This window comes from Pistacia vera, unplaced genomic scaffold (genome assembly GCF_008641045.1).
Source record: "Pistacia vera cultivar Batoury unplaced genomic scaffold, PisVer_v2 Contig265, whole genome shotgun sequence".
In the NCBI taxonomy this organism is placed as follows: Eukaryota; Viridiplantae; Streptophyta; class Magnoliopsida; order Sapindales; family Anacardiaceae; genus Pistacia; species Pistacia vera.
In genome coordinates this window covers 1,509,363-1,653,541 of record NW_022196074.1, presented here as the reverse complement: position 1 = coordinate 1,653,541, position 144,179 = coordinate 1,509,363, and the positions used below count along the sequence as shown (strand labels likewise).

Here is a 144,179-nt window from a genome sequence, read left to right as displayed (position 1 = left end):
AGTTGAATTAAAATGTTTTCAATCAAAATATTTCGAATGTATGCGTATATTGCAAGAGACTAAAAATCTATTTCGATCATAGTTTTATGGTTTTGTCTGTTTCATTTTTCACTATCCTATCTTATCAAATCCTACCCAAAAAAACATATTTGTTTCAATATTATCAAATTCCAATCATATTCTATTCAACTCAAAATATTTTTTTTTACCTCATAGGTTTGTTAATTTAACTAAACACCCCTAACAATAAAAGTTTATAAATTAACAAAAACACCCACCCACTCACATATTCCCGATAGCCGGCCACCACTACCAGAAGATGGCCAGAATCTACCGAAATGGCACATGACTGCTAGATGTGACGGTCGTGTATCGATCTACCATTTTCTGGCCAAATCCATGATCAGTGCACGACTAGCCAGATCCAGCTGGTCGTGCACCATTCTGGCAACTTTCGGCCACCCTCTAGCAGTGGTAGCTGACTGTTGACATTTAATGGGTGGATGGAGGTATTTTTGTTAATTTTTAATGTTTTATTATAGGGGGTGTTTAGCTAAATTAACAAATCTAGATGATTAAAAAGCAATCGAAATATTTTCAAAAAATGTTTTCCAAAAATTTAACAAACACATTTTCAAATTCAAATCCTATTTTCATAATAACAAGTCAACTCAAGTTTTTCAAAAATACTACATAAATACTCTACCAAATACAGGCTATAATATTTCGACATGGTATTATATTAGAAGTTAAAGATGCTTCATTTCAATGCTAACGTTTGTAATACTTAGTTTAATTCCTCACAAAAGAATATGATGCTAGATTTAATCTTCAATCTTTGAGTGCATAGCTCAAAAAGATGCTAGCTAGCTAGCTCGACCTTCAATATTTGAGTGCATAGCTCAAAACAAGAAATGGCAATTGGAATTTAAAGCAACATGCACCGTCAATATTTCAGCCTGGAAATCGACTGATAAAGACTATAGATTTTGCATTTCCTGGACTTTTTGAAGTCTTGTCGACCATGAAATTGGTAAGACCGCATCCACCTTATTATGTGGACAGAAATCTTAACGTGTGAAATTGAATTTCATCAATTCTAACATGATATTTCTCATAACCTCAACCTCATTAAATGGCACAATACTCATCTCTCATTAGATGGTGTCGATACGGTTTATTGGTGCTTGTTTAAAACTAAAATAAATGAAAATTCAATCAAGCTTTTTCCCATCGAGAATTATAAAATTTTGTTTTCCAAATATTTACAGGAATCCTGTTCATTCTTAACGGTTTACTTCCGACATATTGTCATGGTCAAGAAATTGAAAACACTTTTGCCAACGCATAATGTAAAACTTAAAAATTTTAAACTCGTATACAATCACCCATTAAAATTTTCATATATTTTATTAACGGAGAAGGGTTTATCTCGTTGGCTTTGACCGAGATTGAGGTGGATAGACATTGAAGGAGAAAAAGAGAGTGACGTATTTGCATACGATCGAAGCATTTGAGTCCTTTACATAATTATTTTATTTGTATTAAACAAATAAAGTTGGATGCATAACTTATATTGGACGGTTTAGTGGTGACAAAACAATACCTTTCTTATACTTATAATTTAATTAAGAGTAAATGACATATTCCTACCCTAGGTTTGACAAAATCTCAAGTTGGTATCTCTAGTTACATTTATTCTAGAAGTGCTTGTGGTCGTCGAAAAGCACCGCAATGAAGTTGGAAATGGTTTGCGATGAATGAAAAAAATCCAAATTAGCACAATGATACACAATAATAACCATAGCAAAGTAAAAGAAGACAATGAACCTTGAGCGTGGTGGTCGACGTTGTCTGGAGATTAGGTCAATTTCGATGTTGTGGTTGCTGTTTTCATCAAAGAAGAGGAATGAGAATTGTTAGGGTTTCGCAAAATTGGTAAGTTATAGGTGTAGTTCTTTCAAACTTGATGGGCATTTTTGTTCTAAAATATTGTTAAATAAAGTTACAAATGTTTTATTCTGCTAAAATGACATATTTCTTATTAGGCAGATATTTAAAGACAAGTGACTGATATGTAATGACAAATTTGGAACAAAAATAAGATACACCCTGTAATTTTAGAATACCAACCCTAGACTAGGTTATCTGATTACCCCAAAGTTAACCCACAGTGTTCACTATTGGTAAATAAACATTACCGTCATCTTTTTTAACCTTCAAACCAAACGTGGGAATTTCTGGAAAAAAAGATAGATAACAGCAACTATCCCCATATAGCCCTAACCAACCACACCCTTATAGATTCGTTAACATCAGAGTGGGTGGCCTTTTCCGACGAAGGTGGTGTTTTCCGACGAATTTATCTGCTGTTGAAAAGAAACATGATAAAAGGGACCTATATCGTTTTGTAGGGTGGTAAATTTGTTGATAGAATGTGGACAGGTTGTAGGATGATGAGCATGTGGGAAGGAGAGAAGAAGATCACTATTGACTTTTAATTGTTTAGTTCCTTAAGATTTCGTCATTAATGACGATGTTTGGACCCACAGGAGGGCACTAATGCTAGTTTAATGATCTTAATACAGCAATTAATTTCTTGATTATATGTTGATTGTGATCTTCATCAAGGTTTATAAACATTATCATGCATGTTAACTACAATGAGTTGAACTAGTTACGCATGTGTTTAATTGATGGTTTAACATAATCCACAAATTATAGATTAATTCATATTAAATCATAATGTCGTGTATACAAGACTAATTGAACTCAACTTTACGCCTTATAGTTTAGATTTTATCATTCCATTTGAGGTAGGGGAGTCTTATCTATTTAATTATAAACGAAAAACAAGTCAAATAATAATTAAAAAGTGTTACGAAGGTAAGTTCTATCTAAGCTTAGTTTATCAGGATATTAGAGCCACGCTTATTTGGGACGATGATGGATTTAGACCCAATCCCTGTACGCCACGGTCAAATCCAAAAATTTCTGTTAGATTGAGTCAAAATAAAAACTAATTACATATTCATGTTTTTGTCTATTAATATTTCTGTTAGGGTGTGTCAAAATCTAGAAATTATACATATTAATATTTTTTTAAGAAAATTTGAGGGTGGGTTACACCATCTGCCCCTTCTGCATGCTAAACGTAAGAGCGGATATTAGAAGTTGAATTTATATCATATCGTCATGTTAGTAGACTGTTATGATGTATATATATGGTTAGACTATCTCCTCCCCTTGAGTTAACATTTAAGACTGAATTATATCTAAGCTCATTTATAAAAAAGTTTTAATTTAGAGATGAAAATTATGTCACTAAGATTTTGAAACTCTTTCTTTGGTGCTGACATCTTTCCTTACCTCATTTCAGAAACGTGGCCAACTAATTAACAATTAATTAATATTGTTTGATTAACAAGCTAACCCACTTCATGTGATGTTACTTAATTAACTAGTATACACATATTATATTAATATATTTCTTGTTGTTACTTTCATCCCTGTTGTATAGAATTTAGTGTATTACTTTCTCTGTTGTATAGAATTTAGTGTTTGTGGGTAATAACTATTTATATATAATGGAAATTTACTACTAAGGAATTGACATTGATGATAGAAACGTGCAATTTTGCTATGGAAATTGTGCAAGCTGATCTAACCAGAAAAAAATGCCCACATGATAAAAGCAGAGTGCAGTTAATATGTATTAAGTATAATTTATCTTCTGACTTTTCATTTATCAGCCCATCAGTGTTGAATTCAGATATAAATTTGGTTGTTGGAAATAATATTTGTAATAACCAAGAAACTCCAATTGCCTACCTTTCAAATTAGCCATATGGTACAATGCATCTATAAGTTTTTTTTTTTTTTTTTTTCTTTCTAAAACAGGTTGTTTACGCTAGTTTACATATATCTCAACTAATATTTGTATATGATTAGCATAGTCTCCCATCATCATGATCACTCGTTTAAATCTTAGGAGCTAGGAAGATTCGAACATGAGATCGTGCGTCTTAACTACACATCCTAACACTCGTCTTATCACTTGAGCTACTTAAAGGTGGTTCTATATGCTTTTGTACATATCAAAAAATAAAATCTAGTACCTACTGAACTAATGTCAATCTAATGATAAAAAAATGTTAAATATTGGTATATATATACGCTTTAATTGGTTAAATACATATGCATATGTGAGTTTAAAATATTTTCAATCAAAATGTTTTGAATGTACGCGCATATTGCAAGAGACTAAAAATCTATTTTGATCATAGTTATATGGTTTTGTCTGTTTCATTTTTCACAATCCTATCTTATCCAATCTTACCCAAAAAAACATATTTATTTCAATATTCTCAAATTCCAATCATATTCTATTCAACTCAAAATATTTAGATTTTTTAACCCCATAGGTTTGTTAATTTAACTAAACAGCCCTAACAATAAAAGTTTATAAATTGACAAAAACACCCACCCACCCACATATTTCCGGTAGCCGGCCACCACCACTGGAAGATGGCCGGAATCTACCGAAATGGCACATGACTGCTAGATGTGGCGGTCGTGTATTGATCTACCATTTTTTGGCCAAATCCATGATCAGTGCATGACTAGCCAGATCCAGTCGGTCGTGCACCATTCTGGCCACTTTCGACCACCCTCCAGCAGTGGTGGCTGGCTGTTGACATTTAATGGGTGGATGTGGGTGTTTTTGTTAATTTTTAATGTTTTATTATAAGGGGTGTTTAGCTAAATTAACAAATATAGATGATTAAAAAGTAATCTAAATATTTTCAGAAAATGTTTTCCAAAAACTTAACAAACGCATTTTCAAATTCAAATCCTATTTTCATAATAACAACTCAACTCAAGTTTTTCAAAAATACTACATAAATACTCTACCAAATACAGGCTATAATATTTCGACATGGTATTATATTAGAAGTTAAAGATGCTTCATTTCAATGCTAACGTTTGTAATACGTAGTTTAATTCCTCACAAAAGAATATGATGCTAGATTTAATCTTCAATCTTTGAGTGCATAGCTCAAAAAGATGCTAGCTAGCTAGCTCGACCTTCAATATTTGAGTGCATAGCTCAAAACAAGAAATGGCAATTGGAATTTAAAGCAACATGCACCGTCAATATTTCAGCCTGGAAATCGACTGATAAAGACTATAGATTTTGCATTTCCTGGACTTTTTGAAGTCTTGTCGACCATGAAATTGGTAAGATCACATCCACCTTATTATGTGGACAGAAATCTTAACGTGTGAAATTGAATTTCATCAATTCTAACATGATATTTCTCATAACCTCAACCTCATTAAATGGCACAATACTCATCTCTCATTAGATGGTGTCGATACGGTTTATTGGTGCTTGTTTAAAACTAAAATAAATGAAAATTCAATCAAGCTTTTTCCCATCGAGAATTATAAAATTTTGTTTTCCAAATATTTACAGGAATCCTGTTCATTCTTAACGGTTTACTTCCGACATATTGTCATGGTCAAGAAATTGAAAACACTTTTGCCAACGCATAATGTAAAACTTAAAAATTTTAAACTCGTATACAATCACCCATTAAAATTTTCATATATTTTATTAACGGAGAAGGGTTTATCTCGTTGGCTTTGACCGAGATTGAGGTGGAGAGACATTGAAGGAGAAAAAGAGAGTGACGTATTTGCATACGATCGAAGCATTTGAGTCCTTTACATAATTATTTTATTTGTATTAAACTAATAAAGTTGGATGCATAACTTATATTGGACGGTTTAGTAGTGACAAAACAATAACTTTCTTATACTTATCATTTAATTAAGAGTAAACGACATATTTCCACCCAAGGTTTGACAAAATCCCAAGTTGGTACTTCTAGTTACATTTATTTTAGATTCTCACTCTTAAAGTGATGAAAAAGTGTTTGATGTAACAGTAAATGGGTAAATTTGTCATTTTGCATGGACGAAGTACGTTAGCAGATCACCGTCTTTAACAGTCCTTTGACGCACATTAGCAGATAGTGTCCCTGATTTTTTTGCCCTTTTTCCGACGATTCTTCCACCCAAAATCACCATTGTCACCACCATTTGAACCACTATCCTCCCCTCTACAAAACCTTACCCTTCATAACTCTTCATCACTCGCTGATAGCTGGCCACGACAGCCGCGACATGCAACTGGTTTTTATTGATTTTTGGCCATTTTGAACGGCGACAACCCCAACCACCAGCACCATTTGACTCCTCACATCCTCCCCTACAAAACCCCTGACCTTCCTAGCCATGACAGCTCATCGTTTGTTGTCCACCACTTCACCAAAAAATGGCCGATGAACACGAACTCTCGACTTGCGAACTGAGACTAAACGGTTGCTGGAGACATAGGGGTTTTATAGAGTTGGAGACGCTGGTTGCAGTGGTGGTGTCCAATTGGATTTTTGCCGCCGGAATCTACCAGAATCTGGCAAAGAACAGAGAACCCCTAAGCCTAACAGCGCCGACAATTGGAGGGGCCAATGAATTGGAAACTAGAGGGGTTTTGTACGAAAAACTATGGGGAAGGTGATGGAGGTGACCAAGGGGTTCAACGCTATCGGAAATAGCCCAGATCGGGCAAAAATCGAGAAGGTGTGCAGTAACTGAGGGTGTTAATGAGATAATTTGAAAATAAAATGGGAAGTTATAACTATGCTAATTTAGGGGTTAAAACGTAATTTATTAATTTACGGTTAAGGGCATTATGATAATTACATCCCCTAAACCCTAAAATTCGCTAACAATGTTATTTTAAAAGTGGGAATTTGGAATAAATATAATTTGGGATACCAACTCGGGATTTCGCCAAACCTCGGTTGGGAATATGTCGTTTACTCTTTAATTAATTTAACAAGTTCCAATGCAACTAACCATCCCACCCCAATAATTAAGACAATCGTATTAAATTAATTACTTAATCTATAGTTAATAAGAAGTGAGTTTATATACCATAATACCCTCCTCCCTCACGTTTGAGGTGTTGTTGGCTTTGATAGTATAATAAACGGGCTTGGTAGAACTCACTCAGGTAATTTAATGAAGAAGGGAGTTCAACCAAGTTTATATACCATAACAACATACCAAATTAGTGACGTGAGATAAATACAACTTTTAAACGATTTTAATCGGATAATAAACATGTCCTAGATATAGATCTATAATTGAGTTTTCTTATTCAAGACAAATTAAGAAAAGAAAAGAATGTTCAATATCCAATTTGGTGATATTTTAATTGGAATTGATGGTTGATAACTTTAATTAAATTAATTATTTGATGCTTAGAATAATTGTCAACCAATTTTTGGTTAAACAGGAGCTAACCTGGCACCGTTCTACAGAAACATATAAATTAATTAATTAATTAATTGATCTGCATGAAATTCAACAGCTAAGTTTGTGAATTTTATATACTAAATCTATCATTTCGGCCATTTCTTTAGCTAGATTGCGTAAGGAGTGGAAGTGACTGATGACTAGTAGGAGATTTAACAAACTAATAATATATTTATGTGTATTGTGTAATAAATAGCTAGATTCTGAAAACAACATAATTATAATTTATTTATCATATGATTTTTACTTTTTTTATGATTTTTATTTTTATTTTGTAATAAGGTATTCATATCAATTTACGTGCATCTTAACTAATCGTCGAGGGAGACTGATGCAACATAACTCATTGTCCATTTATCTTATCTTCAATTCATCCTAACCATCTAAACTATCCAAGATAAGTTATCATACAAATTATTTATTAATTTATTTTGTTATGTTTCTATAAATAAATAAATTGGCATCTTTTATTTATTTATTTTTATTTTAATATCATTATATATCGTTTGTCTTACTTGGAGTTTAACATTTTTTTTTTTAATTTTTTTATCACGAACAACTTCTATGAAGATACCTCTAGAACTATATAAACGCACGCCATGACGTTGAACGAAATGATATGGTATCATGAAGTATTATAATAGTTACTCAATTAATAAGAGTACTTTAATAGAAATGAATTATAAATATGAAGATGTTTCTGGTAAGAATTGTGTCCTGATTTTATAGAATCTGAATCATATTAATTTGCATCGATGGGCTCACCAATTTATATGATCATGATCATATATATTTTTTTTTTTTATAATTTATTCATAAAATTTACAAAAAAGAGTGTAACTAAAGACCCAAGTTGGCCATTGGCATAGCTTAGTGGGCAATTAACCTTCAAAAACAATTATTAACTGATTGACATATATATCGAAGCAACATTTTTGTTTTTTTGTTTTTGTTTTTGGGTTTAAAGCAACTGAATAAAAGTGTAATGCTGTATGTAGAAGATTCAGCCAACAGGAGTCTAGATTATAAATTTGATGCCAACACACTTCTGATATATTATTTTATTCGAAATTCTGTATTTGCAGCTATTAACTTCATCACTGATACATCAATAATTGAATATCTTGAAGATTATTGATCGAATCACAGAAATGACATATGTACATATATGCCAATGGTTTTTTTAATTTATTAGTGGGGTAAGTAGAAAAAGTTTAAAGCAATGTTAATGGGGGAAAGTTTCACAGTAGTGTAATGAAAAAAGTTAACAAATACATGCACTTTGAACACCTTTTCTTATTGATATGGACAAAATAAAAAAGGAATAAATCGATCCTTCAAGCATGATTAACGTGCTTACAAGATTTTTATTTTTATTTATTTATTTTTTACCAAGGTATCTGGGTAAGCTTATGTATATACACCTCCACTAATCTTCAGAGAGATTAATATAGCAATCCATCGCCATGGTCTTTCACTTAAGATGTGGAATCAAACTTGAGAGTCTGAGACCATGTATCTATCCACATTATCTCTAATTCATCTTAACCATCTAGACTACTAACGAATAAGTTTGTGTGCTTATAAGATGCTAAGTCTTATAATCGATTTGTTGCTTTTAAAATGAGTAGACAAGCACATCTCTAGCTATGACACAATATGCACTTTAAAATGTTTTGTACTTCAATGATCTTGTATGGAAATATGATCAGTAAACTCTATATGATAACAGTAGAAAAAAGCAGCTGTGGATGGAGTCCATTTTCCTCTCCCGAGAGAGAGAATGAGAATTTTTTAACGGTTGATAAACACAGTCCTACAAGAAAATTGCGTTACTCTCACGGGATTTCTACCCACTATGGTACATTCTCATTTAAGTAGTGCCTACAAAAACGTCACATTAGATCCTTCACATTAGTTGGAGGAGGCCATTATTCTGGTGGTATAAAAATCGAAGTTAATCGTCAGAATACGGCACATACACTAGGAGCTTATGATGTTTAATTTAATGTATAATATGCTTGAAATATGACTTCAATATTGATCATATAAGAAAATCATTACTGGATTGATTAGCTTCTCTTCTATTCTCGATAATGGAGGTTTCAATTAATGATGAGTGGTTCTGGTTCCCCAGAGAGTTACCAATTATAGTTGGCAATGGCCAGGAACCCCAATATATTGTGCTTTAAAGTGGTTGAAATTCTTATCAATGGTGACAAAATACCAACAAAAGATCTAATATATGATATATATATATATATAGCAAAGAAATTTAATGTCCTTTGCTGTTGTTTTACTTTTACCTATATTATACAATATTTTTATTATTTATTAATTGATCATGACAAAGAATGTGTGCTCCAATATTTTCTTCCTTGTACTCATCATCAATGTTCTTGATGGAATTTATTCCATCCAGTAGAGAATCCATTACATGGTGGGTCATGCTATGATAAGATCAAATTGTACAAGAGTAGCTAATAATATAAAGCAAAAATATTTGTATATCGTCCGTTTCTCTAGCATACCACGGTCAGATGATATTGATAAACTGTATACTGGTTTATAAATACATATATGTGTGAATGAGAGCAACTATTAGTGACATTATTGATTGTGGTGGTGGTGGTTGTGTGGTGATCTTTAAATCAGAGAAACTGCTGATTTCTGCAAATGGGAAAAAGATTCTGATAAAAAGATAGGGCGGCTGAGAGAGCTGCTTTTGCCGATTGGATAAGCAATGGTGGACCTGTAGATATGGCTAAATCTAGTATTGTTCCTTTCTTTAGGTAGCATGAAGGGGCACTATAGCTAAAAGCACTATAACTGATTCATATTGAAGCTGCAGCAGCACAGCAGGCAGCTGTAGACCCTTCACTCATCTCAATAACAAGAGAAAGAAAGAAGAGATATAATATGTTATGAAGAATGAAGTTGTAAATTTTACTTGAAGTGCTGAAATTGGTCCAAAAAAAATTCGGCATAAATGCTTACTGCAAATTCATCAGTCATATTAAACAACTTGATCAAAGAGATAAGAATCTCTACTACTCTTTATCTTTGATCATGCATCATCAAACTTTAAAATTGAAGATACAATTAGGCCCACCGTTATAAGTGATTAATGGTGATTATTAGACTAATATAATACTGAACTCTCATCTACTAGCTTAAACTTTTAGATGGGATGACAATTTAACATAATATCAAAGTCAGAAGTTTAAAGTTCGAATTCCTACATTCAAGTTTCATATGAAGGGACGTTTTCATCTTCTAGTTTAAGTTTTAGGTGAGATGACAACTTAACAATAAAATCAAAACAAAATTGCAACAAAACAAAATTGCAACAGAGTTTTGCTTCAATCTCCGTAGCTATGTCCATTGTAGCAAAAGAATCTAGAGTAGTAAACAATAAAAAATTATATCATTTCCTGCACTAATTTTTGTGTTCATAGTGGATCAACTTGACTAAAAAGATGCTATAAATTAATTTTGAATTCATTATCTGTTAATTATTCACCTTTTTGTTTCAACTGTTTATATATACATTTATATAATTAGATATGAATCAATCAACAAATATTCTTCAACAGTGAAAGTTATACTCTACCTAATTGTTAGATATATGAAAGATAGATATTTCAATATTCAGAACCTCTGAAGATATTTTTTCTTCTTTTGTTGGGTTTCTTTGTGGATCTTGAATTAGACCTTAATGGTGTTACTTTCAGCATGAAAATGACTTATTAGATCTATAAAATCAACAGAGAAGTGGCCTATGGGGGTCCAAAAAGTTGACAACTATAATAAGAACAGTATTGTGGCAACTTATATTGGCGAACAAAAAACAAAAATACTCCTGTTACTTTCATCATCTTTCAATCACATCACCTTCTGCATCAAAAATTATATCCCACTAATTCTCAGTGTGGGAATTCCATGATTTTGTTTGATGCTCCACATAAGTATAAAGTAGATTCAAAATACATATATTTATATACGTGTAAATATGTATTAATCCATTTAATCTCCAAGTTCGATGGCTATCCAAGTTGGGCAAATCCAAAGCTACCATTGAGTGGGCAATGTCGGGTCACCTGGTGGATAAATTTCAGAGACTTGTCAAGTCAGAAAAAAACCTTAATAAAAGAGATCGACCCCAGCTTATAACATGAAATTTTTTGATGAATTTCTTGAAGATTTGACTTGCTAACTTGTACATATTCATGCCCATTTAACTAAATATGACCCTTAAGATGCTCTTGGCCGTCCAAGGTTTAATCTAGATATGAAATTTGTGCAAGCTTTTGAAAGCTAAGTTTCATAATGAGCTTGCTGAAAGCTCGATTTGTATTGTCTGCTAGTTATTAATGGGAGAGTGATAAGGACACAACTTAATTTCGTTGTTTCTTTTCAAGCATGCGGGCGTGTCTACTTAGTGTTAAAGCCATAGAAATGTTGGAAACCTAAAAGCCAGCAAGCTACTGTTACATCCACCAATCTCATCTCTCTCTTTCAGTGCTGAATATGCAACAATTATAAGTACCATTTATTCATAGCATGATTTATAATGTCTAGAGCAATCTTGACGGGGCAGAAGAATTCTAACTCCTTGTGGATGTTGCGATGTTCAAGGCTCTACCATAAAATAGCAACACAAGTACTCAATCTTTCTTCTACCTAGTAGCTAGCTAGATTCTTTAGAATATCTCATATGATTTGGTTGAACTCATTAGATAATATTTTTTTTCTTGAAAACTTTAGATATGCAACTATATATAGATAGAGTAATGCTACTTCCACAATCTATTCTCACAAACTTTCTCTTATAACCTCGACGTGACAGTTCACAATTGATTAATCGCAATTTATAAGGTGAGATCCATTACGAACTGACCAATTGCGAGCTACTACGTTAGGGTTATGAAAGAAAGATTGTGAGAAAATATTATAAATATAGCATTTTTTCCCATATATATTTATTATTACTACTATATATACGAGTCATGTGCTTAGAGATTTAAACCAAGTATATAATAGTAAACATGTATTGCAAGTTATAATTTAATGTTGAATTTTGTATGATTTTAAAAAGGAGAATAAAATTTACCCAATAAAAATAAAATAAGAAAACGTTTATTCTACGAAAACCTACTGGGCCGACAGAAACGTGGCGTTGTTGATCAGTTGAGATTCGGATCATCAAAGTGTTTTTTTTTTTTTTTTTTTTACTTTTTTTGTTTTTCATATTTGAAATTCTTAATTTAGAAACCTTCTACTTTTAGAAAATTAATGTAAGAAGTCTAATTTAATCATACACTCAATGGCAAAAACTAATGGTCAAATGGAATATTAGTCAAACCTATAATAAAATGTTAAGGTTCATATTATTATATGAATATAGAGTAAACAGCATGTACCCACCCAAAGTTTAGCAAATCTACAGTTTCTACCCATGGTTTAATAAATTCCACGTTCCACCCTTAAATAAACATTATTAGTGATTTTTTTGGTATAAAGAGTGTTATTACCAAACTACCATTGGACATATAAATTGATAATTTACTTTCTAACCCCCAAAATTAGTAGAATTTAATAACCATATTACTTTCAAATTTATTTCAATAACACCCTCCTCTTCAACCCTAATTGAAATCTGACGATTGCACCATGTGACCCTAGATCCGCCGCAATCTGCCATTCTTCACCACCATCTCCGCCCCAGAACCATCAAATTAGCAACCACAACCACCCAAACAACCCAAACAAGCGGCAATCGCGCAACCAATATAGTAGTTGCGAGAGTTCCTTGGAGTGAAGAAACCTAGTTCAAATATTCCACCTGCAGAGATTAACGTCTGGTTTCCTGAAAGAGTCAGGCTTGGTGAGATTGTGAGAAACGGATTTCGAAAAATAGAAACGAGAGAAGCAACAAAAACACAGAAAACCATGTTTTCTTAATTATAATAACCATTTCTTTGCAAATTTGTAGCAGCCAGCTAAATTGGCTTCAATTGTTTGTGTATAATATTATACTCTTTCCAATTGAAGTATGACTTTTCAAAAAAAAAAAAAAAAAAAAAAAAAAAAAAAATCCCCAAAATTATCAAGCAATGTCTTAACGTCTCCCATACCCAATATAAATTCCAATAATGTTTGACTAAATGAAGCGTCTCGTCGCTGCAGCGCTGGAAACCACAGATCTGGAGCGCGGGCGCGCGCACCCGGGTGTGGGCGACGATTGGTGGGGGTGGGGTGTGAGAGAGGTCTGGCCGACAGCGGCGCCCCCATTCAACCAGTCAAAGAGAGATTAGCGTTTATTATTTTGATGAAAAGACTTAAATAGCCTTTAACAATTATATAAACGGTTTTCTCTTTTAAGGTGGGATCTGAAATTATGAAAATGGGTGGACACGGATTCGGTAACCTTGGGGGGTACATTGGTTTACTTATTATTAATGTGGGGGGCCCACTTTTATTAGGGAAAGGGGGCCAAGATTGAAAAACAAAGTGGGCTCGGGCCTAATTCTCTATATGGGCCCAGTTATTATTAAGACACCTCTGGTCAGTGGCTCTACATTGTAAAAGAAAAAAAAAAAAAACATTTTTCACGCAATTTCTCAATATTTTTGCTCTAGTTTCTCAACTTAAGCAATGGTTTTGCTATGCATCTATGGCTTCTTATCATGATGTTGAGAAAGATAGTGAGAGATTGAAATGAAGGGTTACCCTTAACAACCACTCCGTAAGAGGAACGCTGCAGTAATCGTCTGTGTTCATATCACAAGAGTAATCATCTATATATTTTTTGAATTACCAAGTTCATTAGTTTAGGAGTGCCCGTGACCTAAGGATTATACGGTTGGTTCAAGTGGGTCGATACTCAATTATCCAAAAAAAAAAAAAAAAAAAAAAAAAGCAAGTATAAGGTGAAAATTGTTGCTAATTCTCAAATTATTGAGACAAAATAAGAAAAATGCATCAATATTTGATATATATATATATAATATATTTAGAGAGAGAGGAGAGAGAGAGAGAAGAGAGAGAGAGAGAGAGAGGAGAGAGAGAGAGAGAGAGAGAGAGAGAGAGGAGAGAGAGAGAGAGAGAAGGGACACAGGATCGTGCACACAAAGAGGAGATAGCAGAGATTAAATAAAACTTAAATAAACTTAAAATAACTTAAAAAACATTAATTTAAATATCTTACAACTTAAGAAGCAACGGCGGCAGAGCCCGACATATATCATATTAAGAAGTGAGATTAACACTTAACTAGGTAACGGCGGCAGTGCCGCACTGGAACCAGATTAAGTGATGAACAAAAATTTAAAGAAACAAAGAACACAAATAAAAAATTAAATAAACATTAAAATCAAACATGATGAATGATTATTAAAAGAACTAGAACTTGAAAGATTAAAAGAGATAATCAAAGAACTTGGAAGATTAAACATTGAATGATTATTGAAAGAAATTTAACTTACAATGAAAGCTTTCTTTTTGGAGAGCTTTTGGGAAGTTACATCAAAAGAAAGTGAAAGAGAAAGTTTAGAATTGGCTTGGCAAAAGCTTGGTTCACATTACACGAATTTTCTAATTATAAAAACCTATTTCACTATAGCATCACATGAATACTATTGAGTGAATATTTTAATAAATTTTTTTTTTTTTTTAAGAGCAATAAATGTTCTTTTGCAGGGAATCTCTGACTCTTCAATATTATGCCAAATATTCTTTGAAGCGTTGTCGGTTTTTTGGCCAGTCTTCTTTTTGAGAGAAGCGGTAATTTCGAACTGTTTGGAATAAGTTAGATGATTCCATAATAGTCATCTTCATTGCTCTGGGCGAGGTTGAACGAGGCACAAGAGCTTGGTAAGATTCTTCTCTGTCTTCTTCTTCTGCTTCTTTCTTCATCTTGGAGTTGTGAAAGAATAGTCTTGAGGTGATCTTGAGTTCTTGTTTTGTCTTGGCTCCTGCTACGGATACTGATGCCACAATCTTTTCTGTAAAAAAATGGCAATTTCAGGGGTAATTGCCTGAGTTTGATGAGATGAACTTGAGAGACAAAGTTGAATTTTTCTTTGGGACACGTGGGATGCATCAAATTTATCCACCACTTGACTTTAAATTTCTGGATCAAATTAGGGAGATTGCTAATATTTTGGATGATTTCAATTCCCATTGTAAAATCCACGAGAGGTGGAACTTGTTGAGAAATAAAGTGATGGAGGGAAGTTTGAATCTGCTTCGGAAACTTTAAACTTGAGTTTGAACTCATTGAAACCTTCATGGACAGGTGGGGGTAGGATTTCGGGAATTAATCCAAAATGATCCCACCATTGGGAAAACCAATTGGGAAATTTGAATAAAGTGTTTCTTTGAAGTAAATCATCCAGAGTGCCTGTGATGACTATTTTGGAGAAAGAATGATCTGTTCCAGGCGCTTTGATAGTCCCAGTAATTATATCCAGAGGGGCCAAAATTTTGGAAAAATTTTCTGAATTGGTTGGGTTGGATCCCCAATCAGAAGGACTAAGGATTTTCATAATATGGAAAGATTGAATGAGTGATAAATCCCGGTTGGTTTTTATCCTCATAGTGTTTAAACTCACAAGAGTCAGAATCAACAAGAAGAAATTCATAAAATTTTTGAGTTTTCCTTAAATCTTCAGGGATAAAATGAAAGTTTTTTGGAAAAATTTGTTGAACTAATTGTTTAGGGTTTTCAAAATCATAACCTTCTTTGAAAATAAAAAGATTAGTTGCAATTCATTTTTGAATATATTTTTGTCCTGGTTTAAGGGCTTCATATATATATATATATATATATATATATGTATTCTCATGGGTTATAATCTTTGGAATCTTTGAGTGGATTAAATTTATTTACTCCTATAAGAGTCGACAAATGTTTCTATTTTTAACTTAAAATTTTGACAGAAAATAATCAAAATCCAACCCATTAAACCGAGTACATAGTTCAACCTTGGTGAATACACTAGGATTTTTCTTTTTTTTTGGTAATTAAACTTTTATAAACCAAAAAAGAAGAGCTTCTCAAGAGGCTACAAACAACCTGCTACTGGACAGGCCTAGAAACAGGAAGCGAAACAGACTAAAGATTATGTATCATATACACAAAAATGCGCAACTATATATATAGTTTAATAAATATATGTGTGATCAAGTGTTATGATTTCTCGTAAATAATGTAGTAGATCCCCATTACATGGTATATAGATTCTCTCGTTCGGAAGTGGTATCAATTTGGCTGGTGCTTAATGAAAATTTATGGAATCAATCAATTTGGCTATTGGATATGCATAATCAATCAATTTATCCAGTAATTACCTATTACCTTTTCATCTCTCTTTAAGACTTTTCTACTAAGTTTCATTTTGAAGACTCAAAAGTATAAATAAGTTAAGTCGATGAGAATAATAATTCATGGTAGTCTTCGTTCAATCCTTCTTCACTGAATATACTACTGTTCCATTCTTAAACTAATTAAAGATGAAAGTTTTCTCAAAGAAATTAACTAAAACGGATGTTGATAACAGACTTTGTATCAAATCCGAGAGTCTGGTATTTTTCCCTCCTTTTGAAGAAGGAGATCAGCCTGCTCAAGTTCTTAGGGTTGAGGATGAAGAAAGAGGGGAGTGGCGTTTTTACCTGACCATCCGTCGGGGAAGGTATAGAAAGCCTGTTCTCTCGGCAGTTGATTGGCTTCGATTTGTTAGGAGTAAGCAGCTTTAAAGTGGCTTCAAAGTGCAGCTTTTCAAGGAAGAAGATGAAGCTACAGGTGAAGTTAAGTATAAGATTAAACTGGAGAAACCCGTTTTACTATTTGAAATTTTTCTCATGCGCCTTACCTCAGTACCTCTTAAGGTTAAATGAAACTTTAATTATATATAAATACTCAAATATTATATTGCTCATGCCATCATAACTCAATAAAGGCAGCACAGTTTCAGCAGCTACTAAAGGAAAATATTGAAGTTTGAGATATTATTGGGAGATTATTCAACAATGTACTGAACTGAAAGGGCCGAGAATGAGCAGATAATTGAGAAGATGAAGCAGAAGCCTGGCCTCGTGAGAAGAGGTGAACAAGAAGCGACATATGAGCTTCCTTCAAACTTGCTCTCCAACAACCAAAATATAGCGAGAAGAGCGCAATGACAAGGGCAGAAGGTAGGCACCGAAAACTCGACTATATAAGCCTTGATGCTATTGTCAATTCAATTGTTTAATTAAACAAAGTTCACCATGTGCTAATTACTACTAATTTCGAGATTAGAGAACTTACGTGTAGTTGGTTTCCAATAGAGAAGAATGCAGCAAAGGGTTCATTTTACACAGTTTTTAGATTTAGTTGGGGTTGTTGCCATAACCTGAAAGCTTAATCTTTATGTTTTGTTTACTAATCTACTCTCCGTCGTATTCTTTCTTTGTGGCTCCACTTGGTTACATTGACCAGACCAATGAAACCTATGGCTGAGAATTATCTTCCAGGCTGGTTGGTTTTGTCCAATGAAACCTATGGCTGAGAATTGCAAAATTGACACTTCACCCTTATCTACAGGGATTAATTGTCCTCCAGTTGACTTCATTGACTTATAAGTCTTCCTCTCCCCTCGACTTCCAGGCTTGGGCATAATGGCATTTCATTTGTTTATTTCAATTCCACCTCCATATCACTCTTCTTTGGCTTCATCTTCGATCTCACTGATGATTTGTTTAGTCCTTCTCATGCATTCTTTTGAGGTCAGCTGCTGACTCCTCATTTCTAATATGTTCTTTTGCTTATTTATTTATTTATTTTTCCAATTTTATGCAAGGTATAAGCATGTTATTAGTATTATCTAGCTTGGTTTTTTGGATTTTATAAAAATATACATATGATGCATGCATGGTTAACTTATTTGGTATGGTTTCCTTTGTTTCTATGAAATGGTTAACATATATGTAAAATTTAACTAAGCTTGCGTATTTTTTGTTGTCAGAAAATGTTTTTCTTGTTTTTAAAATTGAAAAAAAAAAAAAAAAAACAAAAAAAAGGGACAAAACAAGTCTATTTGGGTACATATTGAGAATTTACCTGTGTAAGACCTAAATCCCTTACAAAGGATAGGTGCAACCAGTGTTCTGAAACTCGACCTGGGGTGTGACCCAGCCAAGGGGTCGGGTTGATCAAAATATTGGTGATCCAATAAGTTTGAAATCTTGCAAACACACCCTTGCTAAATACCAATCAGTCCCTACAGGTTTAAAATCTAGCAAACACACCCCTATGATCTGATCACATAGTTAGGGTTTTGATTTTTTCGAAAAAATTCCGGTTGATTTCAACCGCCAAAATTCAATTTGACACCACCACCTGAATCATCGACCTCCACTGTACAAAACTCTTCTAACGTCGGTACTTAATAGCTCCCCATTCACCGGTCGTGACTCGTGTATCCCGCCATGATTGGGTTGATTTTTTTGGCTAAATTCTGGTTGATTCCAACATCCAAAGTTTAATCTAACACCATACTCCTTGAACCACCGACCTCTACACTACAAAACCCCTCTAACCCCGACACTTGGTAGCCCTTTGTTTGTTGGTGGTCAGGTTAGAGATTTTGGGAACAATTTAAAGTGGTAACCTGACCCGCAGAAGGCCTCGAGTCCTAGTCTGACTTGTTAAACCGAGTGGGCCGGACCGGGTTTTAGAACCTTGGGTGCAACTTCTAAAATATTGGAATAAGTTCATTAACTATATCTAGAAATTGTTTTGATTACAAAATCATGTTTTTATCAAATTCATTTTGTTAACGGAAGTAGAAAACACTTTAATTTTTATAAGTAGAAATACCAGAGTTTGTTTAATTAATTTCTTATAGTAGTTGCATCTTAATTCCCAACCAATTAATATATAATTCCTCGCATATTTATAGACATTCGCATCGGATTTCAGGGCAGACAGGCAATTAATTGCACCATCATTTAAATGGGTGAATGATTTTTTACAACTCCAAAGTTATGGATTAAGAGCTCACTGAATATTCAATAAGGTGCGAAGGTTTTCATTAATTATATGCATATGACCCTAAAAGAATTTAATTAATTATGAACATTTTCATTGTCTGATATTTTATTGCATAAGCTACTTCTTATAGTTACTAACTTTAACTTAATTCCTTACGAGCAATATATTTTGTTATAAACTTAATCAAGAAGTAGGACTATAATGTTGTATTCATTTCCGCATTTGGTGGATTTGCATAATCATCCCTAGACTTTTATAAGAAAAGTAGAATTAAATATGATTAATGTCAAATATACATAAACATTTTGTGTATACCCATTTATTTAGTGATCATCACTATTCTAAAACCCGGCTTGACCCAGCCAATTTAACCAGTCAAGCTGGGACCTGGGGCCTTCTCCGAGCTAGGTTATTGCTTTCAACTATTCCCAAAATCCCTAACTTGACCGCCAACGAACGAGAGGCTACAATTGTTAGTGTTAGAGAGGTTTTATAGAGTAGAGGTCAATTGTTCAAGGGATGGTGTCTGATTGAATTTTGGACGTTAGAATCAGTCAGAATTTGGTCGAAAAAGTAAACGCAATCGTGGCGGTATACACGAATCACAATCGGCGGGTAGGGGGCTACCAAGTGTCACGGCTAGAGGAGTTTTGTAGAGTGGAGGCCGATGGTTCAGGTGGTGATGTCTGATTGAATTTTTATCGTCGGAATCAGCTAGATTAGTCGAAAAAATCAAAACCCTAACTATGCGATCATAGCATAGGGGTGTGTTTGTTGGATTTCAAACCTACAGGGACTTATGTATATTTATCAGACGAGTGTTTGCAAGATTTCAAACATGTTGGATCACCGGTTTAACCGGTCAGACCAGTCAACTCGAGACCCGACCCTTTGACTTGGTGACACCCCGAGTCGGATTTTAGAACACTAGTGATCACTATAATGTTAATAAGGTATTTACTGTGCCCAAATTTAGTAACATAATTTTGTTTGGCGTGACCTATATGTGGTTATGGTTTCGACTGATAATGAGAAAGTATAAATTTTTTTTATCCTAAAAGGGAGTCTTTAGTCCTTACTGTCACCATTTTGTATATCATTTGGTCCATTAAATCATTTGCAATGTTGGAATCAAAGGGTAAAGAGTAGTCATCTCTCTCTCACACACACTCACAACAACCACTCCACCACCAATTCCAATATCTATTCCAATGGTAGTAGCAAGAAGAATGATTTCAATTTTGCTTATATGGATACATATACGAACTTACTTTGGTTTTTTATACACACATATTTGAGAATGATTTGTTTGATCATAGTTTTGTTTTATAATTCTAGCATATAAGTCATGATCATCAACATAAGCTGTAATTCCACATTCTCTGAGATTGGAAGAAAGATTTCAACGAAGCTTTTAATACATAAGCTGTGGAGTATCTATTTGAGAATTTTACATCAACAGTACAGCTTAAATTACTATCTTACTCAATTAGTAGTGCCATAAATGAACAAATTCATAGGCTTTGGTCATTCATGGATGAGTTTTGATTATCTTTGTTTTAAGATTTATGCTTTCAATCTTTGTTTCGACCATTTTATATGTGGTGGTGATTGGAGAAGTATCCCCTATCTTTTCTTTTGGTGCGTTGTCTTATGCATATTCATTTAACCTATGATATGTGTTTGTGATTAGAGAATGCAGTGAGTTCAAATAATAATAATAAAAACACGTGCATATTTATTCTTTAGATAAATAGTATATTTTAAACACATGGTATAGGGTTGGTAGCAAACTCTTTATTTATTATATGATCGTCACTTAAACTTACCAGTCATTGCTTAATACAAGCATAGCCTTTAAAATGAAATTATTTTTAAATGCAAAATATTTGGTTGGTACCATGACTTTATTTATTTATTATATTAAAAAGACATTTATGATATTCTTGTAAAATCAACACTTAATAATTTTGAGGAAACGTTAATTAAGCTAGAGCTGCCCTTCTTTTTGTTTTCAGAAAATGTTTTCTCTTATCTCCGAAATTAAAAACAAAATTAGAGAAAAGGGATATATCTTTTTTAGAAATACCAGAGTTTACTTAATTCTAGAATGACATTGTAATTCCCAGATGACATCTAAAAAGTATCTATGTATATAACTCCTCAATAAGCTATGAAGAAGAACTATCTCTTGTAACATGTATCCTCAAGAAACAGGACAAAGACCAAGATCATATAAAGTAAAGCTCTTATTCAATTAGCTGATCATCCATAGTTTCTTTGATCTTGCTTCTTTCATGCTAAGTATTCTAGGTTTGCCTCAACTATGTCATTTTTCTTAACCAAGATTTCGTGTGATTAGAGGTGTACTTCAGATGGTTAGATTATATTGTAAGTAATACTTCTAATTTTGCACGTCACAAAGTTCCTTGATTGGTGTTATGAAAGCAATTGTCTTTTGAGTAGAGTTGTTGATATGAGGAGCTTGAGTTAGTGAGAGATTCGCCATTTGAACAAGATGGTTTTGATACAAAGTTAAAAATGTATGAGTAGGCATTGCTTCTTCTATGGTTATATATAATATTTGGTGTCGTTACCTATACTATTTTCACTTTATTATTTAAGATATACACTGTTTTAATCCGATTGATTTATCTCAGTTCAACACTTACACTGAATAACATACTTTTGACCAATTCAATAAAAATAGGAAATTAACAAATATTCTATGTGTAATCTTGAATAGACTAACTTATAACTATCATCACAATGTTGAAAATGAAACGTTAAACTCAGTAGCAGATTCAAAAATTTCTTTTAGGGTGGATCAAAATATATAAATTATATATATTAATATTAAAAAAAAATTGGAGGACCCACCCAAAAGTGGCTGGATCCGCCACTGGTGAAACTGGCAAGTCCACGTATTTAGTTTAGTTCTATAATGCTTTCATTTGACAGGCTCCCTGCATTCTCTTTCACCTGGCAAGTAATAGTAATGTAGTTTTTTAGAATCTTTAGCAAGAGTAATCCTATATTTACATTACTCTTTTACATAATTTTTATTACATTATAACATGGTATATGTCATAATCACACAAGTTTTTAATTATTTTAAATTTTTAATATTATAATAGAATTTATGTGGTTATAGTATTTACCACATTTATAAAATGATTTAAAAAAAAGGTGTAAGTGTATCATTACTCTTTTAACAATTAGTGAATTTGCAACGTGATGTGGGCCTCTTTTTCAGCTATTTATGAAACCTTGATCCTCTACTCTTTGCATCATAAATTGCTATATTCTCCACTTTCTCTCGAACACACCACACTATCTTCCGATTAGCCGGCAATGGAAACGAAAATATTTTCAAAAAAGCTAACACAGACCGATGTTAGAAAGAGACTTTCGGTGAGAACCCGGAGTCTCCGCTTTTTCCCTCCTTTTGAAGATGGCCAGAATGCTCAGGATCTCATGGTAGAGGATGACCAAGGGAAACCCTGGCCCTTTCGCCTGGTTCTTCGTAGTAGGGGACTGTATAAAAAGCCTGTTCTTACTGCAGGCTGGCGTAAATTTGTTACTAAAAAGGAACTTAAAATTGGTTTCAAGGTTAAGTTTTTTCGCGAAACCAATGAGGTTACAGGAGAGGTCAAGTACAAGGTTAAAGTACTGAAACCTTATGTTATATTTAAAGCTGTTTTTGGTTATGTTTCCCACTGCCCTGCCGGTTAAAAGGAAAATGTTTTACTTGAACGCGAAGAATCTAATCTGCTTATGTTGATGATTTTGCTTCATGACTATCTGGTTTCTTAAATGTTGCCCATGTTGTTTGAGTCTGTTAAGTCGTGCATTATAAAATGTTGTACTATTTTGTTTTTTTATATGATCCTGTCACTTTAATTTACCAACATGCTGTAAATTCTTTATCATCGTACTGTTATGAAGAATATATAGGCTCTTATCAGTGCATGGATAGTACGGGAATTCACCGGATGCTTTCTCTGGATTGCCAGGGACCCCAGGAACAAAGCATATTCAATAATTAAGCTAATATGCTCACAGCTTCTTGTCCGTCAGCTGTGCTGATTTTCTTGGGTTTTATCAAAAGGGTCAATAACTGATCAGTCCCAAGTTCAGGTTTTTGTACTAGAATATCTTCCTTTGTTTTTCTAAGAAAATTCTATCATATGTTTTTTGTTTTATTAATTTTTCCATTAAATATATCAGTTGTTTTGTCTTCTGGTTTCTTATGCGATGGCTTTGTGTTAAATTTAGCTTCTCTCTTGAAATCTTCATATAATCAGTTTAATGATCTTCTCAAGTCATCCGATTTTCTCAAATGCATCAAAATCTTTTCTTTTTTCTCTCTTGTTTATATGGTTGTGATTAGGTTATGGTAAAAATTTATGTTTGCTTTGATTGGAAACTTGTATTGTACCAACACTCAGCTTACAAGAATTAGGGTTCTGATAATTAGTTCTTTCTGGTCAATTTATATTTATTATCTTCCATGATGACATTAGAGTTGCTTAATTTCTGCTGTAAAATTGTGAATTTATAGTTAAATTCATTTATCAAATTTCATATAATTCTAATGAGATAAAGATTAAACCACTGTTTTTAAACACGAATCGGGCCTTGACTTGGCCAAGAGATCGGTTCTTGGGTCGGCTGGACTTGTCGGTCAGACCGGTGATGTCAACATATCCAACCAATTTGAAACTTAATAGACGTACCCCTGAAAAATTATGTATAATTTTTAACAGGTTTGAAATCCAGTAAACACACCCTTGTGATCTAGCCAAGAAAACTTAGTTGCTACAACTGCAATCCACCCTCGATCAGCCCAAGACCAAAAAAACCACCACCATACCCCCATAAAAACCCTAATCCACCACAAAACATAAGAACCGACTTGCCAGAAAGAAAATTAACTCTCCAAAACATCATGTGCTTATTGAGGATTTAACCATTCCAAGTAATTTGGATCCACAATCTCGAGAATTTTAAGAGAGAATGGTAGGAATAATGTGAGTGGATTTTGATCATTCAATTATTTTCGCTATCTTTAATCAAGCGTGCATATTTTTCCCGAATCCCCTTACAAGTTACAACCTCACTCCCTTCTTTAGATCTTCACGTTGAATTAAGACACAAACATAATATCTATGAAATTTGAGATTTAAGTACTCTTACTGCATAATGTTTAGCTTTATGGATTTTTTTGAAGCATTAAAAAGCTTTTAATTAATGAACCTTTTTATTTCTCTAATATAGGAATTCAACTTGTATTCAAGCTTTCACGTGGGTTATGGCCTACCCACAGCATATATATAAATTTATTAGGGTTATTTTCTAACACCTTCCATGAGGTTTCAGGAAATATTCATAACACCCCACAGGAATGAGAAATAGGCAGCAGCCTCCCCTCATCATTGTCAACTAACAGTAAAATATATCTGATCAGGGGTAAGATCGAGAATTCACATATTTGAAACCCACATGATATTGTCCCATAGGTTCTAAATCATAAAATTTTGCTATGAGTGTGCGATAGGGGTGGGCTATGGTGGGATTGGGCTGCAATACGGATGAGAAATAGAGGAGGAACAAAAGGTACGATGAGCCGTGATGTGGGTGGCCGAGTGGGTTCAATAGTGGTGAAGGGATGTGCTATGGGGGTCCGGTTGAGCGGTAGGGATGGAAGGCACGGTGGGTGGAGAGTGATGGTGGCTATTTCATTTTTTTTTTTTTTTAAATTTTATTATTTCCTAATGGTTTTAACTGTTCATTTAAGGGCAAAACACTAATTTCATAATTTTAGTTGAATTTTACTGTTAACTAACAGTGATGAGGGGAGATTCCTGCTATTTTTGGAAAGGTGGGGGCAGGTTGGCAATTTCTCATGATCTAACTAATGAAATCCTTCTTAAATCTGATTGGAATATTTCATTTCAACGTCATTGCAATAGTGGTCCCTTTCGATTTGGCAGTATGCAAAAGACGATTAGAAACTTGTTGCCAGAGCCATGCAAAATCTATAGTTCGGCAGCATAAACACGGTTCTTCTACTTTGCACATGGCTTGTTAAAAGCAATGTACTTGGAATTGATATCCTCCATTTGAAACTCCACAGTAGCACCATATTCAACTGAAAGTCTCCTTCTAGTATAAGTTTTTTCGTTATAAAATGTGCATCAATGTCAATATGTTTTATGTGAGTATGAAATTGATACAATTTGATGATGACAATGAAAAATGTTAAATAATAAATAGTTTTCGTAACGGATTTTTGATTTAATAATGAAAGCATATATAGGTTTTGTTATCACCTATCAATACAAACAGGGCATAGAATGGTAGAGGTTAAGTGTCGAGTATCAAAGTGTTAGAGAGATAGAAGTGAAGGGAGAACGGGATAAAAATTGGATTTCTCTTAAGGATTGAGTGTGTGAGTTGAGAGTGTGGGTGTGCAAGGTTTTAGGGTTTGGGTTATTGAGTTTAGACTTAAGCCATAGCTCATTTTTGTTTTGTCGAACCACAATAAATTAGTGTGATTGTATTATTATTTTCTCTCTTATATTGTATTGGTTTCGCCTTAACTCAGTAGTTGTATGTGTCAAAGCTTTGCATTTAGCTTATGAAAACAGTATAAAAACGATAAATGACCAAATGGAATATGTGAAATTAGGAAGGTTGTGTGTATATTTATAGTCAATATATGTTATTTGAAATTGGAAAGAAAACTTTGTAGATCGCTTTCTCTTTCCATATCTTATTGGTCATTTCTTGATGTTGCAATAACATTGATCACCATGTACATGTATCTGTCATTGTTCAAGCCAGCATATAGATCCCGCTGGCCCGCCACCCAGACCAGTATGATTATATATATTGGGAAAGATACGAAGAATTTTGGAGGTCTCTTTATAGATTCTGTCATGTTTACTTGTCGACAATAAACATAGGGACCGGATGTGATGCACTAAAGAAGAAAGAAACACAAAAAATATTTCCTGCCTTTAGGTTAATTTGTTTACTTTATATCTAAACAGAATGTGATGTTACATTCTCGATAGAGGTGTTCAAAAAAATACAAAAACCGAACCGAAAAAACCGGTTAACCGAAAAAACGGTTCGGTTACGGTTCGAAAAATTAAAAAAACCGAATATTCGGTTCGGTTACCGGTTTGGGAGAAATTAGAAACGGTTAACCGAAAATCGGTTTTTCAAATATATATATATATATATATATATATAACCTAAACTAAAATAAATCCCTAATTCACTCAATCTAAAATCCCAACCCAATTTTTTTTTCTTAGTTCCCAATGTATTGTCTATATTTACAATTTAATTTAGGACAAAAAAAAAAAAAAAGTTTTATTAAAAAAAAAAGGGAAAACCGGTTAACCGCTTTTTTTAAAATGGTTAACCGAAAAATCGGTTTTCCCTAAAACCGGTTCGGTTTCGGTTTGAGAATTTTCCTGAACCGAAAATCCGGTTCGATTTAGACCGGTTAACCGCTTTTGAACACCCCTAATTCTCGATTCCAAAAGGGTAGGTAAATATCCTTCCATGGCATAACCGAAACATGAAATAATATATTAATACTCCAAAATTATCAGCTTTAATGAACCTTTTCAATTTCAACTTTACTTGTTTTCTCGATTCTCCATTTGAACATCCGTGATTTAAGTGAGGAGTTATGGCAATGGGTTGCTATACTTGTCTCCTTCAAAGATTAATCGAAGTATTCGTAAGCTGGCTCGAATAACTTGGTAATCCAAAAAAAAAAAAAAAAAAACTTCACTTGTTTTCTATTAATAATTATAATATTGAAGCTTTTATCTACCAAATAACAGTAAGAAATTGATATAGATACCACATAATAGAAGCATAAATGATCGGTATCAATGCTACTATTTCAATAAATAAGAAGAAAAGAAGACTTTCTCTTGGAATGTGAATGATTGCGTACAACTCTCCAAGATTTACCTAATGAATAATGCCACAGTTACCGATGGGTGTGCACCGAATTTGTACACCGAATAACGTGACAAAATCATGACCGTTAATTTATTATCAGTTAATTTAATCAACGGTCAGGATTTTGTTACGTCATTCGATGCACAAATTCAATGTAAACTTTTCGATAACTCTATCATTTTCCTTTACCTAATAGTCAGTCCCTAACATTTCAAAATAACACAAACAACTCTATTGGATAAAAAATTACTTTTAAATATTAGGGTATGAAACTTCAATCAAAATTAGTAATAAAGTATGAGACCGAATATTATAAAAAAAAAATATATATATATGGTTTCATTCCATTAAAACAAAACACCACTTGGTTTGATTGATTTTGTCTCCTACTTTATTAGTTCCAATTGATTTAAATTTAATTTTGATAAACGCAAATATAAAACTTTAAAGTGAAAGTACGGCAGAAGAAAAAGTTTTTTTTTTTTAATTACAATTATATCAACACTTAAACTTTAAGATTGAGACTAAAGACAAAAATAGCGGTGCTAAAAATTACTTCCCTAGTGACATAGCGAGTTAGTGTGATAAACAAGGCTAGCATACAGTTACACATTTAAAACTGATAATATAAGTCTCAATTCAGAAAGTTAAACCGCAAAATCTGAAGTAAAAATTAAATAATTTATTGAATAACATCCAAAACAAAAAATAAGTTTATATAAGGTGACAACCAACCTTAGTAAGACTCTTAATAACAAAAGAAAATAAAACTAAATTAATTAAAACCAGAAATAAAATAGGAAAAAACGCGTAAAACACTAAAATAGCACCGAAACACACCAAAATGGTGGATTTTAACCTCAAAAATGACCTCCAATTGCTATAGATAGTTCTATGTCGACGGGTTCAAAATAAGCTTTTCAACAGTATCTTATGGGCCTCATAACTCTTCTCGAATTAAAATGTATGACTGTTTAAATGGAGGATGCACATTTAGGACTTTGGTTTGACTTTCAACCCCTTCCATAAATTCTGCTAGATGTTTCACGTTACCTTGATAGTCTCTCATGCCAACTACATTTAGCCCGTTAGCCCATAAGGTCTTCTCATAGTTGAATGGCCCATTAATAGCCCATAAGGTAGCTGAATGTCCATTAGCACGAGGAATAACAAGTTGGAATTTGCCGTTGAATGCTACCTAATAAAGGTGGCATAAAATTTTGAAATGTGGAAAATTACTATCCTAAACTTGTAATATAAAATTGTCAACAAAAATAAATTTATACTTAATAATAAAAAAATAAATCAACCTAATAATGTTATATGTACTTAGAATAATTGACTTTTTTTTTTTAATTTCTTTTTATATGTATCTAACAAAAATAAATTTTTTTTTTTCAAATTTTTTTTGGTTGGGGACGGCCTCGGCAGCAAGCCTGCTGCTTTCCTCTCGGGCTTTAACCAATCATATCTTGTCATATAATATTGTATAAAAATGATGTATGTGTAGTATTATTCTATCACTAAAGAAACCTCCATCGAATTACTAGTCCCATGGTGAAGGCTATGGTTATAGTTGAGACAGTTTGTACAATGAAAGCCATGCAATTGCCCATCAAAGCTCTCACCTACAAACAATTAAAAAATTATTCTGAACTTTGCCGTGCATTAATTATAGAACTGAAACATAAAGCGTAAATCCTAGTCTTCTCTTTCATCTCCTCATGGTTTTTTCGAGAAAAAAACTGCTATCATATACCCTACGGTGAGGGCATAAACTGGTTGCACTGCACCAAGCAGGATCGCACTTAAACACCCCAAGCTTGCTTGCTTCCATTCAGGTAGATTCAAAGCTGACAATTTTCGAAAGGATAGAACTTGCAACTTGTTATTGTAATCTTCTACATTGCTTTCTCTTTGATCAGCTTCATGATCACCTTTGTCTTGGATTTATGTCAAAGCTTGATGAAGAAGATGGGCTATGCATGGTTGAAGGATTTGACATTAATCATCATGATGTCTTGTGTTGTTTGTCCTTTTTCATGAGTTTGTTGAAGACGAACAAGTGAAGTGTACGTAGATACCATTTTCATCTTCCATTTTGGACGACGGCGATCAGCGTTTGCACTGCGGATGGTGGAGAGACAGTGAGTGATGATGATGGTGCGTCCAACGGAGTTAAAACTTTAACTTATTAGCAATACCACATTGTTTGGGAATAAAAAATGGAGAAGAGCTACGCCTATATAAAGGAAGCCAAGCATAATGTGTCATAATTTGGCTTGACTTCCTTTATAAAGGATTAAACCCTTCTTGATTTCATTTCCAATTAAGGGTTTAATCTTATATAAAGGAGGTCAAGTCATGTTGTAATACATTATTAAAAGTGAAAACATTTTTATTACCTAATTTAAAGTTTTGTGTGCATTTTCCTTTATTTTGGGTTGGATATTCATGGTATTGTTCAAAATTTTGTGATATTTATACAAGTAACAATACCAAACCTGTTAATTTTGGTATTCATTAATTTCGGCCGTTTGTTTATGGTTAAAGTTGTTATTAATTATTATTCAATAGCTAGTGTTAATGGTTGTGTTCAGCCACATGACAGAGTCTAATGCACTTGTTGCCTCATCTAAGAGAAGGATTCTTGGTGCTTTTGATTGTCCGAGCAATTGTGATTCTTTGTTTTTGTCCTCCTGACATCCTCTCTCCCCAACCCTTTTATATTATTTCCGTTTGTTAAAAAAAATAAAATTCTCTTAATTAGTAAAAATTTGATTAAGTTGCATTTGAAAAATCTAACTCAAAGCTTAATTATTATATTATTTGTACACAAAATTATATTTCTATGAAAAGTTTTTATATGTATACTTGTTATGAGAAGTTAATTCACTCGAATAATAAATTGACCAAAATAAGTCATTTAATAATATTAGCTATTAATCCATTTTGTATTCTGAAGAAGTCTTAAATGTAGGCTAGGTGTAGAGTTGTAGTCGCCCCGATCCGAGTATTGGTTGGCTTGAGCTCAGCTCGTTGAGTTAACTGCACGGTTCAAACTCAGCCCAAGCTCGACACGAGCTGAGCTCGAGTAGCTCTCGGCTACAGCCCTAGCTAGGCGACAAACAGAGCAAACCTAGGTATCATATTGTTGAGGCAATTGGCAGATGAAATTCAAGCTTTGGCTGCTTAAACAACCTCCTCCATTGTGGCATCTTCGTTGTCAAAAATATTGCTCTCCATAATTGATGTTGCAAATAATGCAGGCTCTTGGCTCACCAACCCCATTTGTGAACTTAGCCACTTGAGTGGTAACTTATCAGTAGCAACTCCAACTGGGTCATAAAACCTTTGTAATAGTGAAATTACTGTGGATTTCCCTGAGTCACTACCTCCCAGTAAGGCCATCGTCTTTCCTGCTGGCGTTTTTATGCTGAAATCTTTCAATATTATGCTTTCAGGCCTTGATGGGTGTGCAAATTCCACATGCCTAAACTCAACTTCTTCTAAAACATTCTCCAGGATTTGGCCTTACCGTGTTTTCTGAATCAATCTTGGAGACTCTTTCTATCACCTCTATTATTCTTTCTCCTGCAGCCATTGCTTGTGAAAACTACTTCAGGTTGGATATACCTGCTCCTAATGACCTGATAAAGAAGATAAACATTAATTATTTGAATTAAATACTCACAATTTTAAGTCAAAAGCAATGCTTACAGGCCACCAATGGCAACAGACGCAGTTACGGCGTAACCGATTCCTGCTTGAGCACCATGATACATGATCGTTTTACTGCCGTAGTAACACATCAAAGACTAAAGAGCAAAAACAATGCTGTTGCTGGTTGCTGCCGACGGCCAAGCCTTTAGCCGGGCCTTGCTTTAACCCCACATTGCTGCCCCTTCCAGGTTGGAGAATAAACAGTTTGTTGAACCAAGTGATATTCAGCTGGAGACTCTCGTAGTGGTAGAAGAAGTAAGTTCTAGTCATGGGAAGCCGAGCAGCTGCTAATAAGCTGATGAATGCGTGTGGTTAAGTCAACCACTTTTGTCAAATGCAGGAATTTTTGCAGCTTAAATTCAGGATTATTAAATCTCAGACTTTTGTTTTGTTAGAAATGTGTGGAGCTGGTTTATTGATGAAAATCACTGCTGGTTAGGTGTAACAGCGATGTAAAAACTTTGTATTATTAATCTAGTCAATGAATTTCAAAATTTATCATTCTGAAATAATCTTAGTCATGAATTTCAAATTTATCATTCTGAAAATTTTCTCTGCATTTTCCTTCCTTTTCATTTTCTTTGTACTCTTCAGCTTAAAATCCAACCACAGTTCTTATCGAAGAGATTGCCTGTTCCACATTGTACCAGCCTTGTTGTATTCTTCTCTCATCTTCATTGCTAAGCTCATCAGAGTTCTCCCATAAATTTTACCATCGTTGTAGCTTGCCTTTTACCTATTCTTGTCCGCATATGTCCTCTAAAACTTCCCAGGAGGCAGGGATAAAAAAAGATAAACAAATAAAATTATAATACCATTTACTTTTCAATGATTTTCACTAAAAAACTAGAGATGGCAATTGTAACCAGAATTCCGAGTATTGGGCTCTGTTTACGAGGATGGGTATGAGCCTGGATATGGTTTTGGATCCGTCCTTGGTTATGGTCAGGCCAGGCTTAGTTTTTATCATTTAAAAAAAATTTTATTTTATTTGATTATGATTTTGAAATGAATTTATAATAACAATCAATTACATTTTAATTACCCCAATATCTCTTGTACATCATATTATTTATGCACACAAAAATAAATGATTAAAGTTAAAGATACGATTAATTAAATTAATATGAATGATAAACAAAGATATATAAAAGATTACTTATGAGAGTAAAATTATAAAAATTATATAGGTCGGACTCAGAATCACAAAAACCGTCAAGACAGGCTTTGGCATTACCGATATCCCCGTAACATGGTTGGGCCCAGGCCCAGTCATGGGGTCAGGCCAAGACCTAGGCCGAAGTGTACCCAGTCTCAGTCTGGCCCATTGCCCTTCTATTGACAAAAATTGATTCACTGAATTCGCTAATGGACCCCGTTAGACTTTTTATTAGAAAACAAAACATAATTTATTAGAAGGTTATATTAAACCTTTTGAATGTTATGGTTGAACAAATCTAAGTTTGAAGTTGATGCACTGCCAATATTGTTCATCAATTTACTAGTTAAAACAACACCAAGGTGCAGCGAAGCCATCACCAACGGCCCTCCGATGAATCCCAAAGCCATTAATTAACAACGTATCCACACCGTCTGCATGCATTAAATGGATCTTATAACCCTCTTTCTTTTCATCATCATATCTCCACCTCTTTCACTACTCAATTTCACACAAAATCAAACCAAGAAGGTCACACAGGTCAATGATATTTGTATTGAAGTTTGGTGACAACCATGTGCTAAGGATTGAACACCATTGTTGACATAAACAATTGTTGTTCCTTCATTTCATCGTTAATATCTCACAGGTTTATGAATACTGTCTACTACACGATGATAACATGCTTGTTAATTAGTTCAAATAAGTTGATTTAATCAGTGCGAATGGAAATGATTTAGATAGAAAAGCAAGCCCACCACCGTCATAACTCTATATAAAGTTAAAGAAAATATCATCTCAAAAATATACAGGGTGACATTTCTTCTTAAAACTTTTACAAACTTTCTTTCATGATCTGGACGTAACAGTTTGTGATTGGTCAGTTTACAAATTATCAAGCGGGATCCATTTACGAGCTGACCATTCGATAATTACCACGTCATGATTGTGATGAAAGTTTATAAAAATAGATTGTGGACGTTAGGGTGTTCAGTTCCGGTACCTGTATTTTTGAAGGAACCGGAATCAGAATCGGAATCAGAACCGAAGGTTCCGGTTCCTAGGTACCCAGAACTGGAACATGTAACAACGTTTCGGTTCCGGTTCCGTTTCTGGGTACCCAGTAAATTTACATGACCCCCCAAAAGTTTTTAAAATGGCCAAAAAAATTTAAAAACTTACAAATACCCCCCCACCTGGAACTTGTTAACAAAAATAAAATTACAAATTTAATTCAAAATTACAAACTCCATTACTTATAAAGATAGATTCTCTAAAGTCAAACCAACTTACTTTAAATGTTATAATATAAATATAAATGTATTCACATTACTTTTCTACAAAAACTTTATTAACCTCCTACTCTTTTTATATTATTCTCGGTTCCTGATTCTGTTCCTAACTATAAGAACCAGAGACGGAACCGCAGTAATGATTCTAAAATTTGGAACTGGAACCTACCCTTGACGACTGGTTCTGGGTAGAAACCGAAACCAAATCCTGGGTACTCGCTAGTTTCGTTTCAATCGGTTCTTTTAAACCCCTAATAGACGTAGTATTACTCTATCTTCAATTATAAAGAGGACCAGGATCTACGAAAATATTCTTTTTCATTTTCTCTTTGTTGTAAAGCAAGCCTTATATCGTATAAAGCTCAAGAAATGCCAACCCCCCACCGTTATTATGTAGAGTTAAAGAAAATTTTGTCACTTGTATCAATCCCTTAATACATTCAGATAAGCTTTTCCGATTATTACAAATATAAAATCGAGACTAAAATCTTCTTACTGAGTAAACCCAAAAGGAAACAAAATTTAAATTTGATTGATCGTTGAATGAGTATTAGTATCTGGTCTCCTTTGGAGGTTAACTAAGGAGTATAAGCTCCTGTGGATCCTTTGGCCAACAAAGAATGATGGTTTCCTTTCTCGATGACCTGCCCTTTGTCTAATACAGCAATGAGATCACATTTTGTATAGTACTTAATCTATGTGCTACCATTACAGTGGTTCTTCCAATCATCATGTGCTCAAGCGCATCTTGCACTACTTTCTCTGATTGACTATCGAGCGCACTAGTTGCTTCATCTAATAGTAATACTAGCTTTTTTCAGTATTGCTCGAGCTAGCGCAGTACGTTGCTTTTGACCTCCTGATAATTTGTACTCCTCTTTCCCCACACCGTGTGTCATATCCGTCATTCAATCCAGCTATGAAATCATGAGCATTGGCGGCCTTAGCTGCCTCAATATCTCAAACTCATCTATGTTGTCATCTACACCAATAATGTTTTCCCTAATTGTACCAGCAAATAATGTAGGCTCTTGACTAACAAGTGCAATGTGCCTTCTCAATGATTTAAGATTGTATGATCTAATACCCCGCCATCAATTTTTACTATACCCTTTGAAGGATCATAAAAACGTTCGATTAAACTAATAATCGTTGATTTCCCAGACCCACTTTGCCCTACCAATGCAATTGATTTTCCAGCTTCAATGTTGATAGAAAAGCCTTTGAAAATCATCACATCAGGTCTAGCAGGATTGCAAATGTACATCTTGAAGTTCTATATGACCTGTTATTTTTTCAGCCTTGTAGCCTTCAGAATCATCAGGCTGAATTCTTGTATACCGCTCCAATATAGCGAAGACTAACCTTACAGCATCTGAGCCTCTGGCAAGATCTGTGGTGATGCTTCCAGCAGTAGCTATAGATAGCCACTGCTCAGTAGGATCATGAAGGTCTGCAAAAGACCCTCGGAGTGATGTGGCCCTCTTTCAGGAGTTTGCCACCGTACCAAAAATCCAAAGCCAAGTGCAAGATGTTGGCTTTGTGAGAGGCAAGGCCTATTCCAGAATACCGTGACTGTTTGACACTCTCCTTCTTGGTCCTTCCTGGGCCTTTCCTAGCATCTTCAGGATTTTATCTTGAGAGGAGAAGGCTGTGATAGTTCTCAAGTTGGAAACAGCCTCGCCAGCAAGCTTGCTGCTCTCTTCTTGCGCTTTTATGGCCTTCTTTGACATATTTTTAAGTAGAACCTTCCTAGTATAAAAGCATACTATGATGAGGCTGGACTGCTATCATCACCAAAGCAAGCCTCCATGCAATGACTAAACCCATGTGAAAGCTATTACTACAGCCGATACAGTTTGTACAATGAGAGACATGCGATCACCACTAAAGATCTCCCCTGCAACGAGGTTCAAATTTTACATTAAATCTCCTAACATATGAAATACAATTGGGAACTGTAATTATTACGTACCACATTTGCATCTTTGGCTAGTCGGGAACAAATAGCACCACTGGATTTTCATCTTGATCAAACCATCCCACTTCAAAAGTGAGTATCTTTGAAACATTCTCTCTCTGACCTCTTGGTTAAGTGTTCACCCATATAAAAATTGTAATTGTTGGCTTAAATCAACAACAAAGAGAACACTGCTAACCCAATCAAACTCAAAGCATAAATCTTCGTTTTCTCCTTAATCTCATCGTGATCCTTCAAGAAAAACACCGATACCATAGACCCTATGGTAAATGAAACCACAGGTTGCACCGCACCGACAGATTGCACTTAAACACCCCAAGCTTGCCTGCTTCCATTCAGGTAGATTCAAAGCTAACATTCTTCTAAATGATGGCGCAGGCAACTTGTTCTTGTAATCTTCTCTATTGCCTTTTCTTTTTTCATCATCATCTTCTCTTCTAAGGTTAACATCCAAGATGATCTGGAAGATGAGCCATTCATGGAAGAATTGAATTTGTCATCATCATCTCTTCTTGGGTGTTGTTTGCTTTTTTTCAGTTTGTTGTAGACGAACAAGGGAAGTATAAGACCGTTTTCGTCTTGCAAAAGCTCGTCATGTGACCTGTTTCCATACAGGCCGTTTCGCATGACGGCAATCATGTCGGCGTAGCGGATGGTAGAGAGACGGTGAGCTATGATGATAGTGGTACGTCCACAGAGGCGTTGTCTAAGGCTTCTTGGACCATACGCTCAGATTCAGAGTCGAGGGCACTTGTTGCCTCATCCAAAAGAAGGATTCTAGGTGCTTTGATTATTGCTCGTGCAATAGCAATTCTTTGTTTTTGCCCACCAGACATTTGAACTCCTCGCTCTCCCACCTGTTCATATGATGATAACTTAAGCACAAGAGCTCAACATTTTTTACTTTTATTCAACTATTTTGCATATCAAGATTCGAAATGTACTACTAATTTTAAAGTCTTAGATGGTGGCTAATTCATTAACGGGCGACAATCAAACTAACCTGAGTTTCATATTGCTGAGGCAACTGAGAGATGAAATTATGAGCATTTGAAGCTTTGGCAGCTTCAATACCTCTTCCATTGTGGCATCTTCTTTGCCAAAAAGTATGTTTTCTTAATTGTTGTTGCAAATAGTGCAGGCTCTTGCTCACCAACCCATTTTTGACCTGAACCATTTCAGTTGTATTATAAATAACAACTCCATCAAGAAGAATTTCACCTCCAAGTGGTTCATAAAACCTTTGTATAGTGAAATTACTGTGGATTTCCCTGAGCCACTGCCTCCCACTAAGGCACTGTCTTTCCTGCTGGAACTTTTATGTTGATCTTTGAAGATTTTGCTTTCAGCCTTGACGGGTATGCAAATTCTACGTGTCTAAACTCAACTTCACCTGAAACATTCCCAGAACTTGACCTTCCATGTTTGTCCGAATCAATCTTGGGAATTCTTTTTATTACCTCCATTATACGTTCTCCTGCGGACATTGCTTCTGATATGGACTTTAAGTGAGATAACCAGGTCCCAACGCCCTGATCACAACAAAACATTTTTTTCATATATAATAGATATATATGTATTTTTTTTAATTGTATTTTGTATTTCTGTTAAGTCAATAGGTATCCTTACCGGCCACCAACGGCAATGGCGGAGGCCACAGCATAGACGTTTCCTCCCTTAGCACCATGGTACAGACCATTCTACTGCCGTAATAAGCTACGAAAGACCAAATAGCTAAACGATGTTGTTGCTTCCAACAGCCCAGCCTTTAGCCAGCCTTGCTTTACCCCAAAATTGACTAAGCTTTCAAGGGCCGAAGGAACTCGTTGATGGTTTTGGTTTCACCAACAAATGAATAAACAGTTCTTATAGAAGAGATTGCCTGTTCCGCAATTGTCCCAGCCTTGTTGTACTCTTCTGCCACTTCCTTGCTAAATTCATCACAACTCTTCCACAAATCATTCCGGAATTACCAGAAGCAGAGCAGTGGGAATATACAATGGTTAACCTCCATGACATCAAGAAGCTACCACATAGCTTCCGATAAATGTTGCAGCATTGACCAAAATTTTGGAAGCTGTCACAGATTCAGAGAGTTATTCGTCACATATTTCAAATAGTTCTTTCATACATTAAGTATGAGATTGATGATGAAAACCTTTTCACTTATAACATCTTGAATGACAAGAGTATCATTAGAGACGCTAGTGTGACTGCTGCAGTGCTGGTGACATGCAAATCGAAGTATTCAACATCTTGCCTTAATACTGCTTTCAATATTTAGCTCTCATTCTTGTGGCTTGCCTTTCACCTGTTCTGTCCAACAATATCCCTCTACCATTTCCCAAAAGTTAATTAATGTATGGAAACTACCATCATCTATGAAAGAAAAAAAGCATGTATTGATAAATTAAAGAAATAAATGTAAATTTTGGAACCCACCTAGAAACCAGCAAGCCATCTCCCACAAGCTATGTACAACAGATACACTGAATTCTGCCACCACAATATGAAAATCCAGTTAGTGTTTTATGTTTGCAGGTCCCAAAGAATAAATAAAGAAATTACTAAACATAAGTATGTGAAACCTTGTTAAATTATGGATGAACAACTCATTGTTATCAGTTGATGCAGTGCCAAATTGTTCATAACTTCACCCATTATAAACACCACTAAAGGTCCGGTGAAGCCATCACAAACAGCTCCGATGAATCCCAGAGCCATCAACAGCATATCCACACCGTCTGCATGCTTGAAAATGGACAGTACAGACCCCTTCTTCCTCTTCACCTCGCTGCTTTCTCTTCTCTCTCCCTTTTCACACAAAATAAACCAAAACAACAAGTCTTCTGCTATGGCTTACAAAATGATATTACAGTTCAGCATGCATATGGGCTGGTCAAAGATTCAGGGGTCTGTGTGATTTTATATTAATTGAGCGTGTTCCCCTTTCAAGGAGAGCTCAATGATTGTTTAATTAGTTTCTTCTAATTTAACCACCCACGTTGATCACCTTCGGATATTCTTGATTATAGAACGTGAATTTGTGATTCCCGAATCCTCATGGTTCATTAATATATCATTTCTGGATTAAATTAATTAATATAAGGAAAACATCTCAATTAGTGCTTGATACTTTTGTCTAATCCTCCCTTAAATTACTCATTTCTGGTTAGCCATCCACTAAAAAATATATAATTGACAATAATTAATGTAAGTAATCAACACCATTGCTTTTCCTTAACACTAAAGCAAGCCTCCATGCAATGACTAAGCCCAAAGCGAAAGCCATGGATACAGCCGACACAGTTTGTACAAGGAGAGACATACTATCACCCACTAAAGATCTCCCCTGCAACGAATCAAATAAATTTCCATATTCAGTGTTAAATTAATCTTACGACTCTTATAACATATTTAGTTTTAGAACTTTAAATTGGTACGTACCACATTTGCATCTTTTGCTGGTCGGGAGCAAATAGCACCACTAGATGTTTCATCTTTATCAAACCATCCAACTCCAAAAGTGAGTATTTTTGAAAGCATCCTCTCTGTGATCCTCTTGGTTAAGCGTTCACCCATCTAAGCAAAATTGTAATGTTGGCATAAATTAACCAATGAATTGAACACTTAACCCAATCAAACACGAAAGCATAAAGCTTCGTCTTCTCTTTAATCTCATCGTGATCTTTTACGAAAAAACATTTACCGTGGACCCAATGATAAAGGAATAAACAGGTTGCACAGCACCAGACAATATTGCACTTAAACACCCCAAGCTTGCTTGCTTCCATTCTGGTAGATTCAACACGAACAATCTTCTAAACGATGGCGCCGGCAACTTGATCTTGTAATCATCTACCTTGCTCTTTCTTTGATCATCATCATCTCTTCTGAGGTTTAAATCCAAGATTGATTTGAAAAGATGAGTCATTCATGGATGGAGAAGTAAGGTTTATCAACACAGTCTCTTCTGGGGTTGTTAGCTCTTTTTCAGTTTGTTGAAGAAGGTAGTCCATAGCTTCATAGCCTTATTCACCCGTTCCTTGGTCGAGCACATCTCTTCACATGAATATTGAACAAGTTTATACAAATCTTCATGAATGCTGAGGTCAGAGTATCCATATTCCTGGTGTGGAATTACAGGTTGCTGGTGTCCAGGAGCAATAGCAAAAAGAACATTGTCCTCTGCCAGTTTATTCTCTTTCAACTCCTTAATTTCAGCCACCAAAGCTGCAGATTAAATAAGGACTTTGAGAAAAAGAGCAAAGTGGAACAATACATAGAAGCAACGCTAGGAATCCTCTACAAGCTATATTTCAGACACTTAAGACTCCATCAAAGCGAACTCTTAAGTTTTATAGAACCATTCTTCAATGCTTCTATCAGTCAGAAAATGCTACAATCAATAAATATCATAGAAACACTACAGACAGAAACTTTAAAATATAACAGAAAATTTATTTTTATATAAAGTATCTGAGAGTGGACACTCTATAAAATTCAAGCTGAAATTATAGCTTCTAATTAAGTATATACACACAAAAGCTCTTTTAAATCAACAGTCACTTATCTTATAATAGTTAACCAGGGAAAAAGCAAACATGAGTGTAAGAACCAGGGACTACTATCAACATTTCTTGCTCTGAAATCTTAAAAGATATAATCTCATATAAATGCAATGAATAGAAGGAATAATACTTCCAGCACAATTGTCACATAACCTCATGCAGTGTGACATTATCCTCTAAGCATTCAATGTAAGTTGCAAACAAAGCTGATCAAACATAGATGCTTGCCTCATCATATTTATTGTTGAAAATGTTGACAAGCAAGATGACAAAAATGAAGCAACATAACATAACCAAGGGGAGTGAATATTGTCAACAGTATTGGATCCATGACAGGGATTTTCAAAAAAAAGCAACTTTGAACAGTTTATGGTTGTGAGACCAGGAAGAAGAAAGGCAGAGAGTAATTCTATCACAAATTAGTAATAATCACATAATTTTCTGGTTGCTCAAATTGAGAGTTTTCACACAAAAGCGATGCATAGAAACATAATAATACTTCCATGCTGTGAAATATTTTTGAACCACACAATGTGAAACTTTACATCAGAAAATTCACTCAACAGTATAAGCAAATACTTAAGTAAGCACATAATACCAACAAAGAACCTTTAACTTGCTATAAAATTCAACTTACATTTTGTGCTCAAGTTCTTTGAATCTTGTTGCTTGAAGTTGAAACTGCGATGATCAAGCGATTTGTAATGATTTTCAGCATATATTTCAGCCCAAACCTTGTTAAAATCTGAACGACACCGAGTCCATTCATCTTGCTTCTGCTTCAGACGAGTTAAGATAACTGGTAGTGCAAGAGCTGGATTTTTGTTTATACTGGTCTCCTTTGGAGGTTAACTAGGAGTAGTAACTCCTGTGGATCCTTGCCCAACAGAATGATGGTTTCCTTTCTCGATGACCTGCCCTTTGTCTAATACAGCAATGAGATCACATTTGTATATTACTTAATCTATGTGCTACCATTACAGTGGTTCTTCCAATCATCATGTCTCAAGCGCATCTTGCACTACTTTCTCTGATTGACTATCGAGCGCACTAGTTGCTTCATCTAATAGTAATACTGTAGCTTTTTTCAGTATTGCTCGAGCTAGCGCAGTACGTTGCTTTTGACCTCCTGATATTGTACTCCTCTTTCCCCACACCGTGTGTCATATCCGTCATTCAATCCAGCTATGAATCATGAGCATTGGCGGCCTTAGCTGCCTCAATTATCTCAAACTCATCTATGTTGTCATCTCCACCATAAATAATGTTTTCCCTAATTTGTACCAGCAATAATGTAGGCTCTTGACTACAAGTGCAATGTGCCTTCTCAATGATTTAAGATTGTAGATCTAATATCCCAGCCATCAATTTTTACTATACCCTTTGAAGAGATCATAAAAACGTTCGATTAAACTAATAATCGTTGATTTCCCAGACCCACTTTGCCCTACCAATGCAATTGATTTTCCAGCTTCAATGTTGATAGAAAGCCTTTGAAAATCATCACATCAGGTCTAGCAGGATATGCAAAATGTACTCTTGAAGTTCTTATGACCTGTTATTTTTTCAGCCTTGTAGCCTTCAGAACATCAGCTAATTCTTGTATACCGCTCCAATATAGCGAAGACTAACCTTACAGCATCTGAGCCTCTGGCAGATCTGTGGTGATGCTTCCAGCAGAGCTATGAGATAGCCACTGCTCAGTAGGATCTGAAGGTCTGCAAAAAGCCCTCGGAAGTGATGTAGCCCTCTTTCAGGAGTTTGCCACCGTACCAAAAATCCAAAGCCCAAGTGCAAGATGTTAGGCTTTGTGAGAAGGCAAGCCTATTCCAGAATACCGTGACGTTTTACACTCTCCATTCTTGTCCTTCCTGGGCCTTTCCTAGCATCTTCAGGATTTTATCTTGAGAGGAGAAGGCTGTGATAGTTCTCAAGTTGGAAACAGCCTCGCCAGCACTTCTGCTCTCTTCTTGCGCTTTTATGGCCTTCTTTGACATATTTTTAAGTAGAACCTTCCTAGTATAAGCATACTATGATGAGGGGCTGGACTGCTATCATCACCAAACAACCTCCATGCAATGACTAAACCCATAGTGAAAGCTATTACTACAGCCGATACAGTTTGTACAATGAGAGACATGCGATCACCCACTAAGATCTCCCCTGCAACGAGGTTCAATTTTACATTAAATCTTCCTAAACATATGAAATATCAATTGGGAACTGTAAATTATTACGTACACATTTGCATCTTTGGCTAGTCGGGAACAATACACCACTGGAATTTTCATCTTATCAAACCATCCCACTTCAAAGTGAGTATCTTTGAAAACTTCTCTCTCTGATCCTCTTGGTTAAGTGTTCACCCATTAAGAAAAATTGTAATTGTTGTTAAATCAACAACAAAGAGAACACTGCAACCCAATCAAACTCAAAGCATAAATCTTCGTTTTCTCTCTTAATCTCATCGTGATCCTTCAAGAAAACACACCGATACCATAGACCCTATGGTAAATGAAACCACAGGTTGCACCGCCCCGACAAGATTGCACTTAAACACCCCAAGCTTGCCTGCTTCCATTCAGGTAATTCAAAGCTAACAATCTTCAAATGATGGCGCAGGCAACTTGTTCTTGTAATCTTCTCTATTGCCTTTTCTTTTTTCATCACATCTTCTCTTCTAAGTTAACATCCAAGTATTCTGAAGATGAGCCATTCATGGGATAAGAATTGAGATTTTGTCATCATCATTCTTCTTGGTTGTTGTTTGCTTTTTTTCAGTTTGTGTAGACGAACAAGGGATATAAACCGTTTTCGTCTTGCAAAAGCTCGTCATGTGAACCTGTTTCCATGACATGGCCGTTTCGCATGACGGCAATCATGTCGGCGTAGCGGATGGTAGAGAGACGTGAGCTATGATGATAGTGTACGTCCAACAAGGCGTTGTCTAAGGCTTCTTGGACCATACGCTCAGATTCAAGTCGAGGGCACTTGTTGCCTCATCCAAAAGAAGGATTCTAGTTCTTTGATTATTGCTCGTGCAATAGCAATTCTTTGTTTTTGCCCACCAGACATTTGAACTCCTCGCTCTCCCACCTGTTCTATGATGATAACTTAAGCACAAGAGCTCAACATTTTTTACTTTTATTCAACTATTTTGCATATCAAGATTCAAGAAATGTACTACTAATTTTAAAGTCTTAGATGGGGGCTAATTCATTAAGCGGGCGACAATCAACTAACCGTGATTTCATATTGCTGAGGCAACTGAGAGATGAAATTATAGCATTTGAAGCTTTGGCAGCTTCAATAACCTCTTCCATTGTGGCATCTTCTTTGCCAAAAAGTATGTTTTCTTTATTGTTGTTGCAAATAGTGCAGGCTCTGCTCACCAAACCCATTTTTGACCTAAACCATTTCAGTTATTTTATAAATAACACTCCATCAAGAAGAATTTCACCTCCAGTGGGTCATAAAACCTTTGTAATAGTGAAATTACTGTGATTTCCCTGAGCCACTGCCTCCCACTAGGCCACTGTCTTTCCTCTGGAACTTTTATGTTAAGATCTTTGAAGATTAGCTTTCAGGCCTTGACGGGTACAATTCTACGTGTCTAAACTCAACTTCACCTGAAACATTCTCCAGACTTGACCTTCCATGTTTCCGAATCAATCTTGGGAATTCTTTTTTATACCTCCATATACGTTCTCCTGCGGCATTGCTTCTGATATGACTTTAAGTGAGATAAACCAGGTCCCAACGCCCTGATCAACAACAAAAACTTTTTTTTCTATATATAATAGATATATATGATATTTTTTTTAATGTATTTTGTATTTCTGTTAAGTCAATAGGTAATCCTTACGGCCACCAACGGCAATGGCGGAGGCCACAGCATAGACGTTCCTCCCTTAGCACCAGGGTACAGCCATTCTACTGCCGTAATAAGCTACAAGACCAATAGCATAAACGTGTTGTTGCTTCCAACAGCCCAGCCTTAGCCAGCCTTGCTTTACCCCAAAATTGACTAAGCTTTCAAGGGCCGAAGAGAACTCGTTGATGGTTTTGGTTTCACCAACAATGAATAAACAGTTCTATAGAAGAGATTGCCTGTTCCGCAATTGTCCCAGCCTTGTGTACTCTTCTGCCATCTCCTTGCTAAATTCATCACAACTCTTCCACAAATTCCGGAATTACCAGAACAGAGCAGTGGGAATATAACAATGGTAACCTCCATGACATCGAAGTCTACCCCATAGCTTCCGATAAATGTTGCGGCTTGACCAAAAAGTTTGGAAGCTGTCCAGATTCAGAGAGTTAATTCGTCACAATTTCAAATAGTTCTTTCATACATTAAGTATGAGATTGATGATGAAAACCTTTCACTTATAACATCTTGAAGACAAGATTATCATTAGAGACGCTAGTGTGACTGCTGCAGTGCTGGTGACATGCAAATCGAAGTATTCAACTCTTGCCTAATACTGCTTTCAAATATTTAGCTCTCATTCTTGTGGCTTGCCTTTCACCTGTTCTTGTCCAACAATATCCCTCTACCATTTCCAAAAGTTAATTAATGTATGGAAACTCCCTCAATCTATGAAAGAAAACAAAGCATGTATTGATAAATTAAAGAAATAAATGATAAAAATTTTGGAACCCCCTAGGAAACCAGCAAGCCATCTCCCACAACGTATGTACAACAGATACACTGAATTCTGCCCCCCACATATGAAAATCCAGTTAGTGTTTTATGTTTGGCATCCCAAAGAAAAAAGAATAAAGAAATTACTAAACTATATGATGAAACCTTGTTATATTATGGATGAACAACTCATTGTATCAGTTGATGACTGCCAAATTGTTCACTTCACCCATTATAAACACCACTAAAGGTCCTTGAAGCCATCACAAACAGCTCCGATGAATCCCAGAGCCATCAACGCATATCCACCCGTCTGCATGCTTGAAATGGACAGTACAGACCCCTTCTTCCTCTTCACCCGCTGCTGCTTTCTCTTTCTCCTCCATTTTCACACAAAATTAACCAAACAACAAGCTTCTGCTATGGCTTACAAAATGATATTACAGTTCAGCATGCATATGGGCTGGTCAAAGATTCAGGGGTCTGTGTGATTTTATATTAATTGAGCGTGTTCCACTTTCAAGGAAGCTCAAGATTGTTTAATTAGTTTCTTCTAATTTAACCACCCACGTTGATCACCTTCGGATATCTTGATTATAGAACGTGAATTTGTGATTCCCGAACCCTCATGGATTCATTATATATCAATTTCTGGATTAAATTAATTATATTAAGGAAAACAATCTCAATTGATCGAAGAGATTGCCTGTTCCACAATTGTACCAGCCTTGTTGTATTCTTCTCTCATCTTCATTGCTAAGCTCATCAGAGTTCTCCCATAAATTTTACCATCGTTGTAGCTTGCCTTTTACCTATTCTTGTCCAGCAATATGCCTCTAAAACTTCCCAGGAAGGCAGGGAATAAAAAAAGATAAACAAATAAAATTAATAATATCCATTTACTTTTCAATGATTTTCACTAAAAAACTAGAGATGGCAATTGTAACCAGAATTCCGAGTATTGGGCATCTGTTTACGAGGATGGGTATGAGCCTGGATATGGTTTTAGGATCCGTCCTTGGTTATGGGTCAGGCCAGGCTTGAGTTTTTATCATTTAAAAAAAAAATTTTATTTTATTTGATTATGATTTTGAAATGAATTTATAATAACAATCAATTACGATTTTAATTAAACCCAATATCTCTTGTACATCATATTAATTTATGCACACAAAAATATAATGATTAAAGTTAAAGATACGATTAATTAAATTAATATGAATGATAAACAAAGATATATAAAAGATTACTTATGAGAGTAAAAATTATAAAAATTAATATAGGTCGAGACTCAGAATCACAAAAAGCCCGTCAAGACAGGCTTTGGCATTACCTGATATCCCCGTAACATGGTTGGGCCCAGGCCCAGTCATGGGGGTCAGGCCAAGACCTAGGCCGAAGTGTACCCAGTCTCAGTCTGGCCCATTGCCACTTCTATTGACAAAAATTGATTCACTGAATTCGCTAATGGAACCCGAGTTAGACTTTTTATTAGAAAACAGAAACATAATTTATTAGAAGGTTATATTAAACCTTTTGAATGTTATGGGTGAACAAATCTAAGTTTGAAGTTGATGCACTGCCAATATTGTTCATCAATTTACTAGTTAAAAACAACACCAAAGGTGCAGCGAAGCCATCACCAACGGCCGGCTCCGATGAATCCCAAAGCCATTAATTAACAACGTATCCACACCGTCTGCATGCATTAAAATGGATCTTATAACCCCTCTTCTTTTTCATCATCATATCTCCACCTCTTTCACTACTCAATTTCACACAAAATCAAAAACCAAGAAGGTCACACAGGTCAATGATATTTGTATTGAAGTTTGGTGACAACCATGTGCTAAGGATTGAACACCATTGTTGACATAAACTAATTGTTAGTTCCTTCTGATTTCATCGTTAATATCTCACAGGTTTATGAGATACTGTCTACTACACGATGATAACATTCTTGTTAATTAGTTCATATAAGTTGATTTAATCAGTGCGAATGGAAATGATTTAGATAGAAAAGCAAGCCCACCACCGTCATAACTCTATATAAAGTTAAAGAAAATATCATCTCAAAAATACTAGGGTGACAATTTCTTCTTATAAACTTTTACAAACTTTCTTTCATGATCTGGACGTAACAGTTTGTGATTGGTCAGTTTACAAATTATCAAGCGGGATCCATTTACGAGCTGACCATTCGATAATTACCACGTCATGATTGTGATAGAAAGTTTATAAAAATAGATTGTGGACGTTAGGGGTGTTCAGTTCCGGGTATCCTGTATTTTTTGAAGGAACTGGAATCGACGGTTCCTTGAAATTTGGAACCAGAACCAGAACCGACGGTACCGGTTCCTAGGTACCCAGAACTGGAACATGTAACAACGGTTCCGGTTCCGGTTCCGGTTCTGGGTACCCAGTAAAATTACATGACCCCCCAAAAGTTTTTAAAATGGCCAAAAAAATTTAAAAACTTACAAATACCCCCCCACCTGGAACTTGTTAACAAAAATAAAATTACAAATTATAAATTCAAAATTACAAACTCCATTACTTTATAAAGATAGATTCTCTAAAGTCAAACCAACTTACTTTAAATGTTATAAAATATAAATATAAATGTATTCACATTACTTTTTCTACAAAAACTTTTATTAACCTCCTACTCTTTTTATATTAGTCTCGGTTCCTGATTCTGATTCCTAACTATAAGAACCAGAGACGGAACCGCATAGTAATGATTCTAAAAATTTGGAACTGGAACCTACCCGTTGACGACTGGTTCTGGGTAGAAACCGAAACCAAATCCTGGGTACTCGCTAGTTTCGTTTCAATCGGTTCTTTTAAACATCCCTAATAGACGTAGTATTACTCTATCTTCAATTATATAAAGAGGACCAGGATCTACGAAAATATTCTTTTTCATTTTCTCTTTGTTGTAAAGCAAGCCTTATATCGTATAAAGCTCAAGAAATGCCAACCCACCACCGTTATTTATGTAGAGTTAAAGAAAATTTTGTCACTTGTATCAATCCCTTAATACATTCAGATGAAGCTTTTCCGATTATTACAAATATAAAATCGAGACTAAAATCTTCTTACTGAGTAAACCCAAAAAGGAAACAAAAATTTAAATTTGATTGATCGTTGAATGAGTATTAGTATCTGGTCTCCTTTGGAGGTTAACTAAGGAGTAGTAAGCTCCTGTGGATCCTTTGGCCAACAAAGAATGATGGTTTCCTTTCTCGATGACCTGCCCTTTGTCTAATACAGCAATGAGATCACAATTTTGTATAGTACTTAATCTATGTGCTACCATTACAGTGGTTCTTCCAATCATCATGTGCTCAAGCGCATCTTGCACTACTTTCTCTGATTGACTATCGAGCGCACTAGTTGCTTCATCTAATAGTAATACTGTAGCTTTTTTCAGTATTGCTCGAGCTAGCGCAGTACGTTGCTTTTGACCTCCTGATAATTGTACTCCTCTTTCCCCACACCGTGTGTCATATCCGTCATTCAATCCAGCTATGAAATCATGAGCATTGGCGGCCTTAGCTGCCTCAATTATCTCAAACTCATCTATGTTGTCATCTACACCATAAATAATGTTTTCCCTAATTGTACCAGCAAATAATGTAGGCTCTTGACTAACAAGTGCAATGTGCCTTCTCAATGATTTAAGATTGTATGATCTAATATCCCAGCCATCAATTTTTACTATACCCTTTGAAGGATCATAAAAACGTTCGATTAAACTAATAATCGTTGATTTCCCAGACCCACTTTGCCCTACCAATGCAATTGATTTTCCAGCTTCAATGTTGATAGAAAAGCCTTTGAAAATCATCACATCAGGTCTAGCAGGATATGCAAAATGTACATCTTGAAGTTCTATATGACCTGTTATTTTTTCAGCCTTGTAGCCTTCAGAATCATCAGGCTGAATTCTTGTATACCGCTCCAATATAGCGAAGACTAACCTTACAGCATCTGAGCCTCTGGCAAGATCTGTGGTGATGCTTCCAGCAGTAGCTATGAGATAGCCACTGCTCAGTAGGATCATGAAGGTCTGCAAAAAGCCCTCGGAAGTGATGTAGCCCTCTTTCAGGAGTTTGCCACCGTACCAAAAATCCAAAGCCCAAGTGCAAGATGTTAGGCTTTGTGAGAAGGCAAGGCCTATTCCAGAATACCGTGACTGTTTGACACTCTCCATTCTTGGTCCTTCCTGGGCCTTTCCTAGCATCTTCAGGATTTTTTCTTGAGAGGAGAAGGCTGTGATTGTTCTCAAGTTGGAAACAGCCTCGCCAGCAAGCTTGCTGCTCTCTTCTTGCGCTTTTATGGCCTTCTTTGACATATTTTTAAGTAGAACCTTCCTAGTATAAAAGCATACTATGATGAGGGGCTGGACTGCTATCATCACCAAAGCAAGCCTCCATGCAATGACTAAACCCATAGTGAAAGCTACGGCTACAGCCGATACAGTTTGTACAATGAGAGACATGCGATCACCCACTAAAGATCTCCCCTGCAACGAGGTTCAAATTTTACATTAAATCTTCCTAATCATATGAAATATCAATTGGGAACTGTAAATTATTACTTACCACATTTGCATCTTTGGCTAGTCGGGAACAAATAGCACCACTGGAATTTTCATCTTGATCAAACCATCCCACTTCAAAAGTGAGTATCTTTGAAAACATTCTCTCTCTGATCCTCTTGGTTAAGTGTTCACCCATATAAGAAAAATTGTAATGTTGGCTTAAATCAACAAACAAAGAGAACACTGCTAACCCAATCAAACTCAAAGCATAAATCTTCGTTTTCTCCTTAATCTCATTGTGATCCTTCAAGAAAAACACCAATACCATAGACCCTATGGTAAATGAAACCACAGGTTGCACCGCACCGGACAAGATTGCACTTAAACACCCCAAGCTTGCCTGCTTCCATTCAGGTAGATTCAAAGCTAACAATCTTCTAAATGATGGCACAGGCACCTTGTTCTTGTAATCTTCTCGATTGCCTTTTCTTTTTTCATCATCATCTTCTCTTCTAATGTTAACATCCAAGCTTGATGTGGAAGATGAGCCATTCATGGGTGAAGAATTGAGATTTGTCATCATCATCTATTCTTGGGTTTTTGTTTGTTCTTTTTCAGTTTGTTGTAGACGAACAAGGGACGTATAAAGACCGTTTTCATCTTGCAAAAGCTCGTCATGTGAACCTGTTTCCATGACATGGCCGTCTTGCATGATGGCAATCATGTCGGCGTAGCGGATGGTGGAGAGACGGTGAGCTATGATGATAGTGGTGCGTCCAACAGAGGCGTTGTCTAAGGCTTCTTGGACCACACGCTCAGATTCAGAGTCGAGGGCACTTGTTGCCTCATCCAAAAGAAGGATTCTAGGTGCTTTGATTATTGCTCGTGCAATAGCAATTCTTTGTTTTTGCCCACCAGACATTTGAACTCCTCTCTCTCCCACCTGTTCATATGATGATAACTTAAGCACAAGAGCTCAACATTTTTTACTTTTATTCAACTATTTTGCATATCAAGATTCAAGAAATGCACTATTAATTTTAAAGTCTTAGATGGTGGGCTAATTCATTAAGTGGGCGACAATCAAAACTAACCTGAGTTTCATATTGCCGAGGCAACTGAGAGATGAAATTATGAGCATTTGAAGCTTTGTCAGCTTCAATAACCTCTTCCATTGTGGCATCTTCTTTGCCAAAAAGTATGTTTTCTTTAATTGTTGTTGCAAATAGTGCAGGCTCTTGGCTCACCAAACCCATTTTTGACCTGAAACATTTCAGTTGTATTTTATGAATAACAACTCCATCAAGAAGAATTTCACCTCCAAGTGGGTCATAAAACCTTTGTAATAGTGAAATTACTGTGGATTTCCCTGAGCCACTGCCTCCCACTAAGGCCACTGTCTTTCCTGCTGGAACTTTTATGTTAAGATCTTTGAAGATTATGCTTTCAGGCCTTGACGGGTATGCAAATTCTACGTGTCTAAACTCAACTTCACCTGAAACATTCTCCAGAACTTGACCTTCCATGTTGTCCGAATCAATCTTGGGAATTCTTTTTATTACCTCCATTATACGTTCTCCTGCGGACATTGCTTCTGATATGGACTTTAAGTGAGATAAACCAGGTCCCAACGCCCTGATCAACAACAAAAATATTTTTTTCATACATCTATATATATATATATATATGTGTGTGTGTGTGTGTGTGTGATGTTTTTTCAATTGTATTTTTGTATTTTCTGTTAAGTCAAAAGGTAATACTTACCAGCCACCAACGACAATGGCAGAGGCCACAGCATAGACGGTTCCTCCCTTAGCACCATGGTACATGACCATTCTACTGCTGTAATAAGCTATGGAAGACCAAATAGCATAAACGATGTTGTTGCTTCCAACAGCCCAGCCTTTAGCCAAGCCTGCTTTACCCACAAATTGACAAAGCTTTCAAGGGCCGAAGAGAACTCGTTGATGGTTTTGGTTTCACCAACAAATGAATAAACAGTTGTTATAGAAGAGATTGCCTGTTCCGCAACTGTCCCAGCCTTGTTGTACTCTTCTGCCATCTTCCTTGCTAAATTCATCACAGCTCTTCCACAAATCATTCCAGGAATTACCAGAAGCAGAGCAGTGGGAAATATAACAATGGTTAACCTCCACGACATCAAGAATCCTACTACATAGCTTCCGATAAATGTTGCAGCATTGGCCAAAAACTTTGGGAGCTGTCACAGATTCAGAGAGTTAATTTGTCACATATTTCAAATAGTTCTTTCATACATTAAGTATGAGATTGATGATGAAAACCTTTTCACTTATAACATCTTGAATGACAAGAGTATCATTAGAGACGCTAGTGATGACTGCTGCAGTGCTGGTGACATGCAAATCGAAGTATTCAACATCTTGCCTTAATACTGCTTTTCAAATATTTAGCTCTCGTTCTTGTGGCTTTCCTTTCACCTGTTCTTGTCCAACAATATCCCTCTACCATTTCCCAAAAGTTAATTAACGTATGGAAACTACCATCAATCTATGAAAGAAAAACAAAGTATGTATTGATAAATTAAAGAAATAAATGATAAAAATTTTGGAACCCACCTAGGAAACCAGCAAGCCATCCCCCACAAGCTATGTACAACATATACACTGAATTCTGCCACCACAATATGAAAATCCAGTTAGTGTTTTATGTTTCCAGGTCCCAAAGAAATAAAGAAATAAAGAAATTACTAAACAATAAGTATGATGAAACCTTGTTAATGTCATGGATGAACAACTCTTTGTTATCAGTTGACGCAGTGCCAAAATTGTTCATAACTTCACCCATCACAAACACCACTAAAGGTCCAGTGAAGCCATCACAAACAGCTCTGATGAATCCCAGAGACATCAACAACATATCCACACCGTCTGCATGCATGAAAATGGACAGTACAGACCCGTTCTTCCTCTTCACCTCGCTGCTTTCTCTTTCTCCTCCCATTTTCACACAAAATTAAACCAAAACAAACAGGTCTTCTGCTATGGCTTACAAAATGATTTTACAGTTCAGCATGCATATGGACTGGTCAAAGATTCAGAGGTCTGTGTGATTTTACATTAATTGAACATGTTCCACTTTCAAGGAGAGCTCAATGATTGTTTAATTAGTTTCTTCTAATTTAACCACCCACGTTGATCACCTTCGGATATTCTTGATTATAGAACGTGAATTTGTGATTCCCGAATCCTCATGGATTCATTAATATATCAATTTCTGGATTAAATTAATTAATATTAAGGAAAATAATCTCTATTATTGCTTGATACTTTTGTCTAATCCTCCCTTAAATTACTCATTTCTGGTTAGCCATCCACTAAAAAAATATATAATTGACAATAATTAATGTAAGTAATCAACACCATGTGCTTTTCCTTAACACCAAAGCAAGCCTCCATGCAACGACTAATCCCAAAGCGAAAGCCATGGATAGAGCCAACACACTTAGTACAAGGAGAGACATACTATCACCCACTAAAGATCTCCCCTGCAACGAATCAAATAAATTTCCATGTTCAGTGTTAAATTAATCTTACTACTCTTATAACATATTTAGTTTTAAAACTTTAAATTAGTACGTACCACATTTGCATCTTTTGCTAGTCAGGAGCAAATAGCACCACTAGATGTTTCATCTTTATCAAACCATCCAACTTCAAAAGTATCTTTGAAAGCATCCTCTCTCTGATCCTCTTGGTTAAGCGTTCACCCATGTAAGCAAAATTGTAATGTTGGCATAAATTAACCTATGAAGTGAACACTACTAACCCAATCAAACACAAAGCATAAAACTTTGTCGTTTTCTCTTTAATCTCATCAGTGATCTTTTAAGAAAAAAACATTTACCGTAGACCCAATGATACAGGAATAAACAGGTTGCACAGCACCAGACAAAACTGCACTTAAACATCTCAAGCTTGCTTGCTTCCATTCTGGTAGATTCAAAGTGAACAATCTTTTAAACGATGGTGCCGGCAACTTGATCTTGGAATCATCTACCTTACTCTTTCTTTGATGATCATCATCATCATTATCTCTTCTGGGGTTTAAATCCAAGCTTGATTTGAAAGATGAGTCATTCATGGATGGAGAAGTAAGGTTTATCAACACAGTCTCTTCTGGGGTTGTTAGCTCTTTTTCAGTTTGTTGAAGAAGGTAGTCCATAGCTTCATAGCCTTATTCACCCGTTCCTTGGTCGAGCACATCTCTTCACATGAATATTGAACAAGTTTATACAAATCTTCATGAATGCTGAGGTCAGAGTATCCATGTTCCTGGTGTGGAATTACAGGTTGCTGGTATCCAGCAGCAATAGCAAAAAGAACATTGTCCTCTGCCAGTTTATTCTCTTTCAACTCCTTAATTTCAGCCACCAAAGCTGCAGATTAAATAAGGACTTTGAGAAAAAGAGAAAGTGGAAACAATACATAGAAGCAACTCTAGGAATCCTCTATAAGCTACATTTCAGATACTTAAGACTCCATCAAAGTGAGCTCTAAGTTTTATAGAACCATTCTTCAATGCTTCTATCAGTCAGAAAATGTTACAATCAATAAATATCGTAGAAACAATAAAGACAGAAACTTTAAAATATAACAGAAAAATTATTTTTATAATTCAAGCTGAAATTATAGCTTCTAATTAAGTATATACACACAAAAGCTCTTTTAAATCAACTGTCACTTATCTTATAATAGTTAACCAGGGAAAAAGTAAATATGAGTGCAAGAACCAGACACTACTATCAACATTTCTTGCTCTGAAATCTTAAAAGATATAATCCCATATAAATGCAATGAATAGAAGCAATAATACTTCCAGCACAATTGTCACATAACCTCATGCAGTGTGACATCATCCTCTAAGCATTCAATGTAAGTCGTAAACAAAGCTGATCAAACATAGATGCTTGCCTCATCATATTTATTGTTGAAAATGTTGACAAGCAAGATGACAAAAATGAAGCAACATAACATAAACCAAGGGGAGTGAATATTGTCAACAGTATTGGATCCATGACAGGGATTTTAAAAAAAAAAAGCAACTTTGAACAGCTTATGGTTATGAGACCAGGAAGAAGAAAGGCAGAGAGTAATTCTATCACATATTAGCAATAATCACATAATTATCTGGTTGCTCAAATTGAGGTCCTCACATTTTCAACCAACTTTTTCTCACGACCCTGTTATTAGCTTACGCTTGTCAAACTCACACTTTACTAAATGAGACATATTTTACAAGATTGACCAAATCGCTAATTACCATATCATGATGATAGAAAGTTTTATGAGAAGAGATTGTAAACGTAATATTTCTCCTAACTTTAATATTAAAAAGGACCAGGATCCTGAAATATTCATTTTCATTTTCTTCTTTGGTTGATAAGCAGCCTCATATCGTATAAAAGTTAAAAGCCAACCCCCCACCGTCGTAAAATTTTAAGATAATCGTTAAGCTAAATAGCATTATTGGTTGTTGAGAATTTTTTAAAATCTTTTAAAAATTTTGGTCACATGTCGTTTGAATTTTTCTTGCTAATACCCCACTCACACGCCACAATAAAACAAAACAAGAAAGTTGCCTGTAAGTGGTATTATGATGCGCTGTCGTGTGTTTTTATTACCAAAAATGAGGGTGACTACTGTTAAACACATAATAAAACAAAACAAAGTAACAGAGGCGTGCGTTGGAATTCATTCTCCCGCACATGGTTTCTTCCCGGCAAAAGAAACTACTGTGCAGCTAAAGACCTTTGAACACTGGAGAAGAGATCTGACGATGAAATTGTTTAATTTTGTGTTTCTTGTGTGTAAACTGAACGGCTGTGATAAGTAATATCACAATGGATTACCACTTGTAGCCATAAAAAGGAATTACTCAATAAAATCATAAGTTAAAGAACATTAGAAGCTTTGTTTGCAATATCTCTATCCCTCCATGGGCTTACTCTCACCCAAACGCTTATTTGAGTTAGAGGGATTATCCACTCTTATAAATATTGACTTTAACATACCTAGCTGTATAAGATCTTCAACACTCGCCCTTTCTTACGGTCAAGCCCATATGGTCTAACTTGCCTATAAATGGAGGTAGTTTGGTACTCATTTCCAATCATTTAGCCTCAAATGGGATTGGCTTTGATACCACTTGTTGAAGTTGGGCCAACTCCTCACTCAAAAGATCTATTGATGGAAGGATTACCACTCTTATAACTCATTGGCTTGAGCGTGCCTAGTCGATATGAGATCTCCAACACATATACTCATTGAGTATATGCAAAAATTATTGATCACCTATTCTATAATTAATTCAATTTGATGAATACTGTCTACTACACACATTCTAGCAGCATATTGATCATTTCAGATAAGTTGATTTAATTAGTGGCAATGGAAATGATTTAGATAGTAAAGCAAGCCCTCCACCGTTGTAATTCTATATAAGTTGAAGAAAATATTATCTTCGGAAAAAATATTATCGTTTATAATCTATTCTCACCAACCTTTTTTCTACAACTCTATTGTATCAGTTCGCGATTGGTTCCTACAAATTACTAAGCGAGACTTATTTATGAGTTGATCAATCGCTATTGTTCATTATAATTGTATAGGAATTTATGAGAGAGATCGTAGATGTAATATCCTTTTATCTTCAATTATATAAGAGAGCAGGATCTCGAAAATATTCTTTTTTTTCTCTTTGTTGTAAGCAAGCCTTATATCGTATAAAGTTCAAGAAATGCCACCCCACCACGTTATTTATGTAAGTTAAAGAAAATTTTGTCACTGTATCAATCCCTTAATACTTCAGATAGCTTTCGATTATTACATAAATCGAGACTAAATCTTCTTACTGAGTAAACCCAAAAGGAAACAAAATTTAAATTTGATTATCGTTGAATGAGTATTAGTATCTGGTCTCCTTTGGAGGTTACTAAGGAGTAGTAACTCTGTGGATCCTTTGGCCAACAAAGATGTGGTCCCTTTCTCGATGACCTGCCCTTTGTCTAATACAGCATGAGATCACAATTTTGTATAGTACTTAATCTATGTGCACCATACAGTGGTTCTTCCAATCATCATGTGCTCAAGCGCATCTTGCACTACTTTCTCTGATTGACTATCGAGCGCACTAGTTGCTTCATCAATAGTAATACTGTCTTTTTTCAGTATTGCTCGAGCTAGCGCATACGTTGCTTTTGACCTCCTGTAATTGTACTCCTCTTCCCCACACCGGTTCATATCCGTCATTCAATCCAGCTATGAAATCTGAGCATTGGCGGCCTTAGCGCCTCAATTATCTCAAACTCATCTATGTTGTCATCTACACCATAATAATGTTTTCCCTAATTACCAGCAAATATGTGGCTCTTGACTAACAGCCATATGCCTTCTCAATGATTTAAGATTGTATGATCTATATCCCGGCCATCAATTTTTACTATACCCTTTGAAGGATCATAAAAACGTTCGATTAAACTATAATCGTTGATTTCCCAGACCCACTTTGCCCTACCAATGCTTGATTTCCCAGCTTCATTGTTGATAGAAAAGCCTTTGAAAATCATCACATCAGGTCTAGCAGGATATGCAAAATGTACATCTTGAAGTTCTATATGACCTGTTATTTTTTCAGCCTTGTAGCCTCAGAATCATCGCGGATTCTTGTATACCGCTCCAATATAGCAAGACTAACCTTACAGCATCTGAGCCTCTGGCAAGATCTGTGGTATGCTTCCAGCAGTGAGCTATGAGATAGCCACTGCTCATAGGATCATGAAGGTCTGCAAAAACCCTCGGAATGATGTCCCCTCTTTCAGGAGTTTGCCACCGTACCAAAATCCAAAGCCCAAGTGCAGATGTTAGGCTTTGTGAGAAGGCGGCCTATTCCAGAATACCGGACTGTTTGACACTCTCCATTCTTGGTCCTTCCTGGGCCTTTCCTAGCATCTTCAGGATTTTTATCTTGAGAGGAGAAGGCTGTGATGGTTCTCAAGTTGGAAACAGCCTCGCCAGCAAGCTTGCTGCTCTCTTCTTGCGCTTTTATGGCCTTCTTTGACATATTTTTAAGTAGAACCTTCCTAGTATAAAACGTAACTATGATGAGGGCTGGACTGCTATCATCACCAAAGCAAGCCTCCATGCATGATACTAAACCATAGTGAAAGCTACTACAGCCGATACAGTTTGTACAATGAGAGACATGCGATCACCCACTAAAGATCTCCCCTGCAACGAGGTTCAAATTTTACATAAATCTTCCTAAACATATGAAATACAATTGGAACTGTAAATTTTACTACCACATTTGCATCTTTGGCTAGTCGGGAACATAGCACCACTGGAATTTCATCTTGATCAAACATCCCACTTCAAAAGTGAGTATCTTTGAAAACATTCTCTCTCTGATCCTCTTGGTTAAGTGTTCACCCATATAAGAAAAATTGTAATGTTGGCTTAAATCAACAAACAAGAGAACACTGCAACCCAATCAAACTCAAAGCATAAATCTTCGTTTTCTCCTTAATCTCATCGTGATCCTTCAAGAAAAACACCGATCCATAGACCCTATGGTAATGAAACCACAGGTTGCACCGCACCGGACAAAGTGCACTTAAACACCCCAAGCTTGCCTGCTTCCATTCAGGTAGATTCAAAGCTAACAATCTCTCAAATGATGGCGCAGGCAACTTTTGTAATCTTCTCTATTGCCTTTTCTTTTTTCATCATCTCTCTCTTCTAGTTAACATCCAATAGTGATGGAAGATGAGCCATTCAGGTGAAGAATTGAGATTTGTCACATCATCTTTCTTGGGTTGTGTTGTTTTTTTTTTCAGTTTGTTGTAGACGAACAAGGGAGTATAAAGACCGTTTTCTCTTGCAAAGCTCGTCATGTGAACCTTTTTCCATGACATGCCGTTTCGCATAGGCAATCATGTCGGCGTAGCGGATGTGGAGAGACGGTGACTATGATGATAGTGTGTTCCAACAGACGTTGTCTAAGGCTTCTTGGACCAACCTCAGATTCAGAGTCGAGGGCACTTGTTGCCTCATCCAAAAGAAGGATTCTAGGTGCTTTGTTTATTGCTCGTGCAATAGCAATTCTTTGTTTTTGCCCACCAGACATTTGAACTCCTCCTCTCCCACCTGTTCATAGATGATACTTAAGCACAAGGCTCAACATTTTTTACTTTTATTCAACTATTTTGCATATCAAGTTCAAGAAATGACTACTAATTTTAAAGTCTTAGATGGTGGCTAATTCATTAGGGGCGACAATCAAACTAACCTGAGTTTCATATTGCGAGGCACAACTGAGAGATGAATTATGAGCATTTGAAGCTTTGCAGCTTCAATAACTCCTCCATTGTGGCATCTTCTTTGCCAAAAAGTATGTTTTCTTTAATTGTTGTTGCAAATAGTGCAGGCTCTTGGCTCACCAAACCCATTTTTGACCTGAACATTTCAGTTGTATTTTATAATAACAACTCCATCAAGAAGAATTTCACCTCCAAGTGGGTCATAAAACCTTTGTAATAGTGAAATTACTGTGATTTCCCGAGCCACTGCCTCCCACTAAGGCCACTGTCTTTCCTGCTGGAACTTTTATGTTAAGATCTTTGAATAGTAGCTTCAGGCCTTGACGGGTATGCAAATTCTACTTGTCTAAACTCAACTTCACCTGAAACATTCTCCAGAACTTGACCTTCCATGTTGTCCGAATCAACTTGGATTCTTTTTATTACCTCCATTATACGTTCCCCTGCGACATTGCTTCTGATATGGACTTTAAGTGAGATAACCAGGTCCCAACGCCCTGATCAACAAAAAAAAAAAAACAAGAATTTTTTATATATTTTTTTTAATTGTATTTTTGTATTTTCGTTAAGTCAAAAGGTAATCTTACCGGCCACCAACGGCATGGCGGAGGCCACAGCATAGACGGTTCCTCCTACAGCACATGGTACATGACCATTTACGCGCCGTAATAAGCTACAAAAGACCAAATAGCATAAACGATGTTGTTGCTTCCAACAGCCCAGCCTTTAGCCAACCTTGCTTTACCCCAAAATTGACAAGCTTTCAAGGGCCGAGAGAACTCGTTGATGGTTTTGGTTTCACCAACAAATGATAAACAGTTCTTATAGAAGAGTTGCCTGTTCCGCAATGTTCCAGCCTTGTTGTACTCTTCTGCCATCTTCCTTGCTAAATTCATCACACTCTTCCACAAATCATTCCAGGATTACCAGAAGCAGAGCATGGGAAATATAACAATGGTTAACCTCCATGACATCAAGATCTACCACATAGCTCCGATAAATGTTGCAGCATTGACCAAAAAGTTTGGAAGCTGTCACAGATTCAGAGAGTTAATTCGTCACATATTTCAAATAGTTCTTTCATACATTAAGTATGAGATTGATGATGAAACCTTTTCACTTATAACATCTTGAATACAAGAGTATCATTAGAGACGCTAGTGATGACTGCTGCAGTGCTGGTGACATGCAATCGAAGTATTCCACCTCTGCCTTAATACTGCTTTCAAATATTTAGCTCTCTTTCTTGTGGCTTGCCTTTCACCTGTTCTTGTCCAACAATACCCTCTACCATTTCCAAAAGTTATTATGTATGGAAACTACCATCAATCTATGAAGAAAACAAGCAGGTATTGATAAATTAAAGAAATAAATGATAAAAATTTTGGAACCCACCTAGGAAACCCACAGCCATCCCCCCAAGCTATGTACAACAGATACACTGAATTCTGCCACCACAATATAAAAATCCAGTTAGGTTTTATGTTTGCAGGTCCCAAAGAATAAAGAAATTACTAACAATAAGTATGATGAACCTTTTAATATTATGGATTATCCAACGTCATATTTTTATTGATAGTTCTAAAAACAAAAAAAGTAAGTCCGAAATATAAAATTGGACAAAAGGGAAAACCTAATTAAGTAGAGTGGTGTTATTTTAGCCTCGTTAATTCTCTGTGTAGACCCCATTTTAAATAAAATTGATTTTGAAAAAGTAATTTTTAAAATTATTATAATTTATTCCAAGCTTATCCAGTCTACCTTAACCTTCCTTTTCTAAAACTCTATCTTCATCTAGCATGCATTTTGTTGATATGAAAATTCGCACCAACCAGAGTGATCCGATTGACCCTGACAAAATTGAAACGGATGTGTGCGTGATTTAATGAAAATGAACAATTGAACAATTAAAGAGAAAATACAAGTAATGACAAGAGGCAATATTTAAAATGATTCGGCAAGTTTAAATCTTAAGCTTATGGCCACTATTTCTCTTATTGAATGAGAATTACAAATGATGAATCTTTTCCTAGAATAATTGCCCAACCCCTATCAAAACCAGTTGCAATTGGTTATATAGCACCCATTTATATGATAGAGTTGAGGTAAGATTCAAATACGTAAAATTAGGAAGTTGCATGATCTTCGACTACCTTAGTTAGAATCTAAATCAATTTGAATAGTTTCCTTCCAAATTGAGCAAATCTAAATATCTTCACTCCTAATCAGGGGCGGATTCAGCCCTTTGAGGGTAGGCCCAGATTTGAAAAAAAAATTATTAATATACAAGCCATAAAAAATTGTTAATTAACATATATACCTAGACCCACCTTCAGATTAAAAAAAAAAAAATAAGAATTATTATACATACTGTATATCTAGGTCTACAAAAAAACTTATTATATATATATATATTCTAAGCCCACATCATATTAAAAGTTTAAAACTCTCTTCAGTGTTTTTCTACACAGCTTTACCTATTTTTTTATGATTTTATCCCCAAATTCTTTACTCTCTTTTTCTTTTTCTCATGTTATTCGCTCTTAAAATTTTTGAAGACTGAAATTATTAAATTTTCATTACTCAAGGTGTCATAATTAGCTCCATTTTCTATTTTATCGATTTTATGTATATGCATTGTTCATTTCAATTTAGTTTATTTAAGGATTAAATCATTTTTTTTTCTTTTTGAGGTTTTTTATTCTAATTTGAGAGAAAAATATATTAATCTTGTGAGTTTATTTTGTATTTTCTGTCTAAGAATGGATCTGCTTTCTCAAATTAAAACCTTAACTATATTTTAAAGGACGTTATTCTCTACCCTTCACTTTTCTACATTTTAAACGTCACCGTTCAGTTGTTCAAAATTATTAAAGAAATTTGAGTTATTATCTATGTTTATACTAAAAAAATTTCCCATTTTTTATTAATTCATATTAAAAGTCAACGTAACGTTGACTTGATTTAAGTTTTAGTTGACTTTAGCTTAATTAAGCTAAGTTTGATCAATGCTATGAAAATTTATATTGTAATATTTGAAAGCCAAAAATAAAAATATTAAAAGAAGGTTTTGTTCAATGTTTACTCAACACTTTTACTCAAAATTTTGCTTCTCATAGATTTATTCAAGTAAGAAAATATTGTGTTATTATATATTCTTTTTTCTTAGGTTCTTAATATTGTATTATTTTTTTAATTAAGGTTTAGTGATTTTTTAATATTTTCATTAATTATTTAGCAAATAATGGCGGAGCCGCGGAGGCCCCCACTTGACAAAAATCTTAGATCCACCATTGCTCATAATAGGAAGTTATTCTCTCCGGATTTCCGGCACAACACTTTATCTTCCTATTGACATAGGAAATGTGTATTGCCATCGCTATTAACTGCAACTTCTTCAACACGACAAAGATCTTGGTGGGTTAAAGCTTCAATTTTTCGTTATTTTTTTAAACTCCAAAGCTTGAACGGTGGGTGTCATTGTTGAACTAATTTTCTCACATAGGTTTAGGATAGGTTTATTATATATTCAGCTTTGCCTGCTTTAAAGAATATGATCCACAAAGTTTTTTGACCCACTTTAAGTGAGATTCCCATGTGCTTTGGTAAAATGCTTAGGCGCTGAAAGATGAACCTCAATAAAATGTGGACTTAGGTTCATTATTTAGATTTTCGTTGCTCAAAAACAATTAATGCAGGAAACATCATTCCAAATGTAGATGAAATATGAGATTGACAACTTTTGGTTTATTAATCTGGATAGGGTATTTGTAAGAATTTTTAAACATCGTTTTGTTGTTGATGTCATCAGGTCGAACCGGTCCGACCTCCTGAACCGTGACCCAATCGCCTGAATGGGTCACTTCCTGGTTCAGGTTTCAGAACATTGCTGTCTACTACACAATGATAGCATGCATGTTAATTAGTTTAGATAAGTTGATTTAATTAGTGCGAATGGGAATGATTTAGATAGAAAAGCAAGCCCTCCACTGTCATAATTCTATATAAAGTTAAAGAAAAGATTATCTTCAAAAAAAATACAATCGTTTACAATCTCTTTTCACCAACTTTTTCTCACGACCCTGTCGTATTAGCTTACGATTGGTCAACTCACAATTTACTAAATGAGACATATTTACAAGCTGACCAATCGCTAATTACCATATCATGATTGTGATAGAAAGTTTATGAGAAGAGATTGTAAACGTAATATTTCTCTAACTTTAATTATATAAAAAGGACCAGGATCTCTGAAAATATTCATTTTCATTTTCTCTTTGTTGTAAAGCAAGCCTCATATCGTATAAAGTTCAAGAAAAGCCAACCCACCACCGTCGTAAAATTTTAAGATAATCGTTAAAGCTAATAGCATTATTGGTGTTGAAAATTTATTTAAAATCTTTTAAAAATTATTGGTCACATGTCGTTTGAATTTTTCTTGCTAATTAGCCCCACACTCACCGCCATCAATAAAACAAAACAAAAGAAAAGTTGCCTGTAAGTGGTACTAATGATGCGCTGTCGTTTTTTATTACCAAGAAATGAGGGTGACTACTGTTAAACACAATAAAACAAAACAAAAGATAACAGAGGCGTGCGTTGGAATTCAATTCTCCCGCACATGGTTGTCTTCCCGGCAAAAGAAACTACTGTGCAAGCTAAAGACTCTTTGAACACTGGAGAAGAGATCTGACGAATGAAATTGTTTAATTTTGTGTTTCTTTGTGTAGAAATGAACGGCTGGGATAAGTAATCACATGGATTACCACTTGTAGCCATAAAAAGGAATTACTCTAATAAAATCAGTAAGTTAAAGAAACATTGAAGAAGCTTTGTTTGCAAATACTCTATCCCTGCCATGGGCTTACTCCTCACCCAAAAGGCTTTATTGAGTGAGAGGATTATCCACTCTTATAAACATATTGACTTGAACATACCTAGTTGATATAAGATCTTCAACACTCGCCCTTACGGTCAAGCCCATATGGTCTACTTGCCTATAAATGGAGGTAGTTTGGTAGCTCATTCAATCATTTAGCTCAAATGGGATTGGCTTTGATACCACTTGTTGAAGTTGGGCCTAACTCCTCACTCAAAAGATCTTATTGAGTGGAAGGATTATCCACTCTTATAAACTCATTGGCTTGAGCGTGCCTAGTCGATATGAGATCTCCAACACCATATACATCAATTGAGTATATGCAAAAATATATTGATCACCTATTCTATATAAAGTTAATCAATTTATGAGATACTGTCTACTACACGATTATAGCATGCATATTGATCAGTTCAGATAAGTTGATTTAATTAGTGCGAATGGAAATGATTTAGATAGAAAAGCAAGCCCTCCACCGTTGTAATTCTATATAAAGTTGAAGAAAATATTATCTTCGGAAAAAATATTATCGTTTATAATCTATTCTCACCAACTTTTTCTTACAACTCTATTGTATCAGTTCGCGATTGGTTAACTAACAAATTACTAAGCGAGACTTATTTATGAGTTGATCAATCGCTAATTGTTACATTATAATTGTGATAGGAAATTTATGAGAAGAGATCGTAGATGTAATATTCCTTTTATCTTCAATTATATAAAGAGGACCAGGATCTCTGAAAATATTCATTTTTAATTTTCTCTTTGTTGTAAAGCAAGCCTTATATCGTATAAAGTTCAAGAAAAGCCAACCCACCACAGTTATTTATGTAAAGTTAAAGAAAATTTTGTCACTTGTATCAATCCCTTAATACATTCAGATGAAGCTTTTCCGATTATTACAAATATAAAATCGAGACTGAAATCTTCTTACTGAATAAACCCAAAAAGGAAACAAAAATTTAAATTTGATTTATCGTTGAATGAGTATTAGTATCTGTTCTCCTTTGGAGGTTAACTAACGAGTAGTAAGCTCCTGTGGATCCTTTGGCCAACAAAGAATGGTGGTTCCCTTTCTCGATGACCTGCCCTTTGTCTAATACAGCAATGAGATCACAATTTTGTATAGTACTTAATCTATGTGCTACCACTACAGTGGTTCTTCCAATCATCATGTGCTCAAGCGCATCTTGCACTACTTTCTCCGATTGACTATCGAGCGCACTAGTTGCTTCATCTAATAGTAATACTGTAGCTTTTTTCAGTATTGCTCGAGCTAGCGCAATACGTTGCTTTTGACCTCCTGATAATTGTACTCCTCTTTCCCCACACCAGGTATCATATCCGTCATTCAATCCAGCTATGAAATCGTGAGCATTGGCGGCCTTAGCTGCCTCAATTATCTCAAACTCATCTATGTTGTCATCTACACCATAAATAATGTTTTCCCTAATAGTACCAGCAAATAATGTAGGCTCTTGACTAACAAGTGCAATATGCCTTCTCAATGATTTAAGATTGTATGATCTAATATCCCGGCCATCAATTTTTACTATACCCTTTGAAGGATCATAAAAACGTTCGATTAAACTAATAATCGTTGATTTCCCAGACCCACTTTGCCCTACCAATGCCATTGATTTCCCAGCTTCAATGTTGATAGAAAAGCCTTTGAAAATCATCACATCAGGTCTAGCAGGATATGCAAAATGTACATCTTGAAGTTCTATATGACCTGTTATTTTTTCAGCCTTGTAGCCTACAGAATCATCAGGCTGAATTCTTGTATAACGCTCCAATATAGATAAGACTAACCTTACAGCATCTGAGCCTCTGGCAAGATCTGTGGTGATGCTTCCAGCAGTAGCTATGAGATAGCCACTGCTCAATAGGATCATGAAGGTCTGCAAAAAGCCCTCGGAAGTGATGTAGCCCTCTTTCAGGAGTTTGCCACCGTACCAAAAATCCAAAGCCCAAGTGCAAGATGTTAGGCTTTGTGAGAAGGCAAGGCCTATTCCAGAATACCGTGACTGTTTGACACTCTCCATTCTTGGTCCTTCCTGGGCCTTTCCTAGCATCTTCAGGATTTTTTCTTGAGAGGAGAAGGCTGTGATAGTTCTCAAGTTGGAAACAGCCTCGCCAGCAAGCTTGCTGCTCTCTTCTTGCGCTTTTATGGCCTTCTTTGACATATTTTTAAGTAGAACCTTCCTAGTATAAAAGCATACTATGATGAGGGGCTGGACTGCTATCATCACCAAAGCAAGCCTCCATGCAATGACTAAACCCATAGTGAAAGCTATTACTACAGCCGATACAGTTTGTACAATGAGAGACATGCGATCACCCACTAAAGATCTCCCCTGCAACGAGGTTCAAATTTTACATTAAATCTTCCTAAACATATGAAATATCAATTGGGAACTGTAAATTATTACGTACCACATTTGCATCTTTGGCTAGTCGGGAACAAATAGCACCACTGGAATTTTCATCTTGATCAAACCATCCCACTTCAAAAGTGAGTATCTTTGAAAACATTCTCTCTCTGATCCTCTTGGTTAAGTGTTCACCCATATAAGAAAAATTGTAATGTTGGCTTAAATCAACAAACAAAGAGAACACTGCTAACCCAATCAAACTCAAAGCATAAATCTTCGTTTTCTCCTTAATCTCATTGTGATCCTTCAAGAAAAACACCAATACCATAGACCCTATGGTAAATGAAACCACAGGTTGCACCGCACCGGACAAGATTGCACTTAAACACCCCAAGCTTGCCTGCTTCCATTCAGGTAGATTCAAAGCTAACAATCTTCTAAATGATGGCACAGGCACCTTGTTCTTGTAATCTTCTCGATTGCCTTTTCTTTTTTCATCATCATCTTCTCTTCTAATGTTAACATCCAAGCTTGATGTGGAAGATGAGCCATTCATGGGTGAAGAATTGAGATTTGTCATCATCATCTATTCTTGGGTTTTTGTTTGTTCTTTTTCAGTTTGTTGTAGACGAACAAGGGACGTATAAAGACCGTTTTCATCTTGCAAAAGCTCGTCATGTGAACCTGTTTCCATGACATGGCCGTCTTGCATGATGGCAATCATGTCGGCGTAGCGGATGGTGGAGAGACGGTGAGCTATGATGATAGTGGTGCGTCCAACAGAGGCGTTGTCTAAGGCTTCTTGGACCACACGCTCAGATTCAGAGTCGAGGGCACTTGTTGCCTCATCCAAAAGAAGGATTCTAGGTGCTTTGATTATTGCTCGTGCAATAGCAATTCTTTGTTTTTGCCCACCAGACATTTGAACTCCTCTCTCTCCCACCTGTTCATATGATGATAACTTAAGCACAAGAGCTCAACATTTTTTACTTTTATTCAACTATTTTGCATATCAAGATTCAAGAAATGTACTATTAATTTTAAAGTCTTAGATGGTGGGCTAATTCATTAAGTGGGCGACAATCAAAACTAACCTTAGTTTCATATTGCTGAGGCAACTGAGAGATGAAATTATGAGCATTTGAAGCTTTGTCAGCTTCAATAACCTCTTCCATTGTGGCATCTTCTTTGCCAAAAAGTATGTTTTCTTTAATTGTTGTTGTAAATAGTGCAGGCTCTTGGCTCACCAAACCCATTTTTGACCTGAATCATTTCAGTTGTATTTTATTAATAACAACTCCATCAAGAAGAATTTCACCTCTAAGTGGGTCATAAAACCTTTGTAATAGTGAAATTACTGTGGATTTCCCTGAGCCACTGCCTCCCACTAAGGCTACTGTCTTTCCTGCTGGAACTTTTATGTTAAGATCTTTGAAGATTATGCTTTCAGGCCTTGACGGGTATGCAAATTCTACGTGTCTAAACTCAACTTCACCTGAAACATTCTCCAGAACTTGACCTTCCATGTTGTCCGAATCAATCTTGGGAATTCTTTTTATTACCTCCATTATACGTTCTCCTGCGGACATTGCTTCTGATATGGACTTTAAGTGAGATAAACCAGGTCCCAACGCCCTGATCAACAACAAAAATATTTTTTTCATACATCTATATATATATATATATATGTGTGTGTGTGTGTGTGTGTGATGTTTTTTCAATTGTATTTTTGTATTTTCTGTTAAGTCAAAAGGTAATACTTACCAGCCACCAACGACAATGGCAGAGGCCACAGCATAGACGGTTCCTCCCTTAGCACCATGGTACATGACCATTCTACTGCTGTAATAAGCTATGGAAGACCAAATAGCATAAACGATGTTGTTGCTTCCAACAGCCCAGCCTTTAGCCAAGCCTGCTTTACCCACAAATTGACAAAGCTTTCAAGGGCCGAAGAGAACTCGTTGATGGTTTTGGTTTCACCAACAAATGAATAAACAGTTGTTATAGAAGAGATTGCCTGTTCCGCAATTGTCCCAGCCTTGTTGTACTCTTCTGCCATCTTCCTTGCTAAATTCATCACAGCTCTTCCACAAATCATTCCAGGAATTACCAGAAGCAGAGCAGTGGGAAATATAACAATGGTTAACCTCCATGACATCAAGAATGCTACCACATAGCTTCCGATAAATGTTGCAGCATTGACCAAAAAGTTTGGAAGCTGTCACAGATTCAGAGAGTTAATTCGTCACATATTTCAAATAGTTCTTTCATACATTAAGTATGAGATTGATGATGAAAACCTTTTCACTTATAACATCTTGAATGACAAGAGTATCATTAGAGACGCTAGTGATGACTGCTGCAGTGCTGGTGACATGCAAATCGAAGTATTCAACATCTTGCCTTAATACTGCTTTTCAAATATTTAGCTCTCGTTCTTGTGGCTTTCCTTTCACCTGTTCTTGTCCAACAATATCCCTCTACCATTTCCCAAAAGTTAATTAACGTATGGAAACTACCATCAATCTATGAAAGAAAAACAAAGTATGTATTGATAAATTAAAGAAATAAATGATAAAAATTTTGGAACCCACCTAGGAAACCAGCAAGCCATCCCCCACAAGCTATGTACAACATATACACTGAATTCTGCCACCACAATATGAAAATCCAGTTAGTGTTTTATGTTTGCAGGTCCCAAAGAAATAAAGAAATAAAGAAATTACTAAACAATAAGTATGATGAAACCTTGTTAATGTTATGGATGAACAACTCATTGTTATCAGTTGATGCAGTGCCAAAATTGTTCATAACTTCACCCATTACAAACACCACTAAAGGTCCAGTGAAGCCATCACAAACAGCTCCGATGAATCCCAGAGCCATCAACAACATATCCACACCGTCTGCATGCTTGAAAATGGACAGTACAGACCCCTTCTTCCTCTTCACCTCGCTGCTTTCTCTTTCTCCTCCCATTTTCACACAAAATTAAACCAAAACAAACAAGTCTTCTGCTATGGCTTACAAAATGATATTACAGTTCAGCATGCATATGGACTGGTCAAAGATTCAGAGGTCTGTGTGATTTTACATTAATTGAACATGTTCCACTTCCAAGGAGAGCTCAATGATTGTTTAATTAGTTTCTTCTAATTTAACCACCCACGTTGATCACCTTCGGATATTCTTGATTATAGAACGTGAATTTGTGATTCCCGAATCCTCATGGATTCATTAATATATCAATTTCTGGATTAAATTAGTTAATATTAAGGAAAATAATCTCTATTACTGCTTGATACTTTTGTCTAATCCTCCCTTAAATTACTCATTTCTGGTTAGCCATCCACTAAAAAAATATATAATTGACAATAATTAATGTAAGTAATCAACACCATGTGCTTTTCCTTAACACTAAAGCAAGCCTCCATGCAAGGACTAATCCCAAAGCGAAAGCCATGGATACAGCGGACACAGTTAGTACAAGGAGAGACATACTATTACCCATTAAAGATCTCCCCTGCAACAAATCAAATAAATTTCCATATTCAGTGTTAAATTAATCTTACTACTCTTATAACATATTTAGTTTTAAAACTTTAAATTAGTACGTACCACATTTGCATCTTTTGCTAGTCGGGAGCAAATAGCCCCACCAGATGTTTCATCTTTATCAAACCATCCAACTTCAAAAGTGAGTATCTTTGAAAGCATCCTCTCTCTGATCCTCTTGGTTAAGCGTTCACCCATGTAAGCAAAATTCTAATGTTGGCATAAATTAACCAATGAAGTGAACACTGCTAACCCAATCAAACACCAAGCATAAAGCTTTGTCGTTTTCTCTTTAATCTGATCAGTGATCTTTTAAGAAAGAAACATTTACCGTAGACCCAATGATAAAGGAATAAAAAGGTTGCACAGCACCGAAGAAGATTGCACTTAAACACCCCAAGCTTGCTTGCTTCCGTTCTGGTACATTCAACGCGAACAATCTTCTAAATGATGGCATTGGCAACTTGATCTTGTAGTCATCTACCTTGCTCTTTCTTTGATCATCATCATCATCATCTCTTCTGGGGTTTAAATCCAAGCTTGATTTGAAAGATGAGCCATTCATGGATAAAGAAGTAAGGTTTATCAACACAGTCTCTTCTGGGGTTGTTAGCTTAGCTCTTTTTCAGTTTGTTGAAGAAGGTAGTCCATAGCTTCATTGCCTTATTCACCCGTTCCTTGGTCAAGCACATCTCTTCACATGAATATGAATATTGAACAAGTTTATATAAATCTTCATGAATGCTGAGGTCAGAGTATCCATATGTGTCCAGCAGCAATAGCAAAAAGAACATTTTCCTCTGCCAGTTTATTCTCTTTCAACTCCTTAATTTCAGCCACCAAAGCTGCAAAATAAATAAGGACTTTGAGAAAAAGAGCAAAGTGGAAACAATACGTAGAAGCAACTCTAGGCATCCTCTGTAAACTATATTTCAGACACTTAAGACTCCATTAAAGCCAGCTCTAAATGTTATAGAACCATTCTTCAATGCTTCTCAGTCAGAAACTGTTACATGTCAATAAATATTGCATAAACACTACAGACAGAAACTTAAAACATAACAGAAAATTTATTTTTATAAAAAGCATCTGAAGTGGACACTATAAAATTCAAGCTGAAATTATAGCTTCTAATTAAGTATATACACACAAAAACTCTTTTGAATCAATTGTCACTTATCTTATAATAGTTAACCAGGGAAAAGGCAAATATGAGTGTCAGAACCAGAGACCACTATCAACATTTCTTGCTCTGAAATCTTAATAGATATAACCCCATATAAATGCAATGACTAGAAGCAACAATACTTCCAGCACAATTGTCACATAACCTCATGCAGTGTGACATTATCCTCTAAACATACAATGTAAGTCGCAAACAAAGCTGATCAAACATAGATGTTTGCCTCATCATAATTAAATGTCACCATTGTTGAAAATGTTGACAAGCAAGCTGACAAAAATGAAGCAACATACCATAACCAAGGGAAGTGAATATTGTCAACAGTATAGGATCCATGACAGAGATTTTCAAAAAAAGCAACTTTGAACAGTTTATGGTTATGAAACCAGGAAGAAGAAAGGCACAGAGTAATTCTATCACAAATTAGCAATAATCACATCATTATCTGGTTGCTCAAATTGAGAGTTTTCACACAAAAGCGATGCATGGCAGCATAATAATATTTCCATGCTCTGAAATATTTTTGAACCGCACAATGTGAAGCATTACATCAGAAAATTCACTCAACAGTATAAGCAAATATTTGAATAAGCACATAATACCAAAAAGAACCTTTAACTTGGCTATAAAATTCAACCTACATTTTGTGCTCAAGTTCTTTGAATCTTGTTGCTTTAAGTAGAAACTGCGATGATCAAGTGATTTGTAACGGTTTTCAGCATATATTTCAGCCCAAACTTCGTTAAAATCTGAACGACACCGAGTCCATTCATCTTGCTACTGCTTCAGACGAGTTAAACTTTGGTAGTGCAAGAGCTGGATTTTTGCGCAATATGCCCATCATATCAAGACCATGATCACCATACAAACGCTCAACACACCTTAAATTTAGAGCTGCAATACCGCAGAAATCAGGGAGAGATTAAGAAAAGAAAATCAATCTTAGGCAAAGGGAAATAAATTGTAATTCCGAAATCAGATATATTACAAACCATTAAAGTAATCCTTTATATGGAAGGGGGCCTCCAGATTGATTTTATTTTCATTGATGAGAGTCAAAAATTCTTCTGCACGCTTAGCAGTTGAGCTCACAGATTCTAACAGCATGTCCAGCTCAAATCTCAAATCATAATAAAAATGTCAAATCACTTACTAAAATGGGAAAAATCATATCCAATTCCATTCTTGACCAAGAAATTTTTTATAGATCCAATCCCAAAAGAATTGAATAATAAAATAGATAATCACGCTGTATAAAGTACATTAAGCACATAATATACAAAATCTTCTAGTTAAAATCCCCTTTTCAACTCAATCATCTGAAACAGTTGAATGTCAAGCAAAGAGATATCAAAAAAAAAGAAAGAAAGCCAGAATCATGCTGATCAAATAAGTTCAATCAAACTATAGGATGAAACTTGAAAAAGTGGCGTGAATACAATCCCAAACCCAAAGAGGAATACATTCTACCAACGAATAATCTAGAATCATTTGCAAATCTAAATCGGCTAATTGTTTCCGAGCAGCTGCTCCGAAAGAAATTTGTCGGTTCCAAAATATATCGAAAGCATGACTCAAAAACCGTGTCTAATAATAGGACCAAATACATAGAACAAGGCTTTTGTGAGTTGAACATAATTCCAGCCCACAAAAGAAAATGGGCCTTCAAAGTGCTTTAAGGCCCCAATACAGTAGTAAGCACATAACTACATTAGGATACATTACTTCAAAACACTGCTATATCAATACATGTTGACTACTTAGTATCACAGTCATTTAGAAACAACAACTTTACAAGACAGAATATTAGTTTGATGTATTTTATAAAACCGATATTCAATTCACCATCGGAGTTGATGAGGAGTACTGGTTTCTCTGGAACATGTATGAACTTCACAATAAAACCAATTGGCAATGTGAATGCTCCCAATGCATTACAAGTTAACCATTGCCTCCAATTCAATCTCTCTTTAGAAGCAAACTTGTTTAGGATCTCCACTTTCAGAAACTGAACAAGTATAGCTACTCCCATTAGTCCAAGGTACAATTTGTTCTTGTGAATGCCTCTGAAAACATTCGTTTTCTCCAACTTCCTTGCATTGAAGAAACTGAAAACCTGGCAAAGAAAAAAAGTATTGAACACCATTGTACCATTCACTTCAGGACTCACTTTGAATATGGATTCGCCCACAAATTGTAAGATCAATAAGACTGCTATCTGATATAGGGCTTGATATAGAAGATTCCTCCACATAATGTTTGTTATAATGGGTTCAGTATGACCTTGAGGAGGGTTCTTCATTAGCTCATCAGTTGGTCTTTCAGTAGCCAGAGCCAAAGCTACAAGTGTATCCAAGATGATGTTCACCCATACCAATTGAACTGCTGTTAGAGGAATCTTATTACCAGGAACAAAGCCTGCAACAACATTGATCACTAGAGCGGCAATATTAAAGGTGAGTTGAAATTGGATAAACGTTTTGATGTTATTATTAAAACATCGTCCCCACTTTAGAGTAGTAGCCACTGTAGTGAATTTATCATCTAATATGACGATGTCTGAGCTTTCTTTAGCAATTTCGCAGCCCTGAATACCCATCCAAAGTCCTATATCAGCTTTTTTTAGTGCAGGGGCATCGTTGTTGTCTTCTCCAGTGACTACAACCACATGGCCTTTCTCTTTCAAACACTTTACCATTAAAAGTTTGTCGAAGGGAGAAGACCTTGCCATTACCCGGATCTTATCAACCTTTTCCATTCTGTCTTCCGGTGTATAGTTACGAAATTGTTTGCCTTCTACCACCTCCTCATCATTTTTCGCTTGGGCCTTGTACTGTAGTATTCCACATTCTCTGGCTATAGCTTTTGCTGTGAAAACATTGTCCCCTGTGATCATTTTGATGCCCAGTCCTGCTGATTTGCAAATTTCCACATCTGTCTTTTCACCTGGTCGACATGGATCCTTTAGGGTAACTATTCCCAGCAAGGTTAAGTCATCTTCTCTCAGTGTTTGATGGGTGTTTCCATCTTCATTGTACTGCATTTCTTCTTTAAATATTTTTTTATGAGCAAAAGCTATGCATCTAAGGCCTTTAGCTGCCATGCTGTCGATCATATTTTCTGTTTTTTGCCTTTCATCTTCATCTATGGTCTTTGTTACCCCATTATTCTCATAATATTGTGAACACATAGCTAGGATCATCTCAGCAGCTCCTTTCCAGTGTACATGAATTGTGTTATCATCTGTTTTCCTAATTGAAACCCCACTGCGTTTTTTATCAGAGTTGAAGGTTTCAACCTGGAGAATGGTGTACTTTTGCTTCACTTTTTCCATGTTCATACCCAATTCTTGGGTAGCCCACGAAAGAATTGCTTTCTCTGTTGGACTGCCAGAAAATTCAGGTACAGATCCTGAAACAGGTTTGTAAACACCACCAGTTGTGTTCAAGCCAACTGCTTGGTAGAATAGTTCACGAACATTTGAGGCAACCATATCACGAGAATCTTTCTTAATGGATTCTTGGCCAAGCCAAAACTCAGTCACTTTCATTTGTTTTAATGTCAAAATGCCTGTTTTTTCAGTACAAACAACTGTGGCTGAGCTCATTTTTTCGTAACCCGAAAGTTTCTTTACCATTGCTTGATCAGCCATCATTCTCTTCATGGAATAAGCAAGTGTGAGAGTTACTGCCACTGGTAAGCCTGATAGAATTGCCGCTACCAGAGTGGCAACCGTGGCCGTAAGAATGTGTGCAACAGATTTGAAAATAGCATCTAAATCTGTTTTACTACCATTATACTCCTTATTTCCATTCTTATCTTTTGTTTTCCCAGTGAAGTAGTTAAAAAGTAGATATGCAAGAACCAGGAAAGCCAATGAGAATCCTAATTTTTCAATGGAGCAAATTAGTTTGTCAAGCCGAGCTTGTAATTGAGTTTTTTCATTGGATTGATCATCTGCTATCGAACTCATCATTCGACCCCATGTAGTGTTCATTCCGACAGACACCACGAGCATCTGACCATAGCCATCTACTACTTTTGTGCCAGATAACAGAAAAGGATTATGGTTGGAGTTGACTTCGACAAAGTCATTCTCTCCTGTCATGCTTGACTCGTCGACCTCCAAACGATACCCTTTCAAAAACAGCCCATCAGCTGGAATCTGATCACCAGTTCTCAGGAGCACAACATCTCCAACTACAAGGTCAAATAAGGAGACTTGTTGGTGCCGAGCATCTCTAACAACTTCAACTTTGATATTGATACTCAACTCTTTGCGTTCGTTACTTTGAGTTTCCTCTATCAAGTTGCTGACCGCAGAGAGAGCAACCATCAAAAGGACAGCAACAATAATACTTACACCTTCATACCAACCTTCTTCCACCCCATGTTGTTTAATTCCAAAAGCAAGAGCCAGGGCTGCCCATACTAGGAGAATAAATATGGCGGTGTTTTTAAAAGCACCAATCAGGAAATAGCGAAAGCCTTTTGGAGGTGGCTTATGGTAAGAGTTAGTACCAAAAATTTGAGACCTCCTAGTAATATCATCCTTGCTGCCGCCGATTCCATTGTCGGAACTTACTCCTAGAGCGGTGGCCACACCTTCAACTCCGCCAAGAACATGCAGATGCTTCAAGTCTTTGTTCTCCAACATTCTTAGTGTTGTTTTATAAACAAAGGGATCAAAGGAGTTGAGCACAACCTGGTTTTGAGAAACGGTAGGTTGAATCTCAAGGACAGGGTAACGAGGAGGACTTTTCTCCGATTCTTGTCGACTTTTGGATATGAGAGAAAGCATCATCCGGGTAGAATAGATTGTCAAATAGGCCTTGCGCCATCGCCTTTGAGCTCTGGTAAGCGTGGTGGTGGGGATATCAGACAGTAGTGTGCCTCCATCAGACATGGTGTCTTGCTGATGAGGAAGCTGGAAATTAATTTCTATCTGTTGATGCAAAATGAACCACTTGAATCCAACGCACAGCTCAAAGTTCACTTGTGAATTTGCTGGTCGTTTGCAATGATGCTCCGATTTTTAACTGTCATTCAGTAGTTATCAGCGCAACTTCCTTGAATGTTCTATAATTGCCTTGAGTCACGGAACTGAATTTCCAATTCCAATTCAATAATTTTTTATTTTCGAACTCTCAAACAATGCCTTACTTTTTTGAGCTTTCACCTACTCCTTCGCAATGATAACTGAAGTTTTTTGGTTTTTTTGGCATACTCTAATTACGTATCAAAAATACAAGATATAAATATCATTTGTGTTACAATAACGATTCTAATAATATTCATCATCCATATAATTGATGGAGAGGCATGCATGTTGGTAAGTCTTATAGTATTCACTCTTTTTATCTTAACATAATTTTAATTAGACAAACTTGCTTTAGAAATAAATTGGTTGTTGTATAATCACTCCATGAAATGAGATTAATCGCACCACTAAAAAATTTTAAAATTTCACAAACTTTATGTACTTTCTCCCAATCATCTTCTTGGGGACAATAATGATAACTTAGATCCCTTTCTTTCAATCTTGGAAAAACATGTTTGAACTTAATTGTCGTTGCCAACATTTCGTATGTTAAATTCCACCATGTTTTACAATGAAGAATAAACTTTCAAAATGGCAATCAAAGCTGTTGAATAATCTTTGGAAAAACCTTAAGTTGACTCTTTGAGGCATTGATATATGACACTTTATCATAGATGTCGTCAATGATATGTCTGATTTGATAAAGACAATCTTGAACAACCAGGTTCAAGATGTGTGTACAACATCTCGCATGAAACAATTTGCCCCTACAAATGAGCTTCCCCGTAACTTGGAAATTTTCCCTGAGGACTTTAATTGCAACATCATTGCTTGTAGCATAGTCCATTGAGATCGTGTGGACCGTACTTTCAATTTTCCAATCAATCAGGCACTTGTAAATGGCATCAGAAATGTCGACACTGTTACGAGGAGGAGGAAAATGAACAAAATTGAGGACTTGTCTATTCAACTTCCAATTATCATTGATCCAATGCCCAATCAACATTATATACTCCATCTTCTGATTGCCTGATTTCCATAGATTTGTGGTCGAATTGATCTTTCTAACACTCTTCAACAGTGTCTTCAACTTCTGCTTCTCATTTTCGTATACCTTCACACAATCATTTTTGCAGGTATTACATGAAATCAAACTCCATTAAGGAATCACATACTTCATCATGTTGTTCAATCCCTCTTCCTCCACAACTGTAAATGGATGCTCATACATAAGCACACAATGGGCAATAAGTTCCCTCATTTTTAGCATATTGAACTAGCCTCTTAGAGTAGGTAAGATAGTAGATGCAGCTTCATAACTAGTAGTGGGAAAGTTATTTCTCACCTCTTTTGTAGATTTCGTGGACTAAAGCACTAAAAATTGAAGAGGTGGTTTCATGGCTAAATTCGATCGGTGTTAGCTTGAAAGTCTGCAGCGTGAAGCACTCATGAATGTTGTCAATCGATTGGCATTAACGTCTGCGGTGTCTTCGACGGCAAGAAGAACAGAAAAATGTGGCGAGATTTTACGATTGAGGGATTTATAGATTTCACGATTGAGGGATTTATAGATTTCACGATTTAAGGTAAGTGTATTTCAATTTGGGAAGTTTGATTTGGGGGTTTAACTTCCTGTTTTACAACTAATTACATTGGGGGGTTAAATATAGTTTTTACAAATTTTTAAAATTGAAGATAACACTTCAGTCCCCCAAAGTTTATAAAACTCACAAAAGTAACCTTACTTATGCAAGCCACCTCAGGCTCGCGAGCCTATCGAGTTGGGCCTCCTCTTAATCGAACTCGACTCCTTTTAATAGTGAGCTAGAGCTGAGGTGACTCGATTAAGTTCAAGCCGAGCCATAAAACGAGCTTCAGATAAGCTGGGTTGAGCCAGCTCATGAACTAATTGGCTCGTCTGACAACCCTATCTCCAACTTTACACATATGGTAGGCCCAATCAGTTAAAAGGAAGGAAGAATGGCATTTTCCCACCCCAGGTTAGGCCTAAAGATACTTTCCCACTTGAAAGTTTCAAAAAGACACTTTCTCACTCATAATTAAGATCTGTTAGTAAAATTGGCTAACTAACATGGTATAAATAGTGTGAAGACGAAAATACCTTCCCTTTTCTTCTTCTTTCTCCTTCTCTCTTTTTCTCTTCCTTCTCTTTCTCTCCCCCTTCCTTTCTCGAAGACCCTATCTAGCCAAACTTTACCACTCCAATTCTTGAATGGTACATTGCCCATTCTTTTAAGTACTTGCCCATGTTGTACACCGTCGTAGATGTACACGAAAGCGACTTCTTCTCTAAGGCATCCACTGCCTTGCGCCAGGGTGTGTCGTACTCCACGAAAGGCACGATACAATTCTCATTCATGATATCTATGGAGACTTTGATTGGCTTATTGGAAGTAAAAGCCATTAAGTCCTATCCAACACACCTAAAGACCTCTTATGACAAGTTGGCTAAGGAGTTTTAACGGCAATGTTAGCGTCATTATCACAAATACGCACCTTAACTCTAAAGGAGGTTTGTTGAATCCTTGACATTTGTTCACACCTTCAATGAACAAAGCAACGTTGTTCTCTATGAAAAGCACCTCGTACACGTAGAAGTTGGTTCTCATGAGCTCCTTGGCGGAAGCTTCTTTATTAGAGATTCTTCTTCTTTCTCTAGATATTTCGTCAAAATTGGTTGAAAGAACGGCCATTGACGGCAAAATCTTTTTGGCATATTTCATTTAAACAGTGTGAGATTCATAAACGCAAAACCCCCAAAAATCTAGCCTTAGAATTTTCTTTGGTTGAAAAAAAAAAAAAAAATACAAACTGTCCACCATCCAAAAACTTAGACGATGTCTCCAGCGAGATGATTGCAAGAACCTCCCAATTCGGAAAAAAAACCGAAGTAGACTTTAATTAATCAAAATCTTGAATTGAGGACTTTAATTTCTCTCTTCATGCCAGATCGGGCCACCAAAGTTTAGGCATATAGGGTATTGGAGAAGGGAAGGGGCAGAAAAGAGAAGGAAGAGAAAAAGAAAGAAGAAGAAGAAATAAGAAAGGTTAAGAAAAAGAAAAGAGAGGTGGCGAAGAGGAAAGAAGAAGAGAGAGAGTGTATTTTCATCTTTACACTATTTATACCATGTCAGTTAACGAATTTTACTAACAAATCCTAACAATGAGTGAGAAAGTGTTGTTTTGAAACTTTTCTAGTGAGAAAGTGTCTTTAGGCCAAACTTTCGAGGGGAAAATTTCATTCTCTATTAAAAGAAATATGTGGGCTCATCTAGGGCTGCTCAAAATCGAGTGCCCGAACCGGTTCGGTTTTTTTTTAACCGAAATGGAAATTCGATTCAAGCTATAAGCTGAACCGAATTCAAATTGGTTTGTAGCTTATCTGGTTTTGAACCAAACCGAATTTGTAGTTCGGTTCGATTCAAGCAAGTACCCGATTTTGAACCAAATTTGAAATCCCAAAATTACAATTCTACCCTTACTGTAGAATTAAAGATAAAGCACCTCCATTATCTCTTTTTCTTCACCACCCTTTTCCCTCGCTGTTACCTCCCACGTCCACCCTGATCTCCCCCACCCCACCCTCACCATTTTGGTCACCCCTCATATATTCACCTCACCTTATTCCAACCCCATTGTTTACATCCATCACCATCCTAACCGATTTGTGCCTCACCATTTTGATTGTTGTTGGTTGTCTAGATTTTGGAGATCTTTAGGTTTTCTGGTTTAATTTTGCTTGGGTTTCGGAGATATGTGTAGAAGAGAAGTGAAGAGGTAGCTAGATTTAAGAGATTTTTTATTAGAATGGTTGGGTTGTTTTCAATTTTAATTTTAGGCAAAAAAAAAAATTGAATAATATAGAATAAATTTTGGGAAATTTAACTTTATTGGGAATACTACCGAGAGTGAACCAAAACGGACCCTTTTATCTCCTATTGACATAGGAAATGTGTATTGCCATCGCTATTAACGCAACTCTTTCAACACGACAAAGATTCTGGTGGGTTACAGGGGTGTTCAAAAGAACCGTTGGAACCGGAACCGGCGGGTACCCTGAGTTTGGTTCCGGTTCCTACTCAGAACCAGTCGTCAATGGGTAGGTTCGGTTCCAAATTTTTGGAACGTTACTGTGCGGTTCCGGTTCCTATAGTTTGGAACCAGAACCAGAACCAGGAACCAGAACCGAGACTAATATAAAATAAAATTAAAGATAAGGGGGGTAATAAAAACTTTGTAGAAAAAGTAATGTGAATACATTTATATTTTATTTCATAACATTAAAGTAAGTTTGTTTGCCTTTTGAGAATCTACCTTTATAAAGTAATGGAGTTAGTAATTTTGAATTTATAATTTGTAATTTATTTTTGTTAACAAGTGCCAGATGGGGGGTATTTGTAAGTTTTTAAGGGTTTTTTTTGCCATTTTAAAAACTTTTGAGGGTCATGTAATTTTACAGGATACCCAGAACTGGAATCGGAATCGTTGTTACAGTTCTGGTTCTGGGTACCTAGGAATCGGAATGTCGGTTCTTGTTCTGGTTCCAAATTTTAGGAATCGTCGGTTCCGATTCCTTCAAAAAATGTAGGGTACTTGGAAACGAAACCCTATGGGTTACACGCTTCGATTTTTGTTATTTTTTAAACTCTAGAGCTTGAAAGGTGGGCGTCATTGTTGAACTAATTTTCCACATAGGGTTTAGGATAGGTGGTTTAGGATAGGTTTATTATATATTCAGCTTTGACTGCTTTAAAGATTATGATCCACAAAGTTTTTGACCCACTTTAACTGAGATTCCCATCTGCTTTGGTAAAATGCTTAGGCGCTGAAAGATGAATCTCAATAAAATCATAAAATGTGGATTATATAAGGGGAACCACCACCGTCATAATATATTCTTTTTCATTCTCTCTTTGTTGTAAAGCAAGCCTTATATCGTGTAAAGCTCAAGAAAAGCCAACCCACCACCGTCATAATATATTTATGTAAAGTTAAAGAAATTTTTGTCAGTTGTATCAATCCATTAATACATCCACTAACAAAAGCTATAGGTTAAGATGAAGATGAAGCTTTTCCGATGATAACATGCAGTTAATTAGTTCAGATAAGTTGATTTAATCAGTGCGAATGGAAATGATTTAGATAGAAAAGCAAGCCCCCATCCTCATAACTCTATATAAAGTTAAGAAAAGATTATCTTCAACAAAAATAATACGTTTATAACCTCTTTTTACAAACTTTCTCTTATGATTCCGACTCTTTTTACAAACTTCTTTATGATTCCGAATCTTTTTACCAACTTTCCTTATGACCGACGTATAGTTGTGATTAGTCAATTCGCAAATTATCAAACAAAATCTATATACGAGTGATCAATTGTTAACTGCCATGTCAGGATTATGAGAAAAAAATTTGCGAGAAAAATTTGTGGACGTAATTTACTTTATCTTCAATTATATAAGGAGGACCAGAATCTCTGAAAATATTCTTTTTCATTTTCTCTTCGCTGTAAAGCAAGCCTTATATCGTATGAAGTTCAAGAAAAGCCCCCCACCACCGTCATAAGTATTTATTTAAAGTTAAAGAAAATTTTGTCAGTTGTATCAATCCATTAATACATCCACTAAACAAAAGCTTTATAAGGTTAAAGATGAAGATGAAGCTTTTCCGATATTACAAACATAAAATCAAGACTGAAATCTTCTTACTGAGTAAACCCAAAAAGGAAACAAAAATTTAATTTGATTGTCGTGAATGAGTATTAGTATTGGTCTCCTTTGGAGGTTAACTAACGCGTGGTAAGCCTGTGGATCCTTTGGCCAACAAAGAATGATGGTTCCCTTTCTCGATGACCTGCCCTTTGTCTAATACAGCAATGAGATCACAATTTTGTATAGTACTTAATCTATGTGCTACCACTACAGTGGTTCTTCCAATCATCATGTGCTCAAGCGCATCTTGCACTAGTTTCTCTGATTGACTATCGAGCGCACTAGTTGCTTCATCTAATAGTAATACTGTAGCTTTTTCAGTATTGCTCGAGCTAGCGCAATACGGTGCTTTTGACCCCTGATAATTGTAATCCTCTTTCCCCACACAGGTGTCATATCCGGCGTTCAATCCAGCTAGAAATCGTGAGCATTGGCGGCCTTAGCTGCCTCAATTATCTCAAACTCATCCATGTTGTCATCTACACCATAAATAATGTTTTCCCTAATAGTACCAGCAAATAATGTAGGCTCTTGACTAACGAGTGCAATCTGCCTTCTCAATGATTTAAGATTGTATGTCTAATCCCGGCCATCAATTTTTACTATACCCTTTGAAGGATCATAAAAACGTTCGATTAAACTAATAATCGTTGATTTCCCAGACCCACTTTGCCCTACCAATGCCATTGATTTCCCAGCTTCAATGTTGATAGAAAAGCCTTTGAAAATCATCACATCAGGTCTAGCAGGATATGCAAAATGTACATCTTGAAGTTCTATATGACTGTTATTTTTTCAGCCTTGTAGCCTTCAGAATCATCAGGCTGAATTCTTGTATACCGCTCCAATATAGCGAAGACTAACCTTACAGCATCTGAGCCTCTGGCAAGATCTGTGGAGATGCTTCCAGCAGTAGCTATGAGATAGCCACTGGTCAGAAGGATCATGAAGGTCTGCAAAAAGCCCTCGGAAGTGATGTAGCCCTCTTTCGGAGTCTGCCACCATACCAAAAATCCAAAGCCCAAGTGCAAGATGTTAGGCTTTGTGAGAAGGCAAGGCCTTTTCCAGAATACCATGACTGTTCGACAGTCTCCATTCTTGGCTTCCTGGGCCTTTCCTAGCATCTTCAGGATTTTGTCTTGAGAGGAGAAGGCGTGATAGTTCTCAAGTTGGAAACAGCCTCACCAGCAAGCTTGCTGCTCTCTTCTTGCGCTTTAATGGCCTTCTTTGACATATTTTTAGTAGAACCTTCCTAGTATAAAAGCATACTATGATGAGGGCTGGACTGCTATCATCACCAAAGCAAGCCTCCATGCAATGACTAAACCCATAGTGAAAGCTACGGCTACAGCCGATACAGTTTGTACAATGAGAGACATGCGATCACCCACTAAAGATCTCCCCTGCAACGAGGTTCAAAGTTTACATTAATCTTCCTAATCATATGAAATATCAATTGGGAACTGTAAATTAATACATACCACATTTGCATCTTTGGCTAATCGGGAACAAATAGCACCACTGGAATTTCATCTTGACAAACCATCTCACTTTAAAAGTGAGTATCTTTGATAACATTCTCTCTCTGATCCTCTTGGTTAAGTGTTCACCCATATAAGAAAAATTGTAATGGGCTAATCAACAAACAAAGAGAGAGAACATGCTAACCAATCAAACTCAAAGCATAAATCTTCGTTTCCTTAATCTCATTGTGATCCTTCAAGAAAAACACCAATACATAGAACCTATGGTAAATGAAACCACAGGTTGCACCGCACCAGACAAGATTGCACTTAAACACCCCAAGCTTGCCTGCTTCCATTCAGGTAGATTCAAAGCTAACAATCTTCTAAATGATGGCACAGGCACCTTGTTCTTGTAATCTTCTCGATTGCCTTTTCTTTTCATCATCATCTTCTCTTCTAAGGTTAACATCCAAGCTGATCTGGAAGATGAGCCATTCATGGATGAAGAATTGAGATTTGTCATCATCATCTCTTCTTGGGTTGTTGTTTGTTCTTTTCACGTTTATTGTAGCGAACAAGGGAAGTATAAAGACCGTTTCGTCTTGCAAAAGCTCGTCATGTGAACCTGTTTCCATGACATGGCCGTTTTGCATGACAGCAATCATGTCGGCGTAGCGGATGGTGGAGAGACAGTGAGCTATGATGATAGTGGTGCATCAATAGAGGCGGTTGTCAAAGGCTTCTTGGACCACAGCTCAGATTCAGAGTCGAGGGCACTTGTTGCCTCATCCAAAAGAAGGATTCTAGGTGCTTTGATTATTGCTCGTGCAATAGCAATTCTTTGTTTTTGCCCACCAGACATTTGAACTCCTCTCTCTCCCACTGTTCATATGATGATAAACTTAAGCACAACGAGCTCAACATTTTTTACTTTTATTCAACTATTTTGCATATCAAGATTCAAGAAATGTACTACTAATTTTAAAGTCTTAGATGGTGGGCTAATTCATTAAGTGGGCGACAATCAAACTAACCTCAGTTTCATATTGCTGAGGCAACTGAGAGATGAAATTATGAGCATTTGAAGCTTGGCAGCTTCAATAACCTCTCCATTGTGGCATCTTCTTTGCCAAAAAGTATGTTTTCTTAATTGTTGTTGAAAATAGTGCAGGCTCTTGGCTCACCAAACCCATTTTTGACCTGAACCATTTCAGTTGTATTTTATGAAAACAACTCCATCAAGAAATTTCACCTCTAAGTGGGTCATAAAAACTTTGTATAGTGAAATACTGTGGATTTCCCTGAGCCACTGCCTCCCACTAAGGCTACTGTCTTTCCTGCTGGAACTTTTAGTTAAGTCTTTGAAGATTATGCTTCAGGCCTGACGGGTATGAAAATCTACGTGTCTAAACTCAACTTCACCAGAAACATTCTCCAGAACTTGACCTTCCACGTTGTCCGAATCAATCTTGGGAATTCTTTTATTACCTCCATTTACGTTCTCCCGGGACAATTGCTTCGATATGGACTTTAAGTGAGATAAACCAGGTCCCAACGCCCTGATCAACAACAAAAATATTTTTTTCATACATCTAATATATATATATATATGTGTGTGTGTGTGTTGTGTGATGTTTTTTCAATTGTATTTTTGTATTTCTGTTAAGTCAAAAAGTAATACTTACCAGCCACCAACGACAATGGCAGAGGCCACAGCATAGACGGTCCTCCCTTAGCACCATGGTACATGACCATTCTACTGCTGTAATAAGCTATGGAAGACCAAATAGCATAAACGATGTTGTTGTTCCAACAGCCCAGCCTTTAGCCAAGCCTGCTTTCACCACAAATTGACAAAGTTTCAAGGGCCGAAGAGAACTCGTTGATGGTTTTGGTTTCACCAACAAATGAATAAACAGTTGTTATAGAAGAGATTGCCTGTTCCGCAACTGTCCCAGCCTTGTTGTACTCTTCTGCCATCTTCCTTGCTAATTCATCACAGTTTCCACAAATCATTCCAGGAATTACCAGAAGCAGAGCAGTGGGAAATATAACAATGGTTAACCTCCACGACATCAAGAATCCTACTAAATAGCTTCCGATAAATGTTGCAGCATTGGCCAAAAACTTTGGGAGCTGTCACAGATTCAGGAGTTAATTTGTACATATTTCAAATAGTTCTTTATACATAAGTATGAGATTGATGATGAAAACCTTTTCACTTATAACATCTTGAATGACAAGAGTATCATTAGAGACGCTAGTGATGACTGCTGCAGTGCTGGTGACATGCAAATCGAAGTATTCAACATCTTGCCTTAATACTGCTTTTCAATATTTAGCTCTCGTTCTTGTGGCTTTCCTTTCACCTGTTCTTGTCCAACAATATCCCTCTACCATTTCCCAAAAGTTAATAACGTATGGAAACTACCATCAATCTATGAAAGAAAAACAAAGTATGTATTGATAAATTAAAGAAATAAATGATAAAATTTGGAACCCACCTAGGAAACCAGCAAGCCATCCCCACAAGCTATGTACAACATATACACTGAATTCTGCCACCACAATAGAAAATCCAGTTAGTGTTTTATGTTTCCAGGTCCCAAAGAAATAAAGAAATAAAGAAATTACTAAACAATAAGTATGATGAAACCTTGTTAATGTCATGGATGAACAACTCTTTGTTATCAGTTGACGCAGTGCCAAAATTGTTCATAACTTCACCCATCACAAAACACCACTAAAGGGCCAGTGAAGCCATCACAAACAGCTCTGATGAATCCCAGAGACATCAAAAACATATCCACACCGTCTGCATGCATGAAAATGGACAGTACAGACCGTTCTTCTCTTCACCTCGCTGCTTTCTTTCTCCTCCCATTTTCACACAAAATTAAACCAAAACAAAAAGGTCTTCTGCTATGGCTTACAAAATGATTTTACAGTTCAGCATGCATATGGACTGGTCAAAGATTCAGAGGTCTGTGTGATTTTACATTAATTGAACATGTTCCACTTCCAAGGGAGCTCAATGATTGTTTAATAGTTTCTTCTAATTTAATCACTTGGATATTCTTGATTCTAGAACGTGAATTTGTGATTCCCGAATCCTCATGGATTCATTAATTATCAATTTTGGATTAAATTAGTTAAATTAAGGAAAATAATCTCTATTACTGCTTGATACTTTTGTCTAATCCTCCCTTAAATTACTCATTTCTGGTAGCCATCCACTAAAAAAATATATAATTGACAATAATTAATGTAAGTAATCAACACCATGTGCTTTTCCTTAACACTAAAGCAAGCCTCCATGCAAGGACTAATCCCAAAGCGAAAGCCATGGATACAGCGGACACAGTAGTACAAGGAGAGACATACTATTACCCATTAAAGATTCCCCTGCAACAAATCAAATAAATTTCCATATTCAGTGTTAAATTAATCTTACTACCTTATAACATATTTAGTTTTAAAACTTTAAATTAGTACGTACCACATTGCATCTTTTGCTAGTCGGGAGCAAATAGCCCACCAGATGTTCATCTTTATCAAACCATCCAACTTCAAAAGTGAGTATCTTTGAAAGCATCTCTCTTGATCCTCTTGGTTAAGCGTTCACCCATGTAAGCAAAATTCTAATGTTGGCATAAATAACCAATGAAGTGAACCCTGCTAAACCAATCAAACACCAAGCATAAAGCTTGTCGTTTCTTTTAATCTGATCAGTGATCTTTTAGAAAGAAACATTTACCGTAGACCCAATGATAAAGGAATAAAAAGGTTGCACAGCACCGAAGAAGATTGCACTTAAACACCCCAAGCTTGCTTGCTTCCGTTCTGGTACATTCAACGCGAACAATCTCTAAATGATGGCATTGGCAACTTGATCTTGTAGTCATCTACCTTGCTCTTTCTTTGATCATCATCATCATCATCTTTTGGGGTTTAAACCAAGCTTGATTTGAAAGATGAGCCATTCTGGATAAAGAAGTAAGGTTTATCAACACAGTCTCTTCTGGGGTTGTTAGCTTAGCTCTTTTTCAGTTTGTTGAAGAGGTAGTCCATAGCTTCATTGCCTTATTCACCCGTTCCTTGGGCAAGCACATCTCTTCACATGAATATGAATATTGAACAAGTTTATATAAATCTTCATGAATGCTGAGGTCAGAGTATCCATATGTGTCCAGCAGCAATAGCAAAAAGAACATTTTCCTCTGCCAGTTTATTCTCTTTCAACTCCTTAATTTCAGCCACCAAAGCTGCAAAATAAATAAGGACTTTGAGAAAAAGAGCAAAGTGGAAACAATACGTAGAAGCAACTCTAGGCATCCTCTGTAAACTATATTTCAGACACTTAAGACTCCATTAAAGCCAGCTCAAATGTTATAGAACCATTCTTCAATGCTTCTCAGTCAGAAAATGTTACATGTCAATAAATATTGCATAAACACTACAGACAGAAACTTAAAACATAACAGAAAATTTATTTTTATAAAAAGCATCTGAAGTGGACACTATAAAATTCAAGCTGAAATTATAGCTTCTAATTAAGTATATACACACAAAAACTCTTTTGAATCAATTGTCACTTATCTTATAATAGTAACCAGGGAAAAGGCAAATATGAGTGTCAGAACCAGAGACCACTATCAACATTTCTTGCTCTGAAATCTTAATAGATATAACCCCATATAAATGCAATGACTAGAAGCAACAATACTTCCAGACATGTCACATAACCTCATGCAGTGTGACATTATCCTCTAAACATACAATGTAAGTCGCAAACAAAGCGATCAAACATAGATGTTTGCCTCCTCATAATTAAATGGCACCATTGTTGAAAATGTTGACAAGCAAGCTGACAAAAATGAGAGCAACATACCATAACCAAGGGAAGTGAATATTGTCAACAGTATAGGATCCATGACAGAGATTTTCAAAAAAAAGCAACTTTGAACAGGTTATGGTTATGAAACCAGGAAGAAGAAAGGCACAGAGTAATTCTATCACAAATTAGCAATAATCACATCATATTGGTTGCTCAAATTGAGAGTTTTCACACAAAAGCGATGCATGGCAGCATAATAATATTTCCATGCTCTGAAATATTTTTGAACCGCACAAGTGAAGCATTACATCAGAAAAATCACCAACAGTATAAGCAAAAATTTGAATAAGCACATAATACCAAAAAGAACCTTTAACTTGGCTATAAAATTCAACCTACATTTTGTGCTCAAGTTCTTTGAATTGTTGTTGAAGTAGAAACTGCGATGATCAAGTGATTTGTAACGGTTTTCAGCATATATTTCAGCCCCAACTTCGTTAAAATCTGAACGACACCGAGTCCATTATCTTGCTACTGCTTCAGACGAGTTAAACTTTTGTAGTGCAAGAGCTGGATTTTGCGCAATATGCCCATCATATCAAGACCATGATCACCATACAAACGCTCAACACAACTTAAATTTAGAGCTGCAATACCGCAGAAATAGGGAGAGATTAGAAAAGAAAAATCAATCTTAGGCAAAGGGAAATAAATTGTAATTCCGAAATCAGATATTTACAAACCATTAAAGTAATCCTTATATGGAAGGGGGCCCAGATTGATTTTATTTTCATTGATGAGAGTCAAAAATTCTTTGCACGCTTAGCAGTTGAGCTCACAGATTCTAACAGCATGTCCAGCTCAAATCTCAAATCATAATAAAAATGTCAAATCACTTACTAAAATGGGAAAAATCATATCCATCCATTCTTGACCAAGAAATTTTTTATAGATCCAATCCCAAAAGAATTGAATAATAAAATAGATAATCACGCTGTATAAAGTACATAAGCACATAATATACAAAATCTTCTAGTTAAAATCCCTTTTCAACTCAATATCTGAAACAGTTGAATGTCAAGCAAAGAGATATCAAAAAAAAGAAGAAAGCCAGAATCACAGCTGATCAAATAAGTTCAATCAAACTATAGGATGAAACTTGAAAAAGTGGCGTGAATACAATCCCAAACCCAAAGAGGAATACATTCTACCAAAGAATAATCTAGAATCATTTGCAAATCTAAATCGGCTAATTGTTTCCGAGCAGCTGCTCCGAAAGAAATTTGTCGGTTCCAAATATATCGAAAGCATAGACTCAAAAACCGTGTCATAATAGGACCAAATACATAGAACAAGGCTTTTGTGAGTTGAACATAATTCCAGCCCACAAAAGAAAATGGGCCTTCAAAGGCTTTAAGGCCCCAATACAGTAGTAAGCACATAACACATTAGGAATACTTCAAAACACTGCTATATCAATACAAGCGGAATACTAAGCATCACAGTCATACAGAAACAACAACTTTACAAGACAGAAGAGTAGTTTGATGAATTTTATAAAACGCATATTCAATTCACCATCGGAGTTGATGAGGAGTACTGGTTTCTCTGGAAATGTATGAACTTCACAATAAAACCAATTGGCAATGCGAATGCTCCCAATGCAGTACAAGTTAACCATTGCCTCCAATTCAATCTCTCTGTAGAAGCAAACTTGTTTAGGAGCTCCACCTCAGAAACTGAACAAGTATAGCTACTCCATTAGTCCAAGGGACAATTTGTTCTTGTGAATGCCTCTGAAAACATTCGTTTTCTCCAACTTCCTGCATTGAAGAAACTGAAAACCTGGCAAAGAAAAAAAGTATTGAACACCATTGTACCATTCACTCAGGACTCACTTTGAAAATGGAGTCGCCACAAATTGTAAGATCAATAAGACTGCTATCTGATATAGGGCTTGAGATAGAAGATTCCTCCACATAATGTTTGTATAATGGGTTCAGTAGGACCTTGAGGAGGGCTCCAATAGCTCATCAGTTGGTCTTTCAGTAGCCAGAGCCAAAGCTACAAGTGTATCCAAGATGATGTTCAACCATACCAACTGAACTGCTGTTAGAGGAATCTTATTACCAGGAACAAAGCTGCAACAACGTTGATCACTAGAGCGGCAATATTAAGGGTGAGTTGAAATTGGATAAACGTTTTGATGTATTATAAATACATCGTCCCACCTTAGAACATAGCCACTGTAATGAATGCATCATCTAATATGACGATGTCTGAGCTTTGTTTACAAATTTCGCAGCCGACTACCATCGAAAGTCCTATGTCAGCTTGCTTTAGTGCAGGGGCATCGTTGATGTCGTCTCAGTGACTACAACCACATGGCCTTTCGCTCTCAAACAATGTACCATCGAAAGTTTGTCTGAGGGAGAAGACCTTGCCATTACCCGGATCTTATCAACCTTTTCCATTTTCCTTCCGGTGTATAGTTACGAAATTGTATGCCTCTACCACCTCCTCATCATTTTCCGCTTGGCCATTGTACTGTAGTATTCACACATTCTGTGGCTATAGCTTTTGCTGTGAAAAAATTGTCCCCTGTGATCATTTTGATGCCCAGTCCAGCTGATTTGCAAATTTCCACACCTGTCTTTGCACCTGGTCGACATGGACCTTAAGGGCAATATTCCCAGCAAGGTTAAGCCATCTTCTTCAGTGTTTGATGGGTCTTTCCATTTTTATTGTACTGCATTTTCTTCTTAAATATTTGTTTATGAGCAAAAGCTATGCATCTAAGGCCTTTAGCTGCCATGCGGCGATCATATTTTCAGTTTTTTGCCTTTCATCTTCATCGATGGTCTTCGTTACCCATCATTCTCAATATTGTGAACACATAGCTAGGATCATCTCAGCAGCTCCTTTCAGTGTACATGATTGTGTTATCATCTGTTTTCCTAATTGAAACCCCACTGCGTTTTTTATAAGAGTTGAAGGTTTCCACTGGAGAATGTGTACTTTTGCTTCACTTTTTCCATGTTCATAGCCAATTCTTCGGTAGCCCACGAAAGAATTGCTTTCTCTGTTGGACTGCCATAAAATTCAGTACAGATCCTGAAACAGATTTGTAAGCACCACCAGTGTGTTCAAGCCAACTGCTTGGTAGAATAGGCACGAACATTTGAGGCAACCATATTAGGAGAATCTTTCTCAATGGATTTGGCCAAGCCAAAACCAGTCACTTTCATCTGATGAATGTCAAAATGCCTGTTTTCGCAGTACAAACAACTGTGGCTGAGCTCGTTTTTTCGTAACCCGAAAGTTTCTTTACCATTGCTTTATCAGCCATCATTCTCTTCATGGAATAAGCAAGCGTGAGAGTTACTGCCACTGGTAAACCGATGGAATTACCGCTACCACAGTGGCAACCGTGGCCATAAGAAGTGTGCAACAGATTTGAAAATAGCATTAAATCTGTTTTACTACCATTATACTCCTTATTTCCTTCTATCTTTGTGTTTCCCAGTGAAGTAGTTAAAAGTAGATATGCAAGAATCAGAAAAGCCAATGAGAAGCCTAATTTTTCAATGGAGCAAATTAGTTTGTCAAGCCGAGCTTGAAATTGAGTTTTTTCAGTGGATTGACCATCTGCTATCGAACTCATCCTTCGACCCATTAGTGTTCATTCCCACGGACACCAGAGCATCTGACCATAGCCATCTACTACTTTTGTGCCAGATAACAGAAAAGGATTATGGTTACAGTTGACTTCGACAAAGGCACTGTTCCTGTCATGCTTGACTCGTCGACCTCCAAACGATACCCTTTCAAAAACAGCCCATCAGCTGGAATCTGATCACCAGATCTCAGGAGCACAACATCTCCAACTACAAGGTCAAATAGGAGGCTTTTTGGTGCCGAGCATCTTAACAACTTCAACTTTGATATTGATACTCAACTCTTTGCGTTCGGTACTTTGAGTTTCCACTATCAAGTTGATGACCGCGGAGAGAGCAAACATCAAAAGGACAGCAACAAAATACTTCCACCTTCATAACAACCTTCTTCCACCCCATGTGTTAATTCCAAAAGCAAGAGCCAGGGCTGCCCATACTAGAAGAAGATGTATGGCGGTGTCTTTAAAAGCACCAAGCAGGAAATAGCGAAAGCCTTTTGGAGGTGGCTTATGGTAGGAGTTAGTACCAAAAATTGAGACCTCCTAGTAGTATCATCCTTGCTGCCGCTGATTCCATTGTCGGAACTTACTCCCAGAGCGGTGGCCACACCTTCAACTCCCCCAAGAAAATGCAGATGCATCCAGTCTTTGTTCTCGAACATTAGTTTTGTGTTGAGCACGAACTGGTTTGAGAAACGGTAGGTTGAATCTCAAGGACAGGGTAACGAGGAGGACTTTTCTCCGATTCTTGTCGACTTTTGGATATGAGAGAAAGCTCATCCGGGTAGAATAGATTGTCAAATAGGCCTTGCGCCACCGCCTTGAGCTCTGGTAAGCGTGGTGGTGGGGATATCAGACAGTAGTGTGCTCCATCGGACATGGTGTCTGCTGATGAGGAAGCTGGAAATTAATTTCTATCTGTTGATGCAAAATGAACCACTTGAATCCAACGCACAGCTCAAAGTTCATTGTGAATTTGCTGGTCGTTTGCAATGATGCTCCGATTTTTAAACTGTCATTCAGTAGTTATCAGCGCAACTTCCTGAATGTTCTATAATTGCCTTGAGTCACGGAACTGAATTCCAATTCCAATTCAATAATTTTTATTTTCGAACTCTCAAACAATGCCTTACTTTTTGAGCTTCACCTACTCCTTCGCAATGATAACTGAAGTTTTTTGGTTTTTTTTGGCATACTCAATTACGTATCAAAAATACAAGATATAAATATCATGTGTGTTACAATAACGATTCTAAATATTCATCAATGGGAGAGACATGCATGTTGGTAAGTCTTATAGTATTCACTCTTTTATCTTAACATAATTTTAATTAGACAAACTTGCTTTAGAAATAAATTGGTTGTTGTATAATCACTCCATGAAATGAGATTAATCGCACCACTAAAAAATTTTAAAATTCACAAACTTTAGTACTTTCTCCCAATCATCTTCTTGGGGACAATAATGATAACTTAGATCCCTTTCTTTCAATCTTGGAAAAACATGTTTGAACTAATTGTCGTTGCCAACATTTCGTATGTTAAATTCCACCATGTTTTACAATGAAGAATAAACTTTCAAAATGGCAATCAAAGCTGTTGAATAATCTTTGGAAAAACCTTAAGTTGACTCTTTGAGGCATTGATATATGACACTATCATAGATGTCGTCAATGATATGTCTGATTTGATAAAGACAATCTTGAACAACCAGGTTCAAGAGGTGTACAACATCTCGCATGAAACAATTTGCCCCTACAAATGAGCTTCCCGTAACTTGGAAATTTTCCTGAGGACTTTAATTGCAACATCATTGCTTGTAGCATAGTCAATGAGATCGTGTGGACCGTACTTCAATTTTCAATCAATCAGGCACTTGAAATGGCATCAGAAATGTCGACACTGTTACGAGGAGGAGGAAAATGAACAAATTGAGGACTTGTCTATTCAACTTCCAATTATCATTGATCCAATGCCCAATCAACATTATATACTCCATCTTCTGATTGCTGATTTCCATAGATTTGTGGTCGAATTGATCTTTCTAACACTCTTCAACAGTGTCTTCAACTTCTGCTTCTCATTTCGTATACCTTCACACAATCATTTTTGCAGGTATTACATGAAATCAAACTCCATTAAGGAATCACATACTTCATCATGTTGTCAATCCTTTCCTCCACAACTGTAATGGATGCTCATACATAAGCACACAAGGGCAATAAGTTCCTCATTTTAGCATATTGAACTAGCCTCTTAGAGTAGGTAAGATAGTAGATGCAGCTTCATAACTAGTAGTGGGAAAGTTTTTCTCACACTCTTTTGTGATTTCGTGGACTAAAGCACTAAAATTGAGAGGTGGTTTCATGGCCTAAAATGTTAGCGTCATTATCACCAAATACAGACCTAAACTCTTAAGGAGGCTTGTTGAATCCTTGACGTTTGTTCACACCTTCAATGAACAAAGCAATGTTATTCTCTGTGAAAAGCGCCTCATACACGTAGAAGTTGGTTTCCTGAGCTCCTTGGCGGAAGCTTCTTTATTAGAGATTCTTCTTCTTTCTCTAGATATTTCGTCAAAACTGGTTGAAAGAACTGCCATTGCCGGCAAAATCTTTTTGGCATATTTCATTTAAACAGTGTGAGATTCATAAACGCAAAACCCCTAAAAATCTAGCCTTAGAATTTTCTTTGGTTGAAAAAAAGGAAAATACAAACCGTCCACCATCCAAAAACTGCAAGACGATTGCAAGAACCTCTCAATCCGGAAAAAGAACTGAAGCAGACTTTAATTTATCAAAATCTTGAATTGAGGACTTTAATTTCTCTCTTCATGCCAGATCGGGCCACCAAAGTTTAGGCATATAGGGTATTGGAGAAGGGAAGGGGGAGAAAAAGAGAAGGAAGAGAAAAAGAGAAAAGGAGAAGAAATAAGAAAGGTTAAGAAAAAGAAAAGAGAAGGAGAATAGAGATGGCGAAGAGGAAAGAAGAAAAGAGATGAAGAAGAGAGAGAATATATTTTCATCTTTACACTGTTTATACCATGTCAGTTAACGAATTTTACTAACAAATCTTAACGATGAGTGAGAAAGTGTTGTTTTGAAACTTTTCCAGTGAGAAAGTGTCTTTAGGCCAAATGTTCGGGGGGGAAATTTCATTCTCTATTAAAAGAAATATGTGGACTCATTTAGGGATGTTCAAAACCGAGTGCCCGAAGCGGTTAGGTTTTTTTTTTTAACCAAAATGGAAATTCGATTCAGGCTATAAGCTGAACTGAATTCGAACTGGTTTGTAACTGATCTGGTTATGAACCAAACCGAATTTTTAGTTCGGTTTGATTCAAGCAAGTACCCGATTTTGAACCAAATTTGAAATCCCAAAATTACAATTCTACCCCTACTGTAGAATTAAAGATAAAGCACCTTTTTTTTTTTTTTTTTCTCTTCTTCTTCACCACCCGTTTCCCTCGATGTTACCTCCCACGTCCACCCTGATCTCCCCCACCCCACCCTCACCATTTTGGTCACCCCTCACATATTCACCTCACCTTCTTCCAGCCCCATTATTTACATCCATCACCATCCTAACTGATTTGTGCCTCACCATTTTGATTATTGTTGGTTGTCTAGATTTTAGAGATCTTTAGGTTTTCTGGTTTAATTTTGCTTGGGTTTCGGAGATACGTGTAGAAGAGAAGTGAAGAGGTAGTTGGATTTAAGAGATTTTTTATTAGAATGGTTGGGTTGTTTTCAATTTTAATTTTAGGCAAAAAAATGGCTCGATTTGGATAACCGATCTTTTGCATAGCTGAACAGAAAATCCAGGTTTTTCCTTTATTATAACTCAAAATTGAACCAGATTTTCGGGTACCTAGTTTCTCTAGTTTGGTTACCAGTTCCAATTCGTATTTTGTGTATTTTTTAAAACTTCTAGGTTCATCTTACACTTTTTTAAGCTCAACTTTTTTTTTTTTTTTTTTTTAATAAGTTTAACCTTAATGAAAATTATAAAAAGTGATATTATAAGTTTTAAATATGGTCATACTCTATTTTATATTTGTTTAATCTATAATATTAAATTTTTACCTAACTTTAACTCTAAATTTTCATAATCATTAAAACCTTTTACTTTATGTCAAATATTTTTATTGATAGATCTAAAAACAAAAAAAAGTAAGTCCGAAATATAAAATGGACAAAAGGGAAAACCTAATTAAGTAGAGTGGTGTTATTTTAGCCTCATACACAGAGAATTAATGAGGCCCCAAATTCATCGTTTGTAATTCTCATTCAATAAAAGAAACAGTGGACGTAGGCTTAAGATTCAAACTTGCCGAATCTTTTCCTAGAACAGTTGCCCAACCCCTATGAAAACAAGTTGCATTGGGTTATATAGCATCCATTTATATGATAGAGTTGAAGTAAGATTCAAATACGTAAAATTAGGAAGTTGCATGATCTTCGACTACCTTAGTTGGAATCTAAATCAATTTGAATATCTTCCTTCCAAATTGAGCCAATCTAAATATCTTCACTCCTAATAGAAGGTTATCATCTTCGGATTTCCTGCACAACACTTTAGGTCCGTTTGGTTCATTATTCTGATAGTTTTTAGAATAATATTTTGAAAAAAGTTAAATTTGGCGGGTATTACGATGTGGGATTTGAAAATTAACAAAAATACACCCTATATTTGTTTATTTACTAAACACTGTTATAATAAAATATTAAAAGTTAACAAAAACACCCCCAACCCAACCATTAAATACGGACAGCCAGAATCTGGTAAATGTGGGTTACTGGGGTGTTTTTGCAATTTCTAAAAAAATATTTAAGGGTATTTAACTAAATTAATAAATTTAGAAGGGTTTAAAAGAAATTGAATAATATAGAATAATATTTTGGGAAATGTTTAACTTTATTGGGAATACTACCGAGAGTGAACCAAAACGGACCCTTTTATCTTCCTATTGACATAGGAAATGTGTATTGCCATCGCTATTAACTGCAACTCTTTCAACACGACAAAGATCTTGGTGGGTTACTAGGGGTGTTCAAAAGAACCGGTTGGAACCGGAACCGGCGGGTACCCTGAGTTTGGTTCCGGTTCCTACTCAGAACCAGTCGTCAATGGGTAGGTTCCGGTTCCAAATTTTTGGAACCGTTACTGTGCGGTTCCGGTTCCTATAGTTTGGAACCAGAACCAGAACCAGGAACCAGAAACCGAGACTAATATAAAATAAAATTAAAGATAAGGGGGGTTAATAAAAACTTTTGTAGAAAAAGTAATGTGAATACATTTATATTTATATTTCATAACATTTAAAGTAAGTTTGTTTGCCTTTTGAGAATCTACCTTTATAAAGTAATGGAGTTAGTAATTTTGAATTTATAATTTGTAATTTTATTTTTGTTAACAAGTGCCAGATGGGGGGTATTTGTAAGTTTTTAAGGGTTTTTTTTGCCATTTTAAAAACTTTTGAGGGGTCATGTAATTTTACAGGATACCCAGAACTGGAATCGGAATCGTTGTTACAGGTTCTGGTTCTGGGTACCTAGGAATCGGAATCGTCGGTTCTTGTTCTGGTTCCAAATTTTAAGGAATCGTCGGTTCCGATTCCTTCAAAAAATGTAGGGTACTTGGAACCGAACACCCCTATGGGTTACAGCTTCGATTTTTTGTTATTTTTTTAAACTCTAGAGCTTGAAAGGTGGGCGTCATTGTTGAACTAATTTTCTCACATAGGGTTTAGGATAGGTGGTTTAGGATAGGTTTATTATATATTCAGCTTTGACTGCTTTAAAGATTATGATCCACAAAGTTTTTTGACCCACTTTAACTGAGATTCCCATCTGCTTTGGTAAAATGCTTAGGCGCTGAAAGATGAATCTCAATAAAATCATAAAATGTGGATTATATAAGGGGGACCCACCACCGTCATAATATATTCTTTTTCATTCTCTCTTTGTTGTAAAGCAAGCCTTATATCGTGTAAAGCTCAAGAAAAGCCAACCCACCACCGTCATAATATATTTATGTAAAGTTAAAGAAATTTTTGTCAGTTGTATCAATCCATTAATACATCCACTAACCAAAAGCTTTATAAGGTTAAAGATGAAGATGAAGCTTTTCCGATGATAACATGCATGTTAATTAGTTCAGATAAGTTGATTTAATCAGTGCGAATGGAAATGATTTAGATAGAAAAGCAAGCCCACCATCCTCATAACTCTATATAAAGTTAAAGAAAAGATTATCTTCAACAAAAATACTACGTTTATAACCTCTTTTTACAAACTTTCTCTTATGATTCCGACTCTTTTTACAAACTTTCTCTTATGATTCCGACTCTTTTTACAAACTTTCTCTTATGATCCCGACGTAATAGTTTGTGATTAGTCAATTCGCAAATTATCAAACAAAATCTATATACGAGCTGATCAATTGTTAACTGCCATGTCAGGATTATGAGAAAAAATTTGCGAGAAAAATTTGTGGACGTAATATTACTTTATCTTCAATTATATAAGGAGGACCAGAATCTCTGAAAATATTCTTTTTCATTTTCTCTTCGCTGTAAAGCAAGCCTTATATCGTATGAAGTTCAAGAAAAGCCCACCCACCACCGTCATAATGTATTTATTTAAAGTTAAAGAAAATTTTGTCAGTTGTATCAATCCATTAATACATCCACTAACCAAAAGCTTTATAAGGTTAAAGATGAAGATGAAGCTTTTCCGATTATTACAAACATAAAATCAAGACTGAAATCTTCTTACTGAGTAAACCCAAAAAGGAAACAAAAATTTAAATTTGATTGATCGTTGAATGAGTATTAGTATCTGGTCTCCTTTGGAGGTTAACTAACGCGTGGTAAGCTCCTGTGGATCCTTTGGCCAACAAAGAATGATGGTTCCCTTTCTCGATGACCTGCCCTTTGTCTAATACAGCAATGAGATCACAATTTTGTATAGTACTTAATCTATGTGCTACCACTACAGTGGTTCTTCCAATCATCATGTGCTCAAGCGCATCTTGCACTAGTTTCTCTGATTGACTATCGAGCGCACTAGTTGCTTCATCTAATAGTAATACTGTAGCTTTTTTCAGTATTGCTCGAGCTAGCGCAATACGTTGCTTTTGACCCCCTGATAATTGTACTCCTCTTTCCCCACACCAGGTGTCATATCCGTCGTTCAATCCAGCTATGAAATCGTGAGCATTGGCGGCCTTAGCTGCCTCAATTATCTCAAACTCATCCATGTTGTCATCTACACCATAAATAATGTTTTCCCTAATAGTACCAGCAAATAATGTAGGCTCTTGACTAACGAGTGCAATCTGCCTTCTCAATGATTTAAGATTGTATGATCTAATATCCCGGCCATCAATTTTTACTATACCCTTTGAAGGATCATAAAAACGTTCGATTAAACTAATAATCGTTGATTTCCCAGACCCACTTTGCCCTACCAATGCCATTGATTTCCCAGCTTCAATGTTGATAGAAAAGCCTTTGAAAATCATCACATCAGGTCTAGCAGGATATGCAAAATGTACATCTTGAAGTTCTATATGACCTGTTATTTTTTCAGCCTTGTAGCCTTCAGAATCATCAGGCTGAATTCTTGTATACCGCTCCAATATAGCGAAGACTAACCTTACAGCATCTGAGCCTCTGGCAAGATCTGTGGAGATGCTTCCAGCAGTAGCTATGAGATAGCCACTGCTCAGAAGGATCATGAAGGTCTGCAAAAAGCCCTCGGAAGTGATGTAGCCCTCTTTCAGGAGTCTGCCACCATACCAAAAATCCAAAGCCCAAGTGCAAGATGTTAGGCTTTGTGAGAAGGCAAGGCCTTTTCCAGAATACCATGACTGTTCGACAGTCTCCATTCTTGGTCCTTCCTGGGCCTTTCCTAGCATCTTCAGGATTTTGTCTTGAGAGGAGAAGGCTGTGATAGTTCTCAAGTTGGAAACAGCCTCACCAGCAAGCTTGCTGCTCTCTTCTTGCGCTTTTATGGCCTTCTTTGACATATTTTTAAGTAGAACCTTCCTAGTATAAAAGCATACTATGATGAGGGGCTGGACTGCTATCATCACCAAAGCAAGCCTCCATGCAATGACTAAACCCATAGTGAAAGCTACGGCTACAGCCGATACAGTTTGTACAATGAGAGACATGCGATCACCCACTAAAGATCTCCCCTGCAACGAGGTTCAAATTTTACATTAAATCTTCCTAATCATATGAAATATCAATTGGGAACTGTAAATTAATACATACCACATTTGCATCTTTGGCTAATCGGGAACAAATAGCACCACTGGAATTTTCATCTTGATCAAACCATCTCACTTTAAAAGTGAGTATCTTTGATAACATTCTCTCTCTGATCCTCTTGGTTAAGTGTTCACCCATATAAGAAAAATTGTAATGTTGGCTTAAATCAACAAACAAAGAGAACACTGCTAACCCAATCAAACTCAAAGCATAAATCTTCGTTTTCTCCTTAATCTCATTGTGATCCTTCAAGAAAAACACCAATACCATAGACCCTATGGTAAATGAAACCACAGGTTGCACCGCACCAGACAAGATTGCACTTAAACACCCCAAGCTTGCCTGCTTCCATTCAGGTAGATTCAAAGCTAACAATCTTCTAAATGATGGCACAGGCACCTTGTTCTTGTAATCTTCTCTATTGCCTTTTCTTTTTTCATCATCATCTTCTCTTCTAAGGTTAACATCCAAGTATGATCTGGAAGATGAGCCATTCATGGATGAAGAATTGAGATTTGTCATCATCATCTCTTCTTGGGTTGTTGTTTGCTTTTTTTCAGTTTGTTGTAGACGAACAAGGGAAGTATAAAGACCGTTTTCGTCTTGCAAAAGCTCGTCATGTGAACCTGTTTCCATGACATGGCCGTTTTGCATGACAGCAATCATGTCGGCGTAGCGGATGGTGGAGAGACAGTGAGCTATGATGATAGTGGTGCATCCAATAGAGGCGTTGTCAAAGGCTTCTTGGACCACACGCTCAGATTCAGAGTCGAGGGCACTTGTTGCCTCATCCAAAAGAAGGATTCTAGGTGCTTTGATTATTGCTCGTGCAATAGCAATTCTTTGTTTTTGCCCACCAGACATTTGAACTCCTCTCTCTCCCACCTGTTCATATGATGATAACTTAAGCACAAGAGCTCAACATTTTTTACTTTTATTCAACTATTTTGCATATCAAGATTCAAGAAATGTACTACTAATTTTAAAGTCTTAGATGGTGGGCTAATTCATTAAGTGGGCGACAATCAAAACTAACCTCAGTTTCATATTGCTGAGGCAACTGAGAGATGAAATTATGAGCATTTGAAGCTTTGGCAGCTTCAATAACCTCTTCCATTGTGGCATCTTCTTTGCCAAAAAGTATGTTTTCTTTAATTGTTGTTGAAAATAGTGCAGGCTCTTGGCTCACCAAACCCATTTTTGACCTGAACCATTTCAGTTGTATTTTATGAATAACAACTCCATCAAGAAGAATTTCACCTCTAAGTGGGTCATAAAACCTTTGTAATAGTGAAATTACTGTGGATTTCCCTGAGCCACTGCCTCCCACTAAGGCTACTGTCTTTCCTGCTGGAACTTTTATGTTAAGATCTTTGAAGATTATGCTTTCAGGCCTTGACGGGTATGCAAATTCTACGTGTCTAAACTCAACTTCACCAGAAACATTCTCCAGAACTTGACCTTCCACGTTGTCCGAATCAATCTTGGGAATTCTTTTTATTACCTCCATTATACGTTCTCCCGCGGACATTGCTTCTGATATGGACTTTAAGTGAGATAAACCAGGTCCCAACGCCCTGATCAACAACAAAAATATTTTTTTCATACATCTATATATATATATATATATGTGTGTGTGTGTGTGTGTGTGATGTTTTTTCAATTGTATTTTTGTATTTTCTGTTAAGTCAAAAGGTAATACTTACCAGCCACCAACGACAATGGCAGAGGCCACAGCATAGACGGTTCCTCCCTTAGCACCATGGTACATGACCATTCTACTGCTGTAATAAGCTATGGAAGACCAAATAGCATAAACGATGTTGTTGCTTCCAACAGCCCAGCCTTTAGCCAAGCCTGCTTTACCCACAAATTGACAAAGCTTTCAAGGGCCGAAGAGAACTCGTTGATGGTTTTGGTTTCACCAACAAATGAATAAACAGTTGTTATAGAAGAGATTGCCTGTTCCGCAACTGTCCCAGCCTTGTTGTACTCTTCTGCCATCTTCCTTGCTAAATTCATCACAGCTCTTCCACAAATCATTCCAGGAATTACCAGAAGCAGAGCAGTGGGAAATATAACAATGGTTAACCTCCACGACATCAAGAATCCTACTACATAGCTTCCGATAAATGTTGCAGCATTGGCCAAAAACTTTGGGAGCTGTCACAGATTCAGAGAGTTAATTTGTCACATATTTCAAATAGTTCTTTCATACATTAAGTATGAGATTGATGATGAAAACCTTTTCACTTATAACATCTTGAATGACAAGAGTATCATTAGAGACGCTAGTGATGACTGCTGCAGTGCTGGTGACATGCAAATCGAAGTATTCAACATCTTGCCTTAATACTGCTTTTCAAATATTTAGCTCTCGTTCTTGTGGCTTTCCTTTCACCTGTTCTTGTCCAACAATATCCCTCTACCATTTCCCAAAAGTTAATTAACGTATGGAAACTACCATCAATCTATGAAAGAAAAACAAAGTATGTATTGATAAATTAAAGAAATAAATGATAAAAATTTTGGAACCCACCTAGGAAACCAGCAAGCCATCCCCCACAAGCTATGTACAACATATACACTGAATTCTGCCACCACAATATGAAAATCCAGTTAGTGTTTTATGTTTCCAGGTCCCAAAGAAATAAAGAAATAAAGAAATTACTAAACAATAAGTATGATGAAACCTTGTTAATGTCATGGATGAACAACTCTTTGTTATCAGTTGACGCAGTGCCAAAATTGTTCATAACTTCACCCATCACAAACACCACTAAAGGTCCAGTGAAGCCATCACAAACAGCTCTGATGAATCCCAGAGACATCAACAACATATCCACACCGTCTGCATGCATGAAAATGGACAGTACAGACCCGTTCTTCCTCTTCACCTCGCTGCTTTCTCTTTCTCCTCCCATTTTCACACAAAATTAAACCAAAACAAACAGGTCTTCTGCTATGGCTTACAAAATGATTTTACAGTTCAGCATGCATATGGACTGGTCAAAGATTCAGAGGTCTGTGTGATTTTACATTAATTGAACATGTTCCACTTCCAAGGAGAGCTCAATGATTGTTTAATTAGTTTCTTCTAATTTAACCACCCACGTTGATCACCTTCGGATATTCTTGATTATAGAACGTGAATTTGTGATTCCCGAATCCTCATGGATTCATTAATATATCAATTTCTGGATTAAATTAGTTAATATTAAGGAAAATAATCTCTATTACTGCTTGATACTTTTGTCTAATCCTCCCTTAAATTACTCATTTCTGGTTAGCCATCCACTAAAAAAATATATAATTGACAATAATTAATGTAAGTAATCAACACCATGTGCTTTTCCTTAACACTAAAGCAAGCCTCCATGCAAGGACTAATCCCAAAGCGAAAGCCATGGATACAGCGGACACAGTTAGTACAAGGAGAGACATACTATTACCCATTAAAGATCTCCCCTGCAACAAATCAAATAAATTTCCATATTCAGTGTTAAATTAATCTTACTACTCTTATAACATATTTAGTTTTAAAACTTTAAATTAGTACGTACCACATTTGCATCTTTTGCTAGTCGGGAGCAAATAGCCCCACCAGATGTTTCATCTTTATCAAACCATCCAACTTCAAAAGTGAGTATCTTTGAAAGCATCCTCTCTCTGATCCTCTTGGTTAAGCGTTCACCCATGTAAGCAAAATTCTAATGTTGGCATAAATTAACCAATGAAGTGAACACTGCTAACCCAATCAAACACCAAGCATAAAGCTTTGTCGTTTTCTCTTTAATCTGATCAGTGATCTTTTAAGAAAGAAACATTTACCGTAGACCCAATGATAAAGGAATAAAAAGGTTGCACAGCACCGAAGAAGATTGCACTTAAACACCCCAAGCTTGCTTGCTTCCGTTCTGGTACATTCAACGCGAACAATCTTCTAAATGATGGCATTGGCAACTTGATCTTGTAGTCATCTACCTTGCTCTTTCTTTGATCATCATCATCATCATCTCTTCTGGGGTTTAAATCCAAGCTTGATTTGAAAGATGAGCCATTCATGGATAAAGAAGTAAGGTTTATCAACACAGTCTCTTCTGGGGTTGTTAGCTTAGCTCTTTTTCAGTTTGTTGAAGAAGGTAGTCCATAGCTTCATTGCCTTATTCACCCGTTCCTTGGTCAAGCACATCTCTTCACATGAATATGAATATTGAACAAGTTTATATAAATCTTCATGAATGCTGAGGTCAGAGTATCCATATGTGTCCAGCAGCAATAGCAAAAAGAACATTTTCCTCTGCCAGTTTATTCTCTTTCAACTCCTTAATTTCAGCCACCAAAGCTGCAAAATAAATAAGGACTTTGAGAAAAAGAGCAAAGTGGAAACAATACGTAGAAGCAACTCTAGGCATCCTCTGTAAACTATATTTCAGACACTTAAGACTCCATTAAAGCCAGCTCTAAATGTTATAGAACCATTCTTCAATGCTTCTCAGTCAGAAACTGTTACATGTCAATAAATATTGCATAAACACTACAGACAGAAACTTAAAACATAACAGAAAATTTATTTTTATAAAAAGCATCTGAAGTGGACACTATAAAATTCAAGCTGAAATTATAGCTTCTAATTAAGTATATACACACAAAAACTCTTTTGAATCAATTGTCACTTATCTTATAATAGTTAACCAGGGAAAAGGCAAATATGAGTGTCAGAACCAGAGACCACTATCAACATTTCTTGCTCTGAAATCTTAATAGATATAACCCCATATAAATGCAATGACTAGAAGCAACAATACTTCCAGCACAATTGTCACATAACCTCATGCAGTGTGACATTATCCTCTAAACATACAATGTAAGTCGCAAACAAAGCTGATCAAACATAGATGTTTGCCTCATCATAATTAAATGTCACCATTGTTGAAAATGTTGACAAGCAAGCTGACAAAAATGAAGCAACATACCATAACCAAGGGAAGTGAATATTGTCAACAGTATAGGATCCATGACAGAGATTTTCAAAAAAAGCAACTTTGAACAGTTTATGGTTATGAAACCAGGAAGAAGAAAGGCACAGAGTAATTCTATCACAAATTAGCAATAATCACATCATTATCTGGTTGCTCAAATTGAGAGTTTTCACACAAAAGCGATGCATGGCAGCATAATAATATTTCCATGCTCTGAAATATTTTTGAACCGCACAATGTGAAGCATTACATCAGAAAATTCACTCAACAGTATAAGCAAATATTTGAATAAGCACATAATACCAAAAAGAACCTTTAACTTGGCTATAAAATTCAACCTACATTTTGTGCTCAAGTTCTTTGAATCTTGTTGCTTTAAGTAGAAACTGCGATGATCAAGTGATTTGTAACGGTTTTCAGCATATATTTCAGCCCAAACTTCGTTAAAATCTGAACGACACCGAGTCCATTCATCTTGCTACTGCTTCAGACGAGTTAAACTTTGGTAGTGCAAGAGCTGGATTTTTGCGCAATATGCCCATCATATCAAGACCATGATCACCATACAAACGCTCAACACACCTTAAATTTAGAGCTGCAATACCGCAGAAATCAGGGAGAGATTAAGAAAAGAAAATCAATCTTAGGCAAAGGGAAATAAATTGTAATTCCGAAATCAGATATATTACAAACCATTAAAGTAATCCTTTATATGGAAGGGGGCCTCCAGATTGATTTTATTTTCATTGATGAGAGTCAAAAATTCTTCTGCACGCTTAGCAGTTGAGCTCACAGATTCTAACAGCATGTCCAGCTCAAATCTCAAATCATAATAAAAATGTCAAATCACTTACTAAAATGGGAAAAATCATATCCAATTCCATTCTTGACCAAGAAATTTTTTATAGATCCAATCCCAAAAGAATTGAATAATAAAATAGATAATCACGCTGTATAAAGTACATTAAGCACATAATATACAAAATCTTCTAGTTAAAATCCCCTTTTCAACTCAATCATCTGAAACAGTTGAATGTCAAGCAAAGAGATATCAAAAAAAAAGAAAGAAAGCCAGAATCATGCTGATCAAATAAGTTCAATCAAACTATAGGATGAAACTTGAAAAAGTGGCGTGAATACAATCCCAAACCCAAAGAGGAATACATTCTACCAACGAATAATCTAGAATCATTTGCAAATCTAAATCGGCTAATTGTTTCCGAGCAGCTGCTCCGAAAGAAATTTGTCGGTTCCAAAATATATCGAAAGCATGACTCAAAAACCGTGTCTAATAATAGGACCAAATACATAGAACAAGGCTTTTGTGAGTTGAACATAATTCCAGCCCACAAAAGAAAATGGGCCTTCAAAGTGCTTTAAGGCCCCAATACAGTAGTAAGCACATAACTACATTAGGATACATTACTTCAAAACACTGCTATATCAATACAAGCGGACTACTAAGCATCACAGTCATACAGAAACAACAACTTTACAAGACAGAAGAGTAGTTTGATGAATTTTATAAAACCGATATTCAATTCACCATCGGAGTTGATGAGGAGTACTGGTTTCTCTGGAACATGTATGAACTTCACAATAAAACCAATTGGCAATGCGAATGCTCCCAATGCAGTACAAGTTAACCATTGCCTCCAATTCAATCTCTCTGTAGAAGCAAACTTGTTTAGGAGCTCCACCATCAGAAACTGAACAAGTATAGCTACTCCCATTAGTCCAAGGGACAATTTGTTCTTGTGAATGCCTCTGAAAACATTCGTTTTCTCCAACTTCCTTGCATTGAAGAAACTGAAAACCTGGCAAAGAAAAAAAGTATTGAACACCATTGTACCATTCACTTCAGGACTCACTTTGAAAATGGAGTCGCCCACAAATTGTAAGATCAATAAGACTGCTATCTGATATAGGGCTTGAGATAGAAGATTCCTCCACATAATGTTTGTTATAATGGGTTCAGTAGGACCTTGAGGAGGGCTCTTCAATAGCTCATCAGTTGGTCTTTCAGTAGCCAGAGCCAAAGCTACAAGTGTATCCAAGATGATGTTCACCCATACCAACTGAACTGCTGTTAGAGGAATCTTATTACCAGGAACAAAGCCTGCAACAACGTTGATCACTAGAGCGGCAATATTAAGGGTGAGTTGAAATTGGATAAACGTTTTGATGTTATTATAAATACATCGTCCCCACCTTAGAACAATAGCCACTGTAATGAATGCATCATCTAATATGACGATGTCTGAGCTTTGTTTACAAATTTCGCAGCCCTGAATACCCATCGAAAGTCCTATGTCAGCTTGCTTTAGTGCAGGGGCATCGTTGATGTCGTCTCCAGTGACTACAACCACATGGCCTTTCGCTCTCAAACACTGTACCATCGAAAGTTTGTCTGAGGGAGAAGACCTTGCCATTACCCGGATCTTATCAACCTTTTCCATTTTCTCTTCCGGTGTATAGTTACGAAATTGTATGCCTTCTACCACCTCCTCATCATTTTCCGCTTGGCCATTGTACTGTAGTATTCCACATTCTGTGGCTATAGCTTTTGCTGTGAAAACATTGTCCCCTGTGATCATTTTGATGCCCAGTCCAGCTGATTTGCAAATTTCCACACCTGTCTTTGCACCTGGTCGACATGGATCCTTAAGGGCAACTATTCCCAGCAAGGTTAAGCCATCTTCTCTCAGTGTTTGATGGGTCTTTCCATTTTTATTGTACTGCATTTCTTCTTTAAATATTTGTTTATGAGCAAAAGCTATGCATCTAAGGCCTTTAGCTGCCATGCCGGCGATCATATTTTCAGTTTTTTGCCTTTCATCTTCATCGATGGTCTTCGTTACCCCATCATTCTCATAATATTGTGAACACATAGCTAGGATCATCTCAGCAGCTCCTTTCCAGTGTACATGAATTGTGTTATCATCTGTTTTCCTAATTGAAACCCCACTGCGTTTTTTATAAGAGTTGAAGGTTTCAACCTGGAGAATAGTGTACTTTTGCTTCACTTTTTCCATGTTCATAGCCAATTCTTCGGTAGCCCACGAAAGAATTGCTTTCTCTGTTGGACTGCCATAAAATTCAAGTACAGATCCTGAAACAGATTTGTAAGCACCACCAGTTGTGTTCAAGCCAACTGCTTGGTAGAATAGTTCACGAACATTTGAGGCAACCATATTAGGAGAATCTTTCTCAATGGATTCTTGGCCAAGCCAAAACTCAGTCACTTTCATCTGATTGAATGTCAAAATGCCTGTTTTCGCAGTACAAACAACTGTGGCTGAGCTCGTTTTTTCGTAACCCGAAAGTTTCTTTACCATTGCTTTATCAGCCATCATTCTCTTCATGGAATAAGCAAGCGTGAGAGTTACTGCCACTGGTAAACCTGATGGAATTACCGCTACCACAGTGGCAACCGTGGCCATAAGAATGTGTGCAACAGATTTGAAAATAGCATCTAAATCTGTTTTACTACCATTATACTCCTTATTTCCATTCTTATCTTTTGTTTTCCCAGTGAAGTAGTTAAAAAGTAGATATGCAAGAATCAGAAAAGCCAATGAGAAGCCTAATTTTTCAATGGAGCAAATTAGTTTGTCAAGCCGAGCTTGAAATTGAGTTTTTTCAGTGGATTGACCATCTGCTATCGAACTCATCCTTCGACCCCATTTAGTGTTCATTCCCACGGACACCACGAGCATCTGACCATAGCCATCTACTACTTTTGTGCCAGATAACAGAAAAGGATTATGGTTACAGTTGACTTCGACAAAGGCACTGTCTCCTGTCATGCTTGACTCGTCGACCTCCAAACGATACCCTTTCAAAAACAGCCCATCAGCTGGAATCTGATCACCAGATCTCAGGAGCACAACATCTCCAACTACAAGGTCAAATAAGGAGGCTTTTTGGTGCCGAGCATCTCTAACAACTTCAACTTTGATATTGATACTCAACTCTTTGCGTTCGTTACTTTGAGTTTCCACTATCAAGTTGATGACCGCGGAGAGAGCAAACATCAAAAGGACAGCAACAATAATACTTCCACCTTCATACCAACCTTCTTCCACCCCATGTTGTTTAATTCCAAAAGCAAGAGCCAGGGCTGCCCATACTAGAAGAAGATGTATGGCGGTGTCTTTAAAAGCACCAAGCAGGAAATAGCGAAAGCCTTTTGGAGGTGGCTTATGGTAGGAGTTAGTACCAAAAATTTGAGACCTCCTAGTAGTATCATCCTTGCTGCCGCTGATTCCATTGTCGGAACTTACTCCCAGAGCGGTGGCCACACCTTCAACTCCCCCAAGAACATGCAGATGCATCCAGTCTTTGTTCTCGAACATTAGTTTTGTGTTGAGCACGAACTGGTTTTGAGAAACGGTAGGTTGAATCTCAAGGACAGGGTAACGAGGAGGACTTTTCTCCGATTCTTGTCGACTTTTGGATATGAGAGAAAGCATCATCCGGGTAGAATAGATTGTCAAATAGGCCTTGCGCCACCGCCTTTGAGCTCTGGTAAGCGTGGTGGTGGGGATATCAGACAGTAGTGTGCCTCCATCGGACATGGTGTCTTGCTGATGAGGAAGCTGGAAATTAATTTCTATCTGTTGATGCAAAATGAACCACTTGAATCCAACGCACAGCTCAAAGTTCACTTGTGAATTTGCTGGTCGTTTGCAATGATGCTCCGATTTTTAACTGTCATTCAGTAGTTATCAGCGCAACTTCCTTGAATGTTCTATAATTGCCTTGAGTCACGGAACTGAATTTCCAATTCCAATTCAATAATTTTTTATTTTCGAACTCTCAAACAATGCCTTACTTTTTTGAGCTTTCACCTACTCCTTCGCAATGATAACTGAAGTTTTTTGGTTTTTTTGGCATACTCTAATTACGTATCAAAAATACAAGATATAAATATCATTTGTGTTACAATAATGATTCTAATAATATTCATCATCCATATAATTGATGGAGAGGCATGCATGTTGGTAAGTCTTATAGTATTCACTCTTTTTATCTTAACATAATTTTAATTAGACAAACTTGCTTTAGAAATAAATTGGTTGTTGTATAATCACTCCATGAAATGAGATTAATCGCACCACTAAAAAATTTTAAAATTTCACAAACTTTATGTACTTTCTCCCAATCATCTTCTTGGGGACAATAATGATAACTTAGATCCCTTTCTTTCAATCTTGGAAAAACATGTTTGAACTTAATTGTCGTTGCCAACATTTCGTATGTTAAATTCCACCATGTTTTACAATGAAGAATAAACTTTCAAAATGGCAATCAAAGCTGTTGAATAATCTTTGGAAAAACCTTAAGTTGACTCTTTGAGGCATTGATATATGACACTTTATCATAGATGTCGTCAATGATATGTCTGATTTGATAAAGACAATCTTGAACAACCAGGTTCAAGATGTGTGTACAACATCTCGCATGAAACAATTTGCCCCTACAAATGAGCTTCCCCGTAACTTGGAAATTTTCCCTGAGGACTTTAATTGCAACATCATTGCTTGTAGCATATTTGTAATATACTTTATCATAATGGTGGTCAACCTAATTAATTAATCTGAACCATATAATTGAAAGCAAGGTGACAATAATTTTAATTTTACTGTTACATAAAATGTAAACATAGTATATGTTTCGACATACGAGTGAATGTAGAATACATATATCGATTCATTCATGCATGTAGTAATTAGTTAATAAATTAAATTACTCACAAATCGTGTTAACACATGCATAAATTAATCAGTAAGAAATTAATTATAGAAGTTTAGGGGGATCAAGTTTTATAAATGAATCTTAAACTTTTACATTCATAACTATATATAATGTGACAAAATCGAAGATATCACAACTTTGGTTTTAATCTTGATTCTTAGTTCCCATTTATTTATTTTCTTATTTTATCAGTTTCTTGTTATCAGTTGGTCATAGCACACCTCATCTATCGCACAAAAAACAAACACACTACAAATTTTTTCATAAAATTTGACTTAAACATAGGAGATATTTGTTTCTTGCTTTCCAAGTCCATATGCATTTATAGGTTATAATATCATCTATGGTCCACTTATAATGACATTGTCCGTCTCTCACTAGGCTGTGATCGAGCCGAGCGAGCCGAGTATTTTGCCGATCGAGCTGGAGCTGTCGAGCTCATGAACATGTGTTGTTCGAGCTCAAGCTCATTATGGGTGGCTCGAGCTCGAGCGAGCCTAACCATGCTCGGTCAAGGTTGGTTTGACCCGTTCCAATTCTAGTCCTGCCTAATTTTTTTTTCACCAGCATTGTTTTTATTACACAATTTTGCATACACAACTATTGTAAATGACAATATACAAAAAATAGCTATGTTGTGAACATTCATATATTTATCATGCTAGTTTTGTAAGACATATTAAGTTATTGAACTAAATTTTTAGTTTAGTTCACTTGAGATTAATTAATGTTTGAGTAAAAAAATGTGATTTTTGAGGCTGTAAGTAACAACTTAACTATCTAGCTAACTATACATCAAAATACAGGCCCAACCTCAAAATATAGTTGTCCATTCATCAAATATAGGTAGCGTACATCGGCCGTCTTCTACCGAAACCACCAGTTTCCTAGGGCTGCAAACATCAATTTAGTAAGTTTATTTTTATATAAATCTTCTAATTAATTGGCTATAAAACTGAAAGTAAAATTAGATGAATAAGAAATCCTGCTGCTTCCATGTGGTTTATGTACTCACATTTTAATCTATGCATGATCATTAACCAAACAAAAATGAATCAACAGACCTGCCATGCCTACTGCCACAGCCAAACCATGTACTAAACCCCAAGAACTTACGGGATAGGAAGTTTAATCTCCAACGGTTGCTGCTCTGCCTGAAATTAAAAAGAAGAAAAATTAAAGTTTAGTTTAGAATAAAGTTACTGTAATTATTGATTAAACCAAAACTATATCAATATCATCTACTTTGCACCCTTTCTTCACCCCATCAAAGAGCGACACTAATCACATCACATAAGAGCATCTTCATCATGTCAGGAGTACCGAAAGTGTCAATTACCCTACTTTTGGTTGAAAGCAAACTTAGAAGCAACCATAGTGATAGGGATGGTTCGCCGTGTCAAGAGACGAAGAGACCGATAAGTGTCAATTACCCTACTTTTGACACGTAAAGTGACTCAGAAGAACCGTAGTGATAGGGATGGTTAATATCTCACAAGCCAGGGTAGACAAAATGGTACTTCCACCACTGTAAAGCATCAAATGCATCAGGTTCCCCACACATTTATGGCATCCCTCTCCTATATAACAGTTTAACTAGATTACTAGGCTCAACAGTCTCAACTACGTCCAAAAATTAGTAGAATCATCCCAACATCCTCCCCGTTTTCCACTACTCCTGCCCCTCACCAACAACCTAAAGTTCTTTCCTACTCATGTAGAAGTGTGGGCAGCAGTAGATGCTTTACTAGCATCAAACATACTCCCATATATCTCATACAATGCATCATGAACAATAACCGTATTTCCCGTGCTTTATGGTTAACATCTTAGGGAATGACCACTGAATCACCCTCATTTTCAACCTAGGGTCCAATACAGCAACCACAACCATAAGTAGATACATTACCCCCAATATTTATCAAACTTCTCTTTCATTTTCCTAACCATGTTTCTAATAAAATCATCTTAATCTTCACTCTTTTATCCAACAAATTTTGATTAGACAAACTGCTTAGAACATATACTTTTGATAACCTCCATGAAATGAATTGATCGCACCACTAAAAACTTTTAAAACTTTCACAAACTTTTTGTACTTTCTCCCATCTCTTAGGGGAGTAAGTATAACTTAAATCCCTTTCTTTCATCTTGGAAAAATGTTTGAACTTAGTTGTCGTTGCCAACATTTCGTATGTTGAATTCCACGTGTTTACAATGAAGAATAAGCTTTCAAAACGGCAATCAAAGCTGTTGAATAATCTTTGGAAAAACCTTTAGTCGACTCTTCGTGGCATTGACATATGACACGCTATCATGGATGTCGTCAGTGATTGTCTAATTGATAAAACCATCTGAACAACCAGGTTCAAGATGTGTACAACATGCTTCATAACAATTGCCCCTACAAATGAGCTTCCCCGTAACTTGGAATTTCCCTGAGACTTAATTGACAACACATTGCCAAAATTGTAGCATTGGAGAGGTCCATTGAGATGTGTGGACAGTACTTTCAATTTTCCAATCCATCAGGCACTTGTAAATGGCATCAGATGTCGACACGTTACGAGGAGGAGGAAAAGAACAAAGTTGAGGACCGTCTATTCAACTTCCAATATCATTGATCCAATGACCCAATCAACATTATATACTTCGTCTTCGATGCCTGAATTCCATAGATCTGTGGTCGAACTGATTCTAACACTCTTCAACATTGCTTCAACTTTGCTTCTCATTTTCGTATACCTTCACTCAATCATTTTTGAGGTATTACATGAATCCAACTCCATTGGAATCACATACTTTACATGTTGTTCAATCCCTCTTCCTCCATAACCATAAATAGATGCTCATACATAAGCACCCAATGGGTAATAAGTTCCTCAATTTTAGCATATCGAACTAGCCTCTTAGGTAGGTAGGATAGTAGATCGCTTCATACTTGGTAGTGGGAAAATTATTTCTCACCTCTTTGTAGAACCCATGGCTAAAGCATAAAGCTAGAAATTGAAGAAGTAGTTTCATGGCTAAATTCGAGCGTGTGTCAGCGTGAAAGTCTGCAGTGTGAAGCACTCGTGAATATTGTCAATCGATTGGCGTTGACGTCTGTGGGTCTTCGACGGCAAGAAGAACAGAAAATGTGGCGAGATTTCACGATGAGGGATTATAGATTTCACGATGAGGGATTTATAGATTTCACGATTTAAGGTAGGTATTTCAATTTGGGAAGGTTTATTTGGGGGTTAACTTCCTGTTTTACAACTAATTACATTGGGGGGTTAAATATAGTTTTTACAATTTTTAAAATTGAAGATAACACTTCAGCCCCCAAAGTTTTAAAACTCACAAAAGTAACCTTACTTATGCAAGCCACCTCAGGCTCGCGAGCCTATCGAGTTGGGCCCCTCTTAATCGAACTCGACTCCTTTTAATAGTGAGCTAGAGCTGAGGTGACTCGATTAAGTTCAAGCCGAGCCATAAAACGAGCTCAGATAAGCTGGGGTGAGCCAGCTCATGAAACTAATTGGCTCGTCTGACAACCCTATCTCCACTTACATGAGGTAGGCCCCAAATCAGTTAAAAGGAAGAAGAATGGCATTTTCCCACCCCAGGTAGGCCTAAAGATACTTTCCCACTTGAAGAGTTTCAAAAAGACACTTTCTCACTCATAATTAAATCTGTTAGTAAAATCGGCTAACTAACATGGTATAAATAGTGTGAAGACGAAAATACCTTCCTTTTCTTCTCTTTCTCCTTCTCTCTTTTCTCTTCCTCTCTTCTCTCCCCCTTCCTTTTCGAAGACCCTATCTGGCCAAACTTTACCACTCCAATTCTTGAATGGTACATTGCCCATTCTTTAAGTACTTCCTGTTGTACACCATCGTAGATGTACCACAAAAGCGAACTTCTTCTCTAAGGCATCTGCTGCGGCTTGCACCAGGGTGTGTAGTACTCCACGAAAGGCACGATCCAATCTCATTCATGATATCTATGGAGACTTTGATTGGCTTGTTTGGAAGTAAAAGCGTTAAGCCTGTTCAGCATACTTAAAGACCTCTCTTATGACAAGTGGTTAGGGAGTTGTAAAGGTATGTTAGTGTCATTATCACCAATACGCACCTTAACTCTTAGAAGGCTTGTTGAATCCCTGACGTTTGTTCACACCTTCAATGAACAAAGCAATGTTGTTCTCTGTGGAAAGCGCCTCGCACGCATAGAAGTTGGTTCTCATGAGCTCTCGGCGGAAGCTTCTTCATAGAGATTCTTCTCTTTCTCTTGATATTTCGTCAAAACTAGTTGAAAGAAATGGCCATTGACGACAAAATCTTTTTGGCATATTACATTTAAACTGCGTGAGATTCATAACAGCAAAACCCAAAAAATCTAGCCTTAGAATTTTCTTTGGTTGAAAAAAAAATACAAACCGTCAACCATCCAACTTAGACGATGTCTTGGGTGTGAGACGATTGCAAGAACCTCCAATTCGAAAAATGAACCGAAGCGACTTTAATTTATCAAAATCTGAATTGAGGACTTAATTTCTCTCTTCATGCCAGATCAAGCCACCAAGTTTGGACATATAGGGTATTGGGAAGGAAAACGGAGAAAAAGAGAAGGAAAGAAAAAGAGAGAAGGAGAAGAAATAGAAAGGTTAAGAAAAAGAAAGAGAAGGAGAAGAGAGGTGGCGAAGAGGAAAGAAGAAAAGTAAGAAGAAAGAAGTGTATTTTAATCTTACACGTTTATACCGTGTCAGTTAACGAATTTTACTACAAATCCTAACGATGAGTGAGAAAGTGTTGTTTGAACTTTCTAGTGAGAAAGTGGTCTTGGGCCCAATCGTTGGGAGGAAAATTTCATTCTTTATTAAAAGAAATATGTGGCTATCTAGGGATGTTCAAAACCAAGTGCCGGAACTGGTTAGGTTTTTTTTAAACTGAAATGGAAATTTGATTCAGGCTATAAGCTGAACCAATTCGAACTGGTTTGTAGCTGATTTGGTTTGAATCAAACCGAATTTTTAGTTCGGTTTGATTAAGCAAGTACCTGATTTTGAACCAATTTGAAATCCCAAAATTACAATTCTACCCTGCTTATAGAATAAAGATAAAGTTACCTTTTTTTTTTTTTTTTTTTTTCCATTATCTCTTCTTCTTCACCACCCTCTTCCTTCACTGTTACCTCCACGTCCACCCTGATCTCCCCCACCCATGCTCACCATTTTGTCACCCCTCAATTCACCTCACCTTCTTCCAGCCCCATTGTTTACATCCATTACCATCCTAACCAATTTGTGCCTCACCGTTTTGATTTTTGTTTGTGTCTAGATTTTGGAGATCTTTAGGTTTTTGGTTTAATTTGCTTGGTTTCGGAGATATGTGTAGAAGAGAAGTGAAGAGGTAGTTGAATTTAAGAGATTTTTTATAGAAGTGTTGGGTTGTTTTCAATTTTAATTTTAGGAAAAAAAAAAAAAAAAAAAAGGCTCCATTTGGATAACCGTTTTTTCATAGCGAACCGAAAATCCAGGTTCTCCCTTTTATACTCAATCGAACCAGATTTTTGGGTACCTGGTTTCTCAGTTCGGTTCAGTTTGGTTACTAGTTCCAATTCGATTTCGGTATTTTTTACACTTCTAGGCTCATCTTACACTTTTAAGTTCAACTTTTTTTTTTTTAATAAGTTTAACCTTAATGAAAAATTATAAAAGTGATATTATAAGTTTAAATATGGTCATACTCTATTTTATATTTGTTTATTCTAATATTAAATTTTTACCTAACTTTAACTCTAAATTTTCATAATCATTAAAACCTTTTACTTATGTCAAATATTTTTATTGATAGATCTAAAAACAAAAAAAAAGAAGTCCGAAATATAAAAGGACAAAAGGGAAAACCTAATTAAGTAGAGTGGTGTTATTTTAGCCTCATACACAGAGAATTATGAGGCCCAAATTCATCGTTTGTAATTCTCATTCAATAAAAGAAACACTTGACGTAGGCTTAAGATTCAAACTTGCCGAATCTTTTCCTAGAACAGTTGCCCAACCCCATGAAACAAGTTGCATTGGGTTATAAGCATCCATTATATGATAGAGTTGAAGTAAGATTCAAATACGTAAAATTAGGAAGTTGCATGATCTTCGACTACCTTAGTTGGAATCTAAATCAATTTGAATATCTTCCTTCCAAATTGAGCCAATCTAAATATCTTCACTCCTAATAGAAGGTTATCATCTTCGGATTTCCTGCACAACACTTTAGGTCCGTTTGGTTCATATTCTGATAGTTTTTAATAATATTTTGAAAAAAGTTAAATTTGGCGGGTATTACGATGTGGGATTTGAAAATTAACAAAAATACACCCTATATTTGTTTATTTACTAACACTGTTATAATAAAATATTAAAAGTTAACAAAAACACCCCCAACCCAACCATTATACGGACAGCCAGAATCTGGTAAATGTGGGTTACTGGGTGTTTTTGCAATTTCTAAAAAATATTTAAGGGTATTTAACTAAATTAATAAATTTAGAAGGGTTTAAAAGAAATTGAATAATTAGAATAATATTTTGGGAAATGTTAACTTTATTGGGAATACTACCGAGAGTGAACCAAAACGGACCCTTTTATCATTCCTATGACATAGGAAATGTGTATTGCCATCGCTATTAACTGCAACTCTTTCAACACACGACAAAGATCTTGGTGGGTTCTAGGGTGTTCAAAAGAACCGTTGGAACCGGAACCGGCGGGTACCCTGAGTTTGGTTCCGGTTCCTATCAGACCAGTCGTCAATGGGTGAGGTTCCGGTTCCAAATTTTTGGAACCGTTACTGTGCGGTTCCGGTTCCTATAGTTTGGAACCAGAACCAAACCAGGAACCAGAAACCGAGACTAATATAAAATAAATTAAAGATAAGGGGGTTAATAAAACTTTTGTAGAAAAAGTAATGTGATACTTTATATTTATTTCATAACATTTAAAGTAAGTTTGTTTGCCTTTTGAGAATCTACCTTTTATAAGTATGGAGTAGTAATTTTGAATTTATATTTGTAATTTATTTTGTTTTTTGATTATTTGAATTAAGATCGCTTAGACGGATGGGGGTATTTGTAAGTTTTTAAGGGTTTTTTGCCATTTTAAAATTTTGAGGGTCATGTATTTTACAGGATACCCAGAACTGGAATCGGAATCGTTGTTACAGGTTCTGGTTCTGGGTACCTAGGAATCGGAATCGTCGTTCTTGTTCTGGTTCCAAATTTAAGGAATCGTCGGTTCCGATTCCTTCAAAAAATGTAGGGTACTTGGAACCGAACACCCTATGGTTACAGCTTCGATTTTTGTTATTTTTTAAACTCTAGAGCTGAAAGGTGGGCGTCATTGTTGAACTAATTTTCTCACATAGGGTTAGGAATGTGTTTAGGATAGGTTATTATATATTCAGTTTGACCTTTAAAGATTATGATCCCCAAAGTTTTTGACCCACTTTAACTGAGATTCCCATCGCTTTGGTAAAATGCTTAGGCGCTGAAAGATGAATCTCAATAAATCATAAAATGTGGATATATAAGGGGACCCACCACCGTCATAATATATTCTTTTTCATTCTCTCTTTGTTGTAAAGCAAGCCTTATATCGTGTAAGCTCAAGAAAACGCAACCCACCACCGTCATAATATATTTATGTAAAGTTAAAGAAATTTTTGTCAGTTGTATCAATCCATGAATACATCCACTAACCAAAAGCTTTATAAGTTAAGATGAAGATGAAGCTTTTCCGATGATAACATGCATGTAATTAGTTCAGATAAGTTGATTTAATCAGTGCGAATGGAAATGATTTAGATAGAAAAGCAAGCCCACCATCCTCAATAACTCTATATAAAGTTAAAGAAAAGATTATCTTCAACAAAAATACTACGTTTATAACCTCTTTTTACAAACTTCTCTTATGATTCCGACTCTTTTACAAACTTTCTCTTATGATTCGACTCTTTTTACAAACTTCTCTTATGATCCCACGTAATAGTTTGTGATTAGTCAATTCGCAAATTATCAAACAAAATCTATATACGAGCTGATCAATTGTTAACTGCCATGTCAGGATTATGAGAAAAAAATTTGCGAGAAAAATTTGTGGACGTAATATTACTTTATCTCAATTATATAAGGAGGACCAGAATCTCTGAAAATATTCTTTTTCATTTCTCTTCGCTGTAAAACAGCCTTATATCGTATGAAGTTCAAGAAGCCCACCCACCACCGTCATAATGTATTTATTTAAAGTTAAGAAAATTTTGTCAGTTGTATCAATCCATTAATACATCCACTAACCAAAGCTTTATAAGGTTAAAGATGAAGATGAAGTTTTCCGATTATTACAAACATAAAATCAAGACTGAAATCTTCTTACTGAGTAACCCAAAAAGGAAACAAAATTTAAATTTGATTGATCGTTGAATGTATTAGTATCTGGTCTCCTTTGGAGGTTAACTAACGCGTGGTAAGCTCTGTGATCCTTGGCCAACAAAGAATGATGGTTCCCTTTCTCGATGACCTGCCCTTTGTCTAATACAGCAATGAGATCACAATTTTGTATAGATACTAATCTATGTGCTACACTACAGTGGTTCTTCCAATCATCATGTGCTCAAGCCCATCTTGCACTAGTTTCTCTGATTGACTATCGAGCGCACTAGTTGCTTCATCTAATAGTAATACTGTAGCTTTTTCAGTATTGCTCGAGCTAGCGCAATACGTTGCTTTTGACCCCCTGATAATTGTACCCCTTTCCCACACCAGGTGTCATTCCGTCGTTCAATCCAGCTATGAAATCGTGAGCATTGGCGGCCTTAGCTGCCTCAATTATCTCAAACCTCATCCATGTTGTCATCTACACCATAAATAATGTTTTCCCTAATAGTACCAAAATAATGTAGGCTCTTGACTAACGAGTGCAATCTGCCTTCTCAATGATTTAAGATTGTATGATCTAATATCCCGGCCATCAATTTTTACTATACCCTTTGAAGGATCATAAAAACGTTCGATTAAACTAATAATCGTTGATTTCCCAGACCCACTTTGCCCTACCAATGCCATTGATTTCCCAGCTTCAATGTTGATAGAAAAGCCTTTGAAAATCATCACATCAGGTCTAGCAGGATATGCAAAATGTACATCTTGAAGTTCTATATGACCTGTTATTTTTCAGCTTGTAGCCTTCAGAATCATCAGGCTGAATTCTTGTATACCGCTCCAATATAGCGAAGACTAACCTTACAGCATCTGAGCCTCTGGCAAATCTGTGGAGATGCTTCCAGCAGTAGCTATGAGATAGCCACTGCTCAAAGGATCATGAAGGTCTGCAAAAAGCCCTCGGAAGTGATGTAGCCCTCTTTCAGGAGTCTGCCACCATACCAAAAATCCAAGCCCAAGTGCAGATGTTAGGCTTTGTGAGAAGGCAAGGCCTTTTCCAGAATACCATGACTGTTCGACAGTCTCCATTCTTGGTCCTTCCTGGGCCTTCCTAGCATCTTCAGGATTTTGTCTTGAGAGGGAAGGCTGTGATAGTTCTCAAGTTGGAAACAGCCTCACCAGCAAGCTTGCTGCTCCTTCTTGGCGCTTTATGGCCTTCTTTACATTTTTTAGTAGAACCTTCCAGATAAAATCTATGATGAGGGCTGGACTGCTATCATCACAAAGCAAGCCTCCATGCAATGTAAACCCATAGTGAAAGCTACGGCTACAGCCGATACAGTTTGTACAATGAGAGACATGCGATCACCCACTAAAGATCTCCCCTGCAACGAGGTTCAAAGTTACATTAAATCTTCCTAATCAATGAAATATCAATTGGGAACTGTAAATTAATACACCACATTTGCACTTTGGCTAATCGGGAACAAATAGCACCACTGGAATTTTCATCTTGATCAAACCATCTCACTTTAAAAGTGAGTATCTTTGATAACATTCTCTCTCGATCCTCTTGGTTAAGTGTTCACCCATATAGAAAAATTGTAATGTTGGCTTAATCAACAAACAAAGAGAACACTGCTAACCCAATCAAACTCAAGCATAAATCTTCGTTTTCTCCTAATCTCATTGTGATCCTTCAAGAAAAACACCAATACCATAGACCCTATGGTAAATGAAACCACAGGTTGCACCGCACCAGACAAGATGCACTTAAACACCCCAAGCTTGCCTGCTTCCATTCAGGTAGATTCAAAGCTAACAATCTTCTAAATGATGCACAGGCACCTTGTTTCTTGTAATCTTCTCGATTGCCTTTTCTTTTTTCATCATCATCTTCTCTTCTAAGGTTAACATCCAAGCTGATCTGGAAGATGAGCCATTCATGATGAAGAATGAGATTTGTCATCATCATCTCTTCTTGGGTTGTTGTTTGTTCTTTTCAGTTTATTGTAGACGAACAGGAAGTATAAAGACCGTTTTCGTCTTGCAAAAGCTCGTCATGTGAACCTGTTTCCATGACATGGCCGTTTTGCATGACAGCAATCATGTCGGCGTAGCGGATGGTGGAGAGACGTGAGCTATGATGATAGTGGTGCATCCAATAGAGGCGTTGTCAAAGGCTTCTTGGACCACACGCTCAGATTCAGAGTCGAGGGCACTTGTTGCCTCATCCAAAAGAAGATTCTAGGTGCTTTGATTTGCTCGTGCAATAGCAATTCTTTGTTTTTGCCCACCAGACATTGTAACTCCTCTCTCTCCCACCTGTTCATATGATATAACTTAAGCACAAGAGCTCAACATTTTTTACTTTTATTCACTATTTTGCATATCAAGATTCAAGAAATGTACTACTAATTTAAAGTCTTAGATGGTGGGCTAATTCATTAAGTGGGCGACAATCAAACTAACCTCAGTTTCATATTGCTGAGGCAACTGAGAGATGAAATTATGACATTTGAAGCTTTGCAGCTTCAATAACCTCTCCATGTGGTCTTCTTTGCCAAAAAGTATGTTTTCTTTAATTGTTGTTGAAAATAGTGCAGGCTCTTGCTCACCAAACCCATTTGACCTGAACCATTTCAGTTGTATTTTAGAATAACAACTCCATCAAGAAGAATTTCACCTCTAAGTGGGTCATAAAACCTTTGTAATAGTGAAATTACTGTGGATTTCCCTGAGCCACTGCCTCCCACTAAGGCTACTGTCTCCTGCTGGAACTTTTATGTTAAGATCTTTGAAGATTATGCTTTCAGCCTTGACGGTATGCAAATTCTACGTGTCTAAACTCAACTTCACCAGAAACATTCTCCAGAACTGTGACCTTCCACGTTGTCCGAATCAATCTTGGGAATTCTTTATTACCTCCATTATACGTTCTCCCCGGACATTGCTTCTGATATGGACTTAAGTGAGATAAACCAGGTCCAACGCCCTGATCAACAACAAAATATTTTTTCATACATCTATATATATATATATATATGTGTGTGTGTGGTTGTTGTGTGATGTTTTTTCAATTGTATTTTTGTATTTCTGTTAAGTCAAAGGTAATACTTACCAGCCACCAACGACAATGGCAGAGGCCACAGCATAGACGGTTCCTCCCTTAGCACCATGGTACTGACCATTCTACTGCTGTAATAAGCTATGGAAGACCAAATAGCATAAACGATGTTGTTGCTTCCAACAGCCCAGCCTTTAGCCAAGCCTGCTTTACCCACAAATTGACAAAGCTTTCAAGGGCCGAAGAGAACTCGTTGATGGTTTTGGTTTCACCAACAAATGAATAAACAGTTGTTATAGAAGAGATTGCCTGTTCCGCAACTGTCCCAGCCTTGTTGTACTCTTCTGCCATCTTCCTTGCTAAATTCATCACAGCTTCCACAAATCATTCCAGGAATTACCAGAAGCAGAGCAGTGGGAAATATCAATGGTTAACCATCCAGCCTAAGAATCCTACTACATAGCTTCCGATAATGTTGCAGCATTGGCCAAAAACTTTGGGAGCTGTCACAGATTCAGAGAGTTAATTTGTCCATATTTCAAATAGTTCTTCATACATAAATGAGATTGATGATGAAAACCTTTTCACTTATAACATCTTGAATGACAAGAGTATCATTAGAGACGCTAGTGATGACTGCTGCAGTGCTGGTGACTGCAAATCGAAGTATTCAACATCTTGCCTTATACTGCTTTTCAAATATTTAGCTCTCGTTCTTGTGGCTTTCTTTCACCTGTTCTTGTCCAACAATATCCCTCTACCATTTCCCAAAAGTTAATTAACGTATGGAAACTACCATCAATCTATGAAAGAAAAACAAATATGTATTGATAAATTAAAGAAATAAATGATAAAATTTTGGAACCCACCAGGAAACCAGCAAGCCATCCCCCACAAGCTATGTACAACATATACACTGAATTCTGCCACCACAATAGAAAATCCAGTTAGTGTTTTATGTTTCCAGGTCCCAAGAAATAAAGAAATAAAGAAATTACTAAACAATAAGTATGATGAAACCTTGTTAATGTCATGGTGAACAACTCTTGTTATCAGTTGACGCAGTGCCAAAATTGTTCATAACTTCACCCATCACAAACACCACTAAAGGTCCAGTGAACCATCACAAACAGCTCTGATGAATCCCAGAGACATCAACAACATATCCACACCGTCTGCATGCATGAAATGGACAGTACAGACCCTTTCTTCCTCTTCACCTCGCTGCTTTCTCTTTCTCCTCCATTTTCACACAAATTAAACCAAACAAAAACGTCTTCTGCTATGGCTTACAAATGATTTTACAGTTCGCATGCATATGGACTGGTCAAAGATTCAGAGGTCTGTGTGATTTTACATTAATTGAACATGTTCCACTTCCAAGGAGAGCTCAATGATTGTTTAATTAGTTTCTTCTAATTTATCACTTGGATATTCTTGATTCTAGAAGTGAATTTGTGATTCCCGAATCCTCATGGATTCATTAATAATCAATTTCTGGATTAAATTAGTTATATTAGGAAAATAATCTCTATTACTGCTTGATACTTTTGTCTAATCCTCCCTTAAATTACTCATTTCTGGTTAGCCATCCACTAAAAAAATATATATTGACAATAATTAATGTAAGTAATCAACACCATGTGCTTTTCCTTAACACTAAAGCAAGCCTCCATGCAAGGACTAATCCCAAAGCGAAAGCCATGGATACAGCGGACACAGTTAGTACAAGGAGAGACATACTATTACCCATTAAAGATCTCCCCTCCAACAATCAATAATTTCCATATCAGTGTTAAATTAATCTTACTACTCTTATAACATATTTAGTTTTAAAACTTTAAATTAGTACGTACCACATTTGCATCTTTTGCTAGTCGGGAGCAAATAGCCCCACCAGATGTTTCATCTTTATCAAACCATCCAACTTCAAAGTGAGTATCTTGAAAGCATCCTCTCTCTGATCCCTTGGTTAAGCGTTCACCCATGTAAGCAAAATTCTAATGTTGGCATAAATTAACCAATGAAGTGAACACTGCTAACCCATCAAACACCAAGCATAAAGCTTTGTCGTTTCTCTTTAATCGATCAGTGATCTTTTAGAAAGAAACATTACCGTAGACCCAATGATAAAGGAATAAAAAGGTTGCACAGCACCGAAGAAGATTGCACTTAAACACCCCAAGCTTGCTTCGCTTCGTTCTGGTACATTCAACGCGAACAATCTTCTAAATGATGGCATTGGCAACTTGATCTTGTAGTCATCTACCTTGCTCTTTCTTGATCATCATCATCATCTCTTCTGGGGTTTAAATCCAAGCTTGATTTGAAAGATGAGCCATTCATGGATAAAGAAAGTAAGTTTTACACACAGTCTCTTCTGGGGTTGTTAGCTTAGCTCTTTTCAGTTTGTGAAGAAGGTAGTCCATAGCTTCATTGCCTTATTCACCCGTTCCTTGGTCAAGCACATCTCTTCACATGAATATGAATATTGAACAGTTTATATAATCTTCATGAATGCTGAGGTCAGAGTACCATATGTGTCCAGCAGCAATAGCAAAAAGAACATTTCCTCTGCCAGTTTATTCTCTTTCAACTCCTTAATTTCAGCCACCAAAGCTGCAAAAAATAAGGACTTTGAGAAAAAGAGCAAAGTGGAAACAATACGTAGAAGCAACTCTAGGCATCCTCTGTAACTATATTTCAGACACTTAAGACTCCATTAAAGCCAGCTCTAAATGTTATAGAACCATTCTTCAATGCTTCTCAGTCAGAAACTGTTCATGTCAATAAATATGCATAAACACTACAGACAGAAACTTAAAACATAACAGAAAATTTATTTTTTAAAAAGCATCTGAAGTGGACACTATAAAATTCAAGCTGAAATTATAGCTTCTAATTAAGTATATACACACAAAAACTCTTTTGAATCAATTGTCCTTATCTTATATAGTTACCAGGAAAAGGCAAATATGAGTGTCAGAACCAGAGACCACTATCAACATTTCTTGCTCTGAATCTTAATAGATATAACCCCATATAAATGCAATGACTAGAAGCAACAATACTTCCAGCACATTGTCACATAACCTCATGCAGTGTGACATTATCCTCTAAACACAATGTAAGTCGCAAACAAGCTGATCAACATAGATGTTTCCTCATCAAATAAATGTCACCATTGTTGAAAATGTTGACAAGCAAGCTGACAAAAATGAAGCAACATACCATAACCAAGGAAGTGAATATTGTCAACAGTATGGATCCATGACAGAGATTTTCAAAAAAAGCAACTTTGAACAGTTTATGGTTATGAAACCAGGAAGAAGAAAGGCACAGAGTAATTCTATCACAAATTAGAATAATCACATCATTATCTGGTTGCTCAAATTAGAGTTTTCACACAAAAGCGATGCATGGCAGCATATAATATTTCCTGCTCTGAAATATTTTTGAACCGCACAATGTGAAGCATTCATCAGAAAATTCACTCAACAGTATAAGCAAATATTTGAATAAGCACATAATACCAAAAGAACCTTTAACTGGCTTATAAATTCACCTAAATTTGTGCTCAAGTTCTTGAATCTTGTGCTTTAAGTAGAAACTGCGATGATCAAGTGATTTGTAACGGTTTTCGCATATATTTCAGCCCACAACTTCGTTAAATCTGAACGACACCGAGTCCATTCATCTTGCTACTGCTTCAGACGGGTTAAACTTTGGTATGCAAGAGCTGGATTTTGCGCAATAGCCCATCATACAAGACCATGATCCCATACAAACGCTCAACCACACCTTAATTTAGAGCTGCAATACCGCAAAATCAGGAGAGATTAAGAAAAGAAATCAATCTTAGGCAAAGGGAAATAATTGTAATTCCGAAATCAGATATATTACAAACCTTAAAGTAATCCTTTATATGGAAGGGGGCCTCCAGATTGATTTTATTTTCATTGATGAGAGTCAAAAATTCTTCTGCACGCTTAGCAGTTGAGCTCACAGATTCTAACAGCATGTCCAGCTCAAATCTCAAATCATAATAAAAATTCAAATCACTTACTAAATGGGAAAAATCATATCCAATTCCATTCTTGACCAAGAAATTTTTTATAGATCCAATCCCAAAAGAATGAATAATAAAATAGATAATCACGTCTGTATAAAGTACATTAACACATAATATACAAAACTCTCTAGTTAAAATCCCCTTTCAACTCAATCATCTGAAACAGTTGAATGTCAAGCAAAGAGATATCAAAAAAAAGAAAGAAAGCCAGAATCATGCGATCAAATAAGTTCAATCAAACTATAGGATGAAACTTGAAAAAGTGGCGTGAATACAATCCCAAACCAAAGAGGAATACATTCTACCAACAATATCTAGAATCATTTGCAAATCTAAATCGGCTAATTGTTTCCGAGCACGTGCTCCGAAAGAAATTGTCGGTTCCAAAAATATCGAAAGCATGACTCAAAAACGGTCTAATAATAGGACCAAATCATAGAACAAGGCTTTTGTGAGTTAACATAATTCCAGCCCACAAAAGAAATGGGCCTTCAAAGTGCTTTAAGGCCCCATACAGTAGTAAGCACATAACTACATTAGGATACATTCTTCAAAACACTGCTATATCAATACAACGGACTACTAAGCATCACAGTCATACAGAAACAACAACTTTACAAGACAGAAGAGTAGTTGATGAATTTTATAAAACCGATATTCATTCACCATCGGAGTTGATGAGGAGTACTGGTTTCTCTGGAACATGTATGAACTTCACAATAAAACCAATGGCAATGCGAATGCTCCCAATGCAGTACAAGTTAACCATTGCCTCCAATTCAATCTCTCTGTAGAAGCAAACTTGTTTAGGAGCTCCACCACAGAAACTGAACAAGTATAGCTACTCCCATTAGTCCAAGGGACAATTTGTTCTTGTGAATGCCTCTGAAAACATTCGTTTCTCCAACTTCCTTGCATTGAAGAAACTGAAAACCTGGCAAAGAAAAAAGTATTGAACACCATTGTACCATTCACTTCAGGACTCACTTTGAAAATGGAGTCGCCCACAAATGTAAGATCAATAAGACTGCTATCTGATATAGGGCTTGAGATAGAAGATTCCTCCACATAATGTTTGTTATAATGGGTTCAGTAGGACCTTGAGAGGGCTCTTCAATAGCTCATCAGTTTGTCTTCAGTAGCCAGAGCCAAAGCTACAAGTGTATCCAAGATGATGTTCACCCATACCAACTGAACTGCTGTAGAGGAATCTTATTACCAGGAACAAAGCCTGCAACAACGTTGATCACTAGAGCGGCAATATTAAGGGTGAGTTGAAATTGGATAAACGTTTTGATGTATTATAAATACATCGTCCCACCTAAACAATAGCCACTGTAATGAATGCATCATCTAATATGACGATGTCTGAGCTTTGTTTACAAATTTCGCAGCCCTGAATACCCATCGAAAGTCTATGTCAGCTTGCTTTAGTGCAGGGGCATCGTTGATGTCGCTCCAGTGACTACAACCACATGGCCTTTCGCTCTCAAACACTGTACCTCGAAAGTTTGTCTGAGGGAGAAGACCTTGCCATTACCGGATCTTTCAACCTTTCCATTTTCTCGTTCGTGTATAGTTACGAAATTGTATGCCTTACCACCTCCTCATCATTTTCCGCTTGGCCATTGTACTGTAGTATTCCACATTCTGTGGCTATAGCTTTGCTGTGAAAACATTGTCCCCTGTGATCTTTGATGCCCAGTCCAGCTGATTTGCAAATTCCACACCTGTCTTTGCACCTGGTCGACATGGATCCTTAAGGGCAACTATTCCCAGCAAGTTAAGCCACTTCTCTCAGTGTTTGATGGGTCTTTCCATTTTTATTACTGCATTCTCTTTAAATATTTGTTTATGAGCAAAAGCTATGCATCTAAGGCCTTTAGCTGCCATGCCGGCGATCATATTTTCAGTTTTTTGCCTTTCATCTTCATCGATGGTCTTCGTTCCCCATCATTCTCATAAATTGTGAACACATAGCTAGGATCATCTCAGCAGCTCCTTTCCAGTGTACATGATTGTGTTATCATCTGTTTTCCTAATTGAAACCCCACTGCGTTTTTTTATAAGAGTTGAAGGTTTCAACCTGGAGAATAGTGTACTTTTGCTTCACTTTTTCCATGTTCATAGCCAATTCTTCGGTAGCAAAAATACAAGATATAAATATCATTTGTGTTACAATAATGATTCTAATAATATTCATCATCCATATAATTGATGGAGAGGCATGCATGTTGGTAAGTCTTATAGTATTTTATATATATATATATATATATAATTAATTCATTAATGTATATTTTACAATCTCAAAATACATGCTTCATAAATATTAAAAGAAAGAAAATAGAAGACTATATGAATTATCAAGAATTTAACATGTATTGTAAACAAGGAAACAATATTGAAAGTGTGCTTTTTATAAGTTTTGTCATATATATAACGAGTTAGTTTTAATATGGAACTTCAATAATATTTGTAGATATTATTAGTGGGGTTAATTAGATATTACACCGGATTAATTAATAGTATAGTACCCTTCATGTATAATTCATATGATGTCTTAGAGGGTGTTTGTCTAAGCTTATAAGCTTGTCAAACTTGCTTATAAGCTCTAAAATTAAGCTGACCTGTTTGTTTATAATTTTTTTGAGCTTATAAGTTGAGCTTATAAGCTAAAAAAAATAAGTTGGGGGGGAGGTACTTTTTTTTTTTTTGGCTTATAAGCACTTTGCTTATAAGCTAGTTTGACCAAGTATATTACTACATTATCCTTATTTAATTTTAAAATTCCATAGTGTGCCCTTGTTTAATGTAATATCTTTTTTAGTAATTTTATAATAAAATGTACTTATAAGCCACATTTTACCAAACACGTCAATTACTTATCAGTCACTTATAAGTACTTTAACCAAACACGTAATTGCTTAAAATTTCAAATGCTTATAAGTTAATTTTAGCTTATAAGCATATAAGCTAATTTTAATAAGCTCAGACAAACACCCCCTTAATTTGTTAATAACTTTATCATAATGGTGGTCAACCTAATTAATTAATCTTGAAAGCAAGGTGACAATAATCGTGCCTCTTTGGCTTAAATAATGAATTAATTCCGAAATGATTATCAATGCAAATTATATAAAACAAGAAAATTAACAATCTTTTTCATTATAATTTTACTGTTACATAAAATATAAACATATATATGATTTTCGAATACGAAAGAATGTAGAATGCATATCTAAAATATCAATTCATTCATGCATGTAGTAATTAGTTAAATAAATTAAAAATTACTCACAAATCGTGTTAACACATGCATAAATTAAATCAGTAAGAAATTAATTAATAGAAGTTTAGGGGGATTTAAACTTATTCATTAACTATATATATAATGTGACAAAATCGAAGTGAATCAAAACTTTGGTTTTAATCTTGATTCTTAGTTCCCATTTATTTTATTTTATTTTCTTATTTTATCAGTTCTTGTTAATCAGTTGGTCATAGCACACCTCATCTATCGCACAAAAAACAAACACACTTCTACTCCTTCCAATGATAAACGAAAGTTTTTTTTTTTTTTTTTTTTTTGGATATACATTGGTAGTACTCTAATTACGTTCATACCAACCTTCTTCCACCCCATGTTGTTTGATTCCAAAACCAAGAGCCAGGGCTGCCCATACTAGAAGAATACGTATGGCAGTGTCTTTAAAAGCACCAATCAGGAAATAGAGAAAGCCTTTTGGAGGTGGCTTATGGTAAGAGTTAGTACCAAAAATTTGAGACCTCCTAGTAATATCATCCTTGCGGCCGCTGATTCCATTGTAGGAACTTACTCCTAGAGAGGTAGCCACACCTTCAACTCCCCCAAGAACATGCAGATGCTTCAAGTCTTTGTTCTCCAAAATTGTTGGTGTTGTTTTATAAACAAAGGGGTCAAAGGAGTTGAGCACAACCTGGTTCTGAGAAATGGTAGGTTGAATCTCAAGGACAGGGTAACGAGGTGTGCCTCCATCGGACATGGTGTCTTGCTGATGAGGAAGCTGGAAATTAATTTCTATCTATTGATGCTGATGGTTTTTGGCCGGAGAATACAAAGAAAAGAAAAGAGGAACTAAAGAGAGTATATAGATGTCTGTATTCATTTCATTTAGACTGAATATATACAATAACTTAACCAACCAAACCGTCCACTTAACCAAACCGTCCACTGTTACAATAACTGCGCAGACATTTTCATATTTGAATTTAAATTCTATCAACCAATAAATCATACTCAAAATACGTCATTTCCATGACTTAATCACACCTAAGCCAAACAACTAAAGTGCACCAAAAAACTGCAGCCATGCACGTCAGACCAACTGCAGAAACAAACTTCAACTGGCACCAAAATATTCAAACTGCAACCTGGAAATTTGATGCATTTCCAGCAAGGTATCACTGCATCAACAGATGCAAAATGAACCACTTGAATCCAACGCACAGCTCAAAGTTCACTTGTGAATTTGCTGGTCGTTTGCAATGATGCTTCGATTTTTAAATGTCATTCAGTAGTTATCAGTGCAACTTCCTTGAATGTTCTATAATTGCCTTACAGTCACGCAACTCAATTTCCAATTCCAATTCAATAATTTTTATTTTCAAACTCTCAAACAATGCCTAACTTTTTTGAGCTTTCACATGCCTTACTTTTTTGAGCTTTCACCTTAGCAATACTATGGCTACCGGAAGGAACATACTGAATTCATGCCTTGAATGACGTGACGTAATTCTAACCGTCGATGAATATTAATTTATAATTAATCGACGGTCAGGATTACGCCACATCATTTGGTGTATAAATTTGGCACGCCACTTTTGGTGACTATATTATTTTCCCTTTCACCTACTGCTTCAGTATGATAACTAAAGCCTTTTTTTTTTTTTTTTTNCTTTTTTAGTAATTTTATAATAAAATGTACTTATAAGCCACATTTTACCAAACACGTCAATTACTTATCAGTCACTTATAAGTACTTTAACCAAACACGTAATTGCTTAAAATTTCAAATGCTTATAAGTTAATTTTAGCTTATAAGCATATAAGCTAATTTTAATAAGCTCAGACAAACACCCCCTTAATTTGTTAATAACTTTATCATAATGGTGGTCAACCTAATTAATTAATCTTGAAAGCAAGGTGACAATAATCGTGCCTCTTTGGCTTAAATAATGAATTAATTCCGAAATGATTATCAATGCAAATTATATAAAACAAGAAAATTAACAATCTTTTTCATTATAATTTTACTGTTACATAAAATATAAACATATATATGATTTTCGAATACGAAAGAATGTAGAATGCATATCTAAAATATCAATTCATTCATGCATGTAGTAATTAGTTAAATAAATTAAAAATTACTCACAAATCGTGTTAACACATGCATAAATTAAATCAGTAAGAAATTAATTAATAGAAGTTTAGGGGGATTTAAACTTATTCATTAACTATATATACAATGTGACAAAATGGAAGTGAATCAAAACTTTGGTTTTAATCTTGATTCTTAGTTCCCATTTATTTTATTTTATTTTCTTATTTTATCACTTCTTGTTAATGAGTTGGTCATAGCACACCTCATCTATCGCACTAAAAACAAACACACTTGCAAAATTTTTCATAAAATTTGACTTAAACATAGGAAGGATTATTTTGTTGTCTTGCTTTCCAATTGCATATGCATTTATAGGTGTCGAGCCGAGCCTAACCATGCTTGGTCAAGGTTGGTTTGACCTGCTCCAATTCTAGCCTTGCATAATTTTTTTTCACCCAGCATCATTTTTAATTACACAATTTTGCATACACAACTACTGTAAATGACAATATACCTAAAAAATAGCTATTGTTGTGAATCATTCATATATTTAGCATGCTAGTTTTGTAAGACATATTAAGTTATTTGAACTAAATTTCTTAGTTTAGTTCACTTGACATAATTAATGTTTGAGCAAAAATAAAATGTGATTTTGAGGCTATAACTAACAACTGTACACGCTAGCAGTAACTATACACCAAAATACAGGCCAAAACCTCAAAATATAGTTGTCCATTCATCAAAATATAGGTAGCTATACATCGGCTGTCTTCTACTGAAACCACCAGTTTCCTATGGCTGCAAACAAATTCAATTTAGTAAGTTTCTTTTTATATAAATATTCTAATCCATTGAGATCGTGTGGACCTTACTTTCAATTTTCCAATCCATCAAGCACTTGTACATGTGATTAGAAATGTCAACACCGCTACGAGGAGGAGGAAAATGAACAAAGTTGAGGACTTGTCTATTCAGCTTCCAATTATCATTGATCCAATGCCCAGTCAACATTATATACTCCATCTTCTGATTGCCTGAATTCCATAGATCTGTGGTCAAACTAATCTTTCTAACACTCTTCAACAGTGTCTTCAACTTCTGCTTCTCATTTTCGTATACCTTCACTCAATCATTTTTGCAGGTGTTACATGAAATTGAACTCCATTAAGGAATCGCATACTTCATCATGTTGTGCAATCCCTCTTCCTCCACAACCGTAAATTGATGCTTATACATAAGTACCCAATAGGCAATAAGTTCCCTCAATTTTAGCATATCGAACTAGCCTCTTAGAGCAGGTAGGATAGTAGATGCAACTTCATAACTGGTAGTGGGAAAATGATTTGTAGAACCCATGGACTAAAGCACTAGAAATTGAAGAATTGGTTTCATGGCTAAATTCGATCGATGTCAGCATGAAAGTCTGTAGCATGAAGCACTCGTGAATGTTGTCAATCGATTGGCGTTGATGTCTGTGTCATCTCCTATGGCAAGAAGAACAGAAAAATGTGGTGAGATTTTACAATTAAGGGATTTACAGATTTAACGGTTTAGGGTAAGTGTATTGTGATTTGGAAAATTTGATTTGGGGGATTAACTTCGTGTGTTACAACTAATTACATTGGGGGGTTAAATGTAGTTTTTACAAATTTTTAAAATTGAAGATAACACTCCAGTCCCCCAAAGTTTATAGAAATCACAAAAGTAACCCTACTTATGCGAGCCACCTCAAGCTTGCGAGCCTATTGGGCCGAGCCTCTCCCTAATCAAACTCGGCTCATTTTAATATGAGCTAGAATCGAGGTGACTCTACGAAGCTCAAGCTGAGCTATAAACGAGCTTTAGATGAGTCGAGTTGAGCCAGCTCGAAACTGATCAGCTCGTCTGACAACCCTATCTCCCACCCTACACATATGGTAGGCCCAATTAAAATATCTTTGTTTTGTTAAAAGGAAGAGAGAATGGCATTTTCCCACCTAAGGTTAGGCCTAAAGATACTTTCCCACCCGAAAGTTTCAAAAAGACACTTTCCCACTCATAATTAAGATCTGTTAGTAAAATTGGCTAACTAACATGGTATAAATAGTGTAAAGACGAAAATACCTTCCCTCTTCTTCTTACTCCTTCTTTCTTTTTCTTTTCCTTCTCTTTCTCTCCCCCTTCCTTTTTCGAAGACCCTATCTGGCCAAACTTTACCACTCCAATTCTTGAATGGTACATTGACCATTCTTTTAAGTACTTGCCCATATTGGACACCATTGTAGATGTACATAAAAGCGACTTCTTCTCTAAGGCATCTGTTGCCTTGCATCAAGGTGTGTAGTACTCCACGAAAGGCACGATCCAATTCTCATTCATGATATCTATGGAGACTTTAATTGGCTTGTTGGAAGTAAAAGCCGTTAAGTCCTATTCAGCACGCCTAAAGACCTCTTATGACAAGTTGGTTAGGGAGTTCTAACGGCGATGTTAGCGTCATTATCACCAAATACAGACCTAAACTCTTAAGGAGGCTTGTTGAATCCTTGACGTTTGTTCACACCTTCAATGAACAAAGCAATGTTATTCTCTGTGAAAAGCGCCTCATACACGTAGAAGTTGGTTTCCTGAGCTCCTTGGCGGAAGCTTCTTTATTAGAGATTCTTCTTCTTTCTCTAGATATTTCGTCAAAACTGGTTGAAAGAACTGCCATTGCCGGCAAAATCTTTTTGGCATATTTCATTTAAACAGTGTGAGATTCATAAACGCAAAACCCCTAAAAATCTAGCCTTAGAATTTTCTTTGGTTGAAAAAAAGGAAAATACAAACCGTCCACCATCCAAAAACTGCAAGACGATTGCAAGAACCTCTCAATCCGGAAAAAGAACTGAAGCAGACTTTAATTTATCAAAATCTTGAATTGAGGACTTTAATTTCTCTCTTCATGCCAGATCGGGCCACGAAAGTTTAGGCATATAGGGTATTGGAGAAGGGAAGGGGGAGAAAAAGAGAAGGAAGAGAAAAAGAGAAAAGGAGAAGAAATAAGAAAGGTTAAGAAAAAGAAAAGAGAAGGAGAATAGAGATGGCGAAGAGGAAAGAAGAAAAGAGATGAAGAAGAGAGAGAATATATTTTCATCTTTACACTGTTTATACCATGTCAGTTAACGAATTTTACTAACAAATCTTAACGATGAGTGAGAAAGTGTTGTTTTGAAACTTTTCCAGTGAGAAAGTGTCTTTAGGCCAAATGTTCGGGGGGGAAATTTCATTCTCTATTAAAAGAAATATGTGGACTCATTTAGGGATGTTCAAAACCGAGTGCCCGAAGCGGTTAGGTTTTTTTTTTTAACCAAAATGGAAATTCGATTCAGGCTATAAGCTGAACTGAATTCGAACTGGTTTGTAACTGATCTGGTTATGAACCAAACCGAATTTTTAGTTCGGTTTGATTCAAGCAAGTACCCGATTTTGAACCAAATTTGAAATCCCAAAATTACAATTCTACCCCTACTGTAGAATTAAAGATAAAGCACCTTTTTTTTTTTTTTTTTCTCTTCTTCTTCACCACCCGTTTCCCTCGATGTTACCTCCCACGTCCACCCTGATCTCCCCCACCCCACCCTCACCATTTTGGTCACCCCTCACATATTCACCTCACCTTCTTCCAGCCCCATTATTTACATCCATCACCATCCTAACTGATTTGTGCCTCACCATTTTGATTATTGTTGGTTGTCTAGATTTTAGAGATCTTTAGGTTTTCTGGTTTAATTTTGCTTGGGTTTCGGAGATACGTGTAGAAGAGAAGTGAAGAGGTAGTTGGATTTAAGAGATTTTTTATTAGAATGGTTGGGTTGTTTTCAATTTTAATTTTAGGCAAAAAAATGGCTCGATTTGGATAACCGATCTTTTGCATAGCTGAACAGAAAATCCAGGTTTTTCCTTTATTATAACTCAAAATTGAACCAGATTTTCGGGTACCTAGTTTCTCTAGTTTGGTTACCAGTTCCAATTCGTATTTTGTGTATTTTTTAAAACTTCTAGGTTCATCTTACACTTTTTTAAGCTCAACTTTTTTTTTTTTTTTTTAATAAGTTTAACCTTAATGAAAATTATAAAAAGTGATATTATAAGTTTTAAATATGGTCATACTCTATTTTATATTTGTTTAATCTTTAATATTAAATATTTACCTAACTTTAACTCTAAATTTTCATAATCATTAAAACCTTTTACTTTATGTCAAATATTTTTATTGATAGATCTAAAAACAAAAAAAGTAAGTCCGAAATATAAATTGGACAAAAGGGAAAACCTAATTAAGCAGATTGGTGTTATTTTGGCCTCATTAATTCTCTGTGTAGACCCCATTTTAAATAAAATTGATTTTCAAAAAGTAATTTTTAAAATTATTATAACTTATTCCAAGCTTATCCAGTCTACCTTAACCTTCCTTTTCTAAAACTCTGTCTTCATCTAGCATGGTTTTTGTTGATACGAAAATTCGCACTAATCAGAGTGATCTGATTTACCCTAACAAAATCGGAATAGATGTGTGCGTGATTTAATGAAAACCAGCAATTGAACAATTAAAGAGAAAATACAAGTAATGACAAGAGGCAATTTTTAAAGTGGTTCGGCAAGCTTGAATCTTGAGCCTACGTCCACTGTTTCTCTTATTAAATGAGAATTACAAATGATGAATCTTTTCCTAGAACAATTGCCCAGCCCCTATGAAAACAAGTTGCAATGGGTTTTATAGCACCCATTTATATGATAGAGTTGAGGTAAGATTCAAATACGTAAAATTAGGAAGTTGCATGATCTTCGACTACCTTAGTTGGAATATAAATCAATTTGAATATCTTCCTTCCAAATTGAGACAATCTAAACATCTTCATTACGAAGTTATCCTCTTCAGATTTCCCGCACAACACTTTATCTAGATATCCTCTCCGGATTTCTCGCACAGCACTTTATCTTCCTATTGACATAGGAAACGTGTATTGCCATTGCTATTAACTGCAACTTCTTCAACCACGACAAAGATCTTGGTGGGTTACGGCTTCGATTTTTTTTATTTTTTTAAACTCTAAAGCTTGAAAGGTGGGCGTCATTGTTGAACTAATTTTCTCACAGTTTAGGATAGGTTTATTAGATATTCAGCTTTGACTGCTTTAAAGATTATGATCCACAAAGTTTTTTGACCCACTTTCACTGAGATTCCGCCGAAAGATGAACCTCAATAAAATGTGGACTTAAGGTTCATTATTTAGATTTTCGTTGTTCAAAAACAATTGATGCAGGAAACATCATTCCAATGGTAGATGAAGTATGAGATTGACAACTTTTGGTTTATTAATCTGGATGGGGTATTTGTAATAAGTTTTAAACATCGGACATGGTTTTGTTGCTGACGTCATCAGTTTGATGTGATCCAGTCGCCTGAATGGGTCACCTCCCGGTTTGAGTTTCAGAACATTGTTATCTACTGCACGATGATAGCATGCATGTTAATTAGTTCAAATAAGTTGATTTAATTAGTGTGAATGGAAATGATTTAGATAGAAAAGCAAGCCCTCCACCGTCATAATTCTATATAAAGTTAAAGAAAATATTATCTTCAACAAAAATACAATCGTTTACAACCTCTTCTCACCAACTTTTTCTCACGACCCTGTCGTATCAGCTCACAATTTACCAGATGAGACCTATTTACGAGCTGACCAATCGTTAGCTGTCATGTCAGGATTGTGAGAGAAAGTTTGTGAGAAGAGATTGTGAGCATAGTATTACTCTATCTTCAATTATATAAAGAGGACAAGGAACTCTGAAAATATTCTTTTTCATTTTCTCTTTGTTGTAAAGCAAGCCTTATATAGTATAAAGTTCAAGAGAAGCCAACCCACCACCGTCATAATAAATTTATGTAAAGTTAACGAAAACAAGTTGCAGTATAGCACCAATTTATATGATAGAGTTGAGGTAAGATTCAAATGCGCAAAATTAGAAAGTTGCATGATCTTCAACTACCTCAGTTAGAATTTAAATCAATTTGAATATCTTCCTTCCAAATTGAGTCAATCTAGATATTTTGACTAGGAAGTTATCCTCTCCGGATTTCCCGCATAACACTTTATCTTCCTATTGACATAGGAAATTTGTATTGCCATCGCTATTAACTGCAACTTCTTCAACTTCAACACGACAAAGATCTTGGTGGGTTACGGCTTCGATTTTTTTTATTTTTTTAAACTCTAAAGCTTGAAAGGTGGGCGTCATTGTTGAACTAATTTTCTCACATAGGGTTTAGGATAGGTTTATTATATATTCAGCTTTGACTGCTTTAAAGATTATGATCCACAAAGTTTTTTGACCCACTTTCACTGAGATTCCCATGTGCTTTGGTAAAATGCTTAGGCGCCGAAAGATGAACCTCAATAAAATGTGGACTTAAGGTTCATTATTTAGATTTTCGTTGTTCAAAAACAATTAATGCAGGAAACATCATTCCAATGGTAGATGAAGTATGAGATTGACAACTTTTGGTTTATTAATCTGGATGGGGTATTTGTAAGAATTTTTAAACATCGGACATGGTCTGACTGCCCAAACCGTGACCCAGTCGCCTAAATGGGTCACCTCCTGGTTCGGGTTTCAGAACATTACTATCTACTACATGATGATAGCATGCATGTTAATTAGTTTAGATAAGTTGATTTAATTAGTGCGAATGGAAATGATTTAGATAGAAAACCAAGCCCTCCACCGTCATAATTATTTATAAAGTTAAGGAAAATATTATCTTTAAAAAAAATACTATCATTTACAACCTCTTCTCACCAACTTTTTCTCACGATCTTGTCGTGTCAGTTCACGATTGATCAACTCACAATTTATCAGATGAGATCTATTTACAAACTGACCAATCGCTAATTACCACGTCATGATTGTGATAGAAAGTTTATGAGAAGAGATTATGAGTGTAATATTACTCTATCTTCAATTATATAAAGAGGACCAGGATCTCTAAAATATTCTTTTTCATTTTCTCTTTGTTGTAAAGCAAGCCTTACATCGTGTAAAGTTCAAGAAAAGCCAACCCACCCCCCCACCGCCATAAAATATTTATGTAAAGTTAAAGAAAATTTTGTCACTTGTATCAATCCATTAATACATCCACTAACCAAAAACTTTATAAGGTTAAAGATGAAGATGAAGCTTTTCCGATTATTACAATATAAAATCAAGACTGCAATCTTCTTACTGAGTAAACCCAAAAAGGAAACAAAAATTTAAACTTGATTGATCGTTGAATGAGTATTAGTATCTGGTCTCCTTTGGAGGTTAACTAAAGAGTAGTAAGCTCCTATGGATCCTTTGGCCAACAAAGAATGATGGTTCCCTTTCTCGATGACCTGCCCTTTGTCTAATACAGCAATGAGATCACAATTTTTCCGTATATATATCTATGTGTGTGTGTGTGTGTGTGTGTGTGTGTGTGTGATATTCTTTTTAATTGTATTTTCGTGTTTTCTGTTAAGTCAAAAGGTAATACTTACTGGCCACCAACAGCAATGGCGGCGGCCACAGCATAGACAGTTCCTCCCTTAGCACCATGGCACATGACCATTCTACCGTCGTAATAAGCTAAGAAAGACCAAATTGCATAAATGATGTTGTTGCTTCCAACAGCCCAGCCTTTAGCCAAGCCTTGCTTTACCCCCAAATTGACTAAGCTTTCAAGGGCCGAAGAGAAATCGTTGATGGTTTTGGTTTCACCAACAAATGAATAAACAGTTCTTATAGAAGAGATTGCCTGTTCCGCAATTTTTCCAGCCTTGTTGTACTCTGCTGCCATCTTCCTTGCTAAATCCATCACAGCTCTTCCACAAATCATTCAAGGAATCACCAGAAGCAGAGCAGTGGGAAATATAACAATGGTTAACCTCCATGACATCAAGAATCCTACCACATAGCTTCCAATAAATGTTGCAGCATTGGCCAAAAATTTTGGGAGCTGTCACAGATTCAGAGAGTTAATTCGTCACATATTTCAAATAGTTCTCTCATACATTTGCATCTTTTGCTAGTCGGGAGCAAATAGGACCACTAGATGCTTCATCTTTATCAAACCATCCAACTTCAAAAGTGAGTATCTTTTAAAGCATCCTCTCTCTGATCCTCTTGGTTAAGCGTTCACCCATGTAAGAAAAATTGTAATGTTGGCATAAATTAACCAATGAAGTGAACACTGCTAACTTTCTCCTTAATCTCATCAGTGATCTTTTAAGAAAAAAACATTTACCGTAGACCCAGTGATAAAGGAATAAACAGGTTGCACAGCACCGGACAAGATTGCACTTAAACAACCCAAGCTTGCTTGCTTCTGTTCTGGTAGATTCAACGTGAACAATCTTCTAAACAATGGCGCTGGCAACTTGATCTTGTAGTCATCTGCCTTGCTCTTTCTTAGATCATCATCATCATCATCTCTTCTGGGGTTTAAATCCAAGCTTGATTTGAAAGATGAGCCATTCATGGATGAAGAAGTAAGGTTTATCAACACAGTCTCGTCTGGGGTTATTAACTTAGCTCTTTTTCAGTTTGTTGAAGAAGGTAGTCCATCGCTTCATTGCCTTATTCACCCGTTCCTTGATGGAGCACATCTCTTCACATGAATATGAATATTGAACAAGTTTATATAAATCTTCATGAATGCTGAGGTAAGAGTATACATATTCCTGGTGTGGAATTACAGGTTGCTGGTGTCCAGCAGCAATAGCAAAAAGAACATTGTCCTCTGCCAGTTTATTCTCTTTCAACTCCTTAATTTCAGCCACCAAAGCTGCAAATTAAATAAGGACTTTGAGAAAAAGAGCAAAGTGGAAACAATACGTAGAAGCAACTCTAGGCATCCTCTGTAAACTATATTTCAGACACTTAAGACTCCATTAAAGCCAGCTCTGATTCTCAGTCAGAAACTCTTACATGTCAATAAATACTGTATAAACATTACAGACAGAAACTTAAAACATAACAGAAACTTTATTTTTATAAAAAGCATCTGAAGTGGACACTATATAAAATTCAAGCTGAAATTCTAGCTTCTAATTAAGTATATAAACACAAGAACTCTTTTAAATCAACTGTCACTTATCTTATAATAGTTAACCAGGGAAAAGGCAAATATGAGTGTAAGAACCAGAGACTACTATCAACATTTCTTGCTTTGAAATCTTAATAGATATAAACCCGTATAGATGCAATGAATAGAAGCAATAATACTTCCAGCACAATTGTCACATAACCTCATGCAGTGTAACATTATCCTCTAAACATTCAATGTAAGTCGCAAACAAAGCTGATCAAACACAGATGTTTGCCTCATCATATTTAAATGTCACCATTGTTGAAAATGTTGACAAGCATGATGACAAAAATGAAGCAACATACCATAACCAAGGGGAGTGAATATTATCAACAGTTTTGGATCCATGACAGAGATTATCAAAAAAAGCAACTTTGAACAGTTTATGGTTATGAAACCAGGAAGAAGAAAGGCACAGAGTAATTCTATCACAAATTAGTAATAATCACATCATTATCTGGTTGCTCAAATTGAGAATTTTCACACAAAAGCGATGCATGGCAACATAATAATATTTCCATGCTCTGAAATATTTTTGAACCACACAATGTGAAACTTTACATCAGAAAATTCACTCAACAGTCTAAGCAAATATTTGAGTAAGCACATAATACCAACAAATAACCTTTAACTTGCTATAAGATTCAACTTACATTTGGTGCTCAAGTTCTTTGAATCTTGTCGCTTGAAGTAGAAACTGCGATGATCAAGCGATTTGTAATGGTTTTCAGCATATATTTCAGCCCAAACCTTGTTAAAATCTGAACAACGCCGAGTCAATTCATCTTGCTTATGCTTCAGACGAGTTAAGATAACTGGTAGTGCAAGAGCTGGATTTTTGCACAATATGTCCATCATATCAAGACCATGATCACCATACAAACGCTCAACACACCTTAAATTTAGAGCTGCAATACAACAGAAATCAGGGAGAGAGTAAGAAAAGAAAATCAATCTCAGGCAAAGGGAAACAAATTGTAATTCCGAAATCAGATATATTACAAACCATTAAAGTAATCCTTTATATAATACAAACCATTAAAGTCTTTAGCTATTATCAATCAGCTTATACTACATCGAGTACAGAACAAACTATTCTTTGATTTACAGGTTATTTAAGAACACCTATCAAGATAATAAAGAAGAGGGAAAAAAAGAAGAAGAAGCATATACAACGTTTTACGTACTTTTACTCATCACGCGAGCAAGGAATCCATCTGCAAGAATGATCTTGATCAGAAACAACTTTCAGAAAAAAGAATCTAGAGCAAATAGCTTATGCTACTGATAATTTTCAACAATTACCAATATTCTCACAACGCTCGAAGAAATGATTGAATTCAGCCATAAGATCTGGATACTTCCCAAGTAAATCAGTAACCTAAAATGAAAAGGGCAAAAGGCATTTAAGTTACCATAAAATCATAGAAATGACAATGGATTACTATGGTAAAGGTTAAAAGTGAAATTCCGACCCGTTGGAGTCACCTCTGTGAACCGTGTCTGATCGAGGTCCCGATTGGCTGGTTGCTCGTTTCTTAATTCAATCACGTTCTGTGGCACGGCCTATGCAACCACCGTTCTTATCATCTCCATCAGTCAGACGTTTTCAGGATTCGAGGTCCCTACCCGGGTTGATTTGAGACCTGCTACGTCGGCGGCACTGGTGATCAGCGTGCAGCAGCATCCTAATGTACCTCCTAGTGGGCGACTTCCGCATTGTCGTGGTTTCCAGCGGTGGTTTTAGATCTGGTACGAACCATTGTGAATCTCAGGTGATTGGTTGTCATTGGAATTGTTAGCAGGAAGTGTTAATAGTAGAGTTCTAGCGCCAAAACGTTGATACAATAATTACACAAACTAAGTGATCTCATTGACAGTGGAATCGGAATCGATATGCATGATTAAAGATAACTAGCAAGTAATATAAATGTAAATGTCAGTTAGACTTGGTAAAATGGGTCTAGATCCGCGGGTTGACCCTAAACTCGGGTAAAAAATATAGGAGGTGGGTCTTTAATATTAGACCTGTTTTTCTTCTACCCGTACCTGTCCTAACCCGTTCTCCAACGGGTTGAGGGGGTACACCCGTGGGTGCCCGCGGGCACCCATTTGTTTTTACCCTTTTCATTTTGAAGGGATACCCTAAATTCTAAATTGGGGTTTGGCCATGATTTTGCCCCAAATCGCAAAATCCCTAACTCTCTCAAACTCATCGTCGCCACTTCTTCTCCTCTCAAACTCATCATCGGCATTTCTCCTGTCTTCGTTTCGCTTCCCCTCTATCACAGTCGTCCCTTCTTCGTTAACTTCTCGCGCCTTTTTTTGTGACCTAGATTCGCCGTCGTCGTTTTGCCCCAGTTTCCTCTTCTCTTGCTCTGTTCTTTTACCTTCAGACATCTTCGACAGTTGTGTATAATCTGAGGTGTATTTTTGTAAGTCTCTTGTATTATATTTGTGAAGAGAGAGGCGGAACTCAGAAGTTGATATTCGTGGCAGTGACCAGTGATGAGGCAGGGGCAGTGATCAGTGATGAGGCAGGGGCAGCAGGTGGCATGTGGGACGTGGGGAGTGGAAGTGGGTGGAAGTGGAGGTGATTAAAGTCAAAGTTAGGTTTTGGTTGGGATGAAGACTGAAGAGTGGAGAATCTACGGTAAAAGTTTCAAAAACTGAACAGTAAAAGAGGATACTCAGATCTGTTCAAACTTTGCTTGTTTGTAGAGTCAAATCATTCTCAAACTGTTGCTTTTCTTCTGTAAATTTTTTCTTTTTTTAGATTTTTTTATTTGGGTTTATTTGGTTGATGAGGAATGAAAGGACAATCAATAAAGTTTTTTAATCTTTTTCTTTGTTAGGTTATGGGTTTCTGTTTGGCTAGTGAGAAAACTTGGGAGAAAACGTGGGTTTCTTTTTTCTGTTTAGTTGGTGACAAATTTTGCTCAAAAATGAAGATTTTAGGAAGATTTGGAATGTAACTGCAAAAATTAAAACTGAAGTGAACAGTACGGGCACCCGCGGGTCCACCCATACCCGTATAGGGTAGGTTGCGGGTCCAAAATATTAGGCCCGTTTAAATCGACCTGTTTTAGGCCCGTACCCATGAGACCCAACCCGTACTCGGCCCACCCGCCTGTTTTGCCAGGTCTAATGTTAGTCAAGTAAAAAACACAAAAGCTTTTAAAGTGGTTCAGTAAGTTTGAATCTTCAGTCTATATCCACTGTTTTTCTTATTACTTAGAGAGCTTAGAAGAAAATAATATTATGCCTAAATAATTTGGTAACATCTTGTCTATTGTTGGAAGGGGTTTATATACAAGTTTTTTTACAAAGGAAAGACCGAAATTAAAGAATTACAATCAAGATTAAAGTTCAACTCCAATATTCTTGCGATTAAGCTCTAAGATCGCATTATCATTACTATTGTTTTGATCTCTTCCAACATATCCATGATTTGAGCTTATCTATGATCTGCTCGAACAACTGTCAAGATTGATCATGGCTAGCTTATGCTAGGCCGATCTATATCTTGAAAAGCTTATGCTGGGTTAGATAATTATTGAGTCGAACTGATTCTGGGTCAAACTACAACCTCGTAGAACTCCAACTTTTCTGAGCTTAACAGAAAATCATACACAACAGTATACATGTGCCTTTTGTCTT

General features: G+C 36.1%; 7 protein-coding genes and 9 pseudogenes across 8 annotated transcripts; all 16 read right to left on the bottom strand.

The window, feature by feature from the left end:
- Nucleotides 1–30,535: 30,535 nt before the first annotated feature.
- On the bottom strand, nt 30,536–31,411 carry LOC116133040 (annotated as a pseudogene).
- A 2,759-nt stretch (nt 31,412–34,170) lies between these two features.
- On the bottom strand, nt 34,171–38,638 carry LOC116133039 (annotated as a pseudogene).
- Nucleotides 38,639–38,767: 129 nt separating this feature from the next.
- On the bottom strand, nt 38,768–40,962 carry LOC116133066 (annotated as a pseudogene).
- On the bottom strand, nt 39,556–43,560 carry LOC116133037 (annotated as a pseudogene).
- Nucleotides 43,561–44,215: 655 nt separating this feature from the next.
- Nucleotides 44,216–46,747, bottom strand: LOC116133036 (annotated as a pseudogene).
- A 1,175-nt stretch (nt 46,748–47,922) lies between these two features.
- Nucleotides 47,923–72,434, bottom strand: LOC116133035 (ABC transporter B family member 15-like). The gene is given in 13 exon segments (XM_031418702.1): nt 47,923–49,320; nt 49,400–50,281; nt 50,433–50,973; nt 51,103–51,256; nt 51,259–51,559; nt 51,642–51,758; nt 51,760–51,821; nt 51,936–51,990; nt 52,090–52,864; nt 52,960–53,069; nt 53,224–53,755; nt 71,336–71,588; nt 71,687–72,434. Coding segments are annotated over 9 exon segments (3,741 nt in total). The 5' UTR covers nt 52,321–52,864; nt 52,960–53,069; nt 53,224–53,755; nt 71,336–71,588; nt 71,687–72,434.
- On the bottom strand, nt 53,505–63,680 carry LOC116133034 (annotated as a pseudogene).
- On the bottom strand, nt 64,527–69,712 carry LOC116133065 (ABC transporter B family member 15-like). The gene is given in 10 exon segments (XM_031418729.1): nt 64,527–65,935; nt 66,015–66,896; nt 67,048–67,588; nt 67,718–67,871; nt 67,874–68,174; nt 68,257–68,373; nt 68,375–68,436; nt 68,551–68,605; nt 68,705–69,479; nt 69,575–69,712. Coding segments are annotated over 9 exon segments (3,741 nt in total). The 5' UTR covers nt 68,936–69,479; nt 69,575–69,712; the 3' UTR covers nt 64,527–64,537.
- Nucleotides 71,464–75,845, bottom strand: LOC116133033 (calcium-transporting ATPase 12, plasma membrane-type-like). The gene is made up of 3 exons (XM_031418701.1): nt 72,540–75,845; nt 71,687–71,791; nt 71,464–71,588 (listed from the first exon to the last, which is right to left on the bottom strand). The coding sequence occupies exons 1-3, from the start codon at nt 75,598–75,600 to the stop codon at nt 71,464–71,466; spliced, it is 3,291 nt and encodes a 1,096-aa protein (XP_031274561.1). The 5' UTR covers nt 75,601–75,845.
- A 5,695-nt stretch (nt 75,846–81,540) lies between these two features.
- LOC116133032 lies at nt 81,541–86,482 on the bottom strand (annotated as a pseudogene).
- An 11,583-nt stretch (nt 86,483–98,065) lies between these two features.
- On the bottom strand, nt 98,066–103,428 carry LOC116133109 (ABC transporter B family member 15-like). The gene is given in 10 exon segments (XM_031418779.1): nt 98,066–99,651; nt 99,731–100,612; nt 100,764–101,304; nt 101,434–101,587; nt 101,590–101,890; nt 101,973–102,089; nt 102,091–102,152; nt 102,267–102,321; nt 102,421–103,195; nt 103,291–103,428. Coding segments are annotated over 9 exon segments (3,741 nt in total). The 5' UTR covers nt 102,652–103,195; nt 103,291–103,428; the 3' UTR covers nt 98,066–98,253.
- Nucleotides 103,429–103,794: 366 nt separating this feature from the next.
- Nucleotides 103,795–109,534, bottom strand: LOC116133110 (calcium-transporting ATPase 12, plasma membrane-type-like). The gene is made up of 3 exons (XM_031418780.1): nt 105,403–109,534; nt 105,052–105,304; nt 103,795–104,072 (listed from the first exon to the last, which is right to left on the bottom strand). The coding sequence occupies exon 1, from the start codon at nt 109,287–109,289 to the stop codon at nt 106,170–106,172; it is 3,120 nt and encodes a 1,039-aa protein (XP_031274640.1). The 5' UTR covers nt 109,290–109,534; the 3' UTR covers nt 103,795–104,072; nt 105,052–105,304; nt 105,403–106,169.
- A 9,327-nt stretch (nt 109,535–118,861) lies between these two features.
- On the bottom strand, nt 118,862–123,139 carry LOC116133031 (annotated as a pseudogene).
- A 3,545-nt stretch (nt 123,140–126,684) lies between these two features.
- On the bottom strand, nt 126,685–128,196 carry LOC116133030 (annotated as a pseudogene).
- Nucleotides 128,197–129,634: 1,438 nt separating this feature from the next.
- On the bottom strand, nt 129,635–130,129 carry LOC116133029 (calcium-transporting ATPase 12, plasma membrane-type-like). The gene has a single exon (XM_031418699.1). It carries the CDS (start codon nt 130,046–130,048, stop codon nt 129,635–129,637), a length of 414 nt encoding a protein of 137 aa, XP_031274559.1. The 5' UTR covers nt 130,049–130,129.
- An 8,699-nt stretch (nt 130,130–138,828) lies between these two features.
- On the bottom strand, nt 138,829–142,408 carry LOC116133058 (paired amphipathic helix protein Sin3-like 2). Of its 2 annotated transcripts, none has more exons than XM_031418721.1 (5): nt 141,995–142,408; nt 141,825–141,900; nt 141,707–141,736; nt 141,173–141,427; nt 138,829–140,216 (listed from the first exon to the last, which is right to left on the bottom strand). In XM_031418721.1, the coding sequence occupies exons 2-5, from the start codon at nt 141,865–141,867 to the stop codon at nt 139,960–139,962; spliced, it is 585 nt and encodes a 194-aa protein (XP_031274581.1). In that variant the 5' UTR covers nt 141,868–141,900; nt 141,995–142,408; the 3' UTR covers nt 138,829–139,959. The 2 variants fall into 2 exon arrangements, with proteins under 2 accessions (XP_031274581.1, XP_031274582.1); XM_031418722.1 differs by having other exon boundaries at nt 142,008–142,408.
- Between the last annotated feature and the right edge of the window lie 1,771 nt (nt 142,409–144,179).

What these genes read in the sequence shown, in the direction of transcription:
- LOC116133058 (XM_031418721.1), bottom strand. Translation starts at nt 141,867, where the DNA reads ATGGCTGAATTCAATCATTTCTTCGAGCGTTGTGAGAATATTG. An exon ending in CGAGCGTTGTGAGAATATTG is followed by an intron (nt 141,737 to 141,824) that starts GTAATTGTTGAA and finishes TCATTCTTGCAG; the next exon opens with ATGGATTCCTTGCTCGCGTG. An exon ending in AAAGAACTTGAGCACCAAAT is followed by an intron (nt 140,217 to 141,172) that starts GTAAGTTGAATC and finishes TTTAATTTGCAG; the next exon opens with CTTTGGTGGCTGAAATTAAG.
- LOC116133033 (XM_031418701.1), bottom strand. Translation starts at nt 75,600, where the DNA reads ATGTCTGATGGAGGCACACTACTGTCTGATATCCCCACCACCACGCTT. An exon ending in ACTCCTCATCAACTCCGATG is followed by an intron (nt 71,792 to 72,539) that starts GTGAATTGAATA and finishes ACATGCTGTTAG; the next exon opens with AATCTGTGAGCTCAACTGCT. An exon ending in TATAAAGGATTACTTTAATG is followed by an intron (nt 71,589 to 71,686) that starts GTTTGTAATATA and finishes GCGGTATTGCAG; the next exon opens with CTCTAAATTTAAGGTGTGTT.
- LOC116133110 (XM_031418780.1), bottom strand. Translation starts at nt 109,289, where the DNA reads ATGTCCGATGGAGGCACACTACTGTCTGATATCCCCACCACCACGCTT.
- LOC116133029 (XM_031418699.1), bottom strand. Translation starts at nt 130,048, where the DNA reads ATGTCCGATGGAGGCACACCTCGTTACCCTGTCCTTGAGATTCAACCT.